General features: G+C 33.6%; 1 protein-coding gene across 5 annotated transcripts; it reads right to left on the minus strand.

The window, feature by feature from the left end:
- Positions 1–25994: 25994 nt before the first annotated feature.
- LOC110113541 (tricalbin-3) lies at positions 25995–82128 on the minus strand. Of its 5 annotated transcripts, none has more exons than XR_002305154.2 (10): positions 80968–82128; positions 74275–74516; positions 60276–60294; positions 54712–54917; positions 54205–54314; positions 54002–54100; positions 40533–40983; positions 40310–40427; positions 31966–32047; positions 25995–26518 (listed from the first exon to the last, which is right to left on the minus strand). XR_002305154.2 is itself a non-coding variant. In XM_020846175.2 (9 exons), the coding sequence occupies exons 1-8, from the start codon at positions 81807–81809 to the stop codon at positions 40339–40341; spliced, it is 2058 nt and encodes a 685-aa protein (XP_020701834.1). In that variant the 5' UTR covers positions 81810–82128; the 3' UTR covers positions 25995–26326; positions 40310–40338. The 5 variants fall into 5 exon arrangements, 2 of the variants coding, with proteins under 2 accessions (XP_020701834.1, XP_020701833.1); XR_003700243.1 differs by having other exon boundaries at positions 25995–26326; positions 31966–32029; positions 80968–82127; XR_002305153.2 differs by having other exon boundaries at positions 31966–32029; positions 80968–82127.
- Between the last annotated feature and the right edge of the window lie 40924 nt (positions 82129–123052).

The following is a 123052-nucleotide window of genomic DNA, read 5'->3' on the forward strand; positions in this document are numbered from 1 at the left end:
ATATAGAGGAATGATTGGGTCCCTTCTTTACCTGACTACCAGTAGACTGGACATAATGTTTAGTGTGTGCCTCTGTGCCCATTTTCAAGCTGATCCTAAAGAGTCTCACTTATCTGCTGTCAAGAGAATTCTTAGATATCTACTAGGCACCCCAAACTTAGGAATTTGGTATTCTAGGCACAGCACTTCCTTTGAAATCTTAGGGTACTCAGATTTAGACTTTGCAGGATATAGGATAGATAGAAAAAGCACCTATGGTACCTGCCAATTCATAGGATAATCATTAGTTTCTTGGTCCAGTAGGAAGCAAAACTCGGTAGCACTTTCCACAGCTGAGGCAGAATATATTGTAGTAGGAAGCTGTGTTGCACAAGTACTATAGCTGAAATAACAAATTCTTGATCTTGGCCTACCTTTAGGAACAATTTTAATTATGTGTGACAACACAAGCGCAATTTGCATCTCTAAGAACCCAATTCAGCACTCTCGAACAAAACACATAGACATTAGACATCACTTCATTAGAGATCACATTGCTAAGGGTGATAGAATTACATCACATCACTACAGGAGATCAATTGGCTGACATATTCACAAAACTTCTAGCATTCAACACCTTTAGCACCTTGAGGACTAGATTAGGTGTCATAGATATAACTGCATAAAATAAAAAAAAATAAAAAAAATAAAAAACATAGGGCTACTCCTGATCATCACACACTCACTACACATAAAGCACTAACCTTGACTCTGTAATATCGTACTGTACGATACACCGATCGTACTATATGGTATACTATAATCTACACAGAATGCACCAACTGATAAATTTCATTTATATTGATCGTACTGTATGACTCACATCATACTGTATGATAAATTATTGGTCATCATACGGTATGATATCTCCTCTTCGTACTGTACGCGCCACGCCAGTAAACGGATTGGGATGAATTTAAGTGGGCTGGTATATTATTATTGCCAATCGTACTGTACGATAGACACACATCATACTGTACGGTCCACCTCATCAAACAGATGAGAACAAAATAAAGGGGTTTGGTATGATATTAATGTCATCCGTACGGTATGATACACGTGTTAGTACTGTATGATAATTTTGGTCAAAAGTCGTACTGACGCCCTTAGGACGATCGATATTCAAATGATTGTACTGTACGATACTCGTACAGTACTTTTTAACCTCCTTTTTCTGGTACGAACCGTCAGAAAAATTATTACCATATCGTACTGTACGATGCACTATCGTACTGTACGATGCACTATCGTACTGTACGATGCACTATCGTACTGTACGATGCTCTATCGTACTGTACAATGTGTGGAAAACTTTATAAATTAGGTGGGTAGGCCAACCTCTTCACTTGTACTACACTAATCAATCCACTTGGTTATTCTCACCTCTCACTCAGCCTCCACATAATGTCTAGTTCCAGCAAGAGAGGTCGTTTGGTAGCGGGAAGCTCGTCTTCCTCTTGCCGCCATAGCGCTCGATTCTTGAATGCCGAAAATGAGGATGCATACCACAAGTTCGAAGCCTGCAAAATCACACCCTCCAGACTACTAAATCAGGAGGCTCTGAACTTCGAAGTAATGAACCTCTTTGCTTCCACCACCCTCCAATTTCTTCTCACCCTAGTCTTCCCTAACAATTCTAAACTCCTCCTAGAATTCCTAGCCAAATCTAACATATACTGTCGATAACCTCACTTTCCACTCATTTATTTGTCGTCAAAATGTTGAAATAACCAAAGCTGACATCGCCCAATACATTGGGCTATCTACTGAAGGGCCTATGGTTCGTTCTTTTCTTACAATTGATTTTGAATGGAGCTATGTTAATCGAGTCCTTAGGAACGCCGCATTCTATAAACACCAACCTCTCATTTCATCACTAAATAGAAATGCGCGCATAATTCAACATGTCCTTCGTACCTCCATAATACCCAAAAGGTGGTGATCGTGTCAACATGACCCTGACCCTATTTGTCACTACCTACCTTATCATGACCAACACAAAATTCGATGAGGCCGATCTGATTATTGACTACATTCGCCATATGACTTTCGTTCGTCTCCCTACCACTCGTCGAAAATAAAATATAGCTCTTGGTCACCTTATAGGATATATTATCCAAAATAAATATCAAATGACCTATCCCGGCGAACCCGACAATCTTCCTATTTTTTATACGGATGCCTCTTTCCGTTTTCTTTTCCATCAGAGACACGAGCCGGAAGAACCTATTTTTGACCAAGAAAAAGGGGAATATGCCCCAACCGCAGATCAAGCACGTCCACGACGACATGCACCACCCCGAGTACCTGTACCAGCACAAGATGATTTTGTCGAATGCTTTGACTAACTTTAGACTCATCTCGATACTCACATTCAAGAACAACATAAGCAACACGAGACAGATATGTAATGGTTTGGAGAACGCTTTAATGCTATTGATCACCGCTTTGACGCTCTCTTTCAGTACTTCCAACCAAACCCACCTCCACCACCATCTGATTAGGATACTCTACTTTAGATTATCTTTGTATTGTAGCTTCTTATTATCTTAGTGTTTGCTCCCCTTTTTGGTGCTGTCAAAAGGGGGAGAAGGTTGTTGTATTTTGTTTCTATGGTTAAATGCATTTTTTTTTCTTTCGTACTGCAACTTCTTTTATTTCTTTTCTTCTTGTTCTTATGTTTAAATTAAATTTAAAAAAAATGCTTTTAACACTTGCTTACTACAAATATTATTTGACATCATCGAAAAGGGGGAGATTGTTGCAACCCATGACCCCGAGTTTGAGATTTTGATGATGACAAATAATTTTGTTTGAATTATCTATTCATCGAATATTATTTTAATTGCTATTTTCCATGAGTACTAACATTTCAGGAAGATCAAAACCTACTCAGGATGACAGGAAGACTTAAAAATGGGTAGATTAGGAGTATGAGTATGCAATGTATTTTGTTGTTTATTTTATTTTTATTTTCTTAATTCTGGCCACAAAATGCATAAAATTCTGAGCAACCATGTACATACACAGGGGGAGTGTTTTTAAATGAAAAATTTAGAGTTTTTCTTTCTCTGTAGATCATACTGTATGATGTTATTTCGTACCATACGATCAGAGCTTTGTAAGATGCTTCTGTGAATAGATCGTACCGTACGAATGTAATCGTACTGTATGATATGTTCAAATCCAAAACCCTAGCCATCGTTTTAACTTAAGTAAGTTATTTTACACCGCTCGTACTGTACGAACACCTTCATACTGTACGATTTATTTTAAATACTTTCTTAATTTAACCAGTGATTAGTGCAAGAAATCTAGACTTAATTATAATTTGAACATCATACTGTACAAACCCATTCGGACAATACGATGAACAGAGATGAATTATAATTGTCCCGAAGATCGTCCTAGACGATCTCTTGGGTTTTGTCTCATCATACTATACGATGTCAATCGTACCATACGATGAACAGAGACAATGTTTGATCGTCCTGGATATCTTCCTGTACAAACAATATTGTTATGGATCATACCGTACAATTAAAAATCATACTGTACAAATGTTTTTGAACTGTTCGTACCACTCTGTACTAGGACGAAGTCTTTTTATACATATCGTAATGTACGATTAGAAACCATACTGTACGATAGTAACGGCTACTTTTGAAATCTCAGGGATTTTGGAGCCCATTTTTATATGTAAAACTTATCATATTTTGATGGTGTGAATCAGGTAGACGAGAACTTGGTTAGAGAGGGATTCCGAGGTAGAGAGCTCTTGAGAAGTTCTTTAGGGTTTGAGAGAGGAGGAGAAGGTGAGTGTTGTGATGGAGAAGAAGGTGTGAGGGAGATCACATGGTTGCTCCGAACATGCTGCATCTTGTTCCTCCTGTGGCCCTAGAAGAATTTATGGGAGGATCACCAAGGGGAAAGGTTCTTCTACATCCGTGACCTCGAGGTACTCTGCCATCGCCAGGAGGGTGAAAATCTAGTTTGGCACTCCGCCACGCGGGGTTGGTGAAAGGGAGTATTGTAAGGGCTTCTCCACCTTGCCAAGGGGGGCAAAAGGAGAGCTATAGCTTGTAGTGAAATACCCAGAGTGGAGGACTCCGGGGAGTGGATATAGGTCATGGTTTGACCGAACCACTATAAAAATCTTGGGGTGCTTTTTCCTTATTGTCTTTTATTATTGCGTGCATTTTATTTTTCAATATTTGCTTGGAAAAAATTGTGAAAGAAATGTTGTTTAAATTTTCATGTTAAAATTTTAAAACATCAAAAAATATTAGAACTCCTGCTTAGGTTTTAACTATTGTCAAAAAGTTTTCATAATTCACCCCCCCCCCCCCCCTCTTGTCCATCTAGTAATTTCAAAGGCCCATACTCCTATAGTTTCCCCTAAATGGCAGATAAGCTGGGAGGATATTGAAATTTCATTTGAAGATGCAAGGGACTTAGACAAAAGAAGAGGGCTTAGACTAGAACTCAAACTTGATTTAAACATGATTCAAACATAAAAACAAATTTAAACCAAACTTGATCAAATGATGTTGAACTTGAACTCAAATTGAACCAAGATTTGAACTTGTATGGACAACAGGGAACATATTTCAAAACTCAAATGATTGACAAAAATTTTGAACCTAAATAAAATAAGCTCAAACTTAATCTTAATTTGAACACTAAGTGGACATGATGTGAACTTCATTTGAATATTAAGAGGAAGTAATTTGAACAATTTGGGCACAAGCAAAGACTTGCAACATGACTATGGAGGACTTGGGATTTAACTAGCATATAAACTACAATGACTTTGAACTTGGACAAAATAGAAAAATGAGCAATCAATAAAGATATTGGCTTGAATCATGATACCAAATTCCTAATGAAGGCTAAAAGAAGATGGCTTCAATTGAAGCAAAAATGAGTAATGATATCAAACCCATCATAGACATTGAACTGTCCCTGAGGAAAAAGGATTTGCAATTATAACTTGTTTGTAAGAAATAAAAGATTTTGGGAATACATTTTAAATACAAAGTCATAACATGGTAGATCTTTGAACCTTGATAGGTCACTCGCAATGTTGGACATGATACATCCCTAAATAATAATTGGGAAGCATTGTAAGAGATGTGGCAAACTATCTACATAATATAATGCAATTACTTTCAATGAATGTTTTGATTGATTCAAGGAAAATATGCTAGTTGAAGTGTAAAATTTTTAGCTGGATATAATATTAATGTTTTCATTCATATTGTTAAATAACTGACAACATGATAAAAATCCTGTATCTTATACATAGAGCCATTTGTAGGTGGCAACAAGAAATATACAAATAACAAATGAATGAAGAAAATAAATGGTGAATGCAACCCGACTAGTGGTTAACTGAAAAATCATATATGAGCATAGTGACTTACATACAAGTGAAGGCAGGAGATATGTTGTACATATGACAAGTCCCCAATGCACTTGGATATTCATGTAAAGCATCAATTTGTAGGTAAGGATGGAGGATCCTTATATAAAGAATAATATACCTATAAGTGGAAATCATTAACTAACAAACAAGCTTATTTGTTCTCTTGCAAAAAATGATAGTGGACAAGTTGCAAATAAGAAAACCTCCCTACGACCGATGTCAACTGTCTTGCTAGTATACACGAAAATCCTTACGAATACTTAAAGATAAGCAAGTAAATAAAATAGTCCACTAATCAAAAACACCAATTTCCTGCAAATAGAATGATTCAATGACATTGTAAGAGACTAATGCCTCATTCAACATGTAAGTTATAACTAGAAGGATTTGATATATAGTGAAAATAATAATATGATATATCTAGATGCGTTCAAGTGAAGGTCAACACACAATGTACTATGCCAAATGAAGTTAATGATCAATATTTGAAAAATGTGTGGTTAAATATTAATGTAAGGCTTAGGAACCTAAACTCACAATTATAAATAGAAAATACTCCTGATATTCCAATCATCACAAGGGATACAATAAACACGGGATCTTACAGGCCATCGTAGGAGACCTGACATACATCCAAGAATTCCCCCGAACATGTATTATATTATGTATGCACAAAGATGCATAGAAAGGCATGTGTAATCACACAACCCGCATGGCCTCGATGAGCTTGTTATAGGTACACACATGGCATCTAGGAATACTATGTGAGTCAAATAACAAACCTGAGTTTAAGCTCAATCATCCTGTGCTAGTAGATATGAGTCGACACAACTTAAGTTATTAAATAAATGAACGGTCATGGTGTCGATCGAGATATATTTTTTTATATATTTATATTAGGACATTAAGGCCTATAACCATGATTCACTAACAAAAGAATAAATCTTATAAAGAACCTGATCCCGGTGCTTTGTTGACAAGTAGATAGAGACGATAAGGTTGAATCTATAAATACAAATTACCTATAATAACCCCAATGATAGTCGTGTTGAATGTATATCTCAACTAGAGGGATTAAAAGGGGCGTCAATATTTGACTCAATTCAAAAACCCAACCAAAAATTTTGGGTTCAGATCAACCCGAATCGGGTCAGATTCAGAATAGGAATTTTGACCCATTTGTAAAACCAGGTCAAGTTCGGGTTGACCTGAAAACTCGAAATCAACCCTATTTGGCCCATTTTTAATTAATTTAGGAATATTTTAAAAGATTGTTATGAAATTAGTAAATGATATTTCTAAAAAATAATAAACATTATTGCCTAAATTAAATTAAGTTTAATTTATTTTAAATTAATTGAAGTAAATCTTACCTTAATTTGATTTTGGTTTAAATAAGTCAAATTAAATAAAGAAATTTTAGTAAAACATACCTGAAGTAGGTCGGGTTCGGGTTGACCCTGATCCGAAGCGGGTTGAGTTTGGGTTCAAAAAATTGACCCATTTATAAAAATGGGTCGGGTTAAATAGTGTAGAATCAATTTTGAGTTAGACTTAGACTTGACATGTGACCCAATTTTGACAACCCTAGGGGTTTATACCAAATATTTCAAAATACCACCCAAATACCCAATAACTCTAAAACTCCCAAAAAATATTCAAATTCAAATGTTTAAAATTAGAATAAACCCATCAAATGCTTAAGGAAAAAATCCATCCATCCTCTAAAATAGTTTATCAAGGTGGAAAATTTTGAAAATACGCTTCATCTTGCAAAGAGCTAATATGTGATCGAGAATATTACTAGGATTCATTCTCAAATAGTATCCTTCCAGTAAGGACTTGGTGTGTGACCTTTAACTGATAATTTTTCCTCCAAATAAGACTGCATGTAAATGGTTATGATTGAGGCCCTATGATTCGGGTGGTTTTGTCACCAAATGGCACCACTAAACTACATTTATGGCTAGAGCCCGTATGCTCATTAATGACATTAGATACTTGGGATATGAATCAATAGGTTATAATTGATATGGCACGAAGCCCTCTGTTAGTTATGATGGATTCAATTTTGACCCCTTAGATAAATATTCAGTCTAGGTCTACAAGGTACCCTTGAACGAAGCAACCCATGGATTCCAACAAGGATCATTCTGCCAGGTTGGGTCGTGCCCTATAAGTAAGTAGACCATGGATTATGATGGCTTGGGGTGACGGAACCATGAGATCTTGATCAGGTCCATCATCTATTCCCCCACCATCCACTATGAGTGCAAGGTGGTAAATTTCTAATTTTTAAATATCAACCCTTGCTACTACTACATGCTATATAACATGTATTTCTATATATCTAATTGACGACTAGCCTTAATCAAAAGTTCTCTCTCATGAGTGGGAGTAGTAATTAACTATAGGGGCTTGCATTTCTGTTGAATATTCCTTTTCTAATTGGTGTATGTATAGGGCCAACTTATCATCATTATTTATAGAACGTGATGAATCACTATCACTCACATCCTAGTAGTTCAATGTCACATTCTATGATTTCTTCTTTAAATCTCTCTCTCTCTCTCTCTCTCTTTCAATCAAATTCTAGTCCATTTAGTAGTGAATATTTATTATTGTGTTCAATACAATTATATGAACATTGTATAGTTTCAGAAATTAAATTCTATGTACATTTATCACAAGATTATAAGTATATTATCATACAACTTGTTAATCAAATGGTATACTATCAAATAAGGGTGGTTATATGATGGAGTGGTTTTCACTATTTTTATTGGTAGTCTGATCAAAAGAAATTAAAATTTAAACAAAATAGACCAAAATACAAACTAAATAGGTAAAAATCCTCAGTAATGGTTATAAAACAACCAAATGTAGAGTTAAGATTCTAATACAAATTGGTGATTTACACATGCACTAAAGGATGGTTAATTGGGCAAATTAATATATATATATATTTTTATCTCTGAAAATTAAAATATAGATATCATCACTTTACCTTATGATGTTAAAAAAAAATAATAATCAAATTATTAAAAATAAGTAAATGGTTCAACAAGCATAAATTACAAAAGAACATGTAACATATATTTTATGTGGCTTGACCATAGCAAACATCTATACCTAAACATCCTCCACACCTAGCATTTCCTTTGAAAAATGTACTTAAAAAAGTTGTTAGTCCATATATGTAGAGAAGCCTTTACAACAATTATTTATTTAGGACAACATCCCTTTCCACATTGAGACAACCTCCCAAAAGTGCCTTCAATTAGAATGATTCAAATAAATATGAAAAAAAAAAATCTTAATGAATTCTATGTTCTTACATGCATTGATTTGATGAGGTTAAGCTATTTGATTTCATCATGAATCAGATGAAACCCAATAAAAAATTTCATAAAGATAGGTAGTGGCTAGCTTCTCAAGAAAAATTAGTATTTTTGGAGATCGAACTTAAAAACACAATCTCAAAAGTATCTTTCCAAAGCTATGGTTTTATTTTACCTTTAAAGTTGATTTGAGACATAACATCCATGTACTTACAACCTTCTAATGTTTTAAAATTTGTGTGAATCCACCATTAATTAGCTAAAATCAATTTAAAATCAACATAAGAAAATTCTAAAATTTATAAAGATCCAAAAAATTTAAAACAAAACTTCTATGGAGGCTTGAAAATCTTTGCGAAAACTTGAAAGGGCTTTGTGATCAAGGTCGTTAACTCTAAAAAATATTATTGTTGACCTCTATTTTTGTATGGGTACCCTCGAGGGTCTTCGATTGGTTTAATTAAGCCTCATTGAGTCCAATTCGAGTTCAAATCGACTCGAATTGAGTTGGATTAGACTCAACTACATTTAATTAGGCTCGATTAATTTATTCTGGTCACATCAAACCCAAATTGATGTCAACTTTGGTGCAATTTCATCATGATAGCTAGGTTGAACCCTCTCAAGCCTTAATTAGTCCGAATTTGACTCTAAATCAGATCTGGTTTGAGCCCAAATTTGAGTCAAATCAACTCATTTTAATTTGAAAAAAATTACAAATGACTTTTAGCTTAATTTGAATTATGTGCTAGATTTCAATTAGATCCAAAAGAATCACATTTGATAGTAGTGAAAAAAATTTTGAGATATCTCTTGAGAACTCAGAACTTAGGAATTGGTATCCTAAGTTTAGATCTTCATTTGAAATAATTGGATATTCAGATTCAGAATTTGCAAGTTGTAGGATTAATAGAAAGAGTACTTATAGAACATATCAATTTATTGGAAATTCTTTAGTCTCTTGTTTTAGTAAAAAATAGAATTCCGTAGCCCTATCTACTATTGAAGCTAAATACATAGCATTAGGAAGCTGTATGGTACAAGTACTTTGGTTGAAACAACAGTTGATTGATTTAGGATTAAAAATAGGCAACTTTCCCATTTATTATGATAACATTAGTGCCATTTGTATTTCTAAAAATCCTATTCAGCATTCAAGGATCAAATATATAGATATCAGGCATCATTTCATAAAGAATCATGTATCCAAAGGAGAAATTGAACTCAATAATATTTCAACTAAAAATCAACTTGCAGACATTTTTACAAAACCACTAGCCTTAGATACCTTCAGTACATTAAGAACAAGGCTTGGTGTGATTGATTTAAATGCTTAATAAAATGTTTCTGTAACCTTGTTATGTGTTTTTGTAAGTGTGCTTTTAGTTTTGTGATTTTACTCATGTGTTTTTCTATTTTTGGGCTTGTTTATTTTTTATCTTTTTTAACTTTTTTTTGTGTATTTTTAAATCATTTTCACATTCAAATTCATTTGTTTAGCAATCATACAAAATTTTTTAAGTGTGAAATTCATCTGTATGAAATAAATTTCGTACGGGATAAATCCTATAGCGTATCGATCCATTGGGTAGAATAGAATGAGTATAATTTTTCAGTTTTTAATACAGTTCATCTGTATGATCATGACGATCATCTGGACGATGTGTATTCAATTGTTTGTATGCATCTAGATGGTTATGCAGATAAGCACAGTTATTATTTCTAATCGCATGTACGAACCCAGTGTTCGTACATACGAACCATGCTTTATTCTGAATGGGGGACGATTCTAACTGTCATAAAAATGATCTTAAATAAATGATCATCCTCGTAACTCGTATGATTATAAAAAGTCATTTCATTTTAAACGTATTCATTCGTCCAAACAAAATTTTGCTTCGTACATATGAACCCATGCATCATACGGGATGAACCAAATTTCATCTATACGAAATATCATTTTCTTTAAATTGAAAGGGTTTAGAACTTAAACGTCATTCTCTTCAAAAACCTTTTCAACCTTCTTTCCTCTTTGATTTTTCTATGGCGAGCTCAAGTAAGAGGGTTAGGCATGCTAAGGAACTGACTAGGGGACCTTCCTCTAGGAATACAAATGAAAACTTCTTATCCAAAGCAAATGAGGAATCATTTCCTAGGTTTGTATCTGCAAAAATAACTCCTTCCAGAGTTCTGATTTAAGAAAATATAATTTATTAGATACTTCCATTCTTTGCCTCTACCCAATTTGAGTTTATCCTCACTCTAATTTACTCCTATAACATATCTACATTTAATTATTTCCTAGCAAACATGACCTTTAACTCTGATCAAGATAGAATTAGATTCTATGTTCTAGGGAAGAATATAGAAATAACTAAGGAGGATCTGGGAGTTTTCTTAAACTTAAGGACTGAAGAAATACGAGCCCACACTTTGACTTCTACTTCAAATTTTGATTGGACTATGATAAATTGGATACTTAGTTGGATTAGACAAGAATGTCATTTGCCCAAGGTAAACACTCTACACAAAGATGCTAGAATCATCCAGCGTTTTCTTAAAACGTCCATCATTCTAAAAGCTGGTGATAGAATTAATATCACTCCTCTTCTTTCCACTGTCACTTATCTGATCATTACTGGTCAACCCATTGATGAAGCCCAACTCATTCTTGACTACCTTTATGGGCTTTCTGAAATTGGCTATGCATCCCATAAGAGAAAGAAGAACATAGCCTTAGTACATCTTGTGACATATATTCTTGAGAAGAAGTATGAATTAGTTCATTCTGACGCGTCTCATCTTGAAGAGCCTTTGTACTACAATGATGGTTCATTTCGAGCTATCTTTACAAAACATAATGAAGGTGCTGACACTAAAGGAGAGGAGAGAGGACCTGCACCTGCACCTGCTGGTGGACCAAATCTTTAGGAGTTGGTTCATCGCTTTGATCGTCTCGAGAGTCGCTTTGATTGACGCTTTGATCAAATTGAGACTCATCTACAGTAGTAGGATGCACATTACCAGCAGAACATGGGCTGGATACAAGGTTAATTTGATGTTGTGAGCTCAAATATGGCTATGATGAGTAGCTATTTTAATTTCTTCAACCAGCAACCTCCTCCAAATCAGGGCCCCACTGAGTGATGACTTTACTTCTTCTGTGTTTTTCTTTGTCAGTGCTGATGATGTGATATGATGTGATGTGTTTATGTTTAAAATTTCTATAACTGTCTTTGGTATGTGCTTTTATGTTTGTTGTTCTTATTCTAGTTGTTCTGAATTGATATCAATCATGCTGAATTATAATATCCTTTACTTTGATATCAATAAAAACCATCTTGTCTTATTTTAGTTATTTTTTATAATGTTTGGAAACATTTGATAGCTCATATGATTATCTTTAGATAAGTGATCTAAAAAGTGGTATATTTTGAAAAGCAATGCAAAACTTCATATCATTAAAAAATCTAATTTTTCATAAATTTAAATTAGCTTATAACTTAATCAAGTTAAGGATATCATTCTCATATTCTTTTTAGGCATACAAAATTATAGTATTATTATTGCAATCATGAATTCTTTTTATTATTTATTTCATTTTTCAATATAATTATCTTTGTACTTAGAAAAATTTGAGCTTTTAGATTATTGATATTTGAAAGAACAACTTGAATATTTGAAAACTGTACAAAAGAACAAAAATCAAAAGAATGCGCAATAGTTCGCAAATTAAAAAAGAGGCACAAAATTAGCCCAAAAGCAAAAAGAAGCATAAAGTGTGCTACAAATACTGAAAAGATGCACAATGTCGCCACTAGTATATGTTCTTTCCTCTTTTCTTTTAATCTTTAATTTCAAATCAATCTAATGTTCAATTATAATTAATATTGGAACTTGACTTACATTAATTTTTATTTTATCAACTTTGCAATGATTCTCCTTATGACATTGTCTAAACTGATTCATGATTTTGATATATTTATCTTACTTTTGTTACATATTTATTTAAATGATATGAATTTTTATTTTTTTTAATGAACCTTACTTTTATCATTGCTATTATACCTACATATCTTTCAGGATCAATTATCAAAGGTTTGTCAAATGACTTCTTACATTTATATTTTTTGTTTCTTTTTCTTTTTATGTTGTTGTAAAAAAGGGAGAGAAATATTGTTTATATTATTTTATTCTTATCTTGTTTGTGTTGTGTCTTGTGTATTTCTTATTTAAGTTTTTTTTTTATTTCAGTGTTTTTATGTGTTTGTCATTGTGTGTGAAAAACTTTAAAATTAAATAATGGATTTATTCATAATACATACCCCTTATACTCAGGGGCGGAACCAGTCTTAAATGTTAGGGGGGCAAAATTATAAAATGAACATATATATATATATATATATAAAACAAAATTCAAACAAACTATTATATTGCAATAAAAATTACAAGCTTTGCATTCTATTTTGCATTTTTTTGATAATGTTGCATTACAACTTCATTTGGAACCAAATCAAAAACTTCTTTCTCAATATATCGAACTAGATAGTCGTTGAGCCAATCATCACCCATTTTACTGTGAAATTTATGTTTAACAATTTTCATTGTTGAAATTTCTCTATCCACTGTAGCGGTGGCAACGGGCAAAGTTAATGCTAAAATAAGAAGTTGGTGAACTAAGGGGTACACGATATCCTTTTTAGCCTTAACAAATTATTTTGCTAGATCATCAATAATGTCCAAAGATGAGAACTCCTCACTTGAACGCATATCAAGAATGTATGTCGATAGCTGGTGCTCTAAAGCCATAAGTTTAACAATAGAAAAATCGACTGAATATAGTTCTGCAGGACGAATTAATTTCTCTTTATCATAAGAAGAGAATGAGTTTCTTGGATTTAGAAATTACATACAAAGAAGCAATTCAGTACTAGCTTCAGAGAATCTATTATTCAGCTCTTTAAGTTGCATATCAATAATAGTGTAAAAGAATTCCACACAATAATGATGGAAATTTGTTGCGTCATCATTTTTGCGTGCTGATCGTCAATGAGCTTTGAATGTAGAACTCAAAACAGGAACATCAACTTTGAAAACATTACAAAAATGAGAAACTTCTTCCAATAAGGAATTCCATTTATTATCCCTCTAATATTGGACTAATCTATTGTAAAGAAATTAAGCAGAGATTAATCAAGCTAAGCGTTGCTCATGTCCTCCGCATGCTGAAGATATATTCAGGAATATATGAACCTTTTCTGCTTAGTGGTTTTATATCATATTACAATTATGCATCACTTTTTAATCATCTAATTATATGCTTTCTTATTCAATCTCTAAAATTAATATCTTTATATGGTTTAAGAAAGTCTTTAAAATTTAATTTTTAGATAAGTGCTTAAAGTCTTACTCCAATGGCTACTCCTAACCTAGGATGTAAGGATACTTCTAAAGGTTTATCAGTCCAATAGTAAAAATGGCCTAGAAAATATGCAGTTGTCTGTTGGATATACTAAAAAGTGTTGCCACGCTTTTCCTCTTCCTATAATTTGCAGAACACAGCTAAAACATGTTTTTTTGGTGAACTGCATTGAGAGATTACATTTCATTCAAATATGTTAATGTAAAATATCTCATATTTTTCCCCTTTCCATAAAACTCAAGTTAATTCTTAACCATGTATTTTAAAATATGAAGGAGATCACCTAAAATATTTGAAGAGAGATATTTTAGGAAGCAAATTTTTTAAATTCATGGTTAAAATCCAGAGCTCTAGAATTCACCCTAATATGCTAAAAAAATACTTTTTTCAGACAATAGGAGGAAGAAAGACAGTCGACTCTTTGTCCGGAACATAGCAAAAATCAGATGACAAAAAAATTTGAACAAAAATCTGATCAGAAATGTGAACCACGAGCATGAAAAAAAATCTGATAGTATACTCTTAAAAGGAAGAAAAAGTTAAAACAAAAAACTAAAACTTGAAAGATCAGAGAAGAAACAAAAATTTGAAGAAAAAAAGAAAAAAAGAAGAAAGACTCACATGCGATTCTTTAGAGGGGAGCTCTGATCTCACGAGAGCCGTGAATCCTTCCTGGCTTCCTTGCCGGCTGCCGCGTGAAGAAGAGGGATGACGGCTGCGGGCTGCGGGCGATTCACGAAGGAGAGGTAGTCGTGGGATGTTAAGGAAAACAAGGGGAAAATGTATTTTTTCAGAGGTGGAAATGTATTAAAATACACTTATCTGTAATTAATTTTTTTTTAAAGGGGGGGCAACTGCCCCCCTGAGTATTACTTGGTTCTGCCCGTGATTATACTTACATGTTTATTGATTCATTTATTCAGGAGGAGTTTAGGAGAAACCTTAGGGTTTTTCAAATTTACAAAAATAATAATTATTTTGCCATCAGCAAAAAGGAGGAAAATATTGAGAGAGTTGCTACTTAGCTTTGAATGTTTTATATTCTTATAACTTGTATGTTTTTTATAATTCCAAATATTATTGTTTTGATTATTACTTTCTCCTAACATATTTTGGAAGAATTATTTTTGCTTTTGTGTGTACTAATATTTCAGAAAAATCATACTTCAGATTATTGAAGACTTTAAATCAAGGTCAGCTTAGAATATTTTATAAAATTGGAGTTTGTATTTTTCCATTTTATTTGAGTCTAAGAGAGTGTGATTGTAATTGAGTAACTTAGCACACACATACCGAGAGAGAGCTTTAAAATTTATAATTTTTAAAACTGTTTGTACAGTACGAACCATGTTCGTACGGGCGATCTAGTCAGTAATACTCCCAAACGAGCAATGGAATGAACAGATGTTGGAAAATTTCTTTTTCTTAGTATAAGTTAATTTAGATGATATTTAATGTTCGTCCTAGGATGATGCTCTCTGGATGCGTTCGTCCAGATGTTATTTATCGTTCGTCCCAGGATAATGGGCTCTAGATTTGATAAAATGAACTATTCATCCATATGATATTTATGGTTCGTCCCAAGATGACCTTCTCTATTATGGAAACTTGGAATTCATCATGCTTTTTCATACCAACAAACTTTGAGAATAACAGTTCGTACCAAACGAACCATGTTTGTACGGGTGATGATCGGGTACGAAGGCAGTTCGTACCAATTCACATTAAGTTTATACGAAACAATTTTTACACTGTTCATACGTATAAAATTGGATCATACGAAACAATCTTGGACTGTCAGAAATTGAAAATTGCAGTTTTTAGACAGTTTTTCGTGTCTTTTCTATAAAAGGTCTATTTTAAATTGACTTAAAATCTTTTTGTCACTTGATCTTCATGCATACTTAAGGGATTTTGAAAGAGAGAGTGAGAGAGAGTGTTTAAAGGAGATTTCTTACTATTGGAGCGTGAATGGTTCACTTGGTTACTTAAAGGTAAGGATCTCTGTGTGTAATTTGTGATTACTTCACTCTTTTCTCTTATCTTTTTAGATTTCTGGTGAGAATATCTTTCAAGAAGTTCCGCTTCTCCTCAGACACTCGAGGACTGTGAACAGCCGAAGGTTCTCTGCCTACACTTGGAGGAGAGTGTAAAAGGAGGACAGTACTCTGCCAACACTTGGAGGGTATAAAAGGATGACAGTACTCTGCCTACATATTAGAGGGTGTAAAAGGATGATGGTACTCTTCCTACACTTGGAGGGTGTAAAAGGACGACGGTTCTCTGCTGCACCGAGTAGTGGTGGAAGAGAGGTTTTATGAAAGCTTCTCCGCCTTTTTGTGGGGGCAAAAGGAGAGACACTAGTGGTAATAGTGCAATACCTAAAGTGGGAGACTTCAGGGAGTGGATGTAGGTCATGTTTAACTGAACCACTATAAATCTTGTGTCTTTTTATTTTCTGCTGCTTTTTTATTTTTCTATTTTATTATTCTCTATGGTTGAAAATTTGTTTTTAAAAATTAATAAAAATTTTCATCAGTTTTAAACACTTAAAATTCCAGTAAACAAGAGGTAAAATTTTAAATTATCAATTCACCCCCTCTTGGTTAGCCATTGGGACATAAGCTTAGGTCTAATAGCCTAACTCATATTTAACTAGTTTCAACAATTCGGTCTTCAGTACCCGCTCACTCTCTCTCTCTCTATCCTCCTCATGCTGAGAAAGAGCTGAAGAAATCGATCCTCTCCCAAACTTCGGCCTCCCTTCCATTCGGAAAACTCCAAGAGTTAATGACATATATGTTTTCTTTCTTCTCTTATTCGAAAAATGAAAGTGTTATGTTGAGCGCCTTTCTTCCCACTTGTTATATTGATGTGTTGGAAAGTGTCTTATGAGAAAAAGCTTCATATTTGGTAAGGTTTGACATCAAGGGATGTTTATATTCAAGATCATCTTCCAACAATATGTGTGCATTTATATAAATAGAGAGAGAGAGAGAGAACAAAAATCCATGTGTTTTGTTGTAAAGATTATATGCTTGGAAGTGTTAAGTGCTTATATCGAGATCAACTCCTTATATGGTATGAAATATTTAATTAATTATAGTTGTTGGGACTTTGTCGCTTGTAGTGATGGCGTGACGGTTTAGAGAAAACCTAGGGCATCTAAACACTCTTGTAGATTAATTGATAGAACAAAAGCTCATATATATCCTTGAATGCTAAAGCATTCAATATTTTGTTTGTGGTATATCTCATATGGTACGGAATCTCACTTATGAATTGCTAGAAATTCATTGCATTACTTGTCGACTTACATATTTGGAAGATATTTTGTTGGCAACTACTCTTGGAGAAATACTCATGTATATTCTCTCTTGAATAAATTTGCTAGATTCAATGTGATTTCATCTTTTTTCAATATAATACCGGCTCAAAACTTTAAGGAAATAAGGTTGCATCAAGTCTTCTTCCCCTTAGCAATATTCGGTAGAATTGTATTTGTGAAAGTTGGCGGGTATGAGTTTGCGGTGAATCATGCTTGTTGAAAGTTAACACGTGTGATTATGCCTTGTTTTCTTTTATATGGGAGTCGTTCCCCCATTGTTACACTTTGGCATTTCTATTTGGTTGAATTGATTCTCGGTTTGTAAGCCTTACTACAAAAGCTCTCTTTCTTTGAAGAATTATTGCTTTCAAATGGATTTTTGTATTGCTTCTTTCAGTATGGATTTTTTTTGGGGTAAATTTTAACTTCTCCTTATTATGATCGAGATGCATTGTTGGGTATATACCCTTGGCAAAATGTTATATGTTTTAGCACAACATAATATATTTATAACTTTAAGTTACAGCTTCTTTTAAACTTTTGGTGGTATACAATATGGAACTTATAAACTCTTTAAAAATATAATCATGTGTCTCATAAATTCATAGTAATTCATATCGTTGGAAGCATGGTTAGCTATAAAAGTTTGCGAATGATTAAATATCTCCATATTTCTTCTCTACTTTATTGGGTTTTCTATGGAAATGTTATCGGCAATTGTATTTGAAAATTCTTATATACCTATTGTTTCAAACATAGACTTGGCATATAATCGATTTAGCATTAGGTTGAAAAGTTAAAGAGTTTTCTTGAAGCATAACGAAGACCATTTGCATCAAACTTTCTTTCCTATGACTTCAACTTAGATTGAAATGTTTGTTCGTCTCTTGATTTAGAGAAGTATAATTTTATGTCTCATTTCTTAAATGTGTATGTCTTGGTTATCATGGACATGGTAGAATTGAGAGAGATAGTTTGGCATGTACTTTGTAATTAAGCATTAAGATCAGTCACACCTAACCTAGTTCTTAAAGATTAGAAGAACTTGTGAGGCGTGAGAAGTAGAGAGAGAAGCTCCACAATTTTAGGAAGAATTTGGAAGAAGATCTTGAAGAATTCGTGTGGCATTGTTGGAGATGGAAGATGGTGGCCGATCATCCAATGATGACTGAAACACCAAAAATTCGCTATCTACCGTGAGTCCATTCATGTTGGATTCAAAAGGTAGATTCTCCTTCAATCGAATCTCTTCTTTTCGGATTTTGGAATCCCCTCTTGTCATTAAAGAGGGAGGCTTAAAGGCTAGTGAAAAACCTTTGCCAATTTTAGGCAAAGGGAAGGAAATTAATTCAGTTTTGGATATGCCTAAACCTTTGAAGGCTTCCACTGGTGGAGCAAATGACATGGAAGCATCTTCTTCAAAAGGGAGTTTTGCTGAAATTTTGAAGAAGGACATGGTTATTCCAGTTACTTCTCCAAAATTGGATAACCCTAATGTGTGGACTAAAAAACCTCAAATTAAAATTAAATTAAATGAAATTTTTGATAATTTGGGAGATGATAATGTTGTCATTTTGGACAAGGAAAAGGAATTATCTAATGTTCAAATCTTGAACAATTCCTTGGTCGTTAAAATTTTTAGAAAAAATTTTCCTTTTCTTAAGTGTTCATTTGAATTAAGAAAGCAATGGTCAAAATTTGGTAGTTTTCATATTACATTGCTTGGACTTGATTGGCTCCTTTGTTCATTTCAAACTCATGAATCCATGGAGGGAGTCCTTAATGGGGGACCATGGCTAGTAGGGGGTTTTGTGGTTGGCTTAGACATTTGGTCTCCAACCTTATCTCCTTATTCTTTGAATGGAATTTCTTCTCCAATTTGGGTTCATCTTCCACATTTGCCTTTACATTGTTGGGATGAATCCAATATCACTAGAATTGTTTCTAGGATTGGAACTCCTCTTTTATTGGATCGTAATATGTTTAGATGGGGGAGGAGAGAATATGCTAGAGCTTGCATCCGAGTCAATTTGGATTCTAAACTCCCTGCTGGAATTTGGGTAGAAGGGGTTCATGGAAGATTTTTTAAAAAATTTGAGTATGAAAATCTATCTTCTATTTGCTTTAAATGTGGGAAAATCGGACATATTGATTCTATGTGTCCCAATTCATCACAGAATCAAAATCCTATTGTCAAAGAGATCCTCAAAAATTCATTTCATCTTGATAATACATTGGGACCTTAGATGCACGTGAAGTTCAAAAATAAGAGAAGATCTTTTCCAGATTTCAAAAAGGTTTCATCCATGGATAAACCAAAAGTTATTGGTGTTATTTCCATGGTAGATGTTGAAGATGAAGGGAAAACAGATTCTTCTGTTTCAGAAATTCAAATGGCTGCTGAAAACAAGGTAGAAGATGAAAAACAAAATCCTAACAGCAATTTGAATTCAAATTATGAATTCAAAATTCCTGAATTTGTGGATGAAAGAGTGGAAGTTAGAGATGAAGGTTGTTTTATATTTTGGTATCCCCTGCATCTCAATAGTTTCAAAATAGGTTATAGTGGACTTCATTACAATTATAATAAGTTTAAAATAACAAATTTATGTTTTAATAAGATACTTTTTCATGTGGAAAAAGGTATCATTAGCTTCTTTTGCCTAGTTTGTATTAGGTTAACTACTTTTTCTTCTTAAATGCAATTTTTGCATCTTCTCAAAAAAAAAAGGTACTTTGTAACTTCATTTGCAATCATTTCAAAAGTATTTCCTCTATTTTACATTAGTCATTTGAGATGTTAAGTAAATGTTTTGCACTCTCTTATGTTGTGTGCCTACTTTAAAAATAAAAATAAAAATAACGATTGAGATATTTCTTTGCATGAGTTGAAGTGTGGCTATTTGGAGTGCTCCTTTGGAATATTGAAAAGTTTCATGGGTTTCTTCATGTTGGAAGAGGTTCTGGTTTGCTTAATTAAGAGGATTTATGATTGGCTATAGATTTGTTTTGTATTGGAAAGCTTTACGATAAGCTTTGTGAATGTTTTATAACGAAAAGTCTTATGAAAATTTTCTTATTGGAGAATTCTTATGGTTTTATCCCACGCCAAATATAAAAGCTCTTGATTATTTTATGTTAGAAATTGCTTTGGTGGATTTCTTATGAGAGAAGGTTTTGGGTTGCTTTGTTTGGGAAGTTTTATAAATTATTTTGGTGTTGAAAATTATATGAATGGCTTTATGTTGAAAGGCTTTTTAATGTCTTTTTAGAATGGGATGATATTTAGTGTGTGAGTTGCCTTTCTTTTACTTGATTCTAAAGTCGAGTTTGGATAAATGTGGAATAAAAGCTTGCTTGGGTTTTAATTTATGGAGTCCCCTTTGCTTCTTTGAGTTTTGTTTAGAAATCATCTGAGTAATTAGGTTGAATGTTTCGAGTGCTTTGTTTGGAACATGGGAATATCAAATAGAATCAAAAACCCTTTTCTCTTAGTCATATTACATTGAATTGGAGTGAATGACATTTTAGAGGCATACTTGGCTTGGAAGAGTCATGCCCAATAATAAGATGCTTACATTTCTTTTGTTATTTTGGTTTTCATTCCATTTTTTTTTGGCATTTTGTCATCTTCCTCTTTACTTGACGTCTTTCTGCTACTTTTTTACTTGTGCTTTAAGATTAAATATAGTAAAAAAATGCTTACAAAATGGAAAGATTCAAATGGCAAGTGGCTCAACCGGTATATAAGCCCAAAAATATACGTTCTTATTTAATTGCATTCTATTTTTATTATCCACTTATTATATATTTATGAATAAGCTCTAATACAACTCTTTTTTTGCTTTTATGTGTTTTTGCGAGGTACTTTTTGAAAGCAAAGGGGAAAGAGCATTGGAGCATTAGACATAGGAGCATGGACAGTCGGATCCGAGCATTAGTCACTCTCATTCAGTCTGGTTGGGGTGCTATAGGAGGAACTATTGGGTCATAGCCCCGGTGCTTTTAAGTCTTCTTAAAACTTAAAAAGCCTTTAGGAGCCCTCATGGTTGAACGCTCCCCATCTTCTAGGACCTTATAGAAACTTCATTTATAACTAGGATTTCTTTCTTTTATTTTAGATCCCTAAACTTGTTGACACACATACGAACGTCCAAAGGATTAGAGATGAACACTCTTTTGTCCCATAACTCTAGTGACAACTAAGGACAAAAATTAAGGATCGAGTCTTAGATAACATTGACTTAGGTTGCATGCTCCCTATAGGATGGAGATATTAAACATAGAAAATTTAATGACACATCTTCCTAAGATTAGTGTGCCTTAATCCATTAATTATCAACCAACAAAATAATTCATAATTCAACTCTTAAAATGCATCAAAACACTTTATTTTTAATTAAACCATAATTAACTTGTATAACTACAAAAAAATGCAAAACTTAAATCAAGTTTAACTAATCTATTAATCAACCTCTAATCAACCTAAAAATTAAAATATATAGACTAAATTAGGAGAGCAAACCTAAACTAAAACTTGCTTGGATAAAAGACTCCTAATATTAATCAAACCTTAAGCTAATCTTTTGAAATCAATCAACAAACCTCTTAATTAGCAAATCACCTAATTTACCTTTCTTTTTAATTTACAACCAAGTAAATTAACTTAACAAAATTAGTTACTATTGGGCAACCCAGGCATACGAGGCTATTAAGTTAGCCCCAAGGAGGGTGAAATAAATCTCATGGCCTCGTTGAGAAATAAAGGTGGTAATCAAGTGAGCACTAAAATAAATTCTTAAAATTAATCTTAAAACACTAATACTTAAATTTAAATTTAAATTCTCCCTTTGACTTTTAACAAATTAAAATACAAACAACTTTAACTAAATCATCCTACATAGGACATACCCAAAACTATACGCCTGTTACACACACCTAGACTTATTTGTTAGGACACGACTTCTAATTCTAGGTTAGGCCGATATTTTCTTTTCTTTCTATCTCTGTGATGTGATGCCATGCATGTGAAATATGTGATGTTTATTATGTTGTTTATTTAAGTTTTCTGTGAATATGATTATTATTAGTTCTTTTCCGCACTGTGTTGTGTGTGATAGGATACTCATAGGTTAGGAATGCTTTTGATACTGATGATGTTTCCTACAGGTGGCCGTGCTTACACAGTGCTAAAGGGGGCAAAAAATTAATAGAAATATGTAACTGCTACAGATGCTTAGCCCCAAAATAAATAAGAGCACGATCAAGTGTGGCTAATTTGAGCAATTTTATTTCATATTTAATTGCTTGGATGTTTTGATTATAACTGCTTAGGATAACTTTGTAGGAGAGTTTAGATTTTTTTTCATAATTATGATATAATAATTTAATGTTTTCATAATTTTAATATAATTATTTAATGTCATGAGTTGTGAAAATATATAAAACAAGATATTTTTAAATATAAAGGAGTCCATAGAGAAACGAAAGTCTCTTATAGATACTTTCTTTTCATTTGGACATCCTTTTGGAGGACACACTACGAGACACCCGAAGGAAGACGATCCATAGACGAATCAAGAAAATGAGTATGAAGATCGAGATAAAAAATGTCTTGTTTTAAGATTTGTGTCATTCCCTAGAAGTTGAATCTGGGTTATTTTCTATGCAGCTCGGCCACCAATACTTTTCTACACTCTAGTTTGTATATTGAATGACACTTGTCATGAATTTTGGACACTATTCTAATGATTTTTTATGATGTTATGTTTACTTTGATTGTGTAGTAGAACTGACATATTTTTTTCATAGGTTTCTTTCTTGCATGCGCATGTGCCTAACTCGTTAAGCTCTTAGGGATAAAATTTTGCTACTTATAATTACTAATAAAATTTTAGAAATTAAATAACATAGAAATATAACGATATAGGGAATAGTCGGAATTATTCGGGGTCGCATGCATATCAATGCATCACCTTTTCCTTGTTTAGACATTTCCCCGCCTGCAGATAGAGTCCGAATAATATGACTTATAAGATTGAAGTGCCGGACCTGGGGAAGCTAAGTATTTCAAAAGAAATTATTTTTATAATCCTTTTTTAAAATTTCATGCATCTTCTTATTTGGATACTTTAATTAGCATGCATCGTATTTGTAACTAACTAAAATTAAAAATTAATTGCATTAGTTTTAGATGCATAACACCACTCATAAATACGAGGCCATTTAGGAACTTATCTAGATGTCAGCCTCAAATTCAAAAAATTTATCCACCCACCCATCTTTCATATAGACCGAAAATTATGGATTTTATACGTCTAGGTGGTTTTAGCTGACTTCCTTTTCAGGCAAGGTATAAATCCAAATCGTATTAGTTAGATCGTGGATGTTAGTGTCCTATGTACTATACTATAATTCTTATAAATTTAGGGTCTAAGTCTAACAAAATTTGGGTACTGCTGTACGCCTTTTTGGTGGGTAAGCTTTCTACTTTTTAGAGGCTATAAATTCCACCCATCTGCGTCACATGGATGACACCACCTCCCTCTTTCTTTTATGCGTGCTTGAATGCAATTGTCTTTTCTTTCTCTCCAGTTTTTCCTTCTCCAAAATGGCTGGGTGATGATATTGAGCCACATATATTGATTAAACCAAATTGAGTCTATCTTCCCCTTTAATTAGAAAAGCCTAGAAATTCCTCTATATGCTAAACTCATTTGAGAGAATAATATAACATCTTTAATCGAGAGTTTTCTTAGACCGAGGTCTAAGATATAATTAACCACGGGGGCTTGTGCCCGTGGATCGATCCACACATCAAATAAACCCCATTTGAGCTCATGTATTGAATGGGGGAAATCTCATGATATTTTGAGTTATACATATTATTATCCATCGAGGTGCGTAGGCGAAAACCGCTATCCTCCATGGCTAACCGTATATATGACTCTATCTGCTCTTCCATTGGCCTATTTGTGTAGAGTATAATGGCCTATAATTGTTTTGTCCTACGAGATAGGCGGTCGTACCCTTTGCATTCGAACACCATGAACAGAATCCTTTAGGAGACCCACAATTATATGTTCTTATTTTTATCAATTATATTTACAGTTTTTTATGTCACTAGCATAATTTAGTTCACTAATAATAGTATCTTTTTTTTTTTGGGAAAATAATAATAGTATCTTAAATTTAATTTTTTTTTTTTTGAACCAATAATAGTATCTTAAATTTAATTTTTTAAAAAAATTGGCTTAAACATGATGGTTCACTAGATTAATTTACTTGCTTATCATGAATGTCTCCAAACTTTAATTTCAATTTGCTTTCACACAAAGAAGACAACATTTTTATGAACTAAGTGGATCGCCCTCTTGTATTAGAATCATCTTGATGATGTAATTGTTCTCAACATACACTAGATTGAAATCATCAGTCATACTTCTATATTATTATTTATGATCAAACAAATCTAACTAAAGCTTTTTGAGCTCATGGGTTCAATAATAAGAATATGTATGATATGGCCCATGTCATTATGATGTGTTACAACTTAGATTTAGGCTTCATTTGGAACGGCTTTCTTACTGCTTCTTAAAAGCAATTTTTTAGCAACAAAATTTTAATTTTTGCACTAAAAAACTACTTTAAAAAACACTAAGAAAACAGTCCCAAACAAAGCCTTAATGACGTGTTACAACTTAGATTTAGGCTTTGTTTGGGACGACTTTCTTACTCTTTAAGGAAATTTTTTAGCACAAAAATTTTAATTTTGTAATAAAAAACTACTTTTAAAATGCAATAAGAAAGCCGTCCCGAACGAAGCCTTAATGCATTACATATCAGCTTATGATCTATTGTATCATGCATTGTGTTTTTAATTCTTGAATTAATCTGTTATATCGACTTTATAAATTACTTTCCTATGCATCCATAATAGTTATCTACTGTGTCAGTTTTTGTATAACTATGTTGTGTCTACTAGGCCAGCTCATTGTTGCCATAATTGTTTGCATTTTTCCTATAAATAATTATGTTATAATTCATGTACAATAGCTCTGTTATATAATAATTCTTGTATTACTCTATTATATAAACTTGTAATATGCCATCTTAATTATTGTGATTGCACTATTTTATATCAACTACTATTATTTTTGTTTGAAAAAGTTAATTAAAAAAAAAAAAACTACTACTATATTTGATAGAATGAAATTTGTTCTATCTATCATTATTAGATGTTATTTGAATCATATTCGAACATTGTTCAAATATTGGAATACTACTTTAATCTTGGTCAAAGAAGTTCAAATTCTCCTCAAATAATGCTTAAGGTAGGTTAAAACTAATGTCCATCGATACAAACTTTAAATTAGTTGTTTGCATAAAAAATAAGGATGCTTTGTCGAAATATTTGCTAAGTAAATAGTGGCCAACTTATTTTTTCAATTTCCATTAGCATAAGCAGACAGTGAAATTTCCCAAAGATGTTGTATAAATATAACAGTATAACCACCATTTGCTCATAGCAAGGCGAAAAGAATAAAAAACAACTAACAAAACAGTAACAACTTTATAATACATCAGAAAAATCGCCAATATTTTCTACATTTATGAAGTAGAAATGGAAGTGCCAAGGCGCCAAAAAAGAGAGTCGGCCGTTTTATCCCCCTTCACGTTAGAAGTTCAGCGAACATGCAGATCCAAAGCTAGTACCGGAAAATGGAGATACTAGCATCTGCTGATAATACCGGTAAGATTTTCCTCTGCTGCTATATTTGAACAAATGTTATAAATACAATGATTTTAATAAATGAAGAAGAGAAACTAATGACAACATGAAGAATATTAACAATGCAAAGAGCACGTTCCACTGAATTGCAGCATACAAGTCCCGAATTATAACTTAAACCTTTCTAAATTATACACGGATCAATCATAAAACAAAACTGCTCCTGACCCTGCAAAAAGGAAAAATCGCTCATTTTTTGGCATATGATCAGTAAATCAAAAAAAAAAAAAACCTTGAAGGCGAAACAATATGAAGTTTAAACCAAGCTTTATGAACACAAGAGGGCAGAGTTGCATTGCCACACAAAAGGGGAAAAAACGCCATTCTCTTATGACGTATACCAGTCCGGCAAACCAGGCAATCATAAATTTCAGCTTATAACTCAAAGATACATATTTAGCAACAAAACGTTTTTAAAATTGAACAAAGTCCTAAAACTAATCACCACAACTTAGGTAGCATTTATATGGTGGCATCCTTAAAAGGTGTTCCCGCCTACGTGTTTGCTGATGGAGAATATGGCATCCATGTCAATACCTTTTTTTTTTTTTGGGGACATTTAGGCTATTTAAGGCAAACTCACGCACACAACACATACACAAAGACCCAAACCTAATACCTTTTAGTTGGAAGCCTAATCTCTCAACCAACATGTCAAGGTGAGTTGTGTTCCATGTCAATACCCGGGTAGGCATGGCTCAGTTCATAGCGAGGCATGATGGTGGAGACTCACACCTTTGAATCAAATATAGGGCTGTAATTGAGAATAGCCAATTTAAGCATACTACGGATTGGACTTGACTGGTAATTTTAAAAGTTATTCAAGTCCATATATTCAGTTTTAGATCTACTCAAGCGAAAACCTTTAGACTCAAAGGTTGACCTCCATAATTCAAGTTTACCTTCAACTACCTCTCTAGTCTTATCAATAAGAAGAATATCATCAGCATAAAGCATATACCAAGGTACATCCTCTGCCAAATGTCTAGTGAGAAAATAAATGACTAAAGCAAAAAGATACGGACCTAAGGCTGATCCTTGATGTAATCCAACCGAAATAGGAAAATACTAAGTCAAACCACCTTGTGCTTGAACACAAATACTAGCTCCTGCATACATATATCTATAATGATTTGAATATAAGCATTATTAACTCATTTCATTTCAAGAACTCACCATAGCACTTATCTTGAAACTTTATCATATGCTTTCTCTAAATCAATAAATATCATATGTAGATCCTCCTTATTCTCTCTATATTTCTCCATCAAATCTCTTAATAAATTTATGGCTTCCATAGTAGACCTATCTGGCATAAATCCAAATTGCTTTTGAGAAACATTAGTATCACGCCGCAACCTACGCTCCATAACACGCTCCCATAGTTTTAAAGTATGACACATTAACATAATTCTTTTATAATTCGCACACTCCTATGCATCAACTTTATTTTTAAAAATATGAATTAACACACTCATTCTCCACTGATCTGACATCTTTTATCTTCAAAACAGTATTAAAAAGTTATAGTAAGACAAGAAAATCCTTCATCTCCTAAGCATTTCCACATCTCTATTGAAATATCATCAGGTCCAAGAGCTTTTCCACACTTCATTTTCTTTAAAGCTTCTCTAACTTCAGTTTTACTAATACGCCGATAAAAACAAAATCTTTATTTTCATTTAGGGTGTTAAATTCACTAAAGTCAATCGCATTTTAACTTTCTTCATTAAAAAGTTTAGCAAAATATTTCAACCATTTTTGTTGAATATCATCTTCTAAGAAAAGTACTTTTTGGTCTTCATCCTTAATACACTTCACTTGAACTAAATCCTTACTACTCATATCTCTTTGTTTGGCTAATTTATACATGTATCTTTCTCCCTCCTTAGTATCTAATCTATTATATAAATCATTAAAAGCTAAGCTTTTTTGCATCGCAAATAGCTTTCTTAGATTCCTTACGAGTCTCTTATACCTTTTCCAATTATTAGAATTTTTATATATAAACTAATTTTTATAACAAATATTCTTATTTGTTATATTTTCTTGTACATTTGGATTCCACAACCAACTTTTTTTATTATTAGGAATTTTTCTCATCGAAACTCTAAGCACATCTTTTGCAATATTCTTAATATCACCAGTCATTTTTCCCAACATAATATTAACATCCTTATGCACAGATAAAATCTTAAAATCTAAAATCTTATTCTAAAAAATATTTTTGTTAATATTCTTTAAATGCCCCAATCTAATCCTAAAAAATCATTTTACTTTATTTCTTAGTTTTTGCCCCTTTAACTTAAAGTCCAAAACTAATAATTAATGTTGGGTACATAAATTGCTCTCTGGATGAACCTTGGTTCATCTTGTACGATCCAATGTTTTATTTAAGTTGATCGTATTGTATGATTTATAATCATATAGAATGATCTATAGCGGTAATGAACTAATCGTACTGTATGAATAAAGTTGATAAAATTAAAATTTAGGGTTTTAAGAAGCCCACTATTTAGACTCTTAAGTCATTTTGATAGGTCTTCTTGCAGTCAAAGGTTTGCTTCTGTTGCTCCAACCAACAGTGGGCTTCTTAAAATGAGAAGTGTTTTCACACTGTTGCTCCAACCAACTTGCATCTGAGTTCCTCCATGTGCATTGTTCGTCTTGAGAGAAGCTCTATGAAGAACACTTTGTGCCAAAGAGTCGCTTACTACTCCGCCACACTAGACACTAGGAAGGTGAAGGCGACATGGGCTACTCCACCGAACTGGGAGCTCTCCTTCGCAGGAGGTTAAAAGAAATTCAACTCTCCGCCAAAATGAGGTGAAAGGGATTTCGGCTCTCCGCACACTGAATAGGTGAAAGTGATTTTGTAAGGATTTCTCTGTCTAATCATGGGGGCTGAAGGAGAGTCATTATTTTTTAGAGCAACAACCGAAGAAGACTTTGGGAAGTGGATGTTGGTCAAGTTCATCAAATCACTATAAAAATCTAATTTACGATTTTTTACTTTCCGCATGCTTCCTGCAGATTTACTTTCTTACACATTTACTTTACCACAAATCCGGGTTGAACATTATTATCATTGTGTTACAAGATCATTGTGATTGTTTTTTATTCAATCTTTGTTTTAAAAAGACAAAAAAAAATTAGAAAAATAAAAACAAAAATAATTATTTGTTTTCTTTACAAAAATCAAAATAAAAATTTAATATTTTCCTTTGATTAACATTGTGAATTTTGATAGGTTTCGCATTGAATTTAATTTTTTTTTTAATTTAAAAGTTTTGAAAAATATTTTTAAGATCAACAATTCAGCCCCCCTCTCTTGATGTGTCATTGCATAGTTCAATTGATTTCACAACCAATTATTTAACTTTCAAATATTAGTCATTAGATGCTTAGTACTTAACTTAAAATACCATCAATTTTTATTTTCAAATAGAGAAATTTACCACTATTATGTGCTAAAAAATTTGCATCCATAGATTCTCATAAATATAATTATTCATAGTTGAAGATAGAGATTTCATTACTTCTAACAAATTGATTGCTAAGACTATAAGATATTAATATCAAAACTTCTACATCAACTTCCAACAAGCTCTTAAAGTTTGACTACGAGATTTATTGGATTTTATGATTCTAATTTTGTATGGTGTAGGGTGGATAGAAAGAGCGCTTCTAGAATTTGCCAATTCATAGGACAATCCTTAGTATCTTGGTCTAGAAGAAAACAAAACTCTGTTGTACTTTTCACTACTGAAGCTGAGTACATTGCCCTAGGAAGTTGTGTGACTCAAGTTCTTTGGTTGAAGTAATGAAATCTAATAAAGATAGTGTCCCCAATAAATTAATATCTTAGAGGAACAATTTCAAGGGTGACATAAAGAAGTCCTTTAAGGAAGCACCACTACAATCTATCTCAGAAGAGCCACAAAAAGATGAATATGTTTCATCATGCATTTATAACATACGAAAGGTTATTAAAGATTGAGGTTCGTAAAAACTGAAGAGGTTAATGGCTGAAGCCACAGTCCCACACTCAATTCACTTCCAAAAGAAAAGTGTTTCAGGGAAGCCTCGTAGTGGGGATCTCAAACATTACTCTCATTATCATGATACAAAAAAATATTACCTGCACTACAGATAATGTCCACGTTATGATAGGAAGTGGCAAAGAAAATATCATAGCAAGAATCCTGGAGAAAATTATGCTCACAGTTGTAGAACGCCTCGATAACCTTACCAAAGGCCAATGTCTCATGATATACACCTCAGGCCGGCCAAACATTGAACACTATGTGACATCTAACTCAAATCAACTGGAAAGTAGACTAGAAACTCTTCAAGAACTAACATTAATAATCCATAGAGATGATGGAATGGTTAAAAAAGCCCAAATTGAAAAACTCATTACCTAAAAGGTTAAAGCAGCCATTCTTTCTGAGACTACTGGAGCCTTAGTGGGCAAAGTTCGACCATACCCAATTGAAATATGATCTTGTATAATATCCTAAAGGATATGTTGTGTCAAAGTTCAACATGTTTGCTGATACCAAAAACTCCCGACAATGTTTAGCTTAATTTAAGGCCACTTGTGGCAATACTGAAGGGAATGATACCATATTACTATGTTAGTTTGTTAACAACTTCAGAGGAACTGTCATGAATAGTATGCTGAGTTACCTAAAGACTCTGTTAAGACATTCAAATAATTGGATATAATGTTTATTAAAAGATTTGCAAGTGCTACAAAAAAATAACAATTCTATACCTTGCTTTTAAAAAAACAAAGAAAAGTTAAGACTGTCAATAAATATATCGCAAGATGAAAAATTTTTTGCATGAGATGTAAGCAACACCTCACTGAAAAGCATGTCATAGAGCTTCTTATGGGGGACATCAACAATTAAATGGCATGGCCACATTCAATACCTTCCAATAATTATTAGATTATATGGCGAAATCTGAAAGGTTGCCCAAACCTAGAAGTTTTAGTAATAACTATAATGATAGCTCAACGGGAAAAGGAAAGCAAGTCAAAACCTATGATCCAAGAAAGAATGAGGAGAACACTGTTCATTTTCTCTACTAACAAAAAAGAAAAATGAGAGTCAACTATCCCACTAAGATGATGAAGCAAGGAAGAAAGATCAAAAGGCTCCAACCTTCCAGAAAAAAAAAATAAGCCATACTCCAAGAAAAAATGCACTACAAAATTTTTCGGCATGCACTCAAAATGGGACTCTAATTGCCATAATCTCAGTGACCTGAACAAGCCAATATAGTCAATAATCTGAATTAATGCTCATATCAAAGGGTAATTAGCCTAAAGAATGAGGCGAGATATCCGAGATATCCAATATATGGTATAGTAAAAAGTAACATTTTTATATATTTGAAGTAGTAATTATTTTCATATTAAGCATATTGATTATTTGCTTATGCACTTGATTTCTACAATTGTTAGTTGATGATTATTGGACATACAAATGAATATTATGAAAATGTAAAGATAATAAAAAGTAAATGATAAAAATCATATTATGGAGGATAGGCCCGCACAAATAAAGCTGAAAGACATGACGAGGTAAGTCTTAGAGATCGTACCTGAGGTACCCGACTCTCTCAATTCTAAAAGTTGAGAATTCAGAACCAACCTTGAATGAAAGAGCTGTAAGTGTGCAAAAACCTATAATCATCATATAATTTACCTATAATATTGGAAAGTGAATAGAACATGAAATGTGAAAAGTTAAATATGCATTGATTTCTTATATAGCTTATGATTCTTATAGAAATCTCAATATTATTTACAACTAACTGCCTATTTTATGTTTCTTATTGCTTGAATTATGGTTGTATATTTCATTTAGTTTTAGCTCATTAGAAATGATTGTACAGCAAGAAAGTAGGAGCACACAGGGCTCTACGAAGGAGGGTGAAGGCATTTTTGTGTACATACGTTTGGGTAGTGCATAGAAGCCAGAGTGTGAATTTGTGCAGTTAGACTTTTGGGTATGTAACTTCTTTGAAAGGATTAGTACAACTCTATATTTTATTTGATGTGTTTTAAATATGTTTCAAAGTATTAAATATGTAGATGATTTGTTAACACTAAAAAAACTATTATTTTAGGATTGTCTGAATTGATTATTTCTTACTCACCCAATTTTAATAGAAGTAATTCATGATGGTGTTAGTAAGAGATATATCTGTTCGGATTCTCCTTATTTGTTACACTTCAGGTTGACTGAAGAAAGGTTAAAATGAGGTGTGACAATCATGGCCATTTAAAATTTGGGCATGGGCACCAATGTAATTATAGCCTTATAGACCTACTATTTTTCTCAAGGCACAAATTTATCCTTGCTATCACTAATTATTTCTCAAAATGGATTGAATCAATTCTCTTAAGGAAAGTTAAAGCAGACAATATGATGAAGTTCTTTTGAGATTATATTGTATATCAATTTGGGGTGCCACATCAAACCATATTCGACAATGGCATGATCTTTTAGAATGCAAAGATCTACCAATTTATTCAAAGACATAAATAAATTGGTACTACTCTTCAATTTATAACCTAAGAGCCAATGATTTGGCTGAGGCTTTTAACAAGACATTGATGAAATTACTCAAATAAATCCTCTCTCAAAATAAGAGAAAATGACATGATGAACTAACGGAAGCTTTATGGGCACATCGCCCTACTTATAAAACTATAACAAGCAACCTCATATTCAATAGTTTCTAGAACAGAAGCAATACTACCTTTTGAGGTTGAGTTACCATCTCTTCGTATTGCTATTAAATATAGATTCACAAAAGAAAAAAAAAAGCTCTCTTACGAATTAATGAGTTGGAAGCCCTAGATGAAGTTTAAGTTTAAGACCAATAAAATTCAGAAACCAATAGAGAAAGAATGACTACGTCTCATGCTCAGATGCTTCGCACTAAAAGTTTCAAAGTGGGTGAACTTATTCTAGTTTGCTGAAGAACTATAATTCTTCAATATTGCCTTGGTGAAAAATTTGACCCAAGTTGAGACCTTTTATTATATAAAAAATTTGTGAAGGATAGGCTTATCAACTTATAAATTTGAAAGGTCAAAGTCTTATAGCTCCAATCAACTTTCAGTATTTGAAGAAATATTATACATAATAATCTATTAAGTATCGTACTTAAAATCCAATGTAAAAATAAAAGATGCTTTGTATGCATAAATATACATTCATTTTCAATGAAACTCTCTATTACTACAATAAAACATTTAAACTGCATTGTGAAACCCCCTACAAACACCCCTTATCTTGGAAGGGTTTCACAATGGACTTGAAATGCTATATATATATATATATATATATATATATATATATTTCAATTTACAAAACTATCATCCTATTGTAAACTATATTGCTTCACTTACTATCTAACAGGCTTGTTAAAAAAATTTAGCATGAAAATTTTTAGTCTTTCGTTAACTTTAAATAAGTTAAAGCAAATACTATGTTTAATTTGTATGATGTTGATAATGTCCTTTTGCATTTGGATATTTTCTATCTTATATTATTGAATTATTAATAAGTTATTTATTTTTTTAAATAATTTATACTATTTTTAAAATACTCTATGCCATGCTATGTGTTTTATCTCAATAGAACCTTTACACTATGGTATACTATTCACTATTGACATGTGAAATTGTAACCACACTTGTAAAATTTGTGGAAAAAATAGTGCTTTGTTGCTAAATACAACTTTTATTTTATCTCAGTAAAGGGACATAATATTAGGCAAGTGCAAATAGATTCTCACTAAAATTAAAATACAAAAAATATGAACATTAAGAAATTCCAATTTAAATTTATGGTGAATATTTCAAAATCGTTATAACAAATATTTTTCATTTTTTACTTCAGAAATTGAAATCCACGCTATTCTATGCTTATGAATAAAATAAATAAATTTATTTTAATGTTTGAAAATGCTAATCTTATATTTGAAAGGTGAAAATAGCATGAAATATAGCCCAACTAATCCATACTACATGTACATACGCATAAGGACGAATTCCGATAAATAGATCAGAAGAATGAACTTTTGAACGGAAACTAATAGTTGCCTATAGATCTTCAAGGTTCAACAGCTAGCATAAGATTATGCAAGCTTAAATCAATCCAAAACATGTTATGATTAACCTCTTTTTTGGATATTGATAGACCGGTGCAACTGTGGGCTCCGAAAATTCGGCCCAGCCCTCCGCCCGCGCGACTGTTTGCTTTTGTTTTGGCGAGGGAGTTTTAACGGACTAAGTTCCGGGGTAAATTCTGGAAGGCAGATGAGTTTGTAGATAAGACACTACCCAGAGATTTCGCCCTCATTTTACGAGGACTTTATGATCTGAGTTCTGGTTTCCTATAGGCGCAAGCCCCTATAGTTAATTACCCCTCCCGATAACGAGAGAGAACTTTCGATTAAGGCTAATCGTCGATCAGATACGTAAAGATACGTGCATCTGGCATATAGTAGCAGCAATGGGCATTTGGAATGGTTGGAGAATTTAAGAATTTGGAGGATTGGAAGATTTGATATTTCAAATTGGAAATTGCACCATCTTGCACTTAAAGCGGATGGTGGGGGAATGGATGATAGACCCGATCAAGATCCCATGGTTCCGTCGTCCCGGACCATCATGGTCCCTGGTCTACTTAGACAGAGGAGGTAGTCGACCCAACCTGACAGAAGGATCCTTGTTGGCAGCCGTGGGTTGCTTCGTCCAAGGGGACCTTGTAGACTTGGGTTGGATATTTGTCTAAGGGGACAAATTTAAATCCACCTTAGCTAACAGAGGGCTTTCTGTCCTATCGATCATATCCTATTGATTCATATCTCAAGGATTTGATGCCATTAAGAAGCATATTGGCGCTGGCCATAACCGGTATTTTGTGGTGCCATTTGGCGGCAAAACAACTCGGTTCAGAGGGCCCCGGGTCATAACTATTTATCCTGCGGTGCCATTTGGCGGCAAACCGCCGGTCACAGGACTTGTAACACGTCCTTACAGGCAGGAGATTGTTTTGAGAATGGATATTAATGATATTCTCAACTAGGCATTTGGCTCTATGTGAGCTAATGTAAATTTTAATTTGTCCACCTCGGCAAACTGTTGAGGAGGGTGGATGGATTTTTGCTTTAAGTATTTGATGAGTTTATTTCAATTTTAAATATTTCTAGGTTTTAGAGATTTTTGGATTTCAGAACTCATGGAGTTTCGAATTTTGATGGGCATTTGAAGTATTTGGAGTGGATCCCTCCGGTTGAGATTTTCATTCAACACGGCCATCATCAAGGTGTTCAGGGTCATTTCTCTTTATTGATTGAACCCTATCAACTCGGCCAGGCTATTGACCGAGGATCAGGTTTCATAGGCTTTGTGCCTTTGTCAGTGAATTATTTTGATTATAGGCCTTGAAGGCCTAATATGAATGTATAAAATAAATATCTCAGTCAACCTCGTGACCGGATATTCATTTAAGGGTTCGAGCCTTGTCAACTCCCGCTTACTCGCATAGGAGGATCGAGCTCGAACTTGAATTCACTTATTGACCCTCACAGCATCCCTAGACGTCATATGTGTACCAAAAACACGCTCGTCGGGGCCCATGCGGGTGTTTGGGGGCATTTTGTAATTACTCATTGAACCTTGTCGACTTCTATTTACCGCTTAAGAGGATCAGGTTCAAATTTATTGACATGCGCGGCATTCCTAGACGTCACATGTGTACCAATAACATGCTCGTCGGGGCCCATGCGGGTGTTAATTATACACCCCCTTTTAGTGTTCCTATGTGTATACATATTACAGTGCATGTGCGGGAGTATTTTTGGAATATTTGATGAGTCTTCTACGACAGCTCGTAGAAGCTCACATTCGTTGTAGTGTTTTTTGTAGAAGGAAGTATGTCGGATATACGACCAATGTTTATCAATAAACTTACAAGCCCCAGTAATCTTCTCTAACTCAATGCCTAAAACCTGGTTGAACTGAGATTCATTCGCTTAATAATGATTTGATCTGGCTTTCTCTTCCCAGAACTTACATTGAACTTGATAGGCATCTACTAGGTTAGACCAGCATCATCATGTTTCTGTTGACTTAAATAAAGAGTCAATCATTCCAATCTTAGATAATTGTACCCTTGTTGATATCCCATATGTTGAAAATCAACAGTTATTGCCTCGAGCGGAGATCGTAGTGATCGGATGCACCTTAGATTGCATAGAAGGAATATACGAAATTCGTTCCCAAATAATTGTTGCAGCTCTTGATGTCATTATAATAGTAGGTGTATTCTCTATTTATAATCATAACTTTAGGCCACCCAATTTTGTGTTAATATTTAGCACTACATTTGTCAAATATTGATCATCAACTTTAATGGGCGTGATGCAGCATGTTCATGGTCGCTTGAGTGCCCCTAGGCATATCACACTATCATTTTCACTTCATATTGTTTGTCGCTCTGCCCTTAATTGACACAGGTGTTCTGAGATGTCCATCGTATGTCGTACATTTATATTGGTAGGAGAATGATGTACTCATGTATAATTAAATGACTTTGATTGCTTGGAGGTAACATTCATCTCAAGCTATTTGAGTACCCCTTTAATGTAGGTATGTTAATGTTGGATGCTCAGTCTTGCTACACTAACCTCAAGCATAAATACATGTATGCATAAGCAGTCTTCCTTCATTACATTCTTTATGATTTTCTAACTTTGCTTGTTGATGAATTATATTTGTTGTAATCCTCTTAACTGTTGTCATTTATTTGGCGGGTCTATCATTCGTAGACAAAGCGGTGCACCTTTTTACATATCTCCTTCCTGCTTAATAAGTGAGTATGTGGGCTTATCATGACTTATTCTCATTCATAGTTGTGGGATGACTTGGTCATGTCCATTACATATGCACTGTCATCCATTCATAGATACTAACATGATGATTACAGGTCTTCTTCATCACTTACAAATATTTGTACTCACCATGATTTGTCACCTTGGATTATAGATGATAAATTGCATGCCTCATCAACTTAACATATTCGTTACATATGGACCATTTTTTTACTTGTTGTATTTTATTGCTATTGAACTGCCATTGATGGTAAGGATACTTTAGCAATTGTTTCATGATTGATATAAGTGCTACACATCAATAAAGTTGACTTGTAAAGTGTCAAGGACACTGCATGCTTCCTTCTGTGCATGTTGTCATCTTACCAAATTATAAACTTATTTCAAATTATGCTCCATATCACTCAATTGGGTCCAAATTTGAGTTAGATTCCATGCCATTTGATTTAAGCTCAAATTTTCAAGTTAGTTGCTTTAATTCAAGTTCAATATGCAAATTCATTTGAGTCTAGATCAAGTCCTCTGTTTCGTTCAAATTCAAGTCCGCAAGCTCAATGTGTAAATTCAAGTTCTATTCAGATCGTTGCTTGAGTTCAAATAGTAAGCTCAAGTCGTATGTCTCCTGTAGTCCTTTGCAAATTCAAGTTCAAATAGGTTGAGTTCTTGTTCATGTTCATTTCACTTAGATTTGAATTCAATTGAGTTCAAGTTTAGTGTCCAAACATTGTTCAAAGTCCTTAAATTTTGGATCCAAATTTCGGCAGCCTACCGGCGTCTCCCCCGTTTAGGGGAAAAACCAAGAGGCAACCTTCCCCTCGATGCTACATGAGCGCTTCAGGTAGGTGTCAAAATGACACCGCGGTATCATTTTTTATTTTTTATCCCCGCCCGCTACGTGAGCGTTTAAGGGTTTTCTTTTTATTATAAGAAGAAAGCACATGTTAGAAATAAGCACAGATTTCCCCCTCTGCACTACGTGAGCGTTTGGGGATACTTATATAAAAATAAAGAAAAAAGAAATTTTATCCCCATCGCCGCAAGCGCCGCACCGGTTTCCCTCCCTACAACGCTACTTGAGCGCGTAGGGGGTTTGCTGGCTCGTTGCTAGCATTGAAGAGGGATTTTTAAATCGTCGCAAGCGCCGCGCCGGTTTCCCTCCCTACAATGCTACGTGAGCGCGTAGGGGGTTTGCCGGCCCGTTGCAAGCCACTTCTTGCCTTAAAGTTCGGCAAGGTTACGGGATTTGGCCGAAATAGCGTGAGAGGGAGAGAGTTACCTTCACAGCAAGCCGCTCCTGTTGTTGCTTCCAACCGAAAATGTCATAACTTCCTATCCGATCGGAAGGGTAGCCGTGAAAGGAGCGAAGTCGAAGGGCACGAAGGAGCCGGAAAAGGGCTCGGGTAGGTTGGCTTCTCCCCTCTCTCTCTCTCTCTCTCTCTCTCTCTCTCTCTCTCTGTGGATCGGCGGGAAACAGGAGGCAGTGACGGGAATTAGGGCAGGGGGTCGTTCGTATGGAGTCCGAGGAGAGGTCGGGAGGAGAATAGGGCTTTGACGTCGGCTTGAGGTCGGGAGAGGGCAGTGGTTCGGGATCAGAGCTTGGAGGAAGGAGGGGCTCGAACGACTTGGGAGATCGAAAGATGGGATCGGGGCTTTCGTGTGTGAGGGAGAGATGTCGTAGTTCAGAAGAACAACCGAGAGCCTTAAGTTGGTTCGGTATTTAAAGACGCTCATGGGAGCGGGATCGAGGAGATCGTGGGATGACTGCAACGGCGCCGTTTACAGAGTCGTAGGACGAGACACTATAGCTGGCGACGCGATTTTTGCAGGATTTGCAGGATGGGCAGTCAGCTTCACAGGTATTTTATATTTGATTCTGATTTTTTTTTTTCATTTCCTTGTGGAGGTCAACAACAACCAAGACCGGTTCAGACATATAGGAGGCGGAATAGGAGAGTTCGGCCCCCTTCTCTGCTGCCCGCCCTATATGGGGTCCACCAATTTAATTAAGGGGATTTCAAGGAGAATTAGGATGGAAAATTCAAACAACAAGGGTGGTTTTGCGTTTTTACCTATTATTGTATTGCTTAAGTATGCTTCGGAGGGAGGTTTAGGGTTTACTTTGATTTTTGCTTAAATTTTCTATTTTCCTAGTGTTTGCTTGGGCTCTAATGGCGTGTAGAGATTTGGAAGAGCTGGATCTTCATCTCTAATAGAAGATCCAATGTATCTCGACATTTTATTTCCGTATTCCAGCAATCTAAAAGACTATTTGAGTGCTTTGCCATAAGATCCTACTCTTTCTTTGGTTCATTTTTGCTGAAATTTTAGATTCAGCCATTAATTTCTGCGTTTGTTTCTTAACAGCTACCTATGCCAGCCTATGATTGAGCCTAACAGCTAACAACCCCTGCCTGATAACATAAGATAAGTGGTCAACAAACTACATCACACAGGAGGGAGAGACGCATTTTGATCGTCTTGTAGGACACAGAATGTACCTATGCATGTAGGAATAATGAATACTATAATTTTTAGCATGATAGTAAATGTATGTTTTCTATTTTTCAAGTAATACTACTTTTTACTCTGCAACTTTTTCTCTCCTTCGCTGAAAAACATGCATATATGGTGTTCTAATATCCTTCTAATTCTTAACATTTTTTATAAATATCACCAAATATTCGTTTTATTAAGTATTCTATATATAAAAAAAATTTGAAAATTTAAGTTATGATATATTATGCTTTTCGGGTCATTCCTTTTGATTTTAATATGTTGTAAATATCAACGTTAAAGCTATAAGGAAAATATAATATCATGCCTTAGCTTAAAAAGGTGAGTTCCTTATCCTCTCTAACTTTCACCCCTACCGTCATGATAGCAAGTTCTTGTTCTAATTATCTATTCCACATCACATCATATAGTCTATACACATTGCACCACTAAATAAACGTGCTGCAAACGGTCAATGTTATTTTAAATTTCCTACTTAAAAGATGATCATAATGTTAACAACTAAGTTGAACAGAACTACCTGATTCAACCTCATTTCTCCATGTTAAACTATGGATTGAAGAAACCAGAACCGCCCACATTAAAAGCAATCAATAATGCTATACTTGTTATAGCAGCAAGCCATGCTAGAGCCAAACCTGAAACCAAAAAAAGCCAAAAATGAGATTAATTGTTACGCAATTTATCAACCAGGAGGGCATTCTAGAAAAAAACATTTGAGCGGAAGCTCATTAAGTAATTACCATTGGATTCTACCAGGGCAGTTGCTGGCTTAACAGGAGGACTATCAGCATTGCGGACACGCTCTCTTAAAGCCATCGATCCAGGGTAATATGATTCATCAGATGCTTTGGGATGACCCGTTTCAGATGTCACAATGCCCTGAAATTCCTCACTCACAAGCAAATCAGCCAAGACATTCATAAAAGACTCTCTTTCCCTTGCATAATTAGGACTGCTTTCACGCTCTCCAGAAAAGTCACTAGCTTGATCATAATCTAAGGCCTCATCATCAGATGAATCGCTTTCAACTTCTCTTTCTACCCAATCATCTTCTTCATCCTCAACATATGCCTTATATGTCAAACGAAGTAATATCTCCCCCGATGACTGCCTTCCAAAATTTCTCCAACCACCTTTCAGAGTTACAATCCTATCAGATGGTACAGTATCTTGAAGGGATCCAAGCTCAACCTGAATGAGTAAAGTAATTTATTAACATGGAAAAAATAAATCATACACCCACAAATGCATCATGTAATTATGCTTTAAAATAAAGGACAAAAGATTAAATGCCAAAGGTCCTCTTTACCCTTTATTTAAAGGGATATAAGAACTACAGAATATGCTACATTAATAAAAATATATAAGAAAATGACTATTAGTACATACTGCCTTAGACATATGTTAGGCTCTAACTAACTTGATAGAAGATTGTATTTGATCTTAAAAGGAAGTGCCCACCGAGGGGCGGAATGTAAAATTCATTTTTGCTTAGTTGTGATGTCTTTTATGATTATTCTGCATCTTGATCATTTATGAATTGTAATGTAATATTATTTAACGATATTTCTCTATTGCATCTCACATCGACTGTTAGGAGTAGGGTTAGGGTGGCATGTGAAACAGGAGAATCTCACTCTACAAGGTAAGTCAACAGTTGAAAAATCATTCACACCCCCTCTCTTTTCAAAGTACCTTGGAGATGATTACTTATGGGTAAGCGTTTTTGAAAAGATTATGAACTTACAGGGAGTAGATGGAGAGGTAGATAACTCCAAGGGAAGCGTCACTCGAGGTGAGAGCTATAATGTGGAATTGTTCTGAGTTCAATGTAAAAATTTTAATGTATTAATAAAATCTTTATGTCTAAACAGCTGATCTACCTTTGTTGTAATATTTTCTTTCCATGCTACAAGTATATTATTTATCTTATTTTAACAAATGTGATGTTTTCTATCGTATGATAATTATCTTACTTTATAGTGTTGCAATGAGTACCGTAACTATGAGGTTATGGTGAATTCCAATGTATGCCCTTTTGAGTAGTGAGTAAAATACATAGAATATTTTTAAGAATTTTAGTTTTTCATTATCTCAACAAGCTTTTCCTATATTTTCTAGAATGGCAGTTTTGTTACTTAATCACTAGAAGATAACACGATATAGAAACTTCACAGTGAAGGGATTCCATGGTGAGGTCCGAGGTAAGTGACTCGCGAGCGAGTGTGTTCTATGTGATGATTGGCAAAATATTAGGGAAAGTGAGTAGGGAGCAGCCAAATCAACAAGTAATGATGAAAAAGTATTGGCGGAATTCATGCATTTAAGGTGAATTTGATTTATGCTTCAATATTCATGTATCTCCTCATTCTCCATAAATACCCCTCCATAGAGCTTACACGGATGCAAGTTCCATACATAATTCTTTTGGCTTCCATCTATCCCTATAGAGACCATTCATCATATGCCATCGCAGCTCTTCAAAAGTATGTTTCTGCTTTTACGGATGTTGAGTGCTTGCAGACCTCTAGCGAAATATGCAATGCTCAATGAAATATGGATCATACTTCTCTAAATCTTTTAGAGCTCAAATTAGAGTTTCTCAAAGATTGTTCGACACCACAAGAGTTTCATATACGTTGTGCCATGCTGGGACATTTGCAGATGTGACAAGACATTATAGTCAACTCCCCTATTTGAAGTTGATTTCTTCCTTGACTGCTTGGGAATAATTAATTCATTAATAACTATAACTTCCTTATTTTTATTTGATGGCCTTTTTTTGGTGGGGGTGGCAGTATTCTACTACTCATTAATTGTGCTTAGACCACCTCATTTGACTTGAATTCTTCTGATAAAATTATTCCTTAAGAATACCTCAACATTTGACAGGAATATCTCTGGCGCAAACTGCCAGAAATGACAGGCGGAACTTCCGGTGGAAAATTCGTCGGTTTACTTAAACTTGACGAAAATTGCCAGTGCAAATTCCACCGGAAGGAAAAAAGTTCCATTTAAAAAGCTGCCAGAAATACCGCTGGAAGAAGCCCTATTTCCCTTTCCGTGGTTGTGCTTTTCTCATTTCACTCCTACTCGCTCTCGCTCTGTCAGTCGCCTCCGCCACCAACATTCACCTTTGTCGCTGAACGCCGCCTCCATTGTCGTCGTGTTCACCTCTCTGTCTTCGTCGTTTGTTGTCGTCATCGCCTTTGTGTTGACTGCTCCGTCGTCGATGTTCCCCGCTCAGTTGCCAGAAATATGTTGTAAGTAACCCATTTAGTTTTTTTTTCTTTTTGTCATGGATGTTCTCTATAAACATTTGCAAGTCATTGTACCATGGTGTATGTATTTTGTTGATGATATTATTCTTGTTGATAAGACTAGAGAGGAAGTTCATGTAGAATGTTTTATGGTGTAAGTTTCTGACGTTCTATCCGATGGAAAATCCAAAAATATTTGCATGATTCTCTATGTAGACATTTGCAATGTTTTATGGCGTAAAATGTTGGTCATTAAACGAGATGCATAACATTAACTTAGTGTTTGCAGAGATGAAAATGCTCATGAGTGATAGTCGCCTTAGATGGTTTGCTCACATAAAACGGCGACCTCCTAATGACCTAGTTAGAAAAGTAGAGGTATTAGATTTGGCTTATAATAAGAAAGGTGTAGAGGTATTAGATTTGACTTATGTCAATAAATCCACCGGAATATCTCCGACGCAAACTAGTTTTTCACACAAGTACCTCCCTGAAGACCTATACACGCCTTTTTTGGTGTGGTAGGATTGAAGACTACAGTTGCGGTGTCACCCGACACCGACCGTGCATGTCTTTCTTGATGTTGCGCGCAAGCTAAAACTCCTTATATTTCCACTAAACAGGTGAGACACCGGGAGGCTGCCAGATTTTTCATTGACAGGAGACATGTGTGAAATAGCATTATTCGATTTACAAATCAATTTGAATTCAATTTATTTTCCTTCAAAGATAAATCTACAATCTCTAATATTTTCAAATTATATGAAGGCTATGTTATGGATATTTTAAATCAAAGAAGTTGGATGTATAACCGATTGACACAAAGATGAAAGACATTAATAGATGAGTTCATTAATGAGATGAATTTTTTTCATTCAAACAGTTTGTGAACTGCCTAGCTTCAAAACAGATGGAATGTTTTGATGTCTATATTCTAAAAATAAAAATAAAGTGCATATAAGATCAGATGATTCAATTGTTGATCTATATCGTAGAGGGTTAATGTCAGACTATTGATATTGAACTTCTCATAATAAGTATGAGCCATATTTCGATTATTGATGCGATCCGTCTACAAGTTTTAAGATAGGTGAGGAAGAAAATATCCGACCTCTTGAGGACTTAGTTTATGATGTAACTGAAGCACAATTTGAACAATACACAAAAGAGTTAGCAAATAAGGAGCCACAGAATTTTTATGATTTGTTGTATGCTGCCCAATAAATAATATGGAAGGGGTGCACTACTCACTCAGAGTTATCTATTGCAGTGAAAATATTAAACATCAAGGCAGAATATAATGTGCCCCGTGAATGTTTTAATCAATTCGGGAATCGAGGTGAAATCGAGAATCGAGGCGTTTTGGCCAAGCAAGGCGAGGCGTAAGCCTCGAGGCAGATCGAGGCGTAAGCCTAAAAAATAATAAAAATAAAGTAATTAACAGTGCCGAGCATATACCGCTCGGTACCGAGCGGTACATACCGCTCGGTACCGAGAATGTATAGCTCGGAACTGAGCGGTACTAGCTCGGTACCGAGCATGTACTGAGCAATATCGAGCATGTACCTAATGGTACTGGCTTGGTACCGAGCATGTACCTAGTGGTACCGAGCATGTCTTTTCGTCCTTGTTATTCGGCTTCGTTGCTTCATAGGAGGTGTAGAGATTATACGCGTCACTTCTTTGGCTCCTTTGTGGCTGTTCGACTGTGCTCCTTCGACGACTTTACCTTCCTGTCGGATCATAAGTTACAACATTTTGATAAGAAGAAACAACGGGAGCTCGTTGGCTCGCTTGCTTTGAAGGTAACTTTTTCCCTTTCGAGGCGTTGCCTCGATGCGCCTCAGCGCCTCACGTATTGAGGCGTACGCCTCCGTGGAAAAAGGCGTAAGCCTCGCCCGGACGTTCGAGGCTTAAGCTTCAGTTTGCCCGACCTCCGCCTCGATTCGAGGAGCACCTCGAGGCGTCCGCCTCGAACGCCTTTTTAATCGATGGTTGTATCAATGAATGCATGTTATACTATAAAGATGATTTCTCAAAGATAGCATGCCGTCATTGCAATGCACCAAGATCTAAACCAAAGCCTTTGACAAAAAAAGCTAAAGAAAGTACCCGTTAGTAAGATATTTTACTTACCTATAATTTTTAGACTACAACGATTATATGCATCCATTAAATCTGTTGCATATATGAGATGACATAATAAACACACTCGCAATAAAGAGTTATTACACATCCATCAGAAGCAGAGGCCTAGAAAAACTTTAATCGTACAGATCCCACCTTCACCATAGAATCAAGAAATATAAGATTAGATTTATGCACAGATTGTTTGTTAGGAAATACTTGAAGAACTCAAGTAAACCCTAACAAGAGAGATAAAACAGTAGGAACGAACCAGAAATCTGATGGGTAAAGAAAAATAGTAGTGTTTATTGAAGAAATTGAACTAATAGAAGATATAATAGCAAGATACAATTGATCCTCAATTTGAGAGGAGGATCTATCACTCACAATCCCTAGACGCCATTAGAGCCCAAGTTTCCAAACTCCAAAAACAAAACATCCCAATAATCATGCATAACCCTAACCCTAATCTCTCTTCCTACTCAAGCATGCAAATAATCCTCATTCAAAAAAAAATTCCTCCTAAGAAAAATTACTCCCTTAGCCCTAGCCGCCCACTCCCTTTCTATTTGAAATCCTAAATAGGGCCCACCTATGCTTGGGCGACAACTTCAAGGGGGAAAACCCTTGGTCCAACTCTTATAAATCTGGGTCAGCCCTTAGCAAGGGACCGGCTAGACCAATCCTTTAGGGACCGGTCTAATAATACCCCCCTTCCCAAAGAATCACCTTATGATCAAGCTGAAAGGAGGGAAACTACTGTTTCACCCTCTTATAAGGTTCTCATATAGTATCGTAGTCCGGTAGGCTCTTTCATTCGATTAAGACTTCCTTGGTTCCCCCATCTCCCTAACGAACTCCCATCAACGCTAAGGGCTCCAATACCACCACCAAGTCTTCTGTCAACGTTCATGGTAGCTTAGAACTCACTGCATGATCAATAATTTCCCTCTTCATTAGTGATACATGGAAAATGGGATGTATGGTTGTTGTAGTCGATAATTTCAACCGGTAGGCCACTGCTCTAATCCTCTCTAGTACCTCAAATGGCCCAAAATATGTAGGAGCTAGCTTCTTGTTCCTCCTGTTGGCAATGGTCTTCTGCTTGTAAGGCCTGAGATTTTGAAACACGTTCTCCCCTATCTCAAATTAGATGTCCTTCTTATACCCGTGTACTTGCCTCTTCATGATCTACTGAGCCCTTAGTAGTTGCCTCTTCAGTTCCTCTAACACTCTGTCTCTCTCCTCTAAATAATCTTCTACTAAAAAAATTGGGGTGCTTTTATTCCCAAAGTGCACCAAGTGAGGTGGATCCCGCCCATATAACACTTTGAATGGGATCATCTGAAAAGTAGAATGATATAAAGTGTTGTACCAATACTCTGCCTAGGCTAACCACTTAGCCCATAGTCTAGGTGTCTCCAACACAAAACATCATAGGTATGTCTCCAAGCTCCTATTGACCACCTCGGTCTGCACATCTGTTTACGGGTGGTAGGCAGTTCTCCTCTTTAGTACTGTCCCCTATAGCCTAAATAACTCCCTCCAAAAATGGCTGAGGAACACCTTATACCTATCCAATACTATAGACTCTGGTACTCCATGCAACCTCACCACCTCCCTGATGAAAGCTAATGCCACGGTTACTACTATGTATGGATGTCGTAAGGGAATGAAATTGACATACTTGCTCAATCTGTCTACAACCATCATAATCACTGTGAACCCTTCTAATCTGGGTAATTCATCTATGAAATCCATGGATACCTCCTCCCACACCCGACCTGGTAGAGCTAGAGGTTGTAGTAATACCTCTGGATACATGGCCAAGTACTTGTTCCTCTAACAGATCTGATATCTGGCTACCATCTCCTCCACATCCTTGTGCATTTCCTTCCAATATAACTCTAAGGCTAGTCTCCTATATATCTTTTGCACCCCTGAGTGACCCCCTATAACGCTTCCATAGAACTCAAGGAGCAGGTGTGGAATATGAACTAATGTCTTTGGCATCATGAATCTCCCCTGATATAGAAGCCTTTCTCCTTCTAGAGAGTACCCTTGGTGACAACTCCCTTCATTCAATAAATCAGCTCTGATCCTTCCCAACTCCTCATCCCATGCACTCTCCTCCTTAATGGCCTCCCAATCCAGCATTAGTGGTATCGATGCTATTATTGCTTGTAATTCTCCCATACATCTGGACAAGGTATATGGCTGAACTAAAAGGATCAGTCATTAACAAGTCTGCTATACACAAAGTTCTGGACCGATGACTTCTCGCCACCGACCTAATATAAACCTAAAGGATTTAGGTCACAGGCATCTACCCCTTCATTAAGCCCGCCAAAGCTAAAAGCAAAAGGTAGAAGGCATATAAATCTTCTGACAAGTCACTAAAGACAAATCCGATAATCCCTCACCAAGTTTTCCACTCATAGCACTAAGCAGAAGAAATCAAAATCTTATGACTCAAGCCAAAGCCATGGAATGAGCATCCTGGATGATACATACAAATGTCCCCAAAGACTGGGGGCATTTTAAATATTTATTTGAGTCGACATCATGCCGCATGCCGAAATCTATAAATAAATATTTAAAATTTTGCCAAAATACAACTAGATGATAAAACAATGTTAAGCATATACAGGAAGGTTATAAGTCAAAGCAAAAATGTTGTCGAAAGAAGGCGAAGTGGTGGCAATGATATCTACCAACATCAATCTATGAAGCAATGCTTCAGAGACCTAAATACAAAGCACTCTATACCAAGAGCAAATATATCAACTATACTGAAGGTTGCAAGTGTATCTAAAGATCCATGAAGGCATAGAAATAGACTCTTGGAGATCTATGGAAGAAAAATCTCAGTGTGACACCCAAGCAAACTCTTGGAGATCGACTAAATGAAAGTCCTAGTGTTACATCTAGAACAAATATCTAGAAATCCACATGGTCAATCAGCATACAATAAACGTGGCTCGCTCCAGACGCATACCACATTTGTTGTGGGGCATTTGTTGACCTGTACTTAAGAAAAAAAAAATAAACACTATACCTGCTCTGTGCCATCCCCCACAATCTCAGCACGACTCGCACGACGCACGTCGTTTCCCACATCGCTCGTCCTCTCCACGACCTCTACCCTCGTCATTAAAAAGGAGAAGATACAAGGGCTACGGGCTGCACGGTTTTCACTCCCCCAACGACTTTCCCTTCCTGCGGATGGGATGTTACGACACTTTGGTCGGAAGCAACATCGGAGCTCACTAGCTGTGGAGGAAACTTTCTCTCTATCGGAAGATCCTTCGGCCTTCGTTGCTATTCGACTTCGTAGCTTCGACGGTTTTCCCGCCGGATCGGAAGTTGCAACATTTTTTATCAGATGATACAACGGGAGTTCGCTGCTTCCACGACTCGCCCTTCCCGACTGATCGGAAGTTACAACATTTAGGCAGAAGTGACAAGGGAGGTCGCTGACCGTGAGGGTAACTTTCTCCCTAGCCGGGCACTTCTTCGGCTTCTGTGTTTCCTTTCGGCTTTGCTTGTTCGACGACGTTCCATCCTGTTGGAATGGAAGTTATGACATTTTGATTCAAAGCAACAACGGGAGCTCGCCACTATGAAGGTGATTTCTCCCTTTCGAGGGTCTCTTCGACCAAATCCAGTAAATCTAGATTTTAATTAATTATAATAATTATTAAGTATATTTAATTATTATTTAATTATAATTATATTTAATTAATAATTAGTGATTAATTAGTAATTATAATTATTTGGTTAATTATAATTAATTTTGATAAATTATAATTAGTCATTCATTAATTATAATTAATCAATAATTAATAATTAATTATATATTATAATTAATTATTATTATTATAATTAATAATAATAAAAATGTCCTCCTCCAGCCTTGATCCACGAGCCTCCACCACGGATTCACCGGTCGCCAAGGTAAAATTTCTAAAACTTAATCCCTCACCTCGATGTGTGTGTCGAGCCAGTAAATCACTGTACATGCTTTTCTTAGCGTGGTAGGAAGGAACCCGGTGCGACACCTACGACGAGGCAGGTGAGCGGCCCTTAAACCCTAAAATTCTGTACTAGACGTGTGTGACAAGCTGGTCAATCACCTATATACGCTTTTCTTAGCGTAGTAGGAGGGAACCCGGTGCGACACATACGACTAAGCAGGTAAGCCTAGTGCATGCTTTTCTTAGCATGGCTAGGATAATCTTAAGTACCCGTATGCGACTCTGTACATGCGGGGAAACAATTGCTTCTATTGCAACAGGTACATGTAGAAGACCCATACACGCTTTTTTTAATGTGGTGGGGGATGAAGAAAATACGACCGCAGTGTCCTCGTCCGAGGACACCTACCATACACGTTTTTCTTAGCATGGTGGGAAGGCCAAATTTCCCGTGGTTTCCTCTAAACGGGGGAGACGCTAGGAGGCTGCCGAAATTTTGGGTAAATATAAGACTGCATTTGGACTTGGTTTGAACTCAAGAGAATAAGAATTTTGACTCAAATGAACAGTGGACTTGAGGACCTCAACTTGAACAAAATCTAGATGACGAATAAAAGGTCAAACCCAAATAAAATAAGATCAAACTGGAGCTAAATTTAAATCAATTTGAACATGCAACTAAACTTGCAAGGACTTTAGAAGATTTTGAACAAGCACTAGAACTCACACTGAACTCGGACTATACAACATTAAGTGGGACTTGTAAACTCGATGAACTCAAATCTAAATGAAATTGAACTTGGAATCAAACATATGTAAAGAACAAAGCTTGAATCATTTACGAGGGAACTCAAACTACAAGAACATTCGTACGGTCAATAGTGACTCAATGTCGGATGAAATACATTAATCCTTGCAAATGAATGTGATTAAGATGTGATAAATACAAACGACCGTGAGCTCCTGCAGAAAGGATATTGCAACATCCTCATAACCAAAATTGAGGTACAAGAAGGCACACTACAAAACCTCAATGCATACAAACAAATAATATAGTGGACTCTTACAATAGTCTCTACGAGATCAGGTGCATCGTACCTGCAAGAATAATAAATGGTTGCAGAATGCATATGTGTGTCCTATATGCGCTATTGAGATCTCCAACACAAGCAACAATGCCTGTAAATTGAGATGGCAATACTAGCACTTGATAGTGAAAAACCTGCCCTTACAAACAAGTACAATCATCATACCACTTGAGATTAGTGAAAGGTGAATATGATGCAGGAACAATGGCTCTTCTACGAACACTTCGAAGAGGCGTAATGAATACAACGAGTCCCTGTAAATAAACACGAGCCACTTGTGGATAACAACAGTGGATATATTGCAAGCACAACGAGCCCCTGTGGACACAAGTATAGATATCGCCTACAATAGCGGTGATTAAGATTCGTAAGTACGTCGGGTTTGAAGACAACTCGATGTACGGAGCACACCTTCTGGTAGAATGAAAGAGGTGTTTGAACAAATTCGAACTAAACTTTCTAGTGTTAAAAAATTTCTTCTTGTTCCTATACTTAGGAAGAAAATAGTTCTGCTATCCACAAACACTGGAAATAACAAGTTTACTATACTAAAGATCTTAAAAGGAGTTCTTTTCAAAGCAACGGTTATTGATTTCAAAGTCAATAAGAACTTCCCGGTGAATGAGAAAAGGGAGTTTACATCAGAATAATAAAGTATCTCGTTGCAATCAGGTGATAACGCTACGATTCACTTATATCCAAAAGCAGGAGATTCATTAGTGCACTATAACCCACCTGTAGAAAATAATAAGTGGTGCACGACAGTCTATCTGTATAAAGCAGTGAACAACTCAATCCAGAAGCTGCTACAACACGCCACAGGATTTGCAACCTTCGTACAAGCAGACATAAGGCGATTGTAGCGACTGGTATATTTGTTTTAATATATTTATATTAGGCCTTCAAGGCCTATAATCAAGAGAATTCACTAATAAAGGCACAAAGCCTACGAGAAATCCAATCTTTGGTTAACAGGTTGGTCGAGTTGACAAGGTTCAGTCCATAAATGAAAATGCCCCCAAACGCCCCGAGTATGGCCAAGTTGAATACAGAACTCAACCGGAGGGGTGATTCCAACATTCAAAGCTCTACCCAAATACTCTCAAATGCCCGAAGATCCAAACATCTCAAAATTACAAACTCCAATATATTTAAAATTAAAATCCAACCACGAAACACTTAAAGGAAAATTCATCAACCTTCCGCTACAGTTTACCGAGGTGGACAAATTTGAATATAACTTTAGCTCATACAGAGCTAAATGCCTGGTCAAAAATATCACTAAGATCCATTCTCAAATAATCTCCTGCCAATAAAGATGTGGTACGTGTCCTCTGACCAGCGATTTTGCCATCAAATGGCACCACAGGATAAACCGTTATGACCCGGGGCTCTCTGAACGAAGTGATTTTCCCGCCAAATTACACCACGAAATACCGGTTATGGCCAGAGCCAATACGCTCCTTAGTGGCATCAAATCCTTGAGATATGATTCAATAAGATATAATCGATATAGCACAAAGCCCTCTGATAGCTAAAGTGGATTTAAATTTATCCCCTTAGGTAAATATCGAACCCATGTCTACAAGGTACCCTTGGGCGAAGCAACCCATGGTTGTCGACAAGGATCCTTCTATCAGGTTGGGTCGACTACCTCCTCTGACTAAGTAGACTAGGGACCACGATGGCCCGGGACGACGGAACCATGGGACCTTGATCAGATCCATCATCCAATCCCCAGCCATCCGCTCTAAGTGAAAGATGGTGAAAATTCTAATTTTAAATATCAATTCTCAAACCCTACCTAAACCCATGCTGCTATTATAGCCAGATACAATGTATATTTATGTATCTGATCGATGACTAGCCTTAATTTAAAGTTCTCTCTCGTTATTGGGAGGGGTAATTAACTATAGGAGCTTGCGCCTATAGGAAACCAGAACTCAGATCATAAAGTCCTCGCAAAAATTAGAAAAAAATCTCTGGGTAGTGTCTTATCTACAAACTCATCTACCTTCCAAAATTTACCTCGAAACGTAATTTCGTTAACCCCCACCCAAAAAAGGGCCCAAGCAAAGCGGGCGGATGCCGGGGCCGAATTTTTGGAGCCCACACTGCAACTTCCATGTTAGGTATGCAGTCTCAGTTAATGGTTGACTCTACAATACCAAACAACCTCTATTTTCTCTAACACCAAGAATACTTGATAGTTTCTTTTTCATTCATGCTTTTCATTTGCCTAAAAAGAATGTATTTCCCAAGCATTTTTGCACACAAAAGGCATATAAATTTTATGATCCTCTTCATAGTTATTTTTATACTTTGGCTAATTTTACTACTCATGAAAGCACACCTTTTTCTCTCCCTCATTGAATCCTCTTCATCTCCAATCCCTCTACCTCTAGAAGCTCCTCATCCAATGTAAACTCCACTACAAGTTTACTCTCAGTAACATCAACCTCCTCCTATAGCAAAAACTCCATCAACATTGTCAAATTCAACGAAGCACTCTCATTCTAATGATTTCTCTGATCTACATTTACTAATTGCCTTAATAGAAGGTAAAAGACGACATACCGCCATCCGATTCACTCTTTTGACATTTGATTATCTACTCTAAGTTTTATGTCTCTCTAGTTCCCAATATGTGTCAAAAAATCCTACAAAATTCTCTCCTGAAAGAAGATACAGATGTTAAAATGAGTGCTATACTCAGTCATTCTATATGGGTACCAACAACTTGTGAGTCTTCACAGTCAAATTTTACAAAGCTTACATGTTTAACAAGAGATTCATTCAATTCTATGGGATATTCTGTTTCATTATATTCTCACTAGTTGCTAAGCTTAATTTTGTTCAACTTCTCCTCTAGGCTGCCATCAAGCAGTGTTCAGCACACCTATAACTGGATGTGAGTAACGGCTTCCATTATGGCAATATATAATAAGTCGTTTAGATGAAGCAATTTTCCATGAAGACTTCTTAAGGGGAGAATCACCTATGTTTACTCAAGAAGGCTATCTCAATGCTATTTTATAAAGGAGAAGCATGACAATAGTCTGATATTTACTTTATTTATAAACACAGGTGAACAATTTTCTATATTTCTCACCAATGGATTATGATTGACAGACTTCAAAAAATTATCAGGAAAGCTTTGACAGATAACATCCATTCATTTACTTGAAGGGAAAGTTGTTAAGACCCATACGAAAACTTCTGCCCTCTTTATTTCTTCTTCCATTACGACCTCATTGATCCATAGGATTCCTACTACCTACTCATCAATCCTTGAACTACTGTAATAATTAATTAAATTCCTTGAATTCATATTTTTCTTATTAGATGTTATCCTAGGATTGTATGAATTTTTTACAAGTTGAAATAAAATATGCTGAAAAAATCGGTCTAATTTTTGACGAAGTGAATATCAAACTTAAAATGAAATGCACCAAGACTTCCACCGCTTTCTTTCCTGTTCTAATGCCATCTCATTTATCTGTGAGATTTCTACTACCAACTTATCAATCAGTGAACTATTATAAATATTTTTGTATTTAATTTTATTCCTCAATTTCATATTTTTACCTAAAAAATGATTTCCTAGAATTGCATAAATCATATACAAGTAGAAATGAAATACACTCAATCAATTCTCTGAAATTGATAACAAAGTGAAATAATATAATATCAAAGAAAATCAAAATTTGTACTTCAGCCATGAATTGAAGATCATAGATATAAAACAAAAGTATACCTCCCCTGCCCCGAGAGTGAAATAACTGAAACCAAAAGAATCTATAACTTCAATTTGTAATCTCTGTTTTCTAGGGTTCAAAACAAATAGGAGAAAATCCTGTTCAAAAGAAAATTCCACATCATTTAAGTAAATGTAAAAGAAGATAGAGTTTTGATACAAAAGCAAAAATTATAATGAAAATAAGCAATTATAGTGCTTACTTGATTCCAGATTGGCTCTCCTGGTGGCCCAATGACAGTTGTTTGGCTGTTCTTTTTACTTCGAATCACTTGATCGCCTAGTTTTAGAACAACATATGGATCTGTCTTACCTGTAAATGCATTAGACAAAGTAAATGATTAAAAAAGTATTTATTTAAATACAAATAAGTGCACGCACGCTCAATAGCAGTTTTATCAAACATATAATAACAGGAATTAAAAATCTTTGCTGCTGAAAATGGCAGTCTAAAGAAACAACTACATCCACTACTCAGGATGAGGCAACGTTCTTGAGACAAATTCATGGCTACCAGTTTGAAAATATATATGCTCACACAAACTATCAGAATGGCAGGTTTTTGAAAAAATCATAGATAGAAACTGAAATTCTCAGTTTGCATCAACTCCTACAAAATGCATTATAAGAGTTCAAAGGTGGTGACACATTTGAAACCAAACTAAGTAAAAATAAATGAAAAATTAGCAAAAGGAAAATAGCATAGATACCAATTCTCACAAAAGCAAGTTTGCGAGCATCAACAAGAGTCACAGATAACTCCCCAACAAACTCTTTGTTTCCTTCTTCAGTTGTATCGGCTTTAAAGTTATCTGTAATAGGGCCAAGAGCTTTACCCTTTTGGAAATCAAGCACAATCTTTCTTGGACGAACAAAAAGTCTAGGCAAATCTTCTGTAAGAAGCTTTCTCAGAAACCTTGTGAAAAGGTAAGTAAACATTTAGTTTGGCACAGAAAAGCATAATTCAGATTAGGAATAAGCATTTGCTTTTAGCAAGTTCACAAGTGGATCATATCCATTCCCATTTCGAGGGAACAGAAAAATATCAAAAGGAGCACCTCTTGTTTTATCCAAAAGGCTACATATAGTCCTATGTTAAAATTTGCACTAAGGAATGCACCTAACCATGAAATTTTATGCAATGAAATTCAACTTTTGTAGATTTTGTTTAGACTTTTTAGTAAAAATAAAAATATTGCAATGACTAAAGATAGAAATTTCTTTGCCAAATTTAAAAAGAGATGTAGAATGCATTATTTCACGATGTAGAATTTGTTAGTCTACTAGAGATGAAAAAACAAAAATAAGGTTGTATACACCTTAATTAATTCCACGTAAGCCATATAAGTATGAACTTTATATTATGTTTTCAATGAATATAGTGAGTAATGGTTGATCATTTTCCAAATTGACACAAAGTCCGACAATATCTAAAACTACTGATCCACCTCACATTGCTAAATTATATCTGTATGAAGTATTAAAATTAAGTTTCTTATTTAAAACATTTGAGAGTAATCTGCAATTCATGCATGTATTTTTGGATAACTCATTGAAAGAAAATTAGATTACAACTTAAATTTACAATAGCGTGCCATCCATAAATTGATGAACAAACAAACATAGAAAACATAAACTTTGGATATCTATTGCGTTGCTTGATAAAATACCATGCTTCAAGTGGATTTGAAATTTTTTTGGTCTAATTTTGCATACACTTGATCTGTCAATAGGTCTACTGGTAAGAGTATTTCAGATTGTCACGGAATATCAACAAAAAAAATCCTTTTGATCTTCTTGAAATTGAAGTAGAATCGAAGCCTATCACATTTGTGCAATCATTCACAAGAAAAAACATGATTTCTTTAAGGATATTCCTATAAAACTGGCTACTAATTATGACAATGACAAGCTTTTGGTGGATGTGAACAATAGGTATATGGAATTTAAACCAGATGAGAGTCATTCTCTTCAACTGAAAAAGGCTCATTTGATCAGATAATTGAAAAAAAATTCAGCCTGTTGGCTAATAAGTTATGTCAAAAAGACTTTCATTAGGAACTTTTAAGAAATTAAAGGCAAGGAAGATAAACATCTAAAATTTTGCAATGCATTTGAAATAATGATGCCTACAAATTGAAAAATCTAATATAAGCTTCAATTTACAGTGTCTGATTTGACATAATTTCATGAGTCTAAGATAAATTCCGTCAATTCATAATCTTTTTTTACCTGTTCTTTGTGAGTCCACTTCCAATCTTCTGCCAAATACTTCTATATATATAGTTTTTTATGCTATTATAGATATTGAAATCATATCCACTACTAATCGTGGATTCTAAAAATATATACTTTATTAGCAAGGCACGCATATTTTTGTTGATACATAAATCACTTTCAATACGGACATAATTCATGTCAGCATAAGCTTGATGAAATTAAATGTTAAATTCATCATAATGAAATTTATTCAACTGGGATAGATAGATGGAATATTCTTGTCTATTCTTTTCAAAAATGTCAACTAAAACAATGATCTATGCATAGCTAAGTTGTTTCTTTTTATTAGTTTGTTTATTTAATTTCTTTGATTAAGAATTTGCCAATAATGATAATTGAGACGGTTGATATTATTTCCTATCTTAAGTTTATTCATAAGGTTTGGCTAAATTTCTTCTTGATTCAATTAAATTATTCGCAAAAAATGTGAGCTGACTACTATTTGAAGCATTGGAGACATGGTTTTCTTCTGGCTATGCTGTTGTTGGTTTAAGGAATTGTAACATGGGCACCGTAAAATTCTTTGGAAAAAGGTAGTGGATGGTTCGACTTATCCTTCAATTAAATTTGTTGTTCTAAAAGAGTGGTGATTATTTGGAGATTTTCTTTGACTGCTATTTTGCAAGTGTTTTGCTGGAATTTTAAAGTCGTTTGGAGGCAGCATACATAATTCTTGTGCACCTTCTATTGCAATCTTGAGGTATGCATATTCATAAGGGATCTAATGGCATGTAGTTTGGAATTGAAAAAAAAAATTGAACTGGTTATTATCTTTCAGGATTTTAATTTAAAACGGAATTAAGTTGAATTATGTGTCAACCATATCTACAAGTTTAGATTATGAGAAGTCTACAAATTGTTATTTTGAGATATTCAGTTGGTAACTTTTGATTTAAATAAAAGCTATCATATAATTTCCTAGTTTGGAGGCAGCATGCATAATTCTTGTGCACCTTCTATTGCCTGTTGAGGCATGCAGATCCTTAGGGGATCCAATGGCTTGGAGTTTGTAATTGAAAAAATGACTGAACTGGTTATTATCTTTTAGGATTTTAATTTAAAACTGAATTAAGTTGAATTATGAGTCAACCAAATCTACAACTTTACATTATGAGAAGTCTATTTTGAGATATGCAGTTGGTAACTTTTTATTTAAATAAAAGTTGAATGTGAGTGCAAGTTAAATGTGTGGTATACCGACTCTGATGAGGAGGCTAAAGGAGTTAACCTAGTGCAAGTTGAATGTGTGGTTTGTTCAAGTGAAATAAAAGGGTTAGTACCTAATTTCGGGGGAAGTCCTCTCCTTAAACTGGTGTGACATCTAATTTTACTATGGAATTTTTGCTCTTTGCATTATTTCCTTTAAAATATTACATATTAGCATGTTTGTTGCACTTGATTTTGATCAAAAAGTGACATGTTAAAAATTAATTTGATTTTTAATTAAATATGCTTGTAATTTCTTGCTGAATTTCTCAAATTATTTAGATCATTTTATTACTAATTAGGTTTTAATTATAGTACTGGTTATTTATATTTAAAGAAAGTAAGTTATTAAATTAGCTGGTTGTAATATATAAACCCTCAATTTTTTTGGCTTAAAATCATGTTGTGCAACATACTAGTTTCATAAGAAAATCTCAACCCTGAGTCGACATGCATATATTGTTACATATATTTTTTTATCAAGTTTGACCCAAACTTAAACATGACCCAAGTTTTAAAATATTATTCAAGATTTTTATAAGTTTTCTTCTTGCAATCCTTATAAATTATATATTTGATGCTTATGGCTAAAACATATAGGCTTATCGGCAAACATAAATGAGTTAGAAAATATTAAATAAAATTGACATTATTCACAATATATTAATCTGAAAGTGAAGTTGAAATGTTTATAAACTATGGTTTTAATATATGTAGCAAGCTATTTGTTTGAATTTTTTCATTTTAAGGGTTTAAAATATATGAAAATTGATGCAAGAATATACAACAACAACAACAACAACATCAAGCCTTTATCCCACTACGTGGGGTCGGCTACATGAATCCTTTTTCTCCATTGTGTTCTATTAAAAGTCAAATTCTCATTTAAACCTAATAAAGAAAGGTCATTCCTAATATTTTCTAACCAAGTCTTTTTAGGTCTACCCCTACCTTTCTTAACATAAGTCAAATCTAATACCTCTACTCTCCTAACCGGGTCATCGAAAGACCGTCGTTTTACTAAGAAATAATTTTGTCTTAAAAAATTTACTAAGAAATAATTTAATGAGCATTTTATAGAGCAGTTAACCGAGCTATTCATTAATTAACAATTGTGTTTATGAATATAAATTAACGTGCATGTCAATATTCAAGCTAAATTTATATGTCAAACTTCTACAATTTTGCTCAAACTTGCTTAATTATCCAAATAAATTAACATAACAAACCTAATATTAATAAGTTTTGAGCTATTCATCATGTACGCTAGTTTCTTTACAACCCTAATTTACATAGAAGTTTGAGAATTGTAAATATTCTTTAAATGCCCCCATCTAATCCTAGAAAATCGTTTTACTTTATTTTTTATTTTATGCCCCTTTATCTTAAAGTCCAAAACTAATAATCGATGTTGGGTACATAAATTTTCACTCGGAATAACTTTACAACACCATTTCTAGTACGACTCCAACCCGAATACCAAAGTTTAAATCCTAAACTATCAATTTCCTTAGCCTTCTCTCCAACCCATTTAGTTTCCTGAATGCACAAAATATTTAACTTCCTATGAATCATAATATCTATTAATTCCATTAATTTTCCTGTAAGGGAACCTATATTTCAAGTTCATATCCTAATTTTAGTTTCATGGACTAGCTTCTTTGCCCACATCCGTCCTTGATGTGGGAACCCTTGCCTATTTAACAATGCACCCGGCGCCGGTGCTTATCATTATTGTTCGACAAGTAACTTCTAATCATCATAATAAAAAGTAAGTTTTTTGTGAATATTTTCATGAAAATCATGTACCTACATAATGAATAATGCAATAAAAGATGATGCAAGTAAAAAAGAAAAACCAAAATGCTTTTTTTCCAATGATAAATTTAATTCTATAAGAGCAAATGATGGGGAGAATAAATATCTATTAAGTTCCATAAGTTTATTTTGTTGACCATTAGTAAATCATATATATATATATATATATATATATATATATATGATAACTCTACTATATGGACAAATGACACTTTTAAGAGAATAATCCAAATGTATTTAAAATAAATACAACCAAAAGTTAATTTAAAAAATAAAATTTCCCCTTACATGTCTCAGATGCATTTTATAATCATAAAGTCCCTTACATTTTTCAATACAAATAAAAAGGAGAAATAAAAAAGCTCAACTAGGAGAAATCCCATAATTCACATTTTTTCGTCCATAAGAACCATACCACCACCATTGATTGTATTGCCAAAGCTCATATGGACACAATATTGCAAAAAGATGGGCCATACCAAATGTTAATGTGCGAGACCTAACTTGTTTTAAAATATATTAGAACATCACACCATCGAAAGTCCACTTGCAAACACCCAACAACAAAACTCCAAAGACTCCTACCAAACAGAGATTGCAAACCTAGTAGAGAGCACCTAAACACATCTTTCAACCACAGAACAGGAACAGAGTAACTCCACCACAAAAAAAAAAACACCATGATACCTAACAGCAAAAACCATGATACCCAACCACAATCAAAATAGAGACCATGCTACCTACACACAAGATCAATGGGTGCGACAGATAGAGATTGAGAGAGATGCCATGGATACTCCAGGATCAGTCAAGTTCGCATCAATGGATATCCTACTAACAGTAATTGTTGCATGGTTCAGCACAATCAATTAAAACTAACTGATGGAGGATAGAAAACAGTATGGAATTACTCATTAGAATGAAACATATGGTATGCAAATATGGTAAGAAAAGGAAAAGATAACCTTACATTGAAACAACAGGTACTCCTGGCAGAGAATAACCGATTGCATGCAAAAAAAAAAACATTGAGCTTCCATCAGAGGTAGAATAGCTATAAATGTACAAAAAAGCTAATAAAAAGTAATGGAAGGAAAAACAAGCACAGAATACTAACTGTACGTGTTCAAAAAAAAATATAAGAGACACAAGTCAAATGGCCATAACAGATATTTTTATGTGAATCGAGAAAGGCTTGCTGCAGAAAACAAAACATATTATTTTATTAGAAACATTTTCTTTCCTTGATCATCTTTAGTGATAAGTAATGCCAATACACCATCATGTTTATTAACAAAATTTTTATTAAAGCATGCTAGCGGAATTCCATGTTAAAAAAAGTAAAGATAACAACAGAGCTAACCCTAAGAAAGGTTTATAGAAACACCCATAGAACATAAACTTGAACTCCAGCAAAGATCACGCTGAAACTGTTACATGCAACATAGAAAATTGCGACAAAAAAATATCATAAACAATACCCTAAGAAAAAAATAACAAAAGGTTAAAAAAATTGAAAACTTTAAAGAAACATCCACAACGTTCATTGTTTTAGTATTCACCACAAATTATCTAAAAAGCTGTATTATCTATCAATATAGCCGATAGCTTTCAAGAAAATCTAAATGTATCACTAATTTACAGCATGCCAAAGTAATTGCATAAAAAAAAAAAAAGACTCGACTTTTTAAACTAACAAAGTTGTTGTGTCATCATTTACTAGCAGAACTATCATTAATTGGCAGGCTTCCAGCTTAACAGCTGATGGGGACATCAGCAGCGATTTCGACACATGTACCTTCAGGAGATGCCGGAGATCGACGGCCACGATCATGATCTGTATTTTCATCATTTTATGTAGCAGTTTATTTTTATTTTATGTTTTTCCGTTTTTGCCCTTATGGGTATTTGGTAGCTATTGTAGCCCAAGGGCATTTTAGTCTTTTGCTTTCTTTGTCATTTTGAGGCCTATTTATATGGCCATTTTCTTATGTAATAGGGAGTTTTTTTTTATGAATGAAAATTTGACATTTCATGTTCTCTTTGTGAGTGCAAACCTCCACGATCTCTTAGTGAGTTCGTAGGAGAAGCTAGATCTCTTTGTGAGTTCTAGGTCTTCTTGTTCTACCATTTTTCTTCCTTTATTTCTCATGATCGATTCGTTGTTGTGGAGATTCGGTTGAAGTTATTTGTGGGAGATTGGAATTCACTCTTTGAATCCATAGAATTTTCCCTACACCCTTCCCTTCTTTGCTCACTGTCGCCGTCCCTCCTGGATTGCCCAGGCCGCCGGCCTGCAGCACCAACCCGCCGGTCAGCCGCCGACCATCAACCCACCGGCCACCCTTGGGTCCCCACTTGTCAGCTCCCATTGTAAAATACTCCCGCCGGCCTGCTCCCCTCACCCTAGCCACTGGGATCACCACCTGCAGGCCACCGGATCTAGCCTACCCAATCTCCTGTTTGGCCGCTGATTTACCATCCCCCACCTCTTCAATTCTCATTAATCCCCCCTTCAGAACCTTCCTAATTTGGCTCCAATTGTTTTGGGCAGATTTTGAATTTCAAAATTCCATTGAATTGAATTGAAAAGCTTTCAGTTTTTCTCTTAAACCGTGAGTTAGGAATTCCCGCACTAATTCAAATCTGATGACTAAATCAGATTTAAATTAATGGCCCATTAATTAAACGGGCCCACTACAAACCACTAGATTTTGAATTTCAAAATCCCATTGAATTGAATTGAAAAGCTGTCATTTTTCTCCTAAACCGTGAGTTAGGAATTCCCATATTAATTCAAACCTGATTACTAAATCAGATTTTAATTAATGACCCATTAATTAGCCGGGCCCACTACAAACCACTCAAATACTCCTCTCGCTCTCCCGTATTAACCCCTTGTAACTTCCCTTATTTCTTTCCCTTTGAGACTAATTTCAGGTTTGAAATTTCAAAACTAAAATTAAATCTTTCCAATTGAGAAATCTGAATTACAAATCAGATTTCTTTTTGATTACTTCCCCCCCACTCAACCCTTAGCCGTTACAAACCTGGCTGCTCCCTTCCCAAGTCTCCCTCTCACGGTTTTCCTCCCTCTCCCCTAAAATCTGCTATATGCTCACGCATTCCAGCAAGGGTAGCCTGCCGTCCTGCACCATTTGAGACCTAGAATTGCTGTCCAAACACTTCCAGCACCCTATAGCAGCTGTCCAAGGTTTGTACAGGCATTATATGTTGCCGTCCAGAACACCTTAAAGGCCAAACTGCTGTCCAGACCTCTCCTGTCTGCTGCTTCGCATTTCAAGCATCTGAAACCTGCTGTTTAGGAGATTTGGAACATGTTTTCTTGCTGTTCAGCCTGCTAGAAGGACTTCAAACACTGTCCGGACAGTCCAGGCTGCCGAATACACCTTCAAGAAATCGCTGTCAAGAATTCCATACTCCGGCCACCTATCCAAGAACGACGATCCAAGGTTCCTTCTTCCTCGGAGCGACCTCGATTCTAAGGTGGAGACTCTTCTTCCGCTAAAACCTAGACTAGTTGAGCGTATGTGCTCCAAAAGTGAAAGTTCTTATTATTAAATAGCGGATTCTTGTTTACCGTCATAGTGTTACAATTGATCTTTGTGTTTTCTGAAATTGTTTGGTTAACCGACCTCGCTCTTCTTTGCCTAAGCAAGTTAAAACTAAGAATTCTAAGGATCAAACCACTGTTATAAGCAATAAATTTACTTTGGATTATTTTGTTAAAATTGCTCTCTTTAATTTCTTAAAGTAACTCCATCGCATGTTCGTTTCACATCAACAGCACTTCCTTGTTTCTATCATCCAACACTAGTCATGATATACCTACTGACACAAATAAATATACATGCAGTATGTATAGAAAAATACAGGCATCGGATATTCACAACATGATGCATTTTTTAAGACTAATTATCTAACTATGGATAATAGAGTTAAGAGTATGTAATTGAGTTACATTGTAGGAGATAAACTCACCTATTTTCCTTACTGAAATCTGGGTTACAAACAATATTTATAATACATGTATGTAGTATATATACATGAAAACAGAATATACTCCTATTCTAGAAAATAAATAATGTGGTATAACATATCGATAGAATATAAAATTATGATTAGATCAATGGATGATTGAGAGGATTCTAATTCCTAAATTGGTGGTTAATTTAGACTTTTAGAGGGATACATAATTCTATATTTATGTGACATTCTTCCATCTATAGCTCATGTTAACACCTCTCCTTAAGTTGTTGCATAAATATCTTGCATTTCCTATTTTTCTAGTCACGTATAAAATTTTTTGCTTCAAACCATCATGGTAAGCATATTAGCTCACTAATATTTTGATTTTACAAACAAAAATTGAATAGTTATTGTTGACCCCTAAAATACATCTAATGATCGAAGCAAGCACATACGACAAGATCGATGAGCGATCAACAATCGATCGCATAATTAATGCGACATATACCAAAGGAACACGAAATCACTCAAAAAGACCTCCGATAGCAAAACCGGTCATGTTTTCACGATCAAAATGCCAAAATTAGTCAAATGAGACCTCTCGCAAACAGATCGAGTGAAAGTGGTTGAAAACGTCAAATCGCATGCGCGACAATACACGAGGTTGCCCAAACGACCTCTAAACACAAATCGGACTGCTTGAGTGCGTTCGGAATGTCCGAAATACTAGAAAATAAGACCCGTATTGCATGGGAACCGACACGAGAAATTGACAAAATTTCCACTCTTGCACATGTAAAACGAGACAAAGTTCAAGATATATCATCGCCTCATCATCAACTAGCCTTGTTACGTGCCTAGGTATAACAAAGTTGAGCCCTAAAACTCCAAAACCTGTAATGATACAATCGACCTATCGAGAGGAGTCCCACGCATGCCCTTTCGGGCATGTAGGGAAGAGCCTCTCCGATGACATTTGTAACATTACAGGGAATATAATAATAATTTAAAAAAACAAATATATAAGTATTTGATGACTATTGCAAATAATCAAAGGTGCAAAATTGTATAGTAAAGTGCAAAATGAGCAACATCAGAAATTTTGAATTTGATGACTATTGCAAATAATCAAAGGTGCAAAATTGTATAGTAAAGTGCAAAATCAACATCAGAAAAATCAAAATGATGATCTACATAGTTTCATTTCTCAAAATATTAATGAGTACATTGCTTCTAATCTACTCCATATGTATGAAATCTACAAGTGCAACCAACCTCAAGCCTTCTACAAAGCTATTACAAAACTTGGATAAGGCCTTCTAAAGTTTGTAATTCTTTATATGAGCATGGCCACCCATACATATAAAGAATCCATGAGAATTATGGGAAACCCTAATAATTGATAATGGAGCTTCATATGTAGCGTATAAATGTTAAAAAAAAAAAGGTGTATAAATATATATATATAATTATAAAGTAACTAACCATCAAAAATCCTTTTCATTATAATAGTTCATATACCTCTGTTGAGGACTCATCTCATACCACTATAAAACAAAATATAGTTTTAGATTAATCTGAGACAAGTCAGCTTCCACCTTATCCTTATCTTTTCCTCTAACAACAGATAGAATAAAAATCTAGTGAGCTATAAGGCTCGGAAAGATTACAATTTTAATACAATATTCAAGTATATGAACACAATACTTATTTGTGTATCAACAAGCATATCTAAGAAAAGAAAACTATATATAATCTTTTAATAGTAATGATACACAATAGGTTATAATGTAATAAATAAAAATACTGCTACACATGAGAGTTATGTAGACTGTTATTATAATATCATTATATTATGTTAGTAGTATTTTAACATGAAATTACTACATTGTTGATAAATCCAACATTATCAATTATTTTCCAAACTATATGCCATATATTACTATAGGTAATCAGAAATAGATTACAGTTTATCTCATAGTTATCTCATAATAAGAGGATGAAACTTGACTAAGAAGTTTTATTGCTATTGTTTGAAGTAGCGATGTTGAAGTTTCATAAATCAACCACTACATCTTTGTATCCATCCTCCATCTATCAACCAAAGATTCTTGATCACCAAAGTCCTCTAAATATCCAAAGAACTTTGCAAGGTCAATATTAATTATTTTCTCTTCCTCATTTGGGAGATAACATTTCAAACTTATCATTCTCATATTTGAAACTTCTAAATATTTTTGTGATGAGACAAATTAGGGGTCTTCTTAAAATCATTCTTTACTTGAATATCTTCAAAGAATACAAAGAAAGTAAAATTATTAATTCATTAGCCATCAAATTAAAAACTAAATTAAAAGATATACTCAAATTTACCTTGGATTTAATGAGTGAGTCAAACAATGAAGAGGTGTGTTACTTTTGCTCCGTCTATCCTCAAGAAAAATATAGATAACACTTCAAAAACTTGAGTCTTCAGCCTATGCCTTTCTTTCATGTCTGTATATAATTTCTTTCAATTTAGCTAATATAGAGTCCCACATCTCATAAATCAAATGTAGGCATAATTTATCTGTGTCAGCCTCTCTCAATATAAAATAAACTGGATCAGTAAAATCCAAAGTATAATTGATATTATCCCGCCATAAATCATCTAAGATCTTTTACGTATATTGCCTTCCCAACGTCATCTTCCTAATAGCAAGACCACTTCTCACTAACCACCATCGATTAAAGAGAATTTTTTATTTGTTTGAATCTTCTTAACATAATTATTACAGAGGCAAAAATAATTTCAGCAATAACTAACATTCTCAAATATAAGAAATCATTAAAGATGAACAGTCTAATTAAGTGTTTCATAATGAAGCTTCATCTCCAACCACTATCATCCAATGACGTTCGGTACAAATGATTTCATTAGCATCTGTATTTTTGGTTGCATAAATATTTTTTAGAGCAAGATTTAAAGTATGCACAACACATGAAGTCCAAAAGATATAAAGATATGTTTGTTCCACCAATAATCATGCAGCTCTATATAGTGGTGCATTATCAGTGATACCTGCACAACATTTGATGGTCCAATCATCACTATCACCTCTTTAATCAAATTAGTATTGAAATATTTATTCTTATATTAGCCTTCACAATTCATAACTTTGATGAACATTGGGTAATTCTCTATAACAACTATGAAATTGATATGTGATCTTCTTTAAGGATCAATCCAACAATCGCACGCTAAACTCACACATTTTTCATTCCAAACTCCTTTCGTAGATTCAAGTAATGCCTCAATATTTTCTCTCCCTCTCTAATAATTCAGATCTTATTGCATTGTATCCAGGTGAAATATAACCTGCAATGTTATTAGTACATGTAAAAAGTAAAAGCATTATTATAATAAGGATTCCTTACGATGTTAAAAGGAAGTCGAGCTGGAAAAAAAATATCCTTGCAATTTCAGCATCAAGTTGCTCTCGCATCTGCATATTAAAAGCCTTCTCTAAAGAACTACTATTAAATCCTTTTCTTTTCTAAGATTTATATCCATCACTTCTAAACAAACTAACATTATCAACTCTGACAGAGGAGAAGGCGGTGTGGGATGAACCATGAGTAGAGAGAAAATGTATCTCTTTAGAAAATGTCATTTTCATCCTTGATTCAGCTTCATCAACCTATATATTCAATTATATCAATTGTGGAGCAGTAATCTTAGAACACATTTTAATTTCATAGCCACCAATTCTAACTAAATATGTTTTCACCCTAGAGTATGATCCTTTGTAGGTGACACCACGGTAATTGCATTTGAATGACACATTTTCTCCACTTTCAAATATTTTTCTTAACTTCGTAACATGATTCCATAAGAGTTTATTGGCTCCTACAAAATGCTTTGTTGAACCTTCATCACTTCCAGCCCCACCTCCATTAGAGCTCATTTTACTTTTAAAAATAACTAATGGAATGGAAAATAAAAAGTCTTAGCAATAGGCAATCATACACACTTTTCAAGAATAAACTAAAACTAATTGAAATAGAAAATTTGGTTCTTATTTGTATCTATTTACTTCTCTAGTTCTCTCCCATAATATTCTTTAACCTCTAATCTATATCACGAAGAATGTATCTATTTACTTCTCTACTTCTCTAGTTCTCTCCCATAATAGTTTATTGGATATCATATAATTAATTTTTATTCTATTAATCTTAAATCTTTGATATTCTAAATATTTTCTATATCATTTTAACTTTTCACTTATTTCAATAAATTCCATGAACTAGAATTTGTCATAAATACATACACTAAGATACCTGAATGTTAAAACTATGATGTAAAGTTCTAGCACTAGTTAATGTTCCATAATCTTAAGAATTTCAATATAAATAAAACATTCTTTGCTTTCTATATTTTTTTCATTAATTGCCTTAGCATAACAATCACATCCATTATGAATTTTTTAAACATATGGATAAATTGAGCCTTAAATATCGATATAATTTATTTTATATTCCTCCTATGACTTCAATGTATGACTCCTATGTTTAATTTCCCTAAAATAAACAATAAGTATAGACAATGGACGGAACAAACTAAAGTATGCATAATTTTCTCACTTGTTTGCTAGCAGAAATATAAGAGAGAAAAAAATTATAACAACAAAAAATTTGCTCACTTGCTCACTTTCCCTCCTCTGGCTTCAACGGAAAAACAAGTCGGGGTGGAGCCTTTGATGCCCTAAAAATGGCGAAGACGAACCAATGAAAAAGGAACGTGAAACCGAATGAGTGAATAGAACGGCTCTAATCGGATGTACCGGGCGGAAAATAGAGCAGTTGATTCAAAGAAGACCTTGATGAGGACGTTGAGAAGGTTTCGGGCTCAGCTCGTCGCACAAAAGACGTAAATGAGTATGTTCCGGGTTTCAAGCGTGCGATCTATAGGCTCGGTTGGCTAGCCTGGTCGAGCAATCGAAAATGATGAGGATAGATGACGAGGGAAAGAGATAGTGCAGAGCTAAAAGTCGAAAAACCTAAGGCATACAGGCAGTTTAACTGTATTGATGCATATATGATTCTCGGACGTGTTAAAAGATTTTTATTTGATAAACATAATATAAAAAAATAAAAATTTTATTATAAAAATTTAGGACATGCATGTCCAATTAAATTTAATTAATTGGAACACGTGTACGCCCTGAGAGACATGTGCCAATGTCCGACTTGTGTCCAACACTGCATTCCCTTTTTAAGAGGTATGTCAGTGCATTATAGCATACAAGGCTTCCTCCATACTAAATCTCCTAAACTAGGCTCTTGGAAAATGCTTTGAAATCCATTCAAGGCTTCCTTCAACTTATATACAACCTTTGTTTTTTGTGTAATGATGAACCTGGGTGGAATGTCCATGTATATTTCTTCTTGAATGTCTCCAAGGAAAACTACATTTTTATATCAAATTGATGCAGAGGCAAATCTAAGATTATGTCAACATATAGTCATACCTTAGTTTTTAGTTTTGTCATAGGTGAGAATATTCTAGATAGTTTATCTCTTTTTTTTATCATTTTTCCATGAGCCTTGCTTTGTATCTTTCTATTAAGCCCTCTATATACTCATGCATGCCCAAATAGGTAACTCACAGGTATATAAATAGGTTCCTATCAAGGAGCTCGATAAGGAGTATCACGTGGCTAAAGTGATGCTCAGTAGCAATAGTTGCTAATAGCCCATGGTCAAATGACTACTCTCCCTTTGGAGATTACATGTAGAATCTCCCTGGAAGGTTGGACTAAGGCTTCGTTTGGTTGGGTTTTTGCTTATACAAAATGTAGTTTTGGAAACACAAGTAGAAAAAAAAGGGCTTTTACAAAAAGTTGTTTGAATAATAGGTTCTTGTTTGACTTACATTCTTTATAAGTGCTAATGAAAACTTGAAAGCATATATTAACTGTTTGTTTCAGTTTTTAAGTTTAGCGATTTCACTATAAAAGACTAAATTACCCATATCTCAAATTTAAGTATATAAATAATTTTTTTATATATTTCAATAAATAGAATTTATATAAATATATATACATATGACACTATGAAAAAAATAACGTGAGTTTTAAGAATTATATAACATAAAAGTACATATAGATGGTTTAAATATGATAAATTATATTTAAAGTATCATATCAGATACACCTTACGAAATGAATAGTCTAAATTATTATTTTGTAACATTCATCAATGATTAAGTAAGTATTCCAAGATTTACTTTCTTTGTTAAAAATATGAAGTGATCGCCGTCTTTCAAAAATTTATTATTTATATTGGACCCATTTTTATCTCACATTAAAATATTATTAACAGACTTTAAGAGTGAATATATGAAGCTTGACTTTCATTATTTTCTTCAAAACAAAAGAACTTTTCTTAGAGATAATGCCTCCTATAACACTAAAAAAATTTGAATTACTGATCTGCTCAATACCCAAGCTTTGCTCTGGACGAATCCCTTGAAAAGAGGAAGGTCGGAGACTTGCGTACATGATCATGGGGCTAAATTGGACAATATGCTTTGAAAACTCATTTTGGTAACGAAGAAAGCAAGTAGCAGAGAAATTTTGTAACTACTCAAAAACCGGTGTATTGTAAAATAAATTATGGATAAGTTGTGTTTCCAAACAAGAGAAAATTATGAATAATAACTTATTCAACCTCAAAACTGAGAAAATAAACTGAATCAAATGAAGCCTACAAGTGTCATTGTCCTCAGTAAGCTCCTCCAAAAAACTCACTAGACCAGCTCATGTCTTGAGAACCACCCACCTAAACAAAATCCTCTCACCTTCTACAGCTATCTACAATCAAAGTCATCTACCTACTACAAACATCCCCAATCAAGATACAAGAAGCACACACCTTACAAACCAATGATTGCAACATCACTATGTTATCTTGTTCCTTGTTCACAATTACTTCCACCAAGGGGGACTTGCATCTCATGCTATAGGACTCAAATATCTCTTCTAGATACTTGCCTTCACAAACTCACCCTACGTGTTGGCACCCACATGTCAGAATACTCCTTACCTATCACATCATATACTATTTTTTTTTCTATTTATTCAAGGTGTAGTCATTCCTGCAATCGTAAGAAACTTTTAAATAAGGGATAAAGAGACATATTTTGGATGATCATGTTGTTGAGAGTATTTACATAGGAACTATAACTTTCTTCTTCATGCTCACTAATTTTCTGATAGGCAACACATGTAGATATCAAGTATTTCCTATCAATCTTCGGAAAACAACGAGTTATATCTACCAAAATCCACAAAACCATAAAAATAGTAGATAATTTGTTTTTTTTTTATGGAAGGGAAAGGGAAATGGAAAATAGCAAGATACACTTGATCCTCTATTCGAGAGGAGAATCGATTTCTCCCAAATCTCTAAACGCCGCTAGAGCCCAAAGAAAATCTAAATCTAAGAGATATCAAATTACAGTCAAATTCAAGATGCCCTAACCCTAGGAAAATAAAGTATTTAATGCATAAAAAATAAAAGAAAATTCCTAAACAATCCCTACATTCAAATTCCCCTCTTAATTCCCCCGAAAAATTTTCCTATTCGGCTCACACAAAGTTTGCGGCTCTCGCAGCATCCGCAAGAGGCGGAACAACTCCGTTGTTTCGCCCGTAAGTTGGTCCCGCTTGGACCGGTCCAGTGGACCGGTCTAACAATACTTTCCTCCCAAAGATCCACCTTATCCGCAAGGTGGAAAGAAGATGCCCTTCATTCCTTCTTCATCAAAAACGATAAGAACTTGAAGATTCGTTCATTACACCTGTGCCCCAGTTTATACCTCTCATCACATCTAAAACAGAGCCCCTTCCCCTTCTTCTCCTGTAATTTTGTCTCTGTGAGCTTCTTGAAGTTGTCCCCAGGTCTTCCTTCTGTAGTCTTTTCCTTCGAAGTCCCCCGAAGAGTATCCGGTGTTGGCTCCTTGGATTTCAATAAGGTGGTGGTCATCCTATACGAGCCTCCTGAGCAGCCGCCTCCCATCTCTCCATCCAGGTGCCTCTGATCTTCTACCAATTGAGCTAGCACCATCATCTCTCCCAAGTCACGAGGCCTCATTACTCTAACCGCTGCTCGAATCTCTGGTGTCAATCCATTCATGAAGTTTCCCTCTAGCTCTATCTCAAAAAGGCGGACCAATCGGCTAACAAGGTATTCAAATCTCTACCGGTACTTCGTCACTGAACCCTCATATGTCAAGGCAAAGAACTGCTCGTAAATGTCTCCTCCCCTACCAATTAGAAAACATGCTACCAAACAATCATTGAACTCCCTCCAACTTCATATGATTGACGCATGTCCCTCCACTGATACCAAGACAAAGTCTTCCCTTCTAAATCTAGGCCCGCCGCAGTCAGTCTCTCCTCCTCTGTCAGCTCATTAACGATGAAATATCTTTTTACCTTGTAGATCCGCATCCTCCTCAAAGATTGGCATCTTCAATTTCCTCACCCTCAAGTCACACCCATTTCCCCTAAATCCTCCTTAACCTCCCATTCCTTGAAGCGGATGTGCTTCCCAATTGTCACGATCTTCCCAAACCTTTGATCAAAATCTCCTCTTCTTCTTTCAAAATCAGCACCCCAACGATCGAAATCATCCCCTATCCTTACAAATTCAGCACCCCTTCTTGCATAGCCAATGCTCATCTCTTCCCTAGAAATTGATTCTAGAGGAGGCATTCTGTCTTCCCCCTCCAGGATCTCCACTTCTGGTTTTTCCCTTCCCCTAGACGTGTTAGGGTTCCCATTTCTTCCATGGCCGCCGGTAGTTTCATTTGCTTCAGACGTCACCAATTTGGTTTTGGCTTCAAGCAATTTCTTCAACATGTCTTCCACCGCAACAAACTTTTCCTCAATCTTTTCATTGACTAATGCAATCTGACTTTGAAAATCAACAATGTTTTTATCAAAATCTGCTTTGAGTTGCCCATGCTCTCCCTCCAAAACTTTCACTTTCCTTCCGGCCATTGATTCCCCTTCGATCAATGTGATCTGATACCAATTTGATAAGAAACACTTGTAGATCTCAAGTATTTCCTATCAATCTTCGAAAAACAGCGAGCTTTATTTACCAAAATCCACACAAACCACAAAAACAGTAGATAATTTGTATTTTTTAATGAAAGGGAAATGGAAAAAAGCAAGATACACTTGATCCTCTATTCGAGAGGAGAATCGATCTCTCCCAAATCTCTAGAGGCCACTAGAGCCCAAAGAAAACCTAAATCTAAAAGATCTCAAATTTCAGCCAAATTCCAGATGCCCTAACCCTAGGAAAATAAAGTATTTAATGCATAGAAATCAAAGGGAAATCCCTAAACAGACCCTACATTCAAATTTTCCTCTTAATTCCCCCAAAAAGCTTTCCTATTTAGCTTCCGCAAAGCTTGCGGCTCGAGCGGCATCCACAGGAGGCGGAACAGCTCCGTTGTTTCGCCCGTAAGCCGGTCCCGCCTGGACCGGCTGGACCGGTCTAACATTTCCCTCACTTGGTTCTCTAGCTTGTCAATAATATGTTATTAAGATTTGGTGTCATCCACAAAAAAATTTGAATCCAACACCATCTATCACGTACTTGATTGAGAGCGCCCATTAACTAGGCCTAATATGGGACACTCTTGGGGCCTTCGTGATAGATGATAGTGTGTCTCTCGAGAGTTTAAGTTCTCATTGGATATTTCGATACAAAGAGAAGATATGGAATCTTGCTTTGATATGATGAAGAGATACTCTTGTTTTTTCTTATTACTGTAATATGAGTTGCAAACGATATTTACAATCTATGCAATAGATATACAAGGAAACAGAATGTAACATTATTCTAGGAAGGATTTAATGTGGTAAAATATAATAAGAATAAATATAAAATTATTCCTAGATTAGTAGATTATTGGACTGAATCTAATTCCAAATTGGTGACTAATTTAGAGAGAATCAAGACTATGCATTTATTCGACAACCTTCCATCTACAGTCATGCTAGCATGTTCTATTTTGGGCCTAGGCGTGCTGATTCATTTCCTATGTCAGTCCATATTGGGCCTTTATATTATTTGGTTTTATAATAAGTATAAAATAATATAAGATATAAAAATAACGGTAAGTTTGAATATGGTAGCAAGAATGGACATAGTGATAGGCATGAATATTCATTTTAGTCTCTTTTAGTCTTTCTATGTGCTTGAAGATCTAATTTATGATGACTTGTTATACATGAAGAAGAGATTCAATACCAATGGTGGATTCAAAGAGAAGGATTGTCTCTGGACTCCTCTTCTTCTATAACATTTTAAGAAAGTAAGATTTGTGGAGAAGACTAGCGCGACCAAGGACTGCTTCTGAAGGTCATCTATATATTTTTTATTCTCTTTGTCTTTTAGCCGAGCCCACGTAGTAGGACAAAGGCTTGATGTTATTATTGTCTTTATATTTTTCTTTTCAATTTCAAGAAAAACAGGTTCTCTCATTTTCACCCAACATGAAAATGCCAATTCATTCTTTGAACTAACCTTGAAATTGTAGCAGTCTCAATAAATTTCACTTCCATTATTACTAGCTTTTAGTACTGTGAAATCTATGCAAGCAATGAAAACAAGTAATCTACTCATTTACCTTACATCAAATACATAAATCAACCTTCCATGAAGCATGTATATCAAAAAACATAAATCAAACCTTCCATGAAATTAAATGTGAGAGAACATAGAACTAATAAAAATAAAATACAGGGTCACTTCAGAAGAAGTGTTTTGATGTATATCTTTAAACCTTACCTCCAAATTATATTATTCTTAGCTACGGTCTTCATGACAATAAACATAGCAGAAACCATTTAGTCATAAAATAAATTTCTACTTTCAAAGAAAGAAAACGTAGGAAATGAATAAATAAATAAAATTACCCATAAGGTTGAACAGACGAAATGGCGACAACTCGATCTTAATCTTTGGCAAGGAAACAAAAGCCCATGATACAGCACCAATATACGGTTCAGTTGGTATTAATCGTAGTTTAACCCATAGTTCCCCATCAATATCAAAATCACGAACACCAACAGGAACAACAATGGGGATTATACCAAACTTTAAGGATAAGGAGAGCAACATGCGAGCTCCACCAGTATAACGAAGGCCAATATGGTACCTGCCAAAAAAAATAGACCACTCAGTCGATTGATGGGATTTATCATATGCTCTTGATAAAGAAAAATATCAATCGTTAGATATGTAGTAATTTTCCTATCTTTATAACCACAAATGCTAAACATGTGATTTTATTTAATTATATATACAAAATCACCGTCGTCGTCACATCATTAGCATTATCTTGACTATTTGGATTTATGAATCCTCGTTCTCGATATAAAAAACAAATGTTTAAAACATCCTAAAAAAGAATAATAAGTTCATGAAATACAAATCAAAAGTATAGATCGACTTTGCTAGGAAATAACAATTACATATCATCAGCAGTAGCAGCATCATACATCAATGTTAGCCATATCCTCATTATTAGGGGTCAACATTATGAATCCTTATCCAATAATTTTTTATGAGTACAACTTGAGGTATTAACTTTACCATGCTTATGTATTTTCACATAATTTTATCATTATTATGTTTGGTCAACTTTTCTTTTCCTTTTACAACTTCACGTTAATTAATACAAATTGCTTTACTGATTCATTTTATTTCCTATATTTTACATGCCCAAATGAGTCAAATCTATTTTCCAACATCTTATCATCAATAATTTATAATCTACCATTCTTATTGTTGAATCCAAATTTGTTTGTGGGTGACACTAGATCTTCATAGAAATGAATGACAGAAAATAAGAGAAAGAAGGAGATATTAAAAAGAGTTTAAGAGAAAAACTTTGGGATTTCATTATTGCTTATAAAGCATAAACATTCCCATATATAACTTAAGTGGCCTAAAATCATGCTTTGTCCCCCTATATATAGGTTTAGGTCAAGATATAAGTTTAGATGTATGACTACATATAAATAAAATTACATAGCAAGGCTTCACAATAGTTTGATGTAAAATGAATAAGCCTAGTTTGCTTGTCGCTTATCAAAGTATATAAATAACTCATGATGAGTTTCTAGAGGTTGCAAGTAGATTTAGATGTTTGGCCGACTTCAATTATTGAGTTTGATGAGCAAGTGGAACTCTTCTTTGGACAAATTCAAATGACGAGTCCAGTGGACAAGTTGAACTCTTCTTTGGACGACTTTAACTAATGAGTTTAATGGATGACTTGACCTCATCCTTGGATGACTTCAATTAATGAATTTAATGGATCGGTTGAACTCTTCCTTAGGCAACTTCAATTCTTGATAAGTTCAATGGACGACTTATATATTTTGGATAGCTTAAATTCCTTATTACTTCAACATATGAGTTATTTGGACAGCATCAATTGACGGAGTTAAGATCTTCCTTGGACCTCTTCAATTCTTGGCAAGTTCAATGGATGAGTTGAACTCTTCATTAGACGACTTAAATTGATGAATTCAATGGAAAAATTAAATTCTTCCTTGATTGAAATAAATTATTGGATAGTTCAATCGAAAAATTGAACTCTTTTTTGAATGATTTCAATTGGCAAGTAAAAAGGTCTTAGTCGACTTTAAGTCTAACATGAATTAAGGGCCTCTACCAACTTCAACTCTACGATAAATTTAAGGTCGCATTCTTACTTTATTAACCAAACACAATTGATTATGGGTGTAAAATGGTTCACCGAGATTTATGACTCTTTTGTGAAACCAAAAAAATTGAGAAAAATAATTTTTTTAAGTTTATATGCCCTACAAAGTTGTCGCATTCATTGTGATTGATTTTCCACATAAGTGAACATCAATGAATGCTTTAAACATTAACCTCTAGGGATTCTAAAAAGAAAGGAATTTAATAGTTGATAGAAATGAACTGAGTTGTAATTAATGGACAAAAATCTATAACCTTTCGTACACCAAAGAAATTAGCAAGGCAATGTCACCTAGCCAGACAATCTTTACATTAAACCAATCATTGAAGTGCATTTGATACTTTTAGTCGGGACACAAATCCAATGAGTGTCTAAATCACAAGCAAGTTCAATAAATGATTATATGACTGTACACCACCATGTCCCTCAGTAGTGATGCAAGCAAAAATTTGGGAAAAGCATCAAATGTTTGCAAGCAAAAAACAAAACCTTACTAGGAAATAGAAATGACACCAAAGAACAAAAACAACAACTTTATAACATATAAAAAAGACACTTACATTTTTTATGAAAATAAAAACGAACATCTTACAACTCTTGACGCTTACAAACACAAACATAAACAAAAACTCCTAAAGTTACATTTCTTTGAAAAGAAAGGTACTAATGGGGTGGATACTTGCGGGAAGAAGAATGAGATTAGAAGCCGAGACGAAGAGCGGAAAAGCTTGCAAGTCTTCCCAAGAAGTAGAAGAAGAAGTGGAGGACATAACTCGCAAGCTATTCCGAAGAAACCCGCAAGTTCTATCCAAAAATTATCATCATAACTAACTTTTTTCTTTGCCAATACATCCAATATTTATAGGGAAAAAGCTGGCAGCCAAACAACCACAAATTCCCTCATTTAAGCTCATTAAATTCAAGTAAATGGAAGGCCAAAAGGCACCACAACTGACCCCAAATTCTGCATAGAAAATAGGAAGAAAAGCCACGGGAAACCCAGCCAGGGAGCCATGGGAAAGCAGCCAGAGAGGGACCCAAGGAGCCAACACAGAAAACGAGGCAGAGGAATCATGGGAAAGCAGCCAGGGAGAAAACCCAAAAGGCAACTAGCCCACAACAATTATTCACAAGGAAGAAACCAAGGAGACACAAGAATGGGAAGAGAAAAGGAGCAATAATAAGAGAAAATGAGCAATAATTCCACTCCAATAATGAGCTATTCAGTAAAGAACTTTTCATAATAATGAGCTAAAGTTTTAGCTCAAGCATTTATGACCTAAAACCAAGAAGATCCCAAAATTTCAGCACAAAACCAGTGCAGCCAAAGCTCAACCCGAGAGCTGCCAAAGCTCAACCCGAGAGGCAAAAAACAGCCTAAAGCTTGCCTACATCAGGTAGCTGCGGTAATGTAGTGCCACAAATTTTTTAAATGCAATATACCATCAATAACAAAGTATGGAAACTCCTAATTGATAGTGGCTACACTAAAAATCTGATATCCAATGTCGTTATTAAATCATTTAAACTGCACATAACCAAGCAACCTCAACCATATAAGATCAGTTGGAAGTACAGAGTAAAAATCCTTGTATCGGAAATGTGCCTAACATTTCCAATTGAAAAGAAATTCATGTGTGAGGTTATATTCAATTTGTTAGATATGGATGTCTGCACATTATCCTTAGAAATCCATAGTAGTTCAATATATTGGTTTTATACTACTGTTAAGCCAATTCATACTCTTTTAATTGAAAAGGATACAAGACTTTCCTATTATCCTTGCCAATTGAACCATTACAGCCAATTAGTCATGGCTCCTCAACTCTCACAATAGTTTGGAGTAACACATTTTAGCTAACAACATAGAGTCGTATGTTATGTTCACTTTAGTGATCCTTGAAACGAATGATCAAATTCCTATGTGCCTACAACAATATACATCTTGCATAAGTGACTCGCTAATAAAATCCCAGTCGAGCTACCTTCTCAGATTCCTTCATTTCAAATTGTCCAGCATCAATTTGATTTCATTTTGGAAGTCACATTGTCGAGCCTTCCTTATTACTAAATGAGCCTCACATAGCATTGCACACTCCAGGAATTTGTTGATGACCTATTGAACAAAAACTTGGAACAACATAGCCTTAGTCTTTAAATCATACCACCATTACCTATTTCCAAGAAAGATACTTGGCGCGTGATGGAAATGCTATCACTAAAATTATAATCAATTTCATTTTCACCATGCCAAGTTTTGAAGATGTGTTGAACAAACTTTATTGTGGTAGAATTTTTTCAAAATTAGATATATGGAGCACTTATCATAAAATAAGAATAAGCTCGGGAGACAAATGAAAGATATCATTTAAAACACTTGAGGGGCCTTATGAATGGAAGGTCATGCCCTTTGAGCTATGTAATGCCGTCATACATTTATGTGGCTCAAGAATGACAGATGTAAATCATTTTTGGTTCTTCTTTTATTGTACATTTCAATGACATCTTGGTTCATAGTAATTCCTTGGATGAACACATCAAAGAACATTTTCTTGACTCCCTAGGAGCATCCATTTTTTCTCAACCAATCTAAATGTGTATTGGTCACAAATAGTATGCATTTCCTGTGCTTCATAAGTATTGCCAAGAGATCGATTTTAACCCTAAGAAGGCAGCTGCAATTAAAGATTGACCTTCAATGCCTACAACTACAAAATCCACAAAGATATTTTATTTTATATTTGCATTAGGCCCTCAATGCCTTCTACAAAGAATATGCATTACAAAATGCAAACTCACAATCTCAACACTTGTATTAGCCTGCAAAGTAAATACATGAACCTGATTTTCTGTTAACAACCGGGTCGAGTTGACATAGTTCAAGTTATAGAAAAAAAAATATAAATGCCAAATTGGTAGCTATGTTGAAAGCAAATATCAATCTAATGGACCTTACTTTCAAAAATGCTCTCAAATCCTTATGCAAATTATTTTATGCTTAATTCAAGAAAAAAATATTAAAATATCAAATAAATTCATGAAATACAAATTTATTCAAAGCAAAATCTACCGCCAACAAAGTAAAAGAAAAAGTCATAAACTCTCTAGAACTGTTTGTTGAGAGTGATAAACTTACGAATAATCTCAACTCATAAAAAGCAGATGTCTTCTCGAGCGTATCGCTATGATTCATTCTCAAACATAGCAATAATGTTCCACGTAACATCTAATCGGTGGTCTTACCTTCAAATGGCACCATAGGTAAACGATTATGATCGAGATCTTTTGACCATGTGATTTTACCATAAAAGAATATTATTAAATTATGAACAAAGCTAGTACCCATAAATTCTTCAACAATAACAATAATAACATCAAACCTTTATCTCACTACATGGGGTTGGCTACATGAATCTTTTGTTCTCTATTGTCTCCTAATAAAAGTTAATGTTTCATTTAAATTTAATAAACAAAGGTCATTGATAATAAATTCTAACTAAGTCTTTTTAGGTCTACCTATACCTCTACCTTTACTAACATAGGTCAAATTTAATACATTTATTCTCCTAACTAAATCATTGGAAGGCCAATGTTTATATGACCAAGCCCACAAATTTCTCAACGGCTAAAAAAATCTTGAGTAAATAAACATTGACCTATGATCTACAAGTGAATGAAAAAACTCATAGTTGTCGACAAGAATTTTTCGGTCAAGTTAAATCGACTACCTCTGTCAACTAAATAGACTAGGGTTCATGACAACCCAAGATGATGGAACCATTGAATTTATATACTCATCATCATTTTCCCACACCATTCCCTTTATTTCTTTTGAATGAACTTTTAATCACGCTAAACTTTAAATTTAGTGAATTTTACTATTTCAAAGCAGTAGAAGAATAACTTTAAATTTAGAATTTTAATATTTCAAATAAATAGAAGAATAATTTATATTTCAATGTGCATGAATATATGAAAGTGTGATTACCACTTTCTACCATTGTCACTTTTGACAAGCAAGATTGTTGTTTATTACTAGAACTCATTTTTGAGGCACCAAGGAAACAAGCTTCTCGTTCTTCGATTCATTAATTGAAAAAAGAAACTACAATCCAAAAATACATAACTAATAATTATGATGGCGTTAAAACAAAGATTCCATTAGGTTTTATTACGAGGCAAGGTCTTGCAAGAAAATAGTTAGATCTTTTCATCTAAGTTGGGTTTATTCAACCTCATTGCAAACCATGAATTAGGTTCATAGATGGTTAGAAGGTAAATAGATAAAATTCAAAATCAAATGGAGGCCACAATGGAGAATAGTAAACTCATTGTCGAGTTCAAGTAGCCTAAATCTAATTAGCGATTGTATTCAGCCTAATGTGTAAGATTATTCATCTAAAAAACAAAGTGAATTTGCTTAAGAGTCAAAACTACTCGTCAACCAAAATCGAACAACGCACTTCATTCAAAGTTACACTATGTAATTAGAAATTTATAAGCTAGCTAAGCTTACTCTATTTATAGCATGTTAATCTTTGCTATATAAATCAAATTTCATTATTAAAATATAGCAATTCTTGTAATATTGAAACCCAACTCAAATCAATAAATAGAATATTAGAGGATGAACATGACAAATTCAATCAATTATATGTGCATTGTACTTTCATTTTGTTAGCAAGGTACTGGGGTCACATACAAATTTAGATCAAATAGTAATGAGTGAAGCTAGCATGTAAGAAATATTGTTTTGAGGGAAGAATAAAGTCTAGGTATCGTGGTGCTACAATTAACCACCAATCATGAAACTGAGTTCAGCAGAAACAAAAGGACATGGTTGAATGAAATGCTCATAAACACGACAAAATCTTACTGCAAATCATTGACACGCCTAGAAGTCCTCCGCTCCACATTCCTAACCGACAAAGGCTCATCGCCTAGTGAAAACTGTTTAATTTCCACCCTCTGCACATAACCAGGCTTCCGGAGATTATCAATCACAGGCTGAAGAAGCCCCATGATCCAATTCTCAATACCAGGCCGATAAACTTTCCACAGCTTTCCCAACACCATATTAACCCACTCCACAGACTCTTTCCTCTGTAGATCCTTCTCAAGAAACATGGAGAAGCTGGTTGGCACCTGCGGCCAAGTCCCTGCTCGAGATTCCCGAGCCGATTTACTCGACCTCCTTGAGGTCCACAGCTTATCAAACACAACCCCGATGAAAAAGAATAGCACGAAGAAACCCACAATATTTCTATTGATGGGAGGCGAAGGGATTGGATGGATGACCCCAAGCTGCGATCTCAGCTTGTTCACGAGAGGATCCTCAGGATAACTCGTAAAATTGGCCGAATCCATCTGCACAAGCTCGGAGCCAGCTACCGCTGCATCCTCCCGGTAGCCACCAGCTCCGCCAACCTCTTCGGAGTATTTCTTGGCGACCAACAGCCTCGGTGTCCTGGAGCTCCTCCTCGCCGAGCTTAAGAGCACGGGATGGGCAAAACTAAAGCTCGAATTCCAAGCTTTCCGGCACACTAACAAGCATCTCCAATTCCTTATGTAAGCATCACCGGATAGAAAACCGAGGAGTAATCTCCTCCGCCGCCTCCAGTGGCTATGCCAAACGATTCCACCGGAACATTCACTACCCAATTTGCAGGGGCATTCTACGGTGGAGCCGTAGGAGACCAAATCCCGCAGCGAGAGCATCGCAGGGGCAATGCATGAAAGGCTAAAAGAAGCGAATAAGGGAGATGTTAAGGGGCTGTTTGGTATCGGATTTACAACCGGATTTAAGCGGGATTTCGCTAAATCCTGCCAAACGGTTTTTGTGCGCACCTTAAATCCCGGCGCTCGATAAATTCCGAATTTAAGGGATTACGGCCAGGGCAAGAAGTGGAGCGGAACTATGCTTAAGGTTGAATGGGGGAAGAATAAAAGAGAGGAGAGAAAGGGGCGCAGTAGTTGGAGAGAAGATAACGGGAGGGTGCGAAGGCCATATCGGGCCCTCTCTGTACCGAAAGGGCAACGGTTGCCGCGAGTGCTGCTTTGTTTTGGACGCACGTGCACGTAGGACTATAGTCCGCGTGCGAGAAATTTATGCTTCCACGGTTTTTTTTTTTTTTTTTTCCTCCTAGCTTTTTAGTAAAAAAAAATTGGTACTAAAGAAATAATAAAAGCATTTGAAATAAAGTTTTTAACCTCCGCTGCGGTTGCCCGTGGAGCAGCAATTTGCCTGCCACGCAATCTCGGGCCTTGACCGTGGAAAAGATAAACTTTATATGAAATTATTTTTTTTTTCAGTAATTATTTATGAATTTATTGAATTTAAAAATATTCATAAATGATATATGATCTTACTAGCATGAAATCTCAAAAGATAATATCTTAAAACTTTGAGGTGAGTTTGAAAAGAGATAAAAAATATTAGGAAAAGTTGGAGCACACTAAGGCATATCAAAAAAATATTCAAATTGATTAGTAATGCTTTATAAGATTGAAAATGTGCATTTTCATGTATAATTAATATGATTCGAGAGCTATTGAAAAAGGCACATCATAAATAGTAAAAAGTACATCATAATTTATGGCCCATTGTGGACTAGGCATAACATGTGTCTAGGTCTAATAAGTGATCGAATTACTCTTCATATTTGGCTCAATACTCAGTCCTAGAGCAAGTCCCATGGGCGAGTCATTTATAGTGAATGAGGCAATCTCTTGAGCGAGCTTGTGAGTTGATGAGTTGAGTCTTCTGGATGTGCCGGTGAGTCTATAGTTATAATTCTCAAGTTGTTAGAAGTGAAGGTTGACTTCCTTCCAATTATAATAACCGCGAGCTAAAAGTTAGCCAAGTCCAAAGGATGGAGCCCTTGACTTTCTAATGTGTTCCTTCCGTGAAGTTATGTCGAAGCACTGATGGTGGCTTGCTGATTTGGGCCAATGGTGAGTAACCTCAGGGGGTTATCCCCTTCTAAATAAAGAAATTTTTTTAGAGTATGAAAGGGTATATATGAGTTCCTTCCAACTCCCTCTAGGGACCATTCTTTGACTTGTCTAATTTTGGCGAGTCACGGGCAATGACAGGTAAGTGCTTGGGGTAGATGAGATGACCACTCAATAGAGCTCTTTTGACCATAACTTCATAAGTCTAAATTCTTCTATTATAATAGGCCTACAAATAAAACATATGGATATGTACGAATAGACATTAATTTCTCAATTTGTGTGTCCCATTAAAGGGGAGTTGTGGAAATGATAAGAGTAATTATGAATCATTATTATAATTACCAAATAGTTAAAAAGAGATTAAGGATTAGTTTCTATGATATTACTATTATAGTCTCGGGCATTATACATATTCATCATCATAACTATGATGTGACAACACTCACTCTTCCACTTATAAGTATTGGCTTGAGAGGTGAGAGTTACTATCTTTGATGCCTAGTGAGCTTTAGACTTATTTAAAAAAATGGAGATGGACCCAACTGACTTAGTAAAGTCTAGTTTTAAGCTAGTGAGTAGGATTTTCATTTGCAAGTTTTAGGAGGAAGAAGCAAAAATGTTCTCCAAGTCCTCACCAAGTGATGGTTATTGAGGTGAGTCATCATGATAGGTATAGTTGTTTGCCACTACTCCTCGAAGGTGATGAAAGTGAAACTCGGAGTTGCTCCACCATCTACCATGTTTATAATTAGGGCACTAGACATGAAGGAGGTGCTTGCTAAAATATGAACTCTTGAAAGGTTAGGGAGAGTTGTGCTCTCCTCAAGTTCTGATGATGTCGAATTTACCACTAAGTTGGCAAAGTTTCCTTTGGTTGGATGCATAGCAAAGACATTTGTTTCTAAGGAGGTAATAACTATACCCTAAAATTCATATTATTGGCTAATCATATTACTTAATCATGATCATACAATATGATCAATTCAAATTCTAATAAAATTATCAATTCAATTAAGAGGACACGCTAATTAATTAAATAATTAAATATATCATACTGTATGATAAGTATCATACAATATGTTTAGTTTAGTTTTTGAATGTCATCAAATAGAAAGTTCATAAAGTTGATTTACTATGAGTTATAGTATATCCTAATGTACAATTTATATCATATAATACAAGCATAAGATTAATTTTCAGTAATTAGTTATCCCTTAACTAATCAAGTTGTTTAAATAAATTTGAAAATGTGATCAAACACGATCATACAATATTATCAAATATTTTATTATATGATTATTTCTAGATTTTCTAATAGTTTTATCTTTTGATTGAGTTAATATTTAACTTTTTTATTATGATTGTGTGTTAGTAATTTTAATATCTCCAACACTTTAAAATATAGTAAATTTAAGACTAAAAATAAAAAAATATATTTTACACTTGATGTTTGACCTTGTGGTGGTGGTTGGGTTCATTAAAACAAATTAGGCCACTAGCTTCAGTTGAGTCATAGATGCACATCATTATAACATTTAAACTTGATGCATTATTTTAAACATAACTTTAAGAAATTGAGCTTACCACTCAACTAATCTAAGATAAAATTATTATCACATACCAATTATATTTATAATAATCAAAATCCGAATTATAATCTTAAGCTCAAACACTAAAACACATTGAAAAGAAGCAAAAAAAAATCCCCCCATCATAATTTTGACACCTTATTTATACTTAGCTAAGAAAAACTATCTAACTACTTTGGCAAGCTTAAATCATTGTTTATGCATATTGTGTAACTAACACTATAATTTTGTGATGCTGGTCTTATAACACCATGGCACCAACCTCTATGTCTTTTTTTGGCTCTAGCAATGTTTATGACATTAATTCTCCATGGGAGAAAGCACTACCAAATCGCTACTACACTCATGATTTGGACCTGTAGTACTCCACTATAATTCTTCTTTTTGTGAAACTCCATAATATTGTGGCATTAACACATCGGTGTTGTGATGATATCCTTTCTATTTTTAGGATAATATTCATCCCCTAGTGGGGTTGTGGTGTTGGAATGTCAGCACTAGAATGCTCTGCTAGTTCTTATACTACTTAAATTCTTAGAAAATTTCTTACATAAACAATTAAACATTAATAGTTTTTTACTAAAAAAAAGGGGGAAATTTTGACTCAACATTTTCACCCAAACCTAACTCTTTACATGTCCTCAAGTAATTTGGATGCACATTAATATCTTGCCTTATTTTGTTAGGTTATTATCATTCAAATTTAAGCTCAATAAATAATAATAACTATACAGATTTAAAAATATGAATGAATTATTAATAATAGTATGATTATATGATATAATTAAGATCAATTTTTTAGAGAAGTTACTTTGAAGGTGGATGAAATTTGGACATAGGTCACAAGCTCTATAATTTATCCATATAATGCAAATCTAACTTCTTTAATTAAATATGCCTCTATAGATATTCAAATCCAGTAAACTTGTTCTTGATTTTAAGGGGATGTTATTTAGTATATATTTGAAATATTTGGTGAGGTTTGGATAGGTTTAAGAGTCTAAGTGTGCTCCAGAACATATATAGGTAAGTTCTATATAGATCATATAATGTTAAGGAATTAGTTGTAGTTTCCTATATAATGAGTAAGCTTCAATAATTTCCATTAAAAATGATCAAGAAAACTTCTTATATGTGATTTGGAAGTTTTTATACATTATTATTTTTTGTTGAGTTTTTGTATTTTTTATGATTTTTAGGAGGCTAAAATAATTATAGGACTTAATAACAAATAAAATTGAGAAAAAAGGGCTAACATGTTCTATAGATATTTGGTTAGAATAATTGTAAATAATTTTATGGTTATTGAAGTATGGGATGTGTGTTAATAATATTGAAATTTTTTGTGAAATTTTAGGGAGTTTGGTTAGTTAACTCATAAGAGGAACATGACTAGCCAGTCTATCAAAGGTAGATTTCTTGGTTGGGTCTAGTAGGTAAGATTAGACTTGGAATTAAAGGGGATAATTATGTTGATGATATATATGTCCTTTCTTTTGACAATTGAAACATATTATGTCCTTAGTCTTAAAGGATGATTCTGGTGTACTATTATTAGGTTGGTCACTAGATGAGTAGGGTGTACGTATAGAATTAAACATATCGGTAGAACATGAGAATGATTGAAGGGATTAATTTGGACCTTTAGTTTAAGATGAAGATGTTACCATCTAATAGGTAGAAGTAAATTTAAATAAAAGGCATCTTCTAGGGTTTGAAGGTCATATAACTCAACCTCATATATGATTTCACTTCTAAGGCCAATAGTGAATTTGTTGGTTAATTGACACTCTTGATCTATGAAATTGGTCATAGTAATTAAATCCTAAGATAAGTTCATGTATTCAACTACTTTCATATTACCTTGCCTAAGAGTCATCAACAATTCATGTAACTTTGTATCATGGCTTCTAGGACACTAATTAGACCTTAACAACTCTTTTATCTCAACCCAAGTAAGTTAGTGTCCCCATAACCATTCTTACTTAACTAAAACATTAGTCCAATATATTTTGGCATGGCCTATAAGCTTAACATTATCAAAAGTGGTTCATTGATAGTCATCCATTTGATACATATTTAAGGACTCATCCATTTGGATAAGCTACAAGAAATTTGTTGGGGATCATGGGCTCCACCATGGGTAAGGGCATCTATCGTAACCTTCTTTTAGGGTTCAACTAATGTTTCATGATTCTGACGAGGATTCCTAAAAGGTTTTCTTTAGGTGGTATGTGTTCCCTATGATTCCCTAGTAGTGTTCACCTATTATTTCAATGTTTATAGGGTTTGGTGCAACTAGAGGAGTTTGTACCCTTACACTTAAGTTTTAAATTTATGTGGTTAAGTTCAAAATGAGCTCTTTAAATTTGTAAAAATTTTCATTGATTTAAATGGTTAACTTATTAGTTGTTCTATTGGTAATGTTTGTTTGAGTTTGATTAACTTTGGTGGCATGATGAAATAATGAAAGCTAAACATAACTTTTATAATACTTGTATTTTTTGTCATTTTCAAATATGAAATGTTTTTTTATTGAGGTAAAATGCATGCAAATTAATTTAAAATTTATTTTAAATTCATCTCATAACATGTAAACATTTATTTGAAGAAAACTAGTATTAAAGAACTAAATTAGAATTAGGATAAAACCCCAAGTTTTTTAAGAAAGGTTTTCTTTTGTTAGTAGGAACCAAGGTGAGGTTTTAAATAATTTAGTGAAGCACTATCTCACTAATTTTTATCCTATATTTTCAATTAGGATTTGATAAGTTTATTGTTAGATGGTTATAGCAATATGTGGAGGCAACTAATTGGCATTCTTGAACCACTTAATAGGATTTCATCAAAAAATTAATCTTTGAAAAGAATTATCATTTGAAAATAAAATACCATGGAAGGAATTTTAGAAAGGCTAAAGAACAAAGAATATCTTTTGAGGATTTCCAATTCCATAATTTGTAAAGACCTCTCTAAACTTCTCACTTCCTTGGTGTCCACCTCTTTCTAATGCAATTGATGTCCACATGTCACCAAAGCTCTGATACCAAAATGATGATGATGGAGTATAATGGAGAAGCCTTATATCACTTATGTGATAAATTCATGGATCTAGGGTGACTCTTCTATTATAGTTATTAAATTTAAGATCAATTTTTATAGAGGAATTACTTTAAAGGTAGATGAATCTTTGAGGTAGGTCACAAGCTCTATAATTTGTCTATTGAATGATAGTCCAATTTCTACTAATTATTCACCATTTACAAATATTTAAATCTAGTAAAATTTGTCTTGATTTAAAGGGGTGGTCTTCTAGTATATTTTTAAAAAGTTTTCTAAGTATAAGTTTAAGTAATTTAAATGTGCTTTGGAAGAGATATAGGTCATTTCTATCTAGAATAGACCAATCGTAGAAACTTAATTGTGATTTCATGTATAATTGGTGTCATTCAATTATTTTAATTTCAAATGGTCAAGGAAACTACCTAGATGTTCTAGAAGTGTTTAGATTTTTCTTTTCAAATTCTTAGTATTTTTTTATGATTTTATATGTGACTAAAATATTTACATGATATAAACAACAACAAAATTCAAGAACTTGGGCTGATTTCTTCTCCAAATATTTGATTAGAATAACCCTAAATAAATTTAGAATTTTTGAAGTATGGGATGTATTCTATGATATGAATATTTTAGTGGAATATTAAAATTTGTCGTTGGTCAACTGACAAGACGAACAAGACTATCTTAGTAAAGATGGATTTCTTGGCTGGGTCTAATAAGTTGGTTTGGATTTGGTATTAAAGAAAGATTATATGATTTTGTATGTTTTTATGATGGAGTACACATACTAAAAGTCAATGATGAAGACTCGCAGTAAAGATAAAAGTGCATTAATATAAAATATACAAACCAAAGTAGGGAATTTAAGAAGATCGCCTAACCTTCTTGGAATAGCTAGCTACTAAGACTTCTATCCCTTTGAAATTCTTTCCAAAATATTTACATAATAATAACCACTTCATTTCAATCCAAAATATATATTATACAAGTAAATTCAAATGAATTGACACACCTCTTCATTAAAACTTAAAACAACAAGGAAAGGGGAGAGGGAAGATGGACTACCCCGTTCATACATGCTTGTGCCCCACTTGGACTCTACCTAAACCACCTTTATGTTGATTACGTATAGGTTGTTAAACCTAAGCAATTGTCCCAAGGTTAACCAAGAGGGGGTGAATTGGTAATTTAAAATTTTCTCTTGGATTTTTAATAGAAAATTATTTTCAAAATTTTACAACAATTTGAATTTATATGAAAATCAACTTTTCAACCATAATAAAAAAATTACATAAAATAAATAGGAAAAATAAAAAACATAAAGATTTATAGTGGTTAGGTCAAACACGACCTATATCCACTCCCTAAAGACTCACTCTTCAGGTATTATACTATTACCGAAGTGACTCTCCTTTTGCCCTCACAGCAAGGTGGAGAAGCCTTTATAATTTCCTCTCTTCCATCAATCCCCGGTGCTGCAAAGAACCGTCATCCTTTCACACTCTCTAAGTATCGGTAGAGAACCATCGTCTGTTCCCACTATCCAAGTGTCAGCAGAGAACTATCTGTTTGAATAGTTGCTATTTGAATGAGTTATATTTATGCAACTTATGTAGTTTTGATGATTCCAAACATTATTGTTCAAATGTATAGTTATCTCCTCAGCAGAGTACCGTCATCCTTTAACACCCTCCAAGTATCGGCAGAGTACTATCATCCATTCACACCATCTAAATGTCGGCAGAGTAACATCGTCGTTTCACACCCTCTAAGTGTCAGCAGAGTTTCGTCATCCTTTAACACCCTCCAAGTATCGGCAGAGTACTATCATCCGTTCACACCTTCTAAATGTCGGCAGAGTACCATCATCCTTTCACACCCTATAAGTGTCAATAGAGTACCATCATCCTTTCATACCCTCTAAATGTCGACAGAGTACCATATTTTTTTCAAAGATCTTCTCACGAGTAACTAAAAAGAAGAAAAGAGGAGTGGTAACAAAAAACACAAAGAGATCCTTACCTTTGGATAACCTTGTGATCACACTCCACTTGCAAGAAATCTCTCTCAAATCTCTCCCACACTCACTCTTTCACTTTCCCTTAAAAAATCACAAAGAATAACCATTCTCACGTCAGTTTTAAATGACCTTTTATATTAAAGATACTAAAAATCATCTAGAAAATTAAAATTTTCCATTTTGAGCGAATACGATCGTATGTTCATACGTACGAACAGTTCAAAAACTGTTATGTACAAATCTTATGTGAATCTATACGAAATATTTTCATACATGATGACTTTCTAGTACTAATCAAGTTCATACTGTTTGAATAGTTAGAAAATTTTTCAACTTTGTTGGAATGAAAAGGGACCCGTCCAATTCATACTCTAGATGACATACGTATGAAAATGAGATCATATAGTATGAACCATTTAGAAAATTGTTAGGTTCATCGATACGAAAAGGGACCTGTCCAATTCATACTCTAGATGTTGTACGTATAAAGAGGAGATCATATAGTATGAATCGTTCTGAAAATTTTTAAGTTCAACGTGATGAAAAGGGACCATCCAATTCATACTCTTGATGGATACGTAAACAGTTCAGAAGAAACTTTAAATTTATCGAGATGAAAAGAAACCCTTCCAAATCATACTCTAGACGGCGTACATATGAATAAGCCTTCATACAGTACGATTAATACTTAGAAAATTTTTTTATATGCTATATATTTATCTACTAGTAGGGAAAAATAACTGACTAAATCATCCCATATGAAATGACTTCGTACAGTACAATTAGTTTAAAAAATTACTAAATTTTAAACACTCCCCTAGTGTGTTTGTGCACAGTTACTCAATTATAATCACACTCTCTCAGACTCAATAAAATAAAAAAATATAGACTCCATTTACAATGAACACTAATCTACTCTGATTTGAAGTTTTCAACAATCTCGAGTATGATTTTGCTAAAAAGTTAGTACATATAAACAAACAAGAACAATACATCCAAAATATTTTTTGGAGAACTTTGTAATTAAAATAATAATATTTAAAATAATAAAAAATATATATGTTATAAGAATATCAACGATAGAAAAACTAAGTTGGAACAAACTCAATAATCTCCCCCTTTTTTAAGATGACAAAATAATTATTATTGTAGTTAACATGTATACCCAACATTTCTCCTTAGCTCCCCTTAAAAGTATGAATATGTGAATTTAAAGAGGTTCCATAAAGAACACACAAAATAATTTTTTTTAATTTTTTTTAAAACATATAAAATACAAATGATAAAAACCAAAAATACAAATACACGAAATACAAAAAACTAAAAACTAAAAATACAAACACATGAAACAAAAAATAAAAAATAAAACACAAAATAACAAAAACACTAAATAAAACATGAAACACAATAATACAAAAACACAAAACAAAGTATGAAATATAATAATACTCCCCCTTTCGACAACAATAAAAGGGGAAAAGGAAGGTTAAAATGAAAGATGTAAGGTTATGATACAATCTAGATAATTAGATAAAGATAATTATTGCAAAAGTGACGAAATGAATATTAGTTAATTTCAATTTTCAATATAAGTTATAGTTAAAAATTAGATTGATTTGAAATAAAGATAAAATGATATAGGAAAGAATTGATTCAATTGGTGACATTGCGTATCTTTTCAAATAGTGTGGTACACTTTGTGCATCTTTATCTATTTGGGCTAATTTTGTGCCTCTTTTTATTTTGCGAACCATTGCGTATTCTTTTAATTTTTGTACACACTATACATTTCCTTTTGATATACCTTTTTTTATTTGATATTTTCAAAATCAATAATCCAATTATTAAATTTCTTTAATTATAAAAATAATTATATTAAAAAAGAATTAAAAAATATTAAGATATTACAATTTCAATAATAATATTCAAGTTATGTTTGCCTAAACAGAATATGAGATTGATATGCTTTATTTGATCGAGTTATAAATTAACTTAAATTTGTTAAAAAATTAGATTTCATAATAAAATTAATTTTGTAATGCAAATTAATTTATAACACTTTTATATAGGCAAACTCATATTTCAAACAAAGGCAAAATTAACTAAACAAAATATGACATTTTTTATTGAGATCGAATACATTAAATCCAATGATATCAATCAACATAACTTTTAAACATCACAACGCAAACCTAAATAAGAAGTAAAAACTACAAAAAGAAATAAACATAGACATCATTACATCATCATGTCATCAGAAAAGGACTGACAAAAGCAACTATAAAAAAGTACATCTAGAGTAGGAGGCTGGTTGAATACTAAGAAATAGATATTCATCATAGCTATATTAGTGTTCACTGAGTCAAACTGACCTCAGCTCCATCCCATATCTTCTTGGTATCATACATCCTGCTAGTTGAGTTGAGTCTGAATTTTATCAAAATATTGATCAAAATGACTCTCCTTCCGATCAAATCGCTGGACCATGTCCATAAAGTAATTCTGATCAAGTCCTTGATCAGGTTTAGGGGCTCCCCCTTTTCCCTTAGTATCCTCACTTGTACTCTCATTTCTCCCAAAAAGAGATCAAAAAGAGGTATCGGTGCAAAAGATTGGTATTTCAGTGGGAGGGTCAGGATGAATAATATTGTACTTATTTTCCAAAATGTAGGTCACAAAATTTCCTAGTGCAATATTTTTCTTCCTCTTATATGAAGGAAAACCAATTTCAAAAAAGTTACGAATGTAATCCAAGATGAGTTGGGCCTCATCAATTAGTTGTCCAGTCATGATCAAATAAGTAATTATGGACATAAGAGGAGTAATGTTTATGCAATCACCAGCCTTAGGAAAGATTGAAGTTCTTAAGACATGCTGGATGATCCTGGCATTTTGATTTAAGGTGTAGACTCTAGCCAAGTGATAAACTTGAGTTACACCTCTAAGAGTTTTATTTATCTCAGACTAGTCATAATTAGATTTGGAGGTTAATATGTGTCCTCTAGTCCCATGAGTCCTTAAATGAAGAAGAGTTCCTAGATCTTCCTTAGTGATTTCTACCCATTATTTCTTGACAAATGATGTTATCCTACTCTCATCCACACTAAACCTCATATTTGCTAAGAAGTAGTGAAAAGTCTCTTTATGATAAGCATAGATCAAGGTCAAAATGAAAGAGAACTCGATTGAAACAAACAAAGGCATAACTTGAAAGTGAATTTCATCTTGAATTAGTAGTCTTGAAGGAGTGATTTTGGAGGCGATATACATATAGAAGGAATCCTCATTATCTCTAGACAAAAAGTTATCGTCCCCACCCCTGTATGATGAGCCCTTGGTAACTCTAAATCGCTTGCTCAAACTTGTCATTCCTAGGTTGGTGCTTCTTAAAGGATTCAAGAAAGGTTTGGAAGTGAAAGAAAAATGAATTCTATAGCCCTCCTATTTAAAGAAAATGATCCATCGTACATTATAAAAATGGATTCATACGTCTGATCTTGAGATCGTACGAGACAAAAATATTTTCATATGGATGAATAATAATGTCCAAAATGAAATGACTTTTTGTAAACATACAATTTACAAGGTGTATTTTCGTACAGGCTTTTTGACCATACAATTGTACGGACGAACACGTATTCATCTGGGATGATCAGTTATTTAAGATCATTTTAATGAAGGTTAGGTTCGTCCCTCACAGAAAATGACACGTGGATTATATAGATGAAGTTTGCATTCATACGTACGATCAGTTACAATAATTTATTCTACCTAGATAACCATCTACATACATACATATGAATGTATATAGATCGTACGAGATGATGTTATTATCATACAGTATGATTTATGTTAAAAAATCAAAATTTTATGCATTCACTCCAAAATAATGATTGACATGCTATAGAATTTGTATTATACAAAAATAATTTTGTACAGTACGATTAAAATACTTAGAAAATAAATTCCAAGAAATTTTCTCAAATTCAATCAACCTACACAAGTGACAAATGTCTAAATGAAAAACACTAAAAAAATAAACTAAAAACACTCATAAAAATAAAAATAACATAAAAATAAAATCAAAACACACATAAAAACATATCAAGTCTGCAGAAGATTTTATCTAAGCATTAAGATCAATCACACCTAACATTATTCTTAATGTGCTAAAGTATCAAAGGTTAGTGGTTTTGTAAAAATGTACGTAAGTTGATTTTCAGTTGAAACATGATTCAATTCAATTTCTCTTTTGGATACATGATCCCTAATGAAATGTTGTCTTATGTCTATATATTTGGTTCTAGAATATTGAATAGTAATTTTTTAAATAAAATTGATAATAGTGTTATCAGAATAAATTGAAAATATGCCTATTGTAAATCCTAAATCAATCAACTATTGTTTCAACCAAAGAACTCGTGTCACATAACTTTCTAAGGCTATGTATTCAGCTTCAGTAGTATATATGGCTACATAATTCTATTTCCTACTGGACCAAGATACTGAAGAATTTCCTATATAGTAACAAGTTTTAGATGTACTCTTGCAATCAATCCTACAACCTGCAAAGTCTAAATTTGAATATCCAACAATTTTAATTAAAGAGCTATACTTAGGATACCAAATCCCTAAGTTATGAGTTTCTAAAAGATATCTCAAAATCCTTTTTACTGCTATCAAATGTGATTTTTTTGGATCTGATTAAAATCTAACACACAAATAAACATTAAATATAATATCTAGTCTTCTAGCTGTCAAATAAAGCAAAGATTTAATTATTTCTCTAAATTTCTTTTGATCAATAAATTTTCTCTTTGCGTCCTTATCTAATTAAACTAAGGAACTCATAGGTGTACTTACTGGTTTAACATTATCCATTTTATACTTCTTGAGGGTGTCCTTAACATACTTTGTCTGGCTAAGAAATATTCCCTCCTTAATTTGCTTAATGCTAAAACCAAGAAAATAACTATGATCTCTCATTAAGCTCATCTCAAATTCACTACACCTTGTTTTAGAAAAATCATCATAAAGATTTTTATTAGTAGATCCAAAAATGATATCATCAATGTAAATCTCAATAATGAGTATATCATCTCCTAATTTCTTCAAAAAGGGAGTGGTGTTCATACTTTTTTTATAAAATATCTCTATAAAAGGAAAGTGCTTAACCTCTCATTCCAAGCACTAGGTGCCTATTTCAATCTATATAATGCCTTTTTCAATTTAAAAATATGATTAAGGAATTTTGAATTTTCAAAACCTGGAGGTTGTTTAACATAAACATCCTCTTATATCACCCCATTCAAAAAGGCACTCTTAACATCCATTTAAAATAATTTAAATCCTCTAAAAAAGGCAAAGGCTAACAAAACCCTAATTACTTTAAGTCTTCCTTTTTTTTTGAAAGAAATGCAAAAATTGCATTAAAAGCAAACAAGAAGCAAATACAAACTATTCAAGTCACACCTAAAGAATCACATTCCTCATTCAAGCAATACAAGAATGAAGGAGGAATCAAACCATCATGAAGATCTTCCCACAAAAAAGATCTACTAAAGCCAAATTAGCACAAATATCAGCTAATTTGTTAGTACTTCTACTAGAATAAGAAAACACAATTTGCTTAAAATCAAGCAAGAAAGCCAAATTATCATATATCTTTCTACTAACCTTCCAGCTCTTGATCGAATTTTGAAGTAGTTTAATGATATTGAAATTGTCCCCTTCGATGATAACTCCTTGAGCTTCAAACATCCATTCCTGGATGACATTTCTCAGATATAAAATAGCTAAAAACTCCATCTGTGCAACGTCCTAATGCAAAAACTGAGATCCAAAAGCAAGCAGGAATCTTCCTTTCTCGTCCCTAGCAACATCGCCAATTCCAGCTACATTATTCCTCTTGAGAGCTGCATCCACATTTATCTTTATCCACCTGGGAGGAGGAGGATGCCAAGGATAAAATAGCAAACGCTGGTTAGCATCCCAGTTATCTGGTTGGAAATTTAAGAAATTACTCCTAACAACAAAGGAAATAGAATTTGCAGCAATGGTATTGTCAGACTCCTCATTTATACCATGAACCAACTTGCATCTACTCTTCCAAAATAGACATGCGGCTGTACAAAAAATGTTTGCTATAAGAGCATTCTTTCCCATGTATCTCTGAAGGCCTTCCAGGCATTCAAAAAAGCTGTCAAAAACCGGAACCATAAAACCCCAACTATTCAGTAAAGAGACCACTTTCCAGAACTTAGAACATCTTCATACTATATGGTTGTTATCTTCTACTGCTTCACAGCCCCTTGGACACCCAGGAAAGGTGCTTAACCTCCTTCTCACAAGAAAAGTATTAGATGGAATGGCATTATTACAAAGTCTCCACCAAAAAAGTTCAATTTTCGGTTTTAACTTAAGTTTTTTCAACCAATTCCATTGAGCAATCTCCTCCTCATGAACCATAGCAGCTTCAAAAGACCTTGCAGTAATGGATTTCCCAGAATATTTACCATTATTTTTACTCCATAAGAACCCTCTACACATCTTATCAAACTCCTTTAGAATGCTCAATGGAACTAACAAAAGAGATGATAAAAGCATAGGTAATGAGAGGAAAGTTGATTTTACTAAAACCAATCTTCCTTCTAATGAAATACATTTTTTTCCCCATGTATTCAATTTATTTGCAGCCGACTCCAATAAAATCTAGAAATTCAATGCCACCATCCTTCTTAAAGTCATCTTCACACCAAGATAACTTATTTCCTTTACTTGCTTGAAATTGAGCTGTTTTACAATCTTCTTATGAATTCTTTTTTTGGTATGCTTCCCAAAAAGAACCATGAACTTTGAAGCATTAACCTTCTGTCCCGTCCAATTACAATAATTGGAAATTATCTTCTTCAATTCCTTAACTTCCTTAATATTGGCCTCCCAGAAGATTAAGATATCATCCGCATAGAGTAAGTGAGATACTTTAGGTGCTAACGAAGAAATAGAAATACCCATACCACTTCTTCTTAAAAATAAGGCATCAGATAAAATTTGAGAGCATAAAATGAATAAAAATGGGGATAAAGGACATCCTTGCCTAAATCCACATCTTCCTTCAATCCAATCAGTTTTCCTCCCATTAATCAAAATGCAATACTTGGGATTAAGAACACATTGCAATAAGAGCTCCAAAAATTGATTAGGAAATTTAAAATGAGTAAGAACTTGCCTTAAAGTTTGCCATCCCATACTATCATAGGCTTGCTCCATGTCAAGCTTAATTGCTAGCAAGCCTTTAGTAGATTTGGACCATCTAAATTTGTTAAAAACCTCCTGAGCCAAAAGCACATGATCAGACAATGATCAGCCTCTTACAAAAGCCGCTTGGTCCACCGAAATAATCTTATGAATAACTTTTTCCAATCTATTTAAAAGCATCTTAGCTACGATTTTATATATATTTATACACAGACTAATAGGTCAAAAGTTAGCAGGTTCTTTAGGACATTTGATTTTTGGAATTAAGACAATCAAAGTCTCTTTCCATAACCGATCCATAACCCCAGAAGACAAGAATTGTGTTACAGCAAGCCATACATCTTCTTTAATCACACTCCAAAATTCCTTGATGAACGAGAATGTTGTCTCATCTAAGCCAGGAGAGATGTTTCTCTCATAATTCTCCACCACCACCTGAAGATCCTCCCTTGTGAACTCAACATCAAGCATAATTTGGTCAACATTACTAATGACAGTAGACGGATTAGGCCATCCATTCAATGAGCATTTTCTGTGCTGCCATTTCAACTTTGAAAAATATGAGAAAGTTCTCTGGATCAAAGCTTCTTCCTTCGTTACAATAACTTCCATTGTCCTGATATGACTAATCTAATTATTACACCTTCTGGCATTCGCAAAAGCATGAAAAAAAGACGAATTATAATCACCTTCATCCATCCACCTTGCTTTAGCCCTTTGTTTCCACCAAGTGTTGAGTCGAGCCAAAGTAATATTGAGTTCATTTATTTTAAATCTCAATAGCTGCAATCTATCAAAAGAGATCCAACCTTCAGACTCCTCCAATTGGATTTCCAAAATATCATTCTTCAGCTTGTCCCTTAAAAAATTCAGATTCATGTATTTCTCCTTACTCCAGAAGAATAGGGCTCTTAAAGCTCTCTTAAACTTTAAATTGAGAGTAGAAGCTGGGTCTCCCTTGCAGTTTTTCATCCATATTTTCTTCACTAAGGCTGCTGCACCATGATCAGAAGCCCATACCTCTTCATACCGGATATCTTTGTTAAAAAAACTCCACCGGTTTGAAAATATCCAACAGAATAGGACAATGGTCCGATGCTATACGAGGCAAGTGTTTTACTAGAGCAAGATGAATGATGTTTAAAGCCGAGGAATTAATATGAGATTTGTCTAATTTCTCCAAGATTCGAGTACTTCCAGATTTATTATTACACCAAGTGAACATTGGTCCGATCGATCTAACCTCATGAAGATCGTTATTAATCATGAAACTATGTAAATCCTTGGAACCTTGAGTCAAGCAGAACTTCTTCCCTCCTCTTTTCTCAGCTTGGGAAAGCACACAGTTGAAATCTCCTCCTACCACCAATGGTAGATCACCTGAGCAATGCCTTTCTAGACCATCCCAAAGGATCTTCCTTTCCTGAGCATCAGTACTACCATGAACAGAAGCTACAATCCAGCTACCTTTGCCGCAAACCTCCAATTTACCCACAATCATTTGAGAGGAAGCCTCAATAACAGAGAAAACTACTAAATCTTTCCTCCATAACACCATCAGACCTCCCGAAAGGCCAACCGCAGGAACCACAAAAAAATCCAATTGTTGCCCAGAAACTTCAGAATTTGACTATTATCCAGAGAACTAATTTTCGTTTCCATCAATCCCACAAAGAACACCCTATTATCCTTGATCACATCCTTAAGATATAGAGCAGCCTCAACTTTCTTGGCTCCTCTACAATTCCAAAAAAACAAAGAAGTCATTGTTTAAAGATGGGGGAAGGCCCCCCAACCTTCTTATTTTTTCCACCATCCCCCTTCCTATTATGTGGAATGATATTGCCCAAACCAAGGGACTTAAGCTCTTTAACAAGCTTAGCTTTCTTCTCATAAGAGTGACTTCCAACCATTGACAAATTTGAAAATGACTGTCCCTTATCAGTCTTCTACAAAATCACTGGTTGCTGCTCTTCACACTGATCCTTGACACTTAATGTGAAGCCATTATTAATATCTAAAATTTCTCCTTCCTCTGCACCACTACTCTCTTCAGTAACATTTGTCTTTAAGTTACTTGTCTCATCCAAACCAGATAAAGCATCAAATTTGTTAATAACTTCAATATCAGAATTAATCTCTGTTACACCTCCCTGATTTGTTCCTGGATGGACTTCCACAGCTGGACGTTCTTCCATAGTTACTTCATTCAAAGCAACTTCAGGTATAAGAGATTCTTCAATAACATCAGCTTGCTTGTCAGACAATTTCGTAACATCCAAACTACCCATATTCTTTAGATTAGAAAGTCAAATCTTTGGAACAAACATTTTCTTCATTGGGACAGAAAATTTTTTATTAAAAAATCTTCTATTTCTAATAACTTTATTAAGTCTTTTTTTACCATGTTTAACCTGAATCCAGGAATCATAGTCAACTTTCCCCCCATCAATAAGAGATTGAGCAGCAGCCTTTTGAAGGATCCGACCACCATCCACACCTTTAGGCTGAACTGTATTGGAAACAGCTTCCACCTTATTCTTTACATCCACACATGCTTTTAAAGCATGTCCAACCTTGCCACATTCAACACTGATTTTAGAGACCCCTTCATACTCCACCTTTTGAAAAAATTTCCCTATCAATCCTTCCACCCAAACACCCTCTGGAAGTTTCAAATCAAGAAGAATGCGCACACATACCCGAGCAAACTCCCTCCTGCTCCACTGGAACATGTTCCCATCAAGAAGATACGGTTTGCCTACTAGAGAAGCAATCCTACAAATGTTTACCTCGTCCCAGCATTGAAGAGGTAAATTTGGCAGCTTAATCCATACAGGAGATAAAATGCCTTTGAGAGAAGTAGGATTGAAATTGGCCGACCATTTGTCCAATCCAACCACCTGTCCTCTAATCCACCATGGGCCACCTGAAAGAATATTCTATAAAGATTTAGAATCTTCAAATGAGCATAGAATCCAGCCAAGACCCAAACCGGTGATGTGGAATTTCCCAAATTTATCCCACTGTCTTCTCAAGTCTGTGCTTACCACATGAAAAGGTATATTATCACCAAAAATCTTCACAACAATAGCTTTTTCTAATCTTTTGTCATTTTCCAATTCCTTCTAAGCATGGAGAGTAACCACCTTACCATCTTCCGACAAAAAAGAACCCAATTCCAAATTATCCACCTTCACATTCGGTTTTCTGCTCCACGCTGATTGCACCCTCACATTGCTTTCCTTGTTCTCTATAGAAGCAGTACTTGTTAAAATAACTCCTGGACCTCCCTCAGGAAAAACAACACTATTCTTCTGAGACAAAACCTCATCCACATTGATTACACCCCGTGTAATGCTATCTAATGGATCGTTTGTGAAAAAATCTCTTTTGATCGGTGAAGACAGCAAGGACTTCGTATTGAAATATTTATTAGAATATATCCTCAATCCAGCAGATGAAGAGGCTTCTAAATTCAAACCACCATTAACCTTCTCATTCACATCAAGAATTGGCGAAACATCCACATTATTCTGACAATCCTCCTTGATGACATCCTTTTCTTTCCCAGGGATATGAATGGGTATCTCCTTCTTACCTAACAAACCCCCTTCTTTGATAATCAACGGTTTTTCCTTAAAACCTTTGAAGTTCTGGTTGAACCCCTCCAAAACTTTGGAACCACCATTAAAAACTTTTGATGAATCACGAATCGGTACAGACAAACCTTTCCTATAATTCTTCCAAGCTTCCATTGGAAGAAAACGTCTTTGCTCCATCTACGTCCCTCCGGGCCGCCGGAGTGCCGGCAGTTCGCCGGACAAAACAGCTGTGAAAACTAAGAACCGCCAAAATAGAAATTTGAAATCCTAGACTTTATCTCACTAACTTTCTCTCACTCAAGTCCTTTAAGTCTTCCTACAAAGATAAAAGTCTCTTCAAAATCAATTCCTTCAATTTGACTATATCTCTTAGCCACTAACCTAGCCTTATGTCTAACAACAACTCTTGAGTTATTCATTTTATTTTTAAATAACCACTTAGTTCCAACAACACTTTAATTCTTTGGCCTTTGAATTAATTCCCAAACATAATTCCTTACAAATTGATTCAATTCTTCTTGCATAACCAATATCCAAAATTCATCCAAAAGTACTTGATTAACATTTATAGGTTTTATCATCGAAATAAAGGCAGAATGGTTAACTTCTTTGCTAAGTCCATGCCTAGTCTTAATACCCTCACTCGGTTCACCTAAAATCAATTCTTTAGGGTAATTTTTAGAAAATTTAAAATCTGTAGACAATGGGTTTTCTTTCTCCAAATTATCTTCAAAATCAATCTTCTCAATCCGTTGGGAGTTATTTTCTATAACATCATCTTCCAAACTTGGCTCTTCTAAAATCCCAAATTCATTAAATATAACATGTATGATCTCTTCAACTACCAAATTTCTTTTGTTAAATACTCTATATGATTTTCCAACACTCGAGTATCCAAGAAAAATTCCTTCATCTAATTTTGGATCAAATTTCCCTAATGAAGATTTTTTATTATTATGCATGAACACCTTACATCCATAAACATCCAAATATGATAAGTTAAGAGTTCTCCCCTTAAGAAACTTGTAGGATGTTTTTTTAGTTTTGATCTAATGTTCATCCTATTCATAACATAACATGCAGTACTAACCACTTCATCCCAAAAATATTTTGGAAGTGAATATTTTGCCAATATGGCTTTAGCATCTTCAATTAATGTTTTATTTTTTCTTTCGACTACCCCATTATGCTGAGGGGTCCTAGGTACAGGAAAGTTGTGATCAATTCCTTTTTTCTTATAAAAATCCTCAAAATTTTTATTTTCAAACTCACCTGCATGATCACTTTGAATTATTAAAGTTTCACAACATAGTTTCCTCTAAATCTAAGTCAAAAAGTCTCTAAATTCTTCAAATAATTCACTCATATAAAATAAGAATTTACCCTATGTGAATATCAAGAAATCATCAACTATCATAAATCTGTATACCTTCTCTCCTAGACTTACAGTGCTAACCAGTCCAAAAAGATTCATATGAATAATCTCCAATGATTTGCTAGTTCTAAGATCCTTATTAGAATGAAATGAAGACTTCACCTATTTTTCTAGTTGACATGTAACACAAATGTGATCCTTAGTAAAGTCTAGTTTTGGTATACCTCTAATCAGTTTCTTTTGAGTAATTTTTCTAAGGTTTTTCATGCCAGAGCAACAAAATCTCCTATACCATAGCCAAGATTCATAAAAAAAATTTTTTAAGTAAAAAACATTATGAGTTTTAATATTTTTCAAATCTAGCATATAAATATTATTTACCCTTGTTCCATTCAAAACATAATTTCCATTTAGATATGCAACTAGTGGGAAAAAATTTAATGCTTTACCCTTTGTCACATAGCTGACTTATACTTAATAAATTATGTTTTAAGCCTTCTATAAGTAATACATTCTCTATGAAAAAATTATTCAAGTTACTGATCATACCTATGCCTACCACTTTCCTAGTGGTATTATCTCCTAGTGTAACATTGTCTCCATTCCTAGCTTCCATCGATATGAATTATGTAGTGTTTCCAGTCATATGCTTCAAGCAACCACTGTCTAGGTACCAAATTCTCTCACAAGGTCTTGTATGAGCGCGTACCAACAAAACAATCAAATGTTAGTCTTGGGAACCCAAATAAGTTTGGGTTCTCCTTTTGGTAAAATAAAATTAGATGCATGTATGATATGACTTGATTTATGTATCTTAGGTCTCGACATTAAATGAGTTTTTTTATGTAAAGTACAAGTATGTGAAATATGTCCACTAGGAAAGGGTTATCCTCCGATAATAAATTATCTCTTGCTAGGTTTTAAAAATTTTAACTTCAAAATAGAATTAGTAAAATCTTCAAGTATAGGGGGTATCCTATTTTCCTCGAGAGATTACACTTTCAATTTAAGAAATATGTTTACATCTTCTAACACATTAATATCATTTTTTAGATAGTGCTCCCTATTTTTAGATTCATCCTTAAAAGTTTTAAATTCCTTTTCTTGTTTAGTGTAGGATGATTTTAAAAGATCATTTTGCCTATTTAAATCATCAAATTCATCTAGTAAGTTCATATGATTGTTGTCAATTAGAGTGTGATCTTTCCTAAGGGTTTTATGCACTTTTTGTAATTCTTGCAATTTTAAATTTAATCTAGCATGCATTTTTTTTGAGTTTTCTATATATTGTATATATTCTTTTAGAAACTTCAACCAATTCATTATAGGTTAAGTCACATACATCTTCTTGATCTGACTGATCAAGAATATCAGCCATTAAACACATCAAGATTATCGGTCATTAAACATAGGTTGGTGACTTCATCTTCCTTTTTTATTTCTGATGAATCCGAAGCTGAGTCCACCCAAAAAGCTCTTTGAAACCTCTTCTTTCCCTTTCTCCCATTAGCTTTCTCCTCCACCTTCTCCTTACTAGGAGTGGCTTTAAGATTAGGACAGTCCATTTTTGTATATCCAGTTTCCTGTATTCATAACAAATCACATCATTAGAAACCTTAATATTTTTGTGAAACTTACCTTGTTTCCACTATTATCATCTCCTTTGCTTTCTTTTTTGAAAACTCCTGAATTGTCTTGTCATCAAGGCAATGTCGTCCGCATCCTTTGGTTATGATTAACCACTCTATGAATAATCCACTTTCATTGCTATATTCTTCTCCTTTCAGTATTCTCCTGCATTAATCTTCCTTTGACTCACTCCTTGCTTGTAAGTAATTAGTGATCCAAGAATATTATCAATGGAGTAAATATTTAAGTCCTTAGAATCTGTAATCACAATTAGTTTAGCATCATAAGCAATATACAAACAACGAAGAATTTTATTACACATTTCAACAATCATGAGTTACCTACCTAATGCATACAAAGAAGTGGCTATTTGAGTAAATCTTATATATATGTCAGAATAGGATTCATTGGGTTTCATGCAAAATAATTCATAGTCATGTAACAAGATGTTCAATCTAGACTACTTTACCTCATTAGTCCCTTCATAAGTAATACAAAGCTTATCCCAAATGTTCTTTCCACTTTTGCAAGTGGAAACCCGCTTGTATTCTTCAGACTTAAGTGCACAAAAGAAACTGTTTCAAATTTTACATTTAGTTGTGCTAAATCACATTCTTCTACAGTCCAGTCAGCAAAAGGTGTTTTAACTCTAATGTCATCTACAAGTCTAGTTGGCCTAGTGTACTCTTCCTGAACTAAAATCCACATACAATAGTCAAGTGATTAAAGAAAAGTAGACATACATGTTTTCCAAAAATTAAAAGAGATATTATAAAATAATGGAGGTTTAGTGATCAAATACCCTTCAGGCGTGTTTCAGTTTCTAAAAGTAGCTATTATCATTTTTAAAAAGTAGTTTAAACTTATAGTTTTGAAATAAAGCTCAAATACCACTTATTAATTCTGTATAGGTTATTAAACTTAAGTGATTGTCCAAAGGCTAACCAAGAGGCAGAGTGAATTGGTAATTTAAAAATTCCTCTATGTTTTTTAATATAAAACCATTTTCAAAATTTTACAACAATTTGAATTTATGTGAAAATTAGCTTTTCAACCACAGTAAACAAATTGCAGAAAATAAATGCGAAAAATAAAAAACGTAAGGATTTATAGTGGTTCGATCAAACACGACCTACATTCACTCCCTAAAGACTCCCTTTTCAGATATTGACCTATTACTAAAGTGACTCTCCTTTTTCCCCCATAGCAAGGCGAATAAGCCTTTATAATTTCCTCTCTTCCATTAATCCCTAGTGTATTAGAGAACTGTCATGCTTTCATACTCTCCAAGTGTCGGCAGAGAACCGTCATTTGTTCACACATTCTAAGTGTCGGCAGAGAACCATTGTTCTTTCACACCCTCTAAGTGTCGGTAGAGTATCATCATCATTTCACACCCTCTAAGTGTCAGCAGAGTACTGTTGTCCTTTTATACCCTCCAAGTGTCGGCAGAGTACTGTCATCCTTTCATACCCTCTAAGTGTCAGTAGAGTACTAGATCTTCTTCAAAGATCTTCTCATGAGCATCTAGAAAGATGAAAAGAAGTGTGGTAATCAAAAATACAAAAAAGATTCTTACCTTTGAGAAAACTTCTGAACTCCTTACACTTCACATGTAAGAAATCTCTCTCAAACACTCTCCAATTCATACTCTGGATGGCATACGTACGAAGAGGAGATCGTACAGTACGAACCGTTCATAAATTTTTCAAGTTTGTCGGGACTAAAAGGGACCCATCCAATTTATACTTTGGACCACGTAAGTATGAATCAAAGATCATATAGTACAAATAGTTCAGAAGAAACTTTGAATTCATCAGGATGAAAAGCGACCCTTCAAAATTGTACTATGGATGGCATACATATGAATAAGCCATCGTACAGCACAATTAGTACTTAAAAAAAAATTACATGCTATATGTTTATCTGCTCGTAGGGAAATTAACTGACCAAATTGTTCCGTACGAAATGAATTCGTCTAATATAATCAATTTAAAAAATTACAAATTTTAAACACCCCCCCGATGTATGTGTGCATAGTTACTCAATTACAATCACACTCTCTCACACTCAATAAAATGAAAAATACATACTCCATTTACAATGAACCCTAATTTACTCTGATTCGAAGTCTTCACCAATATGGAGTATGATTTTCCTGCAAAATTAGTACACACAAATCAACAAGAACAATACATCCAAAATATATTTGGAGAACTTTGTAATTAAAACAATAATATTTAGAACCATCAAAAACATACATGTTGCAAGAATATCAACGATAAAAAAACTAAGTCGCAACAATCTCAACACTGTATGCACACTCATACTCTATCATGGCTAGCCCTTGATACCTTTAATATGACTTAGACATAATACAATAATGAATAGTAATGAAACATATAATAATATGAAGTCTACATAACACTTACAACACCAAATACATGAAGTTACATAAACACAAAAGACAAAACATATAAAATACAAAATGATGTAGATTCTTATTGTCATTCCTCATGGAACCTTCATGGCTTGAGATCATGAGATTTTTACCATTCCCTAATGATTAAACCACTTCCAAATGCTACATTAAGCATTCAAAGTTAACCCCCAACCACCCTCCCCCCTTTCTTACAATATATAACTTTATTAGCTAAGTATGTCTTAATAAATTTTTATACCCATTTACTTATTTTATTAAAAATAGTACATTGAAAGTTTTATTATTCAATTAGTACTCAACAAAAATATTCTCTAAAAATAAAGTAAATGTTGAACCCCATGATTACAAACATTATTAGTCATACTAATCACAAATTTAATTATGATTTCATGAATATAGTTTGTATACTCATATTACATAAAGGTTATGGATTCAATAAGAAGACTTGATGAAACAAACAAAATTTAACAATGAAGAAAATCTATCAACATTAAGAAGACTAAGAATTAAAAGTATATTAGCTTATAATTTAAATTTTTTTTCTTCTTGAGCTTTTCTGTATAATAGACATAAAGTGGGTTGAACAATCTCACACACACAATGGGTGACATACAATAAAGTAGTGTTAATTAAAATATTTAATTTTCTAAGTTAATAAAACTATATGATTTACTTTATACTATTTGATATGAATTATAATTTAATATTTAAAATTTTCATTACTAATCATATTTTATGATATAGATCTTATTACACTATCAGCTATTCAATTTTAAACCATTGATATCCTAAATTTTGTAAAAAAAAAAAAAAAGTAAATTCAAAATTTGAATAATTCATACTTGACAAACATCTTCATACATTATGAAACGTAAAATCATGTAATATGATTGACCTATTTTGGAGCCTGAAATCAAGGGGACGAATCAAAATTTATTTTGTTCTATATGATCCTAATTATATAATAAAAATAAATAAAGGGCTGGTCTAGTCAAACTTCATTCAGATTGGTCAATCAAATGCTCTTAGTTGCCAACCTTATACGTATGATACTATACAGTCCTCATCATATAGTCTAAAAAAATAGAGATCTTGTTCAGATAAACCTCATTTGAACATAATGATCTGGTTTCATAAGTTGACAAATTTGTTTAGAATGACTTGTATGTTCCATAGATCAGACCATAGTATCTAATCATGGAATTAATCGAATATGAATTTTTATTATTTGATTAAGCTCTTAATATAAATACTCTTTTAGAGTCATTCAATAGGATCTGAAGGACTTCTCAAGATTTCTTTTATCTCTAATTATAAGGAGTAGTATCATGAGTAGAGCAATGCTGGGTGATCTAAGAGGGTATATAGAGGGAGTTCTTAGATAAAATCATTCTATTGTAACTTAGAGAATGTGGGAGATATTAGAAAGATTATGAGGGATGTCTTGGAATGGTACCCAAGGGATTGTGGTGCATAAATATTATTCTTCCCACTCGATGAACATCTTTCCTCTATTTATGTAGAGTTAGGTCTCTTGGGTGTAAGAGCTCTATAATGTCTTTGAAGAAGACTCTTGGTCTAATCTAAAGGTTAGTGGTGTGGCATCTCTATTATTCTGGGTTTAAAAGGAGGGATACTTCTCAAGATATAGAAGTCATTGCAAATAAGTTTTATAAGCTCACAATAATTTTTGTTTTAATGTTTCTTTATTCAAATATACATAGCATAACATATATTACCTCAAAAGACAAATTGATGCTCAAGTATAAATTCAAAAATAGAAATATATTTTATTTCTATATTCAAATACAACATAAGGAATGTTAAATTCATCTTGAAAGATAAAATAAATATTTACCTATCATTTTGAATATGAAACTAACTAATGTTTAAAGTAAAGTATGCATTCACAGGATTCTTTCCTTACCTTAGAGAACTATGATAGGATTTATTTTTATTGGGTTTTAGGATCCCTTTAAAGAAAGCCTCTATATTTAATTGCATCTCAAGAAATTTCTTGAGATAACTCTTGATTAAAGAGCATACTAGACTTTTTAAATTTATAAAGATTTAAAAAAGGTTCGGGTTTAAAAGAACTAAAGAAAAGAGTTGGACTTTAGATTATTGGATAAACCTCTAGGGGATAGGAGAAACTAAGGGGTGTATAATGTAGAGTTACATCTACCTAGAGTGAATTTCTAGCTAGTATCCTAAGTGCCAACCAATGCCTTATGAATGTAAGAGAAGATGACTCTATACCTTATTAATCAAGGGGATTTAAATCAAAAACTTTAATCAATACTCTTTAACATGCAAATATATCTAAATAGTACAATATAATGATACATGAAAGTAATGTAAAAATAAGCATTATTCCTTTATAATATAAGTACAACCCAAGGTATACTATAAAGTAAAGGTGGTCGGGCTCTAACATAATAAATTTAGATTTCTATTATTATATGATGTAAATTTAAATATAATTGCCTAATAAATCTTCTGGCTTTCACAATAGGAAAATCATTACAGTCGAATTATATTTCACCAAAAATTTGTTAGAAAAAGGGAAATTCATGCAGATTTCTAGTGTTACTGGTGGATTTTGTCTGCCGGTAATAGAGCATTTTCCTATGGTGTCTTGGATCTTTTATAATATTCCAAAATATAATGATCTTTAAATGAAGAAGAAAAATTTCCTTTTGGAACTTTTAAATGGATATAAGAAATCATCTTTATATCTTTTTACAACTTTTTATAATTTAAAACTCAATTTATCTTTACCAAATGTCTATAATTTTACATTTACATCTATACTTAGGTACATTCTAATTGCTACAGAAAAAAATAAAAGTGCAGTATATAAAGAATATAAAAGTGTAATGCATGTTTATAAAGTATAACACTTCCTAAGAGCATAATATGATATATAGAGTCTACGGTGCACTAATTGGAATAACAAACATGAAATATAGGGCATAAACACACTAAATATGAATACCCTCTAGGCAGGGTACTCCAAATAATCCAAAATAAATGACCAACCTAGCCTAACCTAGAGTTTGTTGCCTTAACAAACCATATAGAGTATGTATAACATGTAGTATGGTTTGGATATGCTCTATGTTTTTTTGCTTAAAATTATCTACTATTATATTTTAATTTGCTTAAGGTCAAAATGGTTATATTTTATTTAAGTTTTTATATTTTTAAAATTTATTTAAAGAATATATTTTAAGGGTTTCAATTATTTATTTTATGTTTTAAAGAACATAATGTTCAATAATTTTTAAATGCCAGTAGTTATTGATTAGCAAGTCTTAGTTATATATTTATAATGCATTTGATTTCCTCTAAAGGATCAAATACAATATATAGACTCCTTTATTTGAAATAGGTTTTAAAGAATCTTGTTAATTAATCATTTCAAAGAGTTGAGGATCTTAATTGAAAGATTATATGCTCATAATTGTAATAGATTTTATTCTCCCCGAATGATTAAATCTAATTGTGGAGGTAGAGCTCTCAACTCATGTACTCATAAAGTTGGGCCTCTAAGAGCTAAGCTTGCTTGGAATTCATCTTAGAGAAGGATACCTTGCTTCACAAGGGAATGTTTCCAAGATATAATTCTCTGTTAATGGATGAACTAGTGAGGAAAGGTGGATCAAATGCTTGGAAAATAATTTCTGATGGTGGAAAATATTTAAAGCCTATTAATAAATGGATCATAGCTAATGGTGAATCCATTGATGTATTCAAGGATACTTGGATTTTGGATAAATGTTTAAATAAATGGCCAACCTTTGTTGTTGCTCATGATGACAGCAACCTCTCGGTGAACTGCTTCATTTCAGATGGAGCTTGGAATGTGAATGAACTCAAGACATATATGGGAAGTGAACTCATCAAACTAATATTTTAGCTTCAAATTTCACCTGATCTGGGTGAAGATAAGATGGAGTTATTATTTCATTTATATTGTAAGACAATCTCTGCTCTTCATATGACAGTTCGGTAAAAAACTACTCTCCTACCATTTTCTAGAATTGGATCAAAATGGAAAATTTGAACCCACGGGTGGAGAATTTTTGGTGGAGAATTTTTAATAATGCCAATCCAACTTATCACTTCTTATCTTATAGAAGATTGCAAAGAGAAATTGGGTGCCCGAGTGGTTGTAGAGAAGTTGAAGATATTGAACATGTGGTAATAAAGTGTGAAAAATTGCTGGCTGTAGTTCAAAAACTGAATGGATGGGGATTTAATATTCCAACCATTCACTCATTTGAGGATTACTGTAAGTGGATGTCTAATTAGAGATCATTCTTAACAAAATTGTATTGCAATGTGGTCTTCTTCTCATGGAAATCAAGTAATAATCTGATTCCCAAAGGAAATAATGACAGCTCTTTAGTTATTGCTTCTAATGCATTGAGCTATGCCTCCTTCTTTACTGATGTGATTAGTATAAATTCAGGTATATGGGGTGCTAACCAACCTTCTACGTTGTCTAATTTGCATTGGCACCCCCTCCTCCCGATTGGATAAAAGTTAATGTTGATGCGACGTTGCTACCATCTTATAAAGATGGAGTTGGTGGAGTTTTCCGTGATTACAAAGGAAGGTTTCTTTTAGCTTTTGGTTATGCTTGTATTCATTGGGATATTTCTAGATTGCAGCTTATAGCTACACAATCTATCAAAGGAGTAATCAAAGAATGGATGTACAACTACAAGGGGATTATTATTGAAGGAGATAATGCTAACATCATCAAATTCCTTCAAACTTCAAATGCAAACAGTGATCCAAATTTGGAAACTTTTAAGTATATCAATAATTTCAATCATGCAATTTTTAGTTGTATCGATATAAAATGTAATAAGTTAACGGATTTATGTGCTAACTATGCTTTGATGAGTTCTTTTATTTGGGATAACATTAGAATGAATAAGGTTCCCCCTTCTTTCTTAGCTTTGTTAAAGGAAGAATCAGTTGTTTGATTGGTTGTAGCTTGTATTTGCTTATTTTTTTTTTATTAATGCAATAGTTGCATTTTCTTCAAAAAAAAAAAAAAGAAGAAAAAAAAAAGAATGATCAAATCTAATGCATAGAGTCCTTTATTTTATTTAAGTCATTTATTTAAGTTATCCTCTTTCATTTCATTTATTTAATTCATTTTGTAATTCATATTTATGAATTTTAAGCCACTTTTCATCTTTATTATTTACTTGCTAATTTAGATGAAGAGTGATCTCTAAGAATGATTATAAGAGTTTGAGACTATTTAGATATTTATTTGTATTTAAATTTTTATTTATTTATTTAGTTATCTTTAAAAAATTTATTATTATTATTATTTTAACTTTAAGATGGAGTTTTTATTTTTCATTGAAAGTATATTGAATTTATGATTTATTTATTTTAATTTTTGTTTTTCTAATTTATTATGATTTACTAAATATTTTTTTTAGTGAAAACCAACTAACGGGCTTACATGTTAATATAAAAAAAGATTACAAAATCCTTAAGGTGGACATTTAGCTCTTTACTTCTTTGAAGAGCTACAAAAAAAGACAAAATAAAACTTATGAGCCAAAGGTCCCTTCTAATCACAGTATAAAAAAACCTAATAATATGCTAGGTCGGCCAGGAGCCAACACCCAAAAATGAAAGATCTAATGGTAAGAAATTAGCCCAATCTTTCTTCCAAAAAAAAAAAGCCTTGCATAAGAATGAACCAAACCAGAAAACCTCCATAATAAGAGAGATGCAGAGAGAAATAATAAAGCATACAATAAAAACTATATTGAATAAGACAACAGTTAAATGCATACCAACCTGCACACAAGAGGATAAAGGGACCCATGTACATCTATTTGTTCCCCCAGACATAGAAAAATATATATTCCTTGGGATAAACAAATAAGCATACAAAGGTAAGCAATCATCTACAACATAAATCCAATTTATGAGCCACTTACAAACTCTAGCACAATAAACATAAAGCCAAAAATTACTCATCTTGAGAGGGGAATTGATATAAATGTTGTCCAAAAAATTTCTCCAAACATTCCAACAACTTGGCACAATCATCAAAAATAATAGGTTGTAGTAATTAGCTTTAAAAATATCCAACAAATCTAAAAGTAGGAAACTATCCATGAAGCCAACAAGATAATTCATAACCCAAAAAATAGAGTTAAGAAGGCATTAGAGAACAAAAGCTAAATTATAACCCTTATAATAGCAATATATTGCCAAGTAGGGACCCCCAAAATAAGTAAAAAATGTATAAAGCCATGAAGAAAGGGATCCAAATTCCAATGTACCATAATTTGTCACTAGAAATGGAAGAAGAAACACTATAATGCAAGCGTGAACATTCAAGAAAAGAGTAACAAGCCAACCCCGCAAGAGATAGCATTAACCAGACCCTCACTTCGAAAAAAGGCACAAAGACATCATAAAACCAAAATTATTTGATGAAATAAGGTAGGCCAACTTTATCTAAAGAAGTCATCCCACACAATAACTTGGGTAAATTAGAACTAGGGAAACCTATGAAAGCATTAAGGTTATAACCATACTTAGCCAACAAGTTAGCACAACAATTACCCTCACAATAAATATGGGATATATGAACATTAAATAAGCTAAGAGGCATCTAATGCTTTTAATTAGATGATGACCTCATTTTTTTATGAGGTCACTAGAACCAATCGAGTCTCTAGGATCTTTCTTGACCCTAGATCAATCCTGACTCTGAGATTTATCCAGATCCTAGATCTACCTAGACCCTAGGTTTAACCCAGATCTTAGATCAATCTTGATTCATGTTAATCCAAGTCTGAAATCAATTCAAGTCTCAAACCTAGCCAGATTTCCATACAATCCAACCCATACTTTAACCTATCCAACCTTCTACCAAACTTTCATCCTATCTAATTATTCATTATCATCTAATTAATTATGATTAATTTAGATAACTCAAATTCAAGCAATAAAATGCAAAATCTAAATTAGATCCAAAAATCTATACCAAAATCCAAGGTTTAAAGGCTCTATCATGAAAGCATTTTTAATGATTTTTTAAATCATTTAAACCCCATTCAAATGACCCTCAATTCATGATCTATCAATTTCATATTGATTAAGAATGTCCTTAGGGTATGCCCTTCAAATTTGAGCTCAATATGAGGCCTTTAACTTTAGAAATTAGATTGAAATCCAAAGGTTATAAAACCTTCAAATATTTACGACCTAGCAACTAGACCCTTTCATAAGTGAAATTTGAACTTAGAGCATTCTCCAAACCTTATGATCATATATAAACCTTGGATTATGACTTATTAAGCATTAAAATTTATTTTGGTAGACCCACTTTGACCCCAGTTGACTAGGGGTCAAAATGATCAAAATGCCCCTAAAGGGCAATTTTGGAGTTTTTTTCTAGACTTCAATATAGCCTTTTCAAAAAAAGCCTCAAAACCTCTTCCAATGCATCCTAATCACTATTAGGAGTATATTGGACTCAAGCCCTACCCTAGTCAAACTTGGTTCACCAGGTCAACAAGTTTTGACCAAAATACCATTTAGGGGTTTGAACAATCATTCCAAACCAAATGGCCACCAATTATATGAGATGACTACCACTATATTTCAAATATAAAACCAAATATATTGGACCCAAACCCTTGGCCAACTTGGTTGACCAGAAGACCTCTTAAGGGTCTAAATAGTCAATTAGACTTAAATAATCACCCAGATCACAGGACCACCATCAACATACTTAAAATATAATTTCAAACCTATTAAGCCTAGACCGAGTCCTTGGGTCAACCTAGTTGACCAAGTAAACCTAGGTTATCCCAATAACCCTTTCAGGGCTTGAATGGTCATGCTAACTATTTAAAACTTTTTGACCATTGAAACCATCTCTACCAGACCCTATTCATCATTTTAAACTCATTGAGCTCAAACCCAAGTCTTGGGTCAACTTAGTTGACTAGGTCAACCTAGATTGACCCAATGATCCCTTAAGGCCTACAGGGGTCAATTGAACCCCTTTAACTAAATTAAGCTTTTCAAATCTTCAACGTATCTCCAATGTAGAGCTCAAACATGTACAAAACCTTTCATGAGTCATGTTACCATAGGTTGACCAAATCAACATTTTGAATTTTTATCAAATTTCTATGTTTAAATTAAACCACTATATGTATTAAATCAAATCCTATCAAGCCTTTATTATTACTCCATTTCAGAGTTAAAATCTATCCGGGTCTAATACAGGTCAAATCCTATGGAGTTTGACCAAGTGAACTCATCCCTATTGGTTAAACTCTATAACAGAATAATTATATGTCCATTTTAATATTCGTGAACCTCCTTAATCTACCAAGCCATCTCCTTGGGTTTCTTTGCATGCCACCTCATCAATCATATAGGTTAGTTGACTAATCAACCCAATCAATAAAGTTTCTAAATGACTTTAAGTGGTCAAATCCATTATTTAAGCTAATCTATTCCAAATTCAGTCATTCAAGTAGTACTAATTAACTTCTAGATCATTCCTAAAATCTTCCCTAGCCGTTGATGTAGGATCAAATGACTCTAGTTGAACCCATGTGCTCCAAATGACATAAGGGACTTTCCATGTCATATGTCATTCTGTCCTTCGATTCCCCTGCACCAAACAACTCCCAGGGTTGGTGGCAACATCCTAAAAAGCCTCCAAGTCAATCACAGCCGCTTATTCTACCTGGTCATTTTGAATAGGGTAAAACTCCTAAAATGAGAATCATTTTAACTTTTACCCTCTCTCACTACACTCTCCCACTACATTCAAGCTCCCCTAGTCGGCCTTTATTTTGTTCAAGCTTCCAAGGTCATCCTTTTCATTTCCTAAGCCCAAATCAATAAGCCAATGCTTGCTGTTGGTGTATTCCTGGTGAACTCAAGCTTATCTCTGTCCAAAGCTTCTTCCGCTCAATCCAGAGCTCATCCGACTGCACTTTTAACTTGGAAGTTGTACTAGTACATTCTACAAGCTCAATCAAACTAATTTCCCTCAATTCCAATAGTGAAATTTTTTAAAAACTTTAGCCATAGATCACAGTGCATAGAGTAAAATAGCATTTAAAAAAATGCTTTTTGAGCTAAAAACTCTTCCCCCATCAATTTTGTTCATATATAGAATCAAAATTTAAAATTTTGTTTGAATCCATTATATATCCCGAGAGAATAAAGGCATTTTTTTATTCTAGCACGTCATTGGTAGTCTATATTAGGTGTACGAAATCTCCACCATTGATCTTCTGATAAATGGCTGAGATCTTGTCATTACACGCCTAATCCAAACCGCGTGGCTATTGTATTGATCCAAATCACCATCCGGCTGCATCTCGATGCCCATCTCAGAATAATGGAGGACCGAATGGTTCTTACTCCATGCAAAGATAGATAAGTGTGGCACATGGCTGCCGCCACCGCTGTTCATTAATATTAAAGATTATTGGTTGGGTAATCATCTCTAATTAATCCACTATTCCACATTATGTTATTTTAAATTTTTTTAAATATTAATTATTCTAAATATTTTAAATTTATTAAATAACATAAATTTTAAAAAATTTGAATAAAATTCAAATTGAAATAATAAATTTATTTATAAATGATTATTTTTTTCAATCTTTAATATTTTTTAATTTAAGAATAAAAAATTATTTTTAAATTTTAAATATTTCAATTACATTTAAATGTTTAAACATTTAATTATTTAATTAAAATTAAACTCAAAAGAGATCCCATGAAATTTTAAACATAGATTGAGGTTAAGCTTGAGTAGAATTGTTGGGGAATGGTGATTAATCAATGGACAATTATTTTTAATAATTGTTCATTAATTAATCCTTAAATTAATTAAGTTATATCTTGATTTCCATGTGTAGGATGCTCACACTCGTTAGTTTTAGGTTCTCCTAGTTCTAAGGACTTGAATGTGATACTTTTACATTTATATATGTTTGTCCAACGGTTAGAAATATTTATTTCAAACCTATTTAACTTAGTGACACCTTAAGGGCAAAAATTATGAAAATATTTTAAAGAACTTAGATTAATTTTAGAAATTAAAATACATATCCATTAGGGATAAAATTTTGAGCTCTTTAACTTAGTAACATATACAACCCAAAGAAAAATTTTCTCTGATTTTAAAAATTATTAAGAATATTAGTTAATTTACTTAAATTTAATGCATTAATTAAGCCTTAAAATTTTTAAAAATTCTAATCAATCAAATTTAAATCCAAAAATTATAAATAATACCTCAAACTAACTAAAATTAAACACTTAATCAATGAAAAATAAAAGCCTCTTGATTGGACTTTAATTTCAACCTTAATTTAATTTAATTAAAAATTAATATTTAAATAATTTAATTAATTAAAAATAACCAAAAATTCTAAAATTCTTAAACATTTAAAAATAACTCCTTAGATCATTTCTGACATTTTGAGGTAATTTTAAGAAGTTTGGAGTTCACTTGGATTCAAACCATTAAAAGCCCTTATTTAAACTAATTTTCATAATTCAAAAAACTCCAAAATTTTAAAATCTTAACTAATTTTAGAAATTTTCAAATTGAGCAAACTCAAAGGTGTTGGACTACATTTGGGTTCTAATATCTATTAAAAATATTAAAGCACTAGAAATAATTTAAATTCAAAAAAGTTAAACTTTTTTGTCAACCTTTAGTTAAAATTTAAGTCAAAACTTCAAAAATTCATAACTAAATATAAAAAAAATCAAAATATAGCAAACTTATAGTCTAATTGCTAATCTTAAGGTATATCATTAGGGGTATCAATATTAGACCCGACTCAAAAACCTGACCCGAAATTTTGGGTTTGGGTTGACCCGAACCCGAAGTGGGTCGACTTCGGTTCAGGAAAATTAACCCATTTGCAAAACCAGGTCAGGTTCGGGTTGACCTGGAAACTCGACATAAACCGAAATGACTAAAAAAAAATGGATACCTGCCTGCTCTGGCTTCCTACTTGCATCGAGCCGTGCAACTTGCCTGCCTACGCCACACTTTGCTGCCCTACAGCCGCTTGCGACCACGTGGTCCGCGACTTCTCATTTGCTCAAACTCACATGAAATGCTACCGCCTGCCCACCTACCTGAATGCGTGGACCAGCTCCTGCCCGAACGCATATGACCCTCTGCCCGTCGGCCATGTGTAGCTTACCTTGCCTGCCTGCTTTCAAATGCTGGCTGCCCTCTGCCACTGTTGAATGTTTTTTGCAAAATTTTTTAATGGAGGAATGGGATTTGGCTGAAACAGTTTAGTTTGGGTTGACTCGAACCCAACCCGAACCTGAAGCGGGTTAGGTTGGGGTCCAGAAAAATGACCCATTTGCTAAAACATGCCAGGTTAGGGTTGACCCGAATAATGCTGGGTCAGATTCGGGTTGGACCTGAACCCGACCTGTGACCCAAAATTGACACCTCTATCTATCATTTAAGAAAAATATTAACATTACAAAAATCATTCTTAATCTAAAAGTCAAATTTTTTGCTCCTTTAATTAATGTAGTTAAATAATTTAAATAATTCTAGAAAATTTGATATTTAATTTTGAGATCCAAAAAACCTTATTCTAACTTTAAAAATAGCAACCAATTAATTATAATTAAAATTCGGCAACCTTCAAACTTCAATCAATTTAATTTACTTAACTATATTGGTTACCACTAGATAACCTTGACCTACAAGGCTATTAACTTAGCCCCAAGGAATGTGAAATAAATTTTACGGCCTTGTCGAGTAACAAATATAGTATCCAATTAACTTTAAAATAACACATCTTAAAATTAATTCTAAGTCATTAATATTTAAACTTTAATTAGAATTTCTCTTAAGTCTTTCAACCAACCAGAAAATCAACCAACTTTAACCAATTACCCTACATAAGACATATCTAAGCCACATAACCCACCTCACATACTTTAGATGATTTGCTAGGACAACCAACTTTAGTCTTAAGTTAGAGTGGTGTTTACTTTTCTTCTGTGTGCCAGGTTTTTCATGGTTTTCATTACATGGTGGTGTTTATTTAATTTTTACAATCTGTTTAATAATGTTATGGGCATTAGATTTACCCTTAGATTAGGGATAATTTAAATGCTAATATAATCATATACAGGTAGCCATACTTATATAGGGCATAAAAATTAAAGGGAGCAAAATATAAGTTAAGCTTTAAATTAACATTATTTTTTTGCAAGTACTTCAAAAATGCTATCACCATTTTAAATTAAATTAGCATGGCCAAGTGTGGTTGGTTTGTGCATTTTAAATTTTATTGTATAATTACTTGGGATGTTTATTTAACTATTGATTATTTGGGATGACCCTAAAGGTTGTTTGAGTGTAGAGTTTAATTTTATATTAGATGTAATCTAATTATATTGAATAATAATTTTTAGTTGTAAAAGTACTTTGAGATGGGATGTTAAGCATCCAATTTAGAATCCAAAGAGGAAGGGACAACCCTTAGGGGAGAGTTTCTCTCCATTTGGAGATCCAAAGTAGGATGACTTTTAAATATCCAAAGAGAAAATATAACACCCTATTTTAGGTGTAGTTTCTTTTCATTTGGATATCTTGACCCAATGGATCTAAGGAGCATATTGAAGGACAAAGAAATGAAGAACAAGAAAAATCACATTCTCAAAGTTACTTGTCTCTTTGGATTAGAAATTCAAGCTTGTTGTTAGTAGTACCCAGCCACTTTACTATTCCTACAAATTTTGTGTTATAAAATTAAATGGCACTTGCCACATGGACATTCAATTTGATAAATTTAATTAATTTATTTAATTTGATTGAGTAGTGAAATTTGCATGTCTTTTCTAGCTTTTTTTTTATTGCATGCTGCTTTTGATTTAGCCTAGAACGATCTGAGGCTCGTGAGGGTACACTAAAAATTTTTTTCTACTTTAGTTAAATTAATATATTTAAGCTCATATAGAAACTCTAACTATTTTAAGAAGTAATCTTAGGCTCGCTGAGGGTCTTGTGCATATATATTAAATTTTTCTCTACCTTATTAGACACCTCTCCACCTATGGGTTCTGGCCGGTCACCTGACCTATTAGGGTGCAGCCGTGTCAAGGAAACCTTAGGATAAAATCTATTTTCTAAGCTTGATTTTGAAACTGTTTTATATTTGATTTTCAACATTCATCAAGTAAACTAACATGTATTGCATTAGAAATAAATTAAAATGAGTAAAAAACTTAATTACATTTGACTTTAAGCATTATATTACTCAATATAAATTAAGTGGCCAATTAGGATCTGTATTATATGCCAACCCCAATTCCTTAAACTTAACAAAATAATGTCCTTACCACTCTTTCATAAGTGACCTGGCTCATAGTTTAAAGCACTTAGGTGGTTAGCTGGCTCCCCAATCCAGACAAGGGAAAGCTAAGGTTTGCACTAGATTAGTTAGGGTTGGGTTACTAATTTTCAGTACCCAATTTAGACTTAGATTCTAAGACTGGTGTAGACTATAAGAGCTTAAAGTTTAGGAATCTAATTCCACCTTCTAATAAAATTGATAATTCAAATTAAATCTCTTTTAATCCAAGTTTAAGACCAACACTAAGGATAGGCTAGGGTGCTTTTAAATTGTTTTAGAGTCCCAAAGCACCTCTTACCTTTCCTCCTTTGACCTCTAGAAATAAGTGTTTCACTTTAATCTTATCCCTATTAAAAATTTCAATCCTCACATCCCTTGATATCAATTTTTAAGAAATCTAAATAAAATTTCTACTCCTTTTTTAATCGAGAGTATTCGTAGGGAACTATTGTTTCCTATGATATAATTAACTACAGTGGCTTGTTCTCATAAGATACTTTGAAACCCATATATTTTTTTTAAAATCAAGCTTTCAAAATTTAATTAATTATATTTGAAAAAAAAAATTAAATTTTATGATCATTATCATCATTTTCAAATGATTGATAATAGGCGATATTCTCTTTCACCGAAAAGATATGTCCTTCTATTATCATTACTTTGATAATGAAATTAATAATCATTTATGTAGATCATCATAGCCAAATATTAGAATGAACATCATTTTGATCTTTTTGGGTCATTTGCCGTTCTTACCAGAATCTGACTGCTACAATCATGGTAAATTCAACATTTTGTAATATGAATCCATTTGGGAATGATTTGTTCACCTCTCGAGGTAATATATTATTCATAATGATGTGTTTGATTTCAAAATTAAAATTCCAAAAAATTAACCTTCATAAAGAAAATTAATCTTTTTAGAACTTCAACAACTTTTTCAATCAAGCATCAAGTAAAGGTTCTCAAGGTTGTAGGAATTATCATTTTTAATAAAATGTAGAACCAACATAACATCAACCTCAACGAAAACATGCCTAATAACCATACTATAACATAGATTGAGACCATGGTTAAGAGTAATTAATTCAACAGTAATAGTATAATAAATGGATAATGGGTATGAAAAGGCACAAAGCATATTGCCTATATAATCCCTAATAATACCACCACAACAAGCCAAAATATTGTTAACATGATCATTAATGTTGAGTTTAAAATAAGGCATCTCAGGTTTATGCTACCTAATAATTTTCGAATTACCATTCTCCTTGATACCATCTAACTTGAGGCAAATTTTAGATGCAACAGAATAGTAATTCTTAAAATTATGAGAACTGATGAGGCTAATAGCATAAAAGTTTCGAATCTTATCTTTAATCTTAGATATAATAATATTAGCATTCATCTTAATAATGTTATGCATGGAATAGTTTCTTTTCGGCCCTAAAAACCACAAAAAAGAATACGCACAAGGTTTCTAATGAGATCTTGCATAGGAAAAAACCAAGCTAACAAGACAGAGATAATTGAATTAGAATTGCTAAAAAATTTACTATCAAAGGTATCATCAAAATACCTCTAGACTTTAGTAGCAATTAAAAAAGTAAGAAAATCATGATTTAAAGTTTCACAGTGAAAATAACATTGACATTTGGAAGGAATAAAAAACCTTTTTTTAATAATAAAGCATCAAAAGGTAGAAAATACATTAATATTATCCATTCCAAAATGGAATAAAATAAAGGGTTTCTTGTATGCAAAATACAAAAATATAAATCAAATTTAGTTATAGTAGGTCTAATAACTTCCCAAACCTTCTTAATAGCAAAGTTGCTAGAGTTAGACAGTTTAAAGAAGATATAATTGGTAATGTCAATTTCGAGAGGAATCTCAAAAACATTATACATAAGATTATCAAGAATAATGCCTTTCAGCTTCTCAATATTCCATCTATTACCAATAAAGAAGTTATTGACCATGATAGAAGCAGTAGAATGATAATTTAAATAAGTGTTAACAGCAGACAAACCCATCCAGTTATCCTGCTAAAAGAAAACCCTACCATACGCAGTACCCCATTGTATGAAGTTCTAAACTTCCCATTTAATGGAACAAAGTCTTTTCCAAATGGAGTCATTCTTTTGCTAATGATAAATCAAAGGATGTTCACCAATGCAATATTTATAACATAAAATTAGCCCATAAGTTTTTGTTGGCTCTAAATGAGTTCCAAAGCTTATAGGAAAAGGCAAGAGACATATCCCCCAAGATTTTGTAACCCAGTCCCCTTCATCCAAAACACCACAATAATTTTTCTAGAAGGTCAAATGAATAGAGGAAGAATTAGTCTTGGTCCCTCAAAAAAACTTGCTAATTTTATGTTCTATAAGAAAGCAATTCGAAGTAATAGGTTGAATCAAATAAAAAATGTTAATAGGTAGAGAACAAGGCACACTTTTGGATTTAAACAAGTCTCCCCCAAAAAGAAAGGAAATTATAAGCCATAGAGGGAAACTTCTTTTGAGTGGCAATAAAAACATCCTTGAAAAGATAAGGCCTCTTCTTACCTTTAAACAAAGGAGTGACAAAGTACTTAATAGGAAGTTTTTGAGGCTCAAAATAAAACTTTCTGTGAGTAACATTAATTCTAGTTTGAGTAACAAACATACCATAAATAATGTAGCTTTTCTTCTTACTAAAGTTTAAACCACTAATAGACTGGAAATTAAAAAGGCATTTAAAAATGATTTTCAGCATCTTTTGAGAAGCATTATAGAAAATAATAAATTCACTAGCAAAAGTCAAGTGATAAATTAGAAAGCCACCATGAGTGATATAATAAAAATTTAGATGTTGCTTATAAAGATTGTTAATACCTCTAGATAAAAATTCCATAGTAATAATAAATTTGTCAAGGAGATCAGATTACCCTACCTCAACCTCAGAGAGGAATGAAAGATGCCTTGACTTTTACCATTAATGATAATAGAAAAGAAATAATTCTAAAAGCTATTTTTAATAAGATTGATAAAAGAACAATTAATGCCAAACCACTCCAATTTGCAATAAAGAAAAGTCCAATTGAAGTTATCATAAGCTTTAGTGATATATAGTGGGAAAAATTATGTCACACCACGCAAATTTTGATTTCTCCTATTTTGTAATCGAATACTGCATTAAGAATAAAGTACAATCTCGAAAGATTGACACGATATTCTACAATTGATTTAATATCAAAATAGGGTTTTAAAAAGATATATTTCTATAATCAAACATAGTTCAAAGAATAACATATCATCTCAAAAGATGAACATGAATTTTTATAGAATATGTTTAAAGATAGAAATACATTTTTGAAAAAGTTTATTCATACTTTTATTTAGATATGACAAGAAGAATATTATATCATCTTAAAAGATGAACATAACATTCTTCAAGATATCCAAAAGCGAGAATGAGTTTTATAAAATTCATCATTTCTAAAGTTGAATATAACAAGTATAATATTATATTATCTAAAAAGATAATAATAACATTCTACAAGTCTATTCAAAATTAGAAATGAGTTTTTTAAAGATATCTAC

The sequence above is a fragment of the Dendrobium catenatum genome, unplaced genomic scaffold (assembly GCF_001605985.2).
Source record: "Dendrobium catenatum unplaced genomic scaffold, ASM160598v2 fragScaff_scaffold_308, whole genome shotgun sequence".
NCBI classification, from domain to species: Eukaryota; Viridiplantae; Streptophyta; class Magnoliopsida; order Asparagales; family Orchidaceae; genus Dendrobium; species Dendrobium catenatum.

Coding starts and splice junctions, on each gene's coding strand:
- LOC110113541 (XM_020846175.2), bottom strand. CDS start 81,809: ATGCTCTCGCTGCGGGATTTGGTCTCCTACGGCTCCACCGTAGAATGC. Junction 54,101..54,204: donor GAGAGCCAATCTGGAATCAA/GTAAGCACTATA, acceptor TCTTTTGAACAG/GATTTTCTCCTATTTGTTTT. Junction 40,428..40,532: donor TGCCCTGGTAGAATCCAATG/GTAATTACTTAA, acceptor TTTTGGTTTCAG/GTTTGGCTCTAGCATGGCTT.